The following is a 144179-nucleotide window of genomic DNA, read 5'->3' as shown; positions in this document are numbered from 1 at the left end:
AGGGCGGTTATATCCCCCCCCCCCCCTGTGTGAGGAGAAGGCGGTTACTGTATATCCCCCCCCGTGTGAGGAGGGGGCGGTTATATCCCCCCCCCCGTGTGAGGAGAGGGCGGTTATATCCCCCCCGTGTGAGGAAAGGGCGGTTATATTCCCCCCGTGTGAGGAGAGGGCGGTTATATCCCCCCCCGTGTGAGGAGAGTGCGGTTATATCCCCCCCCGTGTGAGGAGAGGGCGGTTATATCCCCCCCCCCCGTGTGAGGAGAGGGCGGTTATATCCCCCCCTGTGTGAGGAGAGTGCGGTTATATCCCCCCCCCGTGTGAGGAGAGGGCGGTTATATCACCCCCCCCCCGTGTGAGGAGAGGGCGGTTATATCCCCCCCCGTGTGAGGAGAGGGCGGTTATATCCCCCCCCGTGTGAGGAGAGGGCGGTTATATCCCCCCCCGTGTGAGGAGAGGGCGGTTATATCCCCCCCCGTGTGAGGAGAGTGCGGTTATATCCCCTCCCCGTGTGAGGAGAGTGCGGTTATATCCCCTCCCCGTGTGAGGAGAGTGCGGTTATATCCCCCCCCCGTGTGAGGAGAGGGCGGTTATATCCCCCCCCCGTGTGAGGAGAGGGCGGTTATATCCCCCCCCGTGTGAGGAGAGTGCGGTTATATCCCCCCCGTGTGAGGAGAGGGCGGTTATATCCTCCCCCCCGTGTGAGGAGAGGGCGGTTATATTCCCCCCCCCCCGTGTGAGGAAAGGGCGGTTATATTCCCCCCCCGTGTGAGGAGAGGGCGGTTATATCCCCCCCGTGTGAGGAGAGGGCGGTTATATCCCCCCCGTGTGAGGAGAGGGCGGTTATATCCCCCCCCCGTGTGAGGAGAGGGCGGTTATATCCCCCCCCGTGTGAGGAGAGGGCGGTTATATCCCCCCCCGTGTGAGGAGAGGGCGGTTATATCCCCCCGTGTGAGGAGAGGGCGGTTATATCCCCCCCCCCCCGTGTGAGGAGAGGGCGGTTATATCCCCCCCGTGTGAGGAAAGGGCGGTTATATTCCCCCCGTGTGAGGAGAGGGCGGTTATATCCCCCCCGTGTGAGGAGAGGGCGGTTATATCCTCCCCCCCGTGTGAGGAGTGGGCGGTTATATCCCCCCCCGTGTGAGGAGAGGGCGGTTATATCCTCCCCCTGTGTGAGGAGCGGGCGGTTATATCCCCCCCCGTGTGAGGAGAGGGCGGTTATATCCCCCCCCCGTGTGAGGAGAGGGCGGTTATATCCCCCCCGTGTGAGGAAAGGGCGGTTATATTCCCCCCGTGTGAGGAGAGGGCGGTTATATCCCCCCCCCGTGTGAGGAGAGTGCGGTTATATCCCCCCCCCCCCGTGTGAGGAGAGGGCGGTTATATCCCCCCCCCCGTGTGAGGAGAGGGCGGTTATATCCCCCCCCCGTGTGAGGAGAGTGCGGTTATATCCCCCCCCGTGTGAGGAGAGGGCGGTTATATCCTCCCCCCCCGTGTGAGGAGAGGGCGGTTATATCCCCCCCCCGTGTGAGGAGAGGGCGGTTATATCCCCCCCCCGTGTGAGGAGAGGGCGGTTATATCCCCCCCCGTGTGAGGAGAGGGCGGTTATATCCCCCCCGTGTGAGGAGAGGGCGGTTATATCCCCCCCCCCGTGTGAGGAGAGGGCGGTTATATCCCCCCGTGTGAGGAGAGGGCGGTTATATCCCCCCCCCCGTGTGAGGAGAGGGCGGTTATATCCCCCCCCGTGTGAGGAGAGGGCGGTTATATCCCCCCCGTGTGAGGAGAGGGCGGTTATATCCCCCCCCCGTGTGAGGAGAGGGCGGTTATATCCCCCCGTGTGAGGAGAGGGCGGTTATATCCCCCCCCCCGTGTGAGGAGAGGGCAGTTATATCCCCCCGTGTGAGGAGAGGGCGGTTATATCCCCCCGTGTGAGGAGCGGGCGGTTATATCCCCCCCCCCGCGCGTGAGGAGAGGGCGGTTATATCCCCCCCCCCGCGTGTGAGGAGAGGGCGGTTATATCCCCCCCCGCGCGTGAGGAGAGGGCGGTTATATCCCCCCCCCCCGCGCGTGAGGAGAGGGCGGTTATATCCCCCCCCGCGCGTGAGGAGAGGGCGGTTATATCCCCCCCCCCCCCGCGCGTGAGGAGAGGGCGGTTATATCCCCCCCCCCCCCCCGCGTGAGGAGAAGGTGGTTATATCCCCCCGTGTGAGGAGAGAGCGGTTATATCCCCCCCCCCGTGTGAGGAGAGGGCGGTTATATCCCCCCCGTGTGAGGAGAGGGCGGTTATATCCCCCGTGTGAGGAGAGGGCGGTTTTATCCTCCCCCCTCCCGTGTGAGGAGCGGGCGGTTATATCCCCCCGTGTGAGGAGAGTGCGGTTATATCCCCCCCCGTGTGAGGAGAAGGCGGTTACTGTATATCCCCCCCCGTGTGAGGAGAGGGCGGTTATATCCCCCCCCCCCCGTGTGAGGAGAGGGCGGTTATATCCCCCCCGTGTGAGGAAAGGGCGGTTATATTCCCCCCGTGTGAGGAGAGGGCGGTTATATCCCCCCCCCCCGTGTGAGGAGAGTGCGGTTATATCCCCCCCCCGTGTGAGGAGAGGGCGGTTATATCCCCCCCCCGTGTGAGGAGAGGGCGGTTATATCCCCCCCCCGTGTGAGGAGAGTGCGGTTATATCCCCCCCCCGTGTGAGGAGAGGGCGGTTATATCACCCCCCCCCCCCCCGTGTGAGGAGAGGGCGGTTATATCCCCCCCCGTGTGAGGAGAGGGCGGTTATATCCCCCCCCGTGTGAGGAGAGGGCGGTTATATCCCCCCCCGTGTGAGGAGAGGGCGGTTATATCCCCCCCCGTGTGAGGAGAGTGCGGTTATATCCCCTCCCCGTGTGAGGAGAGGGCGGTTATATCCCCCCCCCGTGTGAGGAGAGGGCGGTTATATCCCCCCCCGTGTGAGGAGAGGGCGGTTATATCCCCCCCGTGTGAGGAGAGGGCGGTTATATCCCCCCCGTGTGAGGAGAGGGCGGTTATATCCCCCCCCGTGTGAGGAGAGGGCGGTTATATCCCCCCCCCCCCGTGTGAGGAGAAGGCGGTTATATCCCCACCGTGTGAGGAGAGGGCGGTTATATTCCCCCCCCCCGTGTGAGGAGAGGGCGGTTATATCCCCCCCCCTGTGTGAGGAGAGGGCGGTTATATCCCCACCGTGTGAGGAGAGGGCGGTTATATCCCCCCCCCGTGTGAGGAGAGGGCGGTTATATCCCCCCCCCCGTGTGAGGAGAGGGCGGTTATATCCCCCCCCACCGTGTGAGGAGAGGGCGGTTATATCCCCCCCCCCGTGTGAGGAGAGGGCGGTTATATCCCCCCCCCCCGCGCGTGAGGAGAGGGCGGTTATATCCCCCCCCCCCGCGCGTGAGGAGAGGGCGGTTATATCCCCCCCCCCGCGTGTGAGGAGAGGGCGGTTATATCCCCCCCCGCGCGTGAGGAGAGGGCGGTTATATCCCCCCCCGCGCGTGAGGAGAGGGCGGTTATATCCCCCCCCCCCCGCGCGAGGAGAGGGCGGTTATATCCCCCCCCCCCGCGCGAGGAGAGGGCGGTTATATCCCCCCCCCCGCGCGAGGAGAGGGCGGTTATATCCCCCCCCCCCGCGCGAGGAGAGGGCGGTTATATCCCCCCCCCCCCCGTGCGTGAGGAGAGGGCGGTTATATCCCCCCCCCCCCGCGCGTGAGGAGAGGGCGGTTATATCCCCCCTGCGCGTGAGGAGAGGGCGGTTATATCCCCCCCCCCCCCCCCGCGCGTGAGGAGAGGGCGGTTATATCCCCCCCCGCGCGTGAGGAGAGGGCGGTTATATCCCCCCCCGCGCGTGAGGAGAGGGCGGTTATATCCCCCCCTGCGCGTGAGGAGAGGGCGGTTATATCCCCCCCCCCCCCGCGTGAGGAGAGGGCGGTTATATCCCCCCCCCGCGCGTGAGGAGAGGGCGGTTATATCCCCCCCCCCCCCCCCGCGCGTGAGGAGAGGACGGTTATATCCCCCCCCCCGCGCGAGGAGAGGGCGGTTATATCCCCCCCCGCGCGTGAGGAGAGGGCGGTTATATCCCCCCCCCGCGTGAGGAGAGGGCGGTTATATCCCCCCCCTGCGCGTGAGGAGAGGGCGGTTATATCCCCCCCCGCGCGTGAGGAGAGGGCGGTTATATCCCCCCCCGCGCGTGAGGAGAGGGCGGTTATATCCCCCCCCCCCGCGCGTGAGGAGAGGGCGGTTATATCCCCCCCCCCCGCGTGAGGAGAGGGCGGTTATATCCCCCCCCCCCCCTGTGTGAGGAGAAGGCGGTTACTGTATATCCCCCCCCGTGTGAGGAGGGGGCGGTTATATCCCCCCCCCCGTGTGAGGAGAGGGCGGTTATATCCCCCCCGTGTGAGGAAAGGGCGGTTATATTCCCCCCGTGTGAGGAGAGGGCGGTTATATCCCCCCCCGTGTGAGGAGAGTGCGGTTATATCCCCCCCCGTGTGAGGAGAGGGCGGTTATATCCCCCCCCCCCGTGTGAGGAGAGGGCGGTTATATCCCCCCCTGTGTGAGGAGAGTGCGGTTATATCCCCCCCCCGTGTGAGGAGAGGGCGGTTATATCACCCCCCCCCCGTGTGAGGAGAGGGCGGTTATATCCCCCCCCGTGTGAGGAGAGGGCGGTTATATCCCCCCCCGTGTGAGGAGAGGGCGGTTATATCCCCCCCCGTGTGAGGAGAGGGCGGTTATATCCCCCCCCGTGTGAGGAGAGTGCGGTTATATCCCCTCCCCGTGTGAGGAGAGTGCGGTTATATCCCCTCCCCGTGTGAGGAGAGTGCGGTTATATCCCCCCCCCGTGTGAGGAGAGGGCGGTTATATCCCCCCCCCGTGTGAGGAGAGGGCGGTTATATCCCCCCCCGTGTGAGGAGAGTGCGGTTATATCCCCCCCGTGTGAGGAGAGGGCGGTTATATCCTCCCCCCCGTGTGAGGAGAGGGCGGTTATATTCCCCCCCCCCCGTGTGAGGAAAGGGCGGTTATATTCCCCCCCCGTGTGAGGAGAGGGCGGTTATATCCCCCCCGTGTGAGGAGAGGGCGGTTATATCCCCCCCGTGTGAGGAGAGGGCGGTTATATCCCCCCCCCGTGTGAGGAGAGGGCGGTTATATCCCCCCCCGTGTGAGGAGAGGGCGGTTATATCCCCCCCCGTGTGAGGAGAGGGCGGTTATATCCCCCCGTGTGAGGAGAGGGCGGTTATATCCCCCCCCCCCCGTGTGAGGAGAGGGCGGTTATATCCCCCCCGTGTGAGGAAAGGGCGGTTATATTCCCCCCGTGTGAGGAGAGGGCGGTTATATCCCCCCCGTGTGAGGAGAGGGCGGTTATATCCTCCCCCCCGTGTGAGGAGTGGGCGGTTATATCCCCCCCCGTGTGAGGAGAGGGCGGTTATATCCTCCCCCTGTGTGAGGAGCGGGCGGTTATATCCCCCCCCGTGTGAGGAGAGGGCGGTTATATCCCCCCCCCGTGTGAGGAGAGGGCGGTTATATCCCCCCCGTGTGAGGAAAGGGCGGTTATATTCCCCCCGTGTGAGGAGAGGGCGGTTATATCCCCCCCCCGTGTGAGGAGAGTGCGGTTATATCCCCCCCCCCCCGTGTGAGGAGAGGGCGGTTATATCCCCCCCCCCGTGTGAGGAGAGGGCGGTTATATCCCCCCCCCGTGTGAGGAGAGTGCGGTTATATCCCCCCCCGTGTGAGGAGAGGGCGGTTATATCCTCCCCCCCCGTGTGAGGAGAGGGCGGTTATATCCCCCCCCCGTGTGAGGAGAGGGCGGTTATATCCCCCCCCCGTGTGAGGAGAGGGCGGTTATATCCCCCCCCGTGTGAGGAGAGGGCGGTTATATCCCCCCCGTGTGAGGAGAGGGCGGTTATATCCCCCCCCCCGTGTGAGGAGAGGGCGGTTATATCCCCCCGTGTGAGGAGAGGGCGGTTATATCCCCCCCCCCGTGTGAGGAGAGGGCGGTTATATCCCCCCCCGTGTGAGGAGAGGGCGGTTATATCCCCCCCGTGTGAGGAGAGGGCGGTTATATCCCCCCCCCGTGTGAGGAGAGGGCGGTTATATCCCCCCGTGTGAGGAGAGGGCGGTTATATCCCCCCCCCCGTGTGAGGAGAGGGCAGTTATATCCCCCCGTGTGAGGAGAGGGCGGTTATATCCCCCCGTGTGAGGAGCGGGCGGTTATATCCCCCCGTGTGAGGAGAGTGCGGTTATATCCCCCCCCCGTGTGAGGAGCGGGCGGTTATATCTCCCCCTGTGTGAGGAGCGGGCGGTTATATCCCCCCGTGTGAGGAGAGTGCGGTTATATCCCCCCCCCCGTGTGAGGAGAGTGCGGTTATATCCCCCCCCCGTGTGAGGAGCGGGCGGTTATATCTCCCCCTGTGTGAGGAGCGGGCGGTTATATCCCCCCGTGTGCGGAGCGGGCGGTTATATCCCCCCGTGTGAGGAGAGTGCGGTTATATCCCCCCGTGTGAGGAGCGGGCGGTTATATCCCCCCGTGTGAGGAGAGTGCGGTTATATCCCCCCCCCCGTGTGAGGAGAGTGCGGTTATATCCCCCCCCCGTGTGAGGAGCGGGCGGTTATATCCCCCCGTGTGAGGAGCGGGCGGTTATATCCCCCCGTGTGAGGAGAGGGCGGTTATATCCCCCCGTGTGAGGAGAGGGCGGTTATATCCCCCCGTGTGAGGAGCGGGCGGTTATATCCCCCCGTGTGAGGAGAGTGCGGTTATATCCCCCCCCCCGTGTGAGGAGAGTGCGGTTATATCCCCCCCCCGTGTGAGGAGCGGGCGGTTATATCCCCCCGTGTGAGGAGCGGGCGGTTATATCCCCCCGTGTGAGGAGAGGGCAGTTATATCCCGTGTATACTTATAACCTGGTAGGTGCAGCAGTAACAGGTCAGAGTGCAGCGGTTACTTGCTGTGGTCTCATTGCTGCAGGATCAGGATTCACAGCCACACACAGCAGCGATCAGCATCAGCTCTGACCGCAGTCACTAATCCCTGCTTGTAATGTGACAGGGCGACCTCCTCTCACTGCTGTCTGGATGACACAAGACCGGGATATTGTCTGCTGAACCAGTGCATTTATGATATCGAAGTAAATGAATTCCCTTGTGAAATAATAAGGCTGTGTTCACACACACACAAAAATCCGCTTAAAAGAAGCTTCCCATTCATTTTAATGCATTTTGCACTTTTAGTGCATATTGATGCGTTTTTTACCGCGAAAAAAAAACGCTTCCGCATTTCTGGCTATTTTCTATGTGTCTGTGGACGGGCGGAAAAAGATCGCGAGGAAAAAACCGCGCGTTTTCTGGGAAGGAGTCCTGTTTTTATGCAGAAATTTCCTGCATACGTGTGCACATAGCCTGAGGGTAAACCATACATATAGTACTAGGACAGGGGTGCACAGGAATCAGCGGTTTTGGTGCATTTTTTTTGCTGCCAAAGCCGGCTCTCTTGGCAGTAAGAACACTGCTTTCAAAGCGCCCATTTTTTAGGGTATCTGCAGACGATCCGGAAATGGCAGCACTTTGGACGCAGCGGACGTGTGCCGCCATTCTACGCAGGTGATTCCGCGTGTGTTCATCCCCTCCACTATGCTGTGACATCCGGCCGCTGCGGGTTGGACGCTGCGGATGTACGCAGCATCCAGAGTTCACTGACCCTTAGAGCTTTTGCTGTTTTTTTACAATATGCATTTTGTCTACAGTACATGTTTAATAAAGTTCGTTTTATTCACCCAAAACGCAGCGAAAAACAACGTTGCGACATTTGCAGCTTTCCTGAAACTTTTTCATTGCTTTCTACGGGTGAAAAAAATTGCTGAAAGAGGTGACGCTGCGGATTTAAAAAATGCTGCAGTTCTGAGATTCAGTCAGGAGAAAATAAAGGGGCGCGAGGAGATCTCCGAAAATCGCAGTCTTTGCTTGTGCTGTAAAATGCTGGAAACTTCTTATTTGCAGAAGAAAAAGCTGCAGAGATTCTGCCTATGAACGCGGCCATGAGCGGCTTTATAAAGTGCAGCAGAACATATGAGATTTCCGAAATCTCCTGCATGCGCTTGTTTTTTTCTGACTGAATTTCAGGACTGCAGCGCTTTTTACATCTGCAGCGCGTCGCTTCTTTCGGTGCGTTTTCACCCGTAGAAAGCAATGAGAGAATATAAGAAAGAAAGCTGCAGATATTGCAACGGCATTTTTCGCTGCAATTTTTTAATTGGTTTTGGTGAATTAAACTATTCGATCTCGTTCACACGTTCAGTATTTGGTCAGGATTTCACATCAGGATTTGTAATGCAGAAACAGCAGTGGAGCAATCAGAGGAAAAGCATAATAGGAACCCGGCACCACTTCTGGATTTCTCACCCTCCTGGTTTTGACTTGCACATACTGATGTGAAATACTGACCGAATACTCAACGTGTGAACGTGGCCTTAAACATACTGCAGACAAAGCAAACATCCGCACTTTAAAAGAAAAGCTGAAAAAAGTGTAAAGAACACCAGAAAACAAGCTGAAAAACAGGTGAACGCAACATTTTTACTGCCAATAGAACAGGTTTTGGCTGCTGAAAATAATGCGTGTGAACATAGTCTAACTCTGAAACGCTATGGCTATCTGTGGTGTTACATAGGACTGCAGGTGACATCTACTACATTACGTGTTCTCAGAGAGTATTACTGCTCTCTCTGGTGTTACATAGGATGAGGTCACAGTCGGGGAGGGCTTCTGTTCTGGAGTGTGCTGTGCATAGAGGGAATTGTATGGCAATCAGTACACAGTCCCTTCTGATATGACAGGTGGGCATGGTGGCTGATTTGCAGTGCGGGAAAACTACAATCCCGCAGGTGGGAGTGTCAAAATCGGGACTGTCCCGCTGGATCCAGGACAGTTGGGAGCCCTGCTGTGTTATCTGCAGTGTTAAAAAAAATTAAGAGGGGGTTGGGGGACAACGCTTTGTCTTTGGGGTTTGGGCCCCCCAATATTTTCTGACCCTAGCAACGCTCCTGTGTAATGCTATTGGTGGCAGACCCGTCGGCCGAAAAAAAGGCCCCTGAATATGGTGGCCACAGTGCCAGCACAGGCTCCAGGCCCCTCTGCCAACTGTTCATGTAATGTAACCTAAATGTATGATTTTACAATGTTAGCATTTGGGGCCCCACTTTAAACTTTTGCCTAGGGCCCCACTTGGTCTAAAACCGGCCCTGCGTACAAGTATGGCATACAGACGACGGGTAAGAGGAACAGATGAGGCGCGAGATCAGTCACATGTTATATAAGAGTCCACCATGGCAGCTGACAGTACTGAACACCTTCGCCCCACCCTCCCCCACGCACACCATGTGATGGGATCGCAGTGGCCGCAGCTTCAGAAGGTGCCATCAAAAAAAAAAAATTTTCAGCAGTTGAAAAAAATTTAAAAAATGAATGCTTAAATTTTCATAAAAGTTATCATTTGTTTATAATTTAGTAAAATATGAAAAATATTTTACAAAACGCTGACTCTCACACTCATGCTTACACTCGCGCTCAGACCGACACCATCATTACTAAGCTGTTAAGTAAACACAAACCTAAGCACACATTGTCACCAGCTTATGTAGGAGCGTTAACAGAATGAACGTACATAGGCTGTAACCAGACAGTAACTGTTAATTTTAAAGAAAAAAAAAATTGCTTGGGCTCCCGCGAAATTTTAATAATCAGCAGAGCGAAAGCCGACATCAGATGTTTAATAACCAGCAAAGGCTATGCCGACAGCTGCGGGCTGATATTAATAGCCTAGAAAGGGGCCATGAATACTGCCCCCCAGGCTAAAAACATCAGCTCTCAGCCACCCCAGAAATGGTTCATCTATAAGATGTGCCAAATCTGGCGCTTAGCCTCGCTCTTCCCACTTGTCCTGTAGCAGAGGCAAGTGGGGTAATGGTTGGGGGGGGTTGATGTCACCTTTGTATTGTCAGGTGACATCAAGCCCACGGATTAGTAATGGTAAAGCTTCTATAAGACACCTATCCATTACTAATCCTATCGTTATATCTATTATATAAAGCTCAATGTGTGTATGTATGTGTGTGTATGTATGTCCGGGATTGGCATCCGCACCGTCGCAGCTACAGCCACAAAATTTGGCACAGTCACACGTCTGGACCCCGAGAGCGTCCTAGGCTATGTTGTGAGGCGAAATTTTAACCCCACGCGTTCCAATTCACCAAACAATTTTGCCCCTATCTACATAATGGGGAAAAAGTGTGTGTGCATCAAGCCCCGCCCCTCATTATGATGTCAGAATGGTTGACTATGGGATGGAGGATGTGTGATGGGTATATGGGCACTGGACTATGGGATGGAGGATATGTATATGGGCACGGGCCTATGGGATGGAGGATATGTATGACGGGTACATGGGCACGGGACTATGGGATGGCGGATATGTATGATGGGTATATGGGCACTGGACTATGGGATGGAGGATATGTATGACGGGTATATGGGCACTGGACTATGGGATGGAGGATATATATGATGGGTATATGGGCACGGGACTATGGGATGGAGGATATGTATGATGGGTATATGGGCACTGGACTATGGGATGGAGGATATGTATGATGGGTATATGGGCACTGGACTATGGAATGGAGGATATGTATGATGGGTATATGGGCACGGGACTATGGGATGGAGAATATGTATGATGGGTATATGGGCACGGGACTATGGGATGGAGAATATGTATGATGGGTATATGGGCACGGGACTATGGGATGGAGGATATGTATGATGGGTATATGGGCACTGGACTATGGGATGGAGGATATGTATGATGGGTATATGGGCACGGGACTATGGGATGGAGGATATGTATGATGGGTATATGGGCACGGGACTATGGGATGGAGGATATGTATGCTGGGTATATGGGCACTGGACTATGGGATGGAGGATATGTATGATGGGTATATGGGCACGGGACTATGGGATGGAGGATATGTATGATGGGTATATGGACACTGGACTATGAGATGAAAGATATGTATGACGGGTATATGGGCACTGGACTATGGGATGGAGGATATGTATGACGGGTATATGGGCACGGGACTATGGGATGGAGGATATGTATGATGGGTATATGGGCATGGGACTATGGGATGGTGGATATGTTTGATGGGTATATGGGCATGGGACTATGGGATTGAGGATGTGATGGGTATATGGGCACTCGACTATGGGATGGAGGATATGTATGATGGGTATATGGGCAAGGGACTATGGGATGGAGGATATGTATGATGGGTATATGGGCATGGGACTATGAGATGAAGGATGTGTGGTGGGTTTATGGGCACTTGAGTATGGGATGGCGAATGTGTATGATGGGTATATGGGCATGGGACTATGGGATGGCGAATGTGTATGATGGGTATATGGGCATGGGACTATGGGATGGAGAATATGTATGTTGGGTATATGGGCACGGGACTATGGGATGGAGGATAATTATGATTTGTTATAACTATCCATAGTTAGTTACTATGCCCGGGCAGTGCCGGGCTCTTCAGCTAGTAGTAAATAAAGACACAGCCAAAATAAAGTCCTTTATTAATCTTAATTAAACCATACTTACCGAACGCCTAATCCCCGACTCCCTCGTCTCCTGAATCAAAAATAAAATAATAAACCACAATATCCCTCATCTGTCCGCTGAGAAGGTAATCCATAATGTCCCACGATGATCCTGATCACTTTGAGAGCAGTCACATCAGTGATATGACTGCTCTCAAAGACAGCCGGTGATCCACTGACAGGAGGTAATCCATCTCGCAGTGTATTACTGAGCTGCAGTGAGAGTTCATCGGAGTTCATTAGGTCCGATGCTCTCACTTTACGGCACCACTGCTGCGTGGGAAATTTCTCGCATAGCGGTAGTGCCTTAAGTGAGAACACTGCAGCTCAGTGATACACTGACAGGAGGTAATTGCTCACGCAGTATATCTCCGGCGACCGGGTAAAGCAGTCACATCTCCCGATGTGACTGTTCTACATGTGAGATTGTCGTGGGACAATTTGCATTACCTTGGACTACGGCAGACAGGGAGTATAGTTTGGTTTATTATTTTACTTTATTTCAAGGAGACGAGGGCATCGGGGATTTGTTGTGAGGTGAGTATAATGGGTTTTTATTTTTATGTGAATATGTATGTAATGTAACTTTTTTTTTTACCTGTGAGCACAGGCGCCGGCAGATGATACTACTCTCCCATCAGACATAGCCCGATGGGAGCAGTAGTCTCATCGGCCCGCGCCTGCTTTTTTACCGCAGGTCACCGGTGTGGGTAACACTCAGTTGCGGAATCATGCTGACATCTGCCAGCATGATCCCACAGCGCTCTGACCAACAGTACCGGCGGTAGCGTTACAGTGGGTGACAGTCACAGCTGTGGGTTAACGCTGACATCTGCCAGCATGATCCCGCAGCGCTCTGACCAACAGTACCGGCGGTAGCGTTACAGCGGGTGACAGTCACAGCTGTGGGTTAACGCTGACATCTGCCAGCATGATCCCGCAGCGCTCTGACCAACAGTACCGGCGGTAGCATTACAGCGGGTGACAGTCACAGCTGTGGGTTAACGCTGACATCTGCCAGCATGATCCCGCAGCACTGTGGCTGACAATACTGGCGGTAGCGTTACAGCGGGTGACAGTCACAGCTGCGGGGTTACGCTGACATCTGCCAGCATGATCCCGCAGCACTGTGGCTGACAATACCGGCGGTAGCGTTACCCGCGGGTGACAGTCACAGCTTTGGGGTTACGCTGACATGTGACAGCATGATCCCGCAGCACTCTGACCGACAGTCTTACCGGCAGCTCCTGTCATCGCACGCACTGACCAGTGTGTGCAGTGACAAGGGAAATAAAGCCCATGGCATATGCTGCAGACTACAACAAAATGGCCACGACCTCCTCCCACAGCTGTGACCTGGACAGCCCAGGAGAGTGAACCCAGGTCACAGCTGAGAGGCAGGAGTCCGACCGTTGGCTCTTATGCCCATGGCTGCCACAAGTGAGGTGTGCAAGTGTCGTTCCCCGACACACACACCCCCACTAGTCAAAATGGCAGCCCCCAGTGGCACACATAAATGTCAATAAATAAAAAACTATTAAAGTAATTTAGTTTTGTATTAAAAATAATTGATTGTATAATCAATAATTATTAATGCAACAATTAAAATGGCGGCACCTTCCCTTTAAGGGAAATAATAAGAAAACTTCTAACATTTTTTAATAAAAACTGTAATGTTTGTTGCTGTGTGCATGGTTGTCCAAAGTAAAATACAAAAATCTTTATCCCATGATGTTTTGTGTATGGATCATGCTATTTTAAATGTAAAATTGTATATAATCATTGTATTAGGTATTTCATAGATATTTTGGAATTGTAAGGGAGTGAGGTGGAGGCGAAAGAAAAAAATGGGGGAGGATCTTATTTGCCATAGGGTATTCGTTCTACCTCGTCACTTCCCATTACCAACAGGACCTGGAGAAGCGCAAGGGAGCGCGAAATGGCCGTCTTCCGACTTTTTCTTCCCATTCTACCCTCCCCCCCCCCGCTGAAGATGTTTTAATTTGTCATAATAAAGATTGGATTTTAGAAACGGTGAGTGCCACCCTTTTTTCTCTTCTGTATATGGGACTATCTTCTCTTGTATTGAATCATAGAATCATAGAATCGTAGAGTTGGAAGGGACCTCCTGGGCCATCTGGTCCAACCCCCTGCTCAAAGCAGGATTCGCTAAATCATCCCAGTCAGATGTCTGTCCAGCCTCTGTTTGAAGACTTCCATTGAAGGAGAACTCACCACTTCTCGTGGCAGCCTGTTCCACTCATTGATCACTCTAACTGTCAAAAAGTTTTTTCTAATATCTAATCTGTGTCTCCTCCCATTCAGTTTCATCCCATTGCTTCTAGTCTTTCCTTGTGCAAATGAGAATAAAGTTGATCCTTCTACAATGTGACAGCCCTTTAGATATTTGTAGACAGCTATTAAGTCTCCTCTCAGTCTTCTCTTTTGCAAACTAAACATTCCCAAATCCTGCAACCTTTCCTCATAAGACAGGGTTTGCAGACCGGTCACCATTCTGGTCGCTCTTTTCTGAACTTGCTCCAGTTTGTTGATGTCTTTTTTAAAATGTGGTGCCCAAAACTGGACACAATATTCCAGATGAGGTCTGACCAGCCGTATTGACGGCTTTACATCGTTTTGTATCATCTGCAAATATCAATATTTTACTGTGTAAACCTTCTACCAGATCGTTAATAAATATGTTGTAGAGAAGAGGTCCCAACACCGACCCCTGCGGTCCCCACTGGTCACAGCGACCCAGTTAGAGAATATCCCATTTATATATAACCACCCTCTGCTTTCTATCACTCAGCCAGTTACTTACCCATTTACACACATTTCCCCCAGACCCAGCATTCTCATTTTGTGTACCAACCTTTTGTGTGGCACGGTATCAAACGCTTTGGAAAAATCAAGATCTACCACGTCCAATGACTCACTTTGGTCCAGTCTATAGCTTACCTCTTCATTAAAGTTGATTATATTGGTGTGACAGAAGTGATTCCTCATAAACCCATGCTGATATGGAGTTACACAGTTATTCTCAGTGAGATCATCCAGAATAACATCCCTCAGAAACCCGTCACATATCTCACCAACAATAGAGGTTAGACTCACTGTCCTATAATTTCCAGGTCACTTTTAGAGCCCTTTTTGAATATTGGTACCACATTTGCTATGCGCCAGTCCTGTGGAACAGACCCCGTCGCTATAGAGTCCCTATATAAGAAATAATGGTTTGTCTATTACACTACTTAGTTCTCTTAGTACTCGAGGGTGTATGCCATCCTGACCCGGAGATTTATCCATTGTAATCTTATTTAGCTGGTTTCGCACCTCTTCTTGGGTTAGATCGGTGACCCTTAATATAGGGTTTTCTTTGTCTCAGCATTTCACCTAGCATTTCATTTTCCACCGTGAATACTGTGGAGAAGAAGGTGTTTAATATATTCGTTTTATTCTCGTCATTTACAACCAATTCTTTCCTCACAATTTGTTAAGGAACCTACTGTTGTGAATTCTCTTCCTCGGAGTTCTGAGCCGAAGCTCCCTCTACTCCCTCTGGTGGTTGCTGAGAGTAATGGAGCTGGTCAGGTGGATGGAGGTTCCCCACCTGATGACGATAATTGGAGACCTGGGATTATTGGCTGGGAGCATATAGTTGAGCTAGCTGCTCTTGGAGGTTGCTGGTGATTTTCTCAGTGTGCATTTGGAGCTCTTTTGTCCTCTGCCTGATCTGCATGGTTCAACTAAGTGATTCTTTTGCTAATCCTTTGCAACTAATCTGGTTGTGTCTTTTTGCTTTCTGTTTTGCTGGTAGGGTTCAGCGTGCTCCCTGCTGAGGGCAGAGCTGGGCCCTGCTTCATATGTTGCAGCTTGTTCAGTCCCCTGTTATGTTAGTACCTATTTGCTTGCTGCTAGTTTATACCACAATGCTGATCTAGCGGGGGTGAGATCAGGGTTTTTTGTACAGTATATCAGTAGTGTTGGACTATTTCAGGGTTTTGTGCGTGATTGCAGACAGTATCTTTTCTATCCTGTCCTGTCTAGACAGCTTGGGCCCCACCATTTGCTCAGTCTGTTCTCTGTCTGTGTTTGTGTCTCATCTTGTCTCACTGACAATATATGTTTGGGGGCTATCTATTCCTTTGGGGATCTGCTCCGGGGCAGTTTAGAGTTCATCTTTCTGTCTTTAGGCTGAGTTAGTCCTCCGGCTGTAACAAGGCGTCTTGGGCATCGTAGGAACGCTCCACAGCTACTGCTAGTTGTGCGGATAGGATCAGGGGTCTGCAATCTGCTTAGTTACCAACCTCTCTGGTCTTCTGGTGGCTTAGCCTGTTCCTGCTATCCTCCTCGGTGACCCATTCATAACAGAATCACCATCCTAACCGCAGACTCTAGGGAGCTCAAAAGAAGGAAAGAATTGTAAAAAAAAAGTGTCAGAATTTTTTTATATATATTATTTCATCTTTTTTCTCGGGCCGTAGGAGGATTTTTTTTTCTTTAATGGAGACTAAGCAATTGTCTGATCGTGTTGAGCAGCTCGCTGCTGAAGTGCGAGGAATTTCTGCCTATCTCTCTCAATCATCTGCTGTAGAACCAAAAATTCCTACTCCTGATGTGTTTTCTGGGGATCGGTCTAAATTTTTGAATTTCAAGAATAACTGTAATGCTGCCTTTTGAACAAACGTCTGAACCCATGCAATGTGATAGGGTTTTGTCTAGGACGCAAGTCAAGAGTTTAGAAGGCGTAATAAGTTATGCTTCTTTTGTGGGGATGCCTCTCATTTTATTTCTGTCTACCCTAAACGAGAAAAACGTTTTGCACACACATTTGCTGTGGGCAGTGTACAACCTAAGTTCCTTTTGGCAATTACTCTGATCTGCTCCTTGTCCACATTTTCCACGAAGGCTTTTGTGGATTCAGGAGCAGCATTGAATCTGATGGATCTTGACTTTGCCAAGCGTTGTGGTTTTTCCATGATGCCTCTGCGGACCCCTATTCCTTTGAGGGGTATTGATGCTACTCCTTTGGCGGAGAATAAACCTCAGTTTTGGACCCAGGTGATAATGCGAGTTGCCCCAGACCACCAAGAAAATTGTAAATTTTTGGTGCTGCATAATTTGCATGATACTAATGTTCTGGGTTTTCCTTGGTTGCAAACTCATAATCCAGTTTTGGATTGGAAATCTGTGTCTGTGGTGAGTTGGGGTTATCAGTGTGTTCTTAGGGACGCTCCTGTTTTCTCCACCTCTCCTCAGTCTCATGATGTTCCTGATTATCTGGCTGATTTCTCTGATGTTTTTAGTGAGAGTAAGTCTGCGTCTTTGCCTCCTCATAGGAGTTATGACTGTGCAATTGAGTTGAGGCCTGGGTGTAAATTTCCCAAGGGTCGGCTTCTCAACTTATCTGTACCCGAACATGATGTTATGCGATCCTATATTAAGGAGTCGTTGGAGAAGGGTCATATTAGACCATCCTCGTCACCTTTAGGTGCTGGGTTTTTTTTTGTGGCCAAGAAAGATGGTTCATTAAGACCGTGTATTGATTATCGTTCCCTTAACAAAATTACTGTTAAATATCAGTACCCGTTACCCCTGATGTCTGATCTATTTTCCAGAGTTAAAAGTAACTGTTGGTTTACCAAACTTGACCTCAGGGGGGCGTATAATCTTATTCGCATCAAGCATGGGGATGAATGGAAGACGGCGTTTAATACTCCGGAGGGACATTTTGAGTACCTGGTGATGCCTTTTGGGCTCACTAATGCCCCTTCTGTCTTCCAGTCCTTTATGAATGATATTTTCCGTGACTCTGTGGATAAGTTTTTGATCATCTGTGTGGATGATATTTTGATTTTTTTCTAGTGATTGTGATTCTCATGTGGAACACGTCCGGACTGTGTTCCGGATTTTGAGGGAAAATACTCAGTATGTTAAGGGATCGAAATGCCTTTTTGGTGTACAGAGGATTTCGTCTTTGGGAATCATTCTGTCCCCGTCTGCTATTGAAATGGACCCGGCCAAGATACAGGCCATGTATGATTGGGTTCAGCCTACTTCTTTGAAGGCTCTTCAGAAGTTTTTGGGTTTTGCTAATTTCTACCGTAAATTTATAAGTAATTTTTCTTAGCGAACCGTATATTTGTGTGATTTTTTTTTGGGGTTTTTTTTGTGTGTATTGTTGCCTCAAGATACACCTTGCTGCCATAATTACAATATTATATTGTTGATTGATTAAAATGGATAGTCCGCTGTGTCTCCTAAATAATAAAAGTATACCTAACTTGTGTGCATAATATACTAAACTAAAACATAACTTTTATTTATACCAATTTTAAGATAATTTCAAATAATTTTACTGGAACTAAATAGATAAAACATGAGTATGGAGGGTTACACGAGCAGATTGACCTTCCGCACGGTAATAAAATAGATACCTATATTTTCTAAAAAGTATATGTGTGCTACCAGCACTTTAGCAAAAAAACAAACAAACCCCAAACCGGAAAAAAAGCTAGAAATGGAAGGGGGGGGGGGGGAGGACTAATTTGACCATATGGTACTCGTCGTGAATCTCTATATAAAGAAAATATGGATAAAGATGAAAACTGACGCACGGATGTAGTATGTACATCCTTAATTGTATGTTTCATAAAATGTAGATAGAAATAACAATAAGTATATTAAAAATAAATAAAAAATAATAAAAAAATGAATAAAAATAAGATTAATGTTTTAATAATTCTATCTAAAAAGCATATAGCTCAATCTCATGGTTGAGGCCTTTTGTGGTAGTGGTAGTAGTCCGGTGGCTCTGGCTGATGGGATGATGTGGGATATTAGGGGTAGTAGTCCGGTGGCTCTGGCTGACGGGATGATGTGGGATATTAGGGGTAGTAGTCCGGTGGCTCTGGCTGACGGGATGATGTGGGATTTTAGGGGTAGTAGTCCGGTGGCTCTGGCTGATGGGATGATGTGGGATATTAGTGGTAGTAGTCCGGTGGCTCTGGCTGACGGGATGATGTGGGATATTAGGGGTAGTAGTCCGGTGGCTCTGGCTGACGGGATGATGTGAGATATTAGGGGTAGTAGTCTGGTGTGTCTGGCTGATGGGATGATGTGGGATATTAGGGGTAGTAGTCCGGTGTCTCTGGCTGATGGGATGATGTGGGATATTAGGGGTAGTAGTACGGTGGCTCTGGCTGACGGGATGATGTGGGATATTAGGGGTAGTAGTCCGGTGTCTCTGGCTGATGGGTTGATGTGGGATATTAGGGGTAGTAGTCCGGTGTCTCTGGCTGATGGGATGATGTGGGATATTAGGGGTAGTAGTACGGTGGCTCTGGCTGACGGGATGATGTGGGATATTAGGGGTAGTAGTCCGGTGGCTCTGGCTGACGGGATGATGTGGGATAATAGTGGTAGAAGTACTGTGGCTCTGGCTGATGGGATGATGTGGGATATTAGGGGTAGTAGTCCGGTGGCTCTGGCTGACGGGATGATGTGGGATATTGGGTGTAGTAGTCCGGTAGCTCTGGCTGATGGGATGATGTGGGATATTAGTGGTAGTAGTCCGGTGGCTCTGGCTGATGGGATGATGTGGAGTATTAGGGGTAGTAGTCCGGTGGCTCTGGCTCACGGGATGATGTGGGATATTAGTGGTAGTAGTCCGGTGGCTCTGGCTGATGGGATGATGTGGGATATTAGGAGTAGTAGGCCGGTGGCTCTGGCTGATGGGATGATGTGGAGTATTAGGGGTAGTAGTCCGGTGGCTCTGGCTGATGTGATGATGTGGGATATTAGGGGTAGTAGGCCGGTGGCTCTGGCTGATGGGATGATGTGAGATATTAGGGGTAGTAGTCCGGTAGCTCTGGCTGAAGGGATGATGTGGGATATTAGGGGTAGTAGTCCGGTGGCTCTGGCTGATGAGATGATATAGGATATTAGGGGTAGCAGTCTGGTGGCTCTGGCTGACGGGATGATGTGGGATATTAGGAGTAGTAGTCCGGCGGCTCTGGCTGAAGGGATGATGTGGGATATTAGGGGTAGTAGTCTGGTGGCTCTGGCTGATGGGATGATGTGGGATATTAGGGGTAGTAGTCCGGTGGCTCTGGCTGATGGGATGATGTGGGTTATTAGAGGTAGTAGTCTGGTGGCTCTGGCTGATGGGATGATGTGGGATATTAGTGGTAGTAGTCCGGTGGCTCTGGCTGACGGGATGATGTGGGATATTAGTTGTAGTAGTACGGTGGCTCTGGCTGATGGGATGATGTGGGATATTAGGGGTAGTAGTCCGGTGACTCTGGCTGATGGGATGATGTGGGATATTAGAGGTAATAGTCCGGTGGCTCTGGTTGATGGGATGATGTGGAATATTAGGGGTAGTAGTCCGGTGGCTCTGGCTGATGGGATGATGTGGGATATTAGAGGTAGTAGTCCGGTGGCTCTGGTTGATGGGATGATGTGGGATATTAGGGGTAGTAGTCCGGTGGCTCTGGCTGAAGGGATGATGTGGGATATTAGGAGTAGTAGTCCAGTGGCTCTGGCTGATGGGATGATGTGGGATATTAGGGGTAGTAGTCCGGCGGCTCTGGCTGAAGGGATGATGTGGGATATTAGGGGTAGTAGTCTGGTGGCTCTGGCTGATGGGATGATGTGGGATATTAGGAGTAGTAGTCCGGTGGCTCTGGCTGACGGGATGATGTGGGATATTAGGGGTAGTAGTCTGGTGGCTCTGGCTGATGGGATGATGTGGGATATTAGGAGTAGTAGTCCGGTGGCTCTGGCTGATGGGATGATGTGGGATATTAGGAGTAGTAGTCCGGTGGCTCTGGCTGATGGGATGATGTGGGATATTAGGAGTAGTAGTCCGGTGGCTCTGGCTGATGGGATGATGTGAGATATTACGGGTAGTAGTCCGGTGGCTCTGGCTGAAGGGATGATGTGGGATATTAGGAGTAGTAGTCCGGTGGCTCTGGCTGATGGGATGATGTGGGATATTAGGAGTAGTAGTCCAGTGGCTCTGTCAGGAACACCGCACTGCACTTGCTCACTGTGACAGTGCGGGTGTCCTGAGTACAAAGACAGTACTCACAGATACCTGTGGAGCAGGGCAGCAGCGGTGATGATGCGTGCTTCAGAGTATCAGGACCTGAAGCACATGACTGCTGGGGGCGTGGCCTAAGCTCCACAGATCTAGGAGCTGCAGGGAAACTCCTAGAAAGGTAACTACGGGGCAATGTTACCAAGGGGCATAGACAGAGACAGAAACCAGACGAAGCCAGGGTCAAAGCACCAGATAGCAATACAGTACCATGGGGTTTAGACAGAAAGGATAGTCAGGACATAGCAATAGGTCAGAAAACCAGAACGGGCAATAGACGGAACAATAGGGACAAACTGTAACGGAGTAACGATAGCCAAGCCAGGAGGTCAGAACCGGAGAAGACAGTAGTACCAAAGCGAGAGACAGAGTACAGAGTGAGGGAGCAGGCCGGGTCATACACGGGAATCAAACAAGCAACGCAGAATACACGCACACCAGGGGTCAGACACACCAGAACAACAGTATAGCTGACAGAGAACCCTGGTAAAGAGTGAGTATAAATACCCCTCCCAGATCCAGAAAGAGGCCACAAACACTTAACCCTGTGAGTGCAGGGCAAGAACCCTGTTCAAACCATGACAGTACCCCCCTCTTAATGGGGGGCCACTGGACCCCCAGGCTTGTCTGGGTATCTGGCGTGGAAAGCCCGCACCAGACGATCGGCATGCACCGAACTGGCCGGAACCCATGACCGATCCTCCAGAGAGTACCCCTTCCAGTGTATCAGATACTGGAGTCTCCTGTGCACCCACCGGGAGTCAACAATGCGCCCTACTTCATACTCCAGCTGCCCCTCTACCAGCACTGGCGGAGCATTTGATGAGGGATCCTCTCTCACCGTCCCCACAGGCTTTAACAGGGACCTGTGGAAGACATTAGAAATTTTAAAGGAGGTGGGCAGCTGCAGTCGGTAGGCTACTGGGTTAACAACCTCCACAACTTTGTAAGGGCCAATAAACTTGGGGCCCAGCTTTATAGAAGGTATCTTAAGCTTGATATTGCGGGTGGATAGCCACACCTTCTCCCCTACTGCAAATGCTGGACCTGGCCCCCTCCTCCTGTCAGCAAGCCGCTTATAGTTTTCCTGGGCCTTGGAAATATTCCTCTGAACCTCCCTCCAAAGAATTCTAAGACGTTGTGTCACCTCCTCAGCACCAGGACAACCTGAATCCATACGGGAAAACTCTCCAAAATGTGGGTTAAAGCCATAGTTGACCTGAAAAGGAGACTTCCCAGTAGACTGACTCACACGACCGTTGAATGCAAACTCTGCCATGGGCAATACCTCACACCAGTCCTCCTGCCTGGAAGAGGCCAAGCATCTCAGAATCTGCTCCAATGATTGGTTCGTGCGCTCCGTCTGTCCATTAGACTCTGGGTGGTAGGCAGAGGAGAAGGACAACGAAATCCCCAGCTTTTTGCAAAAAGCCCTCCAGAACCTGGCTACAAACTGTACCCCTCTGTCTGACACCACATTCATAGGCACTCCATGTAACCTAATTATATGCTGCATAAATAAGCGGGCCAGGGTTTCAGCAGATGGTAACGCGGGGAGAGGTACAAAGTGAGCTTGTTTTGAAAACCTATCCACCACCACCCATATCACCGAGTTGCCCCTGGAAGGAGGAAGATTTGTGATAAAATCCATGGACAAATGTGTCCATGGTCTATCCGGAATTGGCAAAGGCACCAATTCCCCGGCCTGCCGGACCTGAGAACTTTTAGAACGAGCGCACACCCCACATGCAGTCACAAACTTTTTAATATCTGTTACCATAGAGGGCCACCAGAAATCCCTCGCAATTGCCCCTCGGGTAGCTGCAATCCCAGGATGAGCACGCAACACAGAATCATGAAATTCCTGCATAAGTCCGAGACGGAAACGTTCCGGTACAAACAATTTACCCGGGGGTTTACCACCAGGAGCCCGAGCCTGGGCCTCCAAAATCCCTCTCTGTAACTCAGATGAGATTTTGGCCACCACTACTCCTGGCTGAAGAATGGAGGAGGGCGGTTCTGGAGGGGACACCGAATCAAAGCTTCGGGATAAGGCATCAGCCTTGATGTTTTTAGATCCCGGGCGGAATGTGATGGTAAACTGAAAACGAAAAAAAAAAAGTGCCCACCGAGCCTGTCTGGGGGTCAATCTCTTGGCAGACTCGATATAGGCCAAATTTTTGTGATCAGTGATGACTGTAATGGGATGAACAGACCCCTCCAGGAAATGCCTCCATTCTTCAAAAGCCAACTTTACCGCCAACAACTCTCTATTGCCGACATCGTAATTTCTCTCAGCAGAGGAAAATTTTTTAGAGAAGAAGGCGCAAGGCCTCAGGATAGTAAGGGTAGGAGGGCCCTGAGACAAAACTGCCCCCACCCCCACTTCCGAGGCGTCAACCTCCACGACAAAAGGTCTTGACGGGTCGGGTTGTACCAATACAGGGGCTGAAGAAAAGCACTTTTTTTAATGTCATGAAAGAGTTTTTTGCAGCTACAGACCAATTTTTTACATCAGCTCCCTTGAGAGTGAGGTCCGTTAGAGGCTTTACCACCTGCGAAAAGCCCTTAATAAATTTCCTATAAAAGTTGGCAAAGCCCAAAAATCGTTGCAACCCTTTCAAGTCATGAGATTGCACCCACTCCGTAACAGCCTGGACTTTCTTAGGATCCATGCGGAACCCCTCTCCTGACACAATCAACCCCAGAAAGGATACTTCTTGCATGAAAAATGAGCATTTTTCCAGCTTGGCATTCAAATGATTCTCCCTCAGTCTCATGAGAACCATCCGCAAATGGTGCAAGTGAGATTGACTGTCCACCGAGTACACCAGAATGTCATCCAAATAGATAACCACAAAACGACCGATTAAATCAGAGAAAATTACATTAATAAAATTCTGAAAAACAGCAGGAGCGTTGGTGAGACCAAAGGGCATAACCAAGTTTTCGAACAGCCCTTCAGTCGTCAGGAATGCTGTTTTCCATTCGTCCCCTTTACGGACTCTTATAAGGTTATATGCCCCACGTAAATCCAGTTTAGAGAACGACTTGGCCCCGGTGAGTTGGTTACATAGATCAGGAATTAGGGGGAGAGGGTATGTATTTTTCACAGTAATTTTGTTTAATTCCCGAAAGTCGAGGCACGGCCGCAAACCACCATCTTTTTTCTTAACAAAAAAGAAGCCCGCTGCCACAGGTGAAACAGAAGGCCTAATATGCCCTTTGCGGAGACTCTCAGTAATGTACTCCTTCATGGCTAGTCGTTCGGGCCCGGACAAATTGAACAGGCGAGCCTTGGGTAACTTGGCTCCAGGGACTAGATTAATGGCACAATCAAAGGGTCTATGTGGTGGTAGCGCCTCAGCCTCACTTTCAGAAAATACGTCTTGAAAATCTTTCAGGCACTCCGGAATACCTTCCAGATCGACAGACGACACTGACACAGATTTTACTGGGGTGACAAGGGTTGTCAAGTTACAACATAGACCATTAGCCATACAACCCCACTGAATGATCTCCCCTGTGACCCAGTCAATAGTAGGATTGTGACGTTGAAGCCAAGGCATACCCAGTATCAGTCCAGCCGGCAGATTATTTATGACAAAACATCTTAATTTTTCCACGTGAGTGGAACCCACTTTCAGAGAAAAGGTATCAGTCATGAAACAAATTCCCTCCTGGGTGATAGGAGAAGAATCAATTGCCACAATTTTAACAGGATCTTTTAACTTGACTGTCCCTATCTTATGAAAAGTCACAACTTTGGCATTGATCAGATTAATAGAAGAACCACAGTCAACAAAGGCGGTAGTCCCAACCGGACCGCCTGTAAGTTCCAGTTCCACCGGAAGCAGAATTTTAGTAAGCGAGTAAAAGGGTACCTGGGAGTCTGGGCAACCTCCTCGATTATTACCCAGACTCAGTCGTTTTCCTGACGGCTTCACTGAAGAAGGGCAAGAAGGACAGTTCCTTCTCCAATGTCCAGCGGATCCACAGTAAAAGCACAATTGGTTGTTTCTTCGGTGTCTCCTCTCTTTTTCCTCCAATGACGTGGCACCAACCTCCATGGGCTCAGGACTAGATGCAGAGTCTCTCAGATTGGAGAATAAAGGGGTCTCCTGCAGCATGACCCCTCTTGCCCGCAGCCTACGGTCCATGCGGACAGCCTGGATCATAGCGTCCTCCAAAGAATCCGGTGGAGGATGAAGGGCTAGGGCATCTTTCAAACGTTCGGACAGGCCTCTACAGAACAAACCCCGGAGGGCAGCGTCATCCCAGGAGACCTCCGCTGCCCAGCGTCTGAACTCAGAGCAGAACCATTCAGCAGAGTTCCTTCCCTGTGTCACACTCATCACCATATCCTCTGCCAGACGCACTCTATCAGGCTCATCATAAATGTGCCCCAGAGCCTCAAAGAACAAATTCACAGACATGCGTTCAGGAGCAGAGGAAGAGAGAGAGAAAGCCCATGCCTGTGGAGCCCCCCGAAGTAGGGAAATGACGACCCCCACCCTCTGGAACTCATCCCCGGAAGAGCGGGGCCTCAGAGAAAAAAAAGGCTTGCATCCTTCTCTGAAAGACCTGAACTCCTTTTTATCCCCTGAGAAAAGGTCTGGCAATTTGACCAGAGATTCTGGGAATGCCAATGACACATCTCTATCCCCAGCACAAGAATCCCCTGTAGAGGCAGCCCCCTGTACCGTATCCACCAACTGTTGCTGTGTCTGGGCCATCGTGCGCTGTTCCACATTAAGTTTGTGGAACAGAAACCTGCAGTTCCAGCAAAGGTAATAGGTTTTTGACTACTATGAGAGACAATTACCTTTCACAACTGGTTCAGGACCCAACAAGAGGGGGGGCACTGCTAGACCTAATATTAACCAACAGGCCAGACCGCATATCAAATGTAAGGGTTGGGGGTCACTTGGGTAACAGTGATCACAAATTAATAAGTTTTCATGTATCCTTTAATAAGATGTGTAGTAGAGGGGTTACAAGGACACTAAACTTCAGGAAGGCAAATTTCCAATGGATGAGAGATGATCTTGGTGGAATTAACTGGGACGATATCCTGAGACATAAAAATACACAAAGAAAATGGGAGACGTTTATTAGCATCCTGAATAGGACCTGTGCACAATATGTACCGTATGGGAATAAACATGCGAGAAATAGGAAGAAACCACTATGGCTAAATAGAGCTGTAAGGGGCGCAATAAGGGACAAAAATAAAGCATTTAGCGAATTAAAGCAAATAGGTAGTGATGAGGCATTAACTAAATACAGAAGATTAAATAAATTCTGTAAAAAGCAAATCAAGACAGCAAAGATTGAGACAGAGAGACTCATTGCCAGAGAAAGTAAAAATAATCCCAAAATATTCATTAACTACATAAATAGTAAGAAACTAAAAAATGATAGTGTTGGCCCCCTTAAAAATAGTCTGGGTGAAATGGTGGATGAGGATGAGGAAAAAGCCAATATGCTAAATGACTTTTTTTCAACAGTGTTTACACAAGAAAATCCCATGACGGATAACATGATCAGGGATAAAAATTCTCTGTTAAATGTCACCTGCTTAACCCAGCGGCGGCGTCTAAAAATCACTAAAATTGACAAATCCCCGGGCCCGGATGGGATACACCCCCGAGTACTGCAGGAATTAAGCACAGTCATAGATAGACCATTATTTTTAATATTTAAAGATTCCATAATAACAGGGTCTGTACCACAGGACTGGCGTATAGCAAATGTGGTGCCAATATTCAAAAAGGGGACAAAAACTGAACTTGGAAATTATAGGCCAGTAAGTTTAACCTCAACTGTGGGTAAAATCCTGGAGGGTTTTCTAAGAGATACTATACTGGAGTATCTGGAGAAGAATAACCTCATGACCCAATATCAACATGGGTTTACAAGGGACCATTCCTGTCAGACTAATCTGATAAGCTTTTATGAAGAGGTAAGTTCCGGACTGGACCAAGGGAATGCAGTGGACGTGGTGTACATGGACTTTTCAAAAGCTTTTGATACGGTGCCACACAAAAGGTTGATACATAAAATGAGAACAATGGGGATAGGGGAAAATATGTGTAGGTGGGTTAAGAGCTGGCTCAGGGATAGGAAACAAAGGGTGGTTATTAATGGAGCACACTCAGACTGGGTCACGGTTAGCAGTGGGGTACCACAGGGGTCAGTTTTGGGCCCGCTTCTTTTTAACATATTTATTAATGACCTTGTAGGGGGCATAGAGAGTAGAATTTCAATATTTGCAGATGACACTAAACTATGCAGGGTAATCAATACAGAGGAGGACAATTTTATATTACAGGAGGATTTATGTAAACTAGAAGCTTGCGCTGATAAATGGCAAATGAGCTTTAATGGGGATAAATGTAAGGTCATGAATTGGGTAGAACGAACAAGATGTATAATTATGTGCTTAGTTGTAAAACACTGGGCAAAACAGTCACTGAAAAAGACCTGGGTGTATGGGTGGACGACAAACTCACATTTAGCGGCCAGTGTCAGGCAGCTGCTATAAAGGCAAATAAAATAATGGGATGCATTAAAAGAGGCATAGATGCTCATGAGGAGAACATAATTTTACCTCTATATAAGTCACTAGTGCGACCACACTTAGAATACTGTGCACAGTTCTGGTCTCCGGTGTATAAGAAAGACATAGCTGAACTGGAGCGGGTGCAGAGAAGAGCGACCAAGGTTATTAGGGAACTAGGGGGTCTGCAATACCAAGACAGGTTATTACACTTGGGGTTATTTAGTTTGGAGAATCGAAGGCTTAGGGGTGATCTTATTACAATGTATAAATATATGTGGGGACAATACAAAGACCTTTCTAATGATCTTTTTACTCTTAGACCTGTGACGGGGACAAGGGGGCATCCTCTACGTCTGGAGGAAAGAAGGTTTAAGCATACTCACAGGCGCGGATTCTTTACTGTAAGAGCAGTGAGACTATGGAACTCTCTGCCATATGATGTTGTAATGAGTGATTCCCTACTAAAATTTAAGAAGGGACTGGATGCCTTTCTTGAAAAGTATAATATTACAGGGTATATACACTAGTTTCCTTAATATTGCGTTGATCCAGGGAGCTAGTCTGATTGCCGTATGTGGAGTCGGGAAGGAATTTTTTTCCCCAATGTGAAGCTTACTTGTTGCCACATGGGTTTTTTTTTGCCTTCCTCTGGATCAACATGTTAGGGCAAGTTAGGACAGGATATGGGGTGAACTAGATGGACTTAAAGTCTCCCTTCAACCTTAATAACTATGTTACTATGTATTTGGGTCAGGTGCTTGACCTGATCAGCCAAGGCTTGTATGGGATCCATGAGCATAACACACTTTTTTTTTCTCTCAGAGGGGGAAAAAAAACCTGAAATGGTCAGCTATAATGTCAGGAACACCGCACTGCACTTGCTCACTGTGCCAGTGCGGGTGTCTTGAGTACAAAGACAGTACTCACAGATACCTGTGGAGCAGGGCAGCAGCGGTGATGATGCGTGCTTCAGAGTATCAGGACCTGAAGCACATGACTGCTGGGGGCGTGGCCTAAGCTCCACAGATCTAGGAGCTGCAGGGAAACTCCTAGAAAGGTAACTACGGGGCAATGTTACCAAGGGGCATAGACAGAGACAGAAACCAGACGAAGCCAGGGTCAAAGCACCAGATAGCAATACAGTACCATGGGGTTTAGACAGAAAGGATAGTCAGGACGTAGCAATAGGTCAGAAAACCAGAACGGGCAATAGACGGTACAATAGGGACAAACTAACGGAGTAACGATAGCCAAGCCAGGAGGTCAGAACTGGAGAAGACAGTAGTACCAAAGCGAGAGACAGAGTACAGAGTGAGGGAACAGGCCGAGTCATACACGGGAATCAAACAAGCAACGCAGAATACACGCACACCAGGGGTCAGACACACCAGAACAACAGTATAGCTGACAGAGAACCCTGGTAAAGAGTGAGTATAAATACCCCTCCCAGATCCAGAAAGAGGCCACGAACACTTAACCCTGTGAGTGCAGGGCAAGAACCCTGTTCAAACCATGACAGGCTCTGGCTGATGGGATGATGTGGGATATTAGGAGTAGTAGTCCGGTGGCTCTGGGTGATGGGGTGATGTGGGATATTAGGAGTAGTAGTCCGGTGGCTCTGACTGATGGGATGATGTGGGATATTAGGAGTAGTAGTCCAGTGGCTCGGGCTGATGGGATGATGTGGGATATTAGGGGTAGTAGTCCGGTGGCTCTGGCTGACGGGATGATGTGAGATATTAGGGGTAGTAGTCCGGTGGCTCTGGCTGATGGGATGATGTGGGATATTAGTGGTAGTAGTCCGGTAGCTCTGGCTGAAGGGATGATGTGAGATATTAGGGGTAGTAGTCCGGTGGCTCTGGCTGACGGGATGATGTGGGATATTAGTGGTAGTAGAACGGCGGCTCTGGCTGACGGGATGATGTGGGATATTAGGGGTAGTAGTCCGGTGGCTCTGGCTGACGGGATGATGTGGGATATTAGGGGTAGTAGTCCGGTGGCTCTGGCTGACGGGATGATGTGAGATATTAGGGGTAGTAGTCCGGTGGCTCTGGCTGACGGGATGATGTGGGATATTAGGGGTAGTAGTCCGGTGGCTCTGGCTGACGGGATGATGTGAGATATTAGGGGTAGTAGTCCGGTGGCTCTGGCTGACGGGATGATGTGAGATATTAGGGGTAGTAGTCCGGTAGCTCTGGCTGAAGGGATGATGTGGGATATATGGGGTAGTAGTCCGGTGGCTCTGGCTGATGGGATGATGTGGGATATTAGGGGTAGTAGTCCGGTAGCTCTGGCTGAAGGGATGATTTGGGATATTAGGGGTAGTAGTCCGGTAGCTCTGGCTGACGGGATGATGTGGGATATTAGGGGTAGTAGTCCGGTGGCTCTGGCTGACGGGATGATGTGAGATATTAGGGGTAGTAGTCCGGTGGCTCTGGCTGACGGGATGATGTGAGATATTAGGGGTAGTAGTCCGGTAGCTCTGGCTGAAGGGATGATGTGGGATATTAGGGGTAGTAGTCCGGTGGCTCTGGCTGATGGGATGATGTGGGATATTAGTGGTAGTAGTCCGGTAGCTCTGGCTGATGGGATGATGTGAGATATTAGGGGTAGTAGTCCGGTGGCTCTGGCTGACGGGATGATGTGAGATATTAGGGGTAGTAGTCCGGTAGCTCTGGCTGAAGGGATGATGTGGGATATATGGGGTAGTAGTCCGGTGGCTCTGGCTGATGGGATGATGTGGGATATTAGGGGTAGTAGTCCGGTAGCTCTGGCTGAAGGGATGATTTGGGATATTAGGGGTAGTAGTCCGGTAGCTCTGGCTGACGGGATGATGTGGGATATTAGGGGTAGTAGTCCGGTGGCTCTGGCTGACGGGATGATGTGAGATATTAGGGGTAGTAGTCCGGTGGCTCTGGCTGACGGGATGATGTGAGATATTAGGGGTAGTAGTCCGGTAGCTCTGGCTGAAGGGATGATGTGGGATATTAGGGGTAGTAGTCCGGTGGCTCTGGCTGATGGGATGATGTGGGATATTAGTGGTAGTAGTCCGGTAGCTCTGGCTGATGGGATGATGTGAGATATTAGGGGTAGTAGTCCGGTGGCTCTGGCTGACGGGATGATGTGAGATATTAGGGGTAGTAGTCCGGTAGCTCTGGCTGAAGGGATGATGTGGGATATTAGGGGTAGTAGTCCGGTGGCTCTGGCTGATGGTATGATGTGGGATATTAGGGGTAGTAGTCCGGTAGCTCTGGCTGAAGGGATGATGTGGGATATTAGGGGTAGTAGTCCGGTGGCTCTGGCTGATGGGATGATGTGGGATATTAGGGGTAGTAGTCCGGTAGCTCTGGCTGAAGGGATGATGTGGGATATTAGGGGTAGTAGTCTGGTGGCTCTGGCTGAAGGGATGATGTGGGATATTAGGGGTAGTAGTCCGGTGGCTCTGGCTGACGGGATGATGTTGGATATTAGGGGTAGTAGTCCGGTGGCTCTGGCTGAAGGGATGATGTGGGATATTAGGGGTAGTAGTCCGGTGGCTCTGGCTGACGGGATGATGTGGGATATTAGGGGTAGTAGTCCGGTGGCTCTGGCTGAAGGGATGATGTGGGATATTAGGGGTAGTAGTCCGGTGGCTCTGGCTGATGGGATGATGTGGGATATTAGGGGTAGTAGTCCGGTAGCTCTGACTGACGGGATGATGTGGGATATTAGGGGTAGTAGTCCGGTGTCTCTGGCTGATGGGATGATGTGGGATATTAGGGGTAGTAGTCCGGTGGCTCTGGCTGATGGGATGATGTGGGATATTAGTGGTAGAAGTCCGGTGGCTCTGGCTGATGGGATGATATGGGATATTAGGGGTAGTAGTCCGGTGGCTCTGGCTGACGGGATGATGTGGGATATTAGGGGTAGTAGTCCGGTAGCTCTGACTGACGGGATGATGTGGGATATTAAAGGTAGTAGTCCGGTAGCTCTGACTGACGGGATGATGTGGGATATTAGGGGTAGTAGTCCGGTGTCTCTGGCTGACAGGATGATGTGGGATATTAGGGGTAGTAGTCCGGTGGCTCTGGCTGACGGGATGATGTGGGATATTAGGGGTAGTAGTCCGGTGGCTCTGGCTGACGGGATGATGTGGGATATTAAAGGTAGTAGTCCGGTAGCTCTGACTGACAGGATGATGTGGGATATTAGGGGTAGTAGTCCGGTGGCTCTGGCTGATGGGATGATGTGGGAAATTAGAGGTAGTAGTCCGGTAGCTCTGACTGACGGGATGATGTGGGATATTAAAGGTAGTAGTCCGGTAGCTCTGACTGACGGGATGATGTGGGATATTAGTGGTAGTAGTCCGGTGGCTCTGGCTGATGGGATGATGTGGGATATTAGTGGTAGTAGTCTGGTGGCTCTGGCTGATGGGATGATGGGGGATATTAGAGGTAGTAGTCCGGTGGCTCTGGCTGATGGGATGATGTGGGATATTAGTGGTAGTAGTCCGGTGGCTCTGGCTGACAGGATGATGTGGGATATTAGGGGTAGTAGTCCGGTGGCTCTGGCTGACGGGATGATGTGAGATATTGGGGGTAGTAGTCCGGTGGCTCTGGCTGACGGGATGATGTGGGATATTAGTGGTAGTAGTCCGGTGGCTCTGGCTGATGGGATGATGTGGGATATTAGGGGTAGTAGTCCGGTGGCTCTGGCTGACGGGATGATGTGGGATATTAGGGGTAGTAGTCCGGTGGCTCTGGCTGACGGGATGATGTGGGATATTAGGGGTAGTAGTCCGGTAGCTCTGGCTGACGGGATGATGTGGGATATTAGGGGTAGTAGTCCGGTGGCTCTGGCTGACGGGATGTGGGATATTAGGGGTAGTAGTCCGGTGGCTCTGGCTGATGGGATGATGTGGGATATTAAAGGTAGTAGTCCGGTAGCTCTGACTGACGGGATGATGTGGGATATTAGTGGTAGTAGTCCGGTGGCTCTGGCTGACGGGATGATGTGGGATATTAGTGGTAGTAGTCCGGTGGCTCTGGCTGATGGGATGATGTGGGATATTAGGGGTAGTAGTCCGGTGGCTCTGGCTGACGGGATGATGTGGGATATTAGGGGTAGTAGTCCGGTGGCTCTGGCTGACGGGATGATGTGGGATATTAGGGGTAGTAGTCCGGTAGCTCTGGCTGACGGGATGATGTGGGATATTAGGGGTAGTAGTCCGGTGGCTCTGGCTGACGGGATGTGGGATATTAGGGGTAGTAGTCCGGTGGCTCTGGCTGATGGGATGATGTGGGATATTAAAGGTAGTAGTCCGGTAGCTCTGACTGACGGGATGATGTGGGATATTAGTGGTAGTAGTCCGGTGGCTCTGACTGACGGGATGATGTGGGATATTAGTGGTAGTAGTCCGGTGGCTCTGGCTGACGGGATGATGTGGGATATTAGTGGTAGTAGTCCGGTGGCTCTGGCTGACGGGATGATGTGGGATATTAGTGGTAGTAGTCCGGTGTCTCTGGCTGATGGGATGATGTGGGATATTAAAGGTAGTAGTCCGGTAGCTCTGACTGACGGGATGATGTGGGATATTAGTGGTAGTAGTCCGGTGTCTCTGGCTGATGGGATGATGTGGGATATTAAAGGTAGTAGTCCGGTAGCTCTGACTGACGGGATGATGTGGGATATTAGGGGTAGTAGTCCGGTGGCTCTGGCTGATGGGATGATGTGGGATATTAGGGGTAGTAGTCCGGTAGCTCTGGCTGAAGGGATGATGTGGGATATTAGGGGTAGTAGTCCGGTGGCTCTGGCTGATGGGATGATGTGGGATATTAGGGGTAGTAGTCTGGTGGCTCTGGCTGATGGGATGATGTGGGATATTAGGGGTAGTAGTCTGGTGGCTCTGGCTGATGGGATGATGTGGGATATTAGTGGTAGTAGTCCGGTGGCTCTGGCTGATGGGATGATGTGGGATATTAGGGGTAGTAGTCCGGTAGCTCTGGCTGAAGGGATGATGTGGGATATTAGGGGTAGTAGTCCGGTGGCTCTGGCTGATGGGATGATGTGGGATATTAGGGGTAGTAGTCTGGTGGCTCTGGCTGATGGGATGATGTGGGATATTAGGGGTAGTAGTCTGGTGGCTCTGGCTGACGGGATGATGTGGGATATTAGAGGTAGTAGTCCGGTGGCTCTGGCTGATGAGATGATGTGGGATATTAGGGGTAGTAGTCCGGTGGCTCTGGCTGATGGGATGATGTGGGATATTAGGGGTAGTAGTCCGGTAGCTCTGGCTGAAGGGATGATGTGGGATATTAGGGGTAGTATTCCGGTGGCTCTGGCTGATGGGATGATGTGGGATATTAGGAGTAGTAGTCCGGTAGCTCTGGCTGAAGGGATGATGTGGGATATTAGGGGTAGTATTCCGGTGGCTCTGGCTGATGGGATGATGTGGGATATTAGGGGTAGTAGTCCGGTGGCTCTGGCTGACGGGATGATGTGGGATATTAGGGGTAGTAGTCCGGTGGCTCTGGCTGATGGGATGATGTGTGATATTAGGGGTAGTAGTCCGGTGGCTCTGGCTGACGGGATGATGTGAGATATTAGGGGTAGTAGTCCGGTGGCTCTGGCTGACGGGATGATGTGGGATATTAGGGGTAGTAGTCCGGTGGCTCTGGCTGACGGGATGATGTGGGATATTAGGGGTAGTAGTCCGGTGGCTCTGGCTGACGGGATGATGTGGGATATTAGGGGTAGTAGTCCGGTGGCTCTGGCTGACGGGATGATGTGAGATATTAGTGGTAGTAGTCCGGTGGCTCTGGCTGACGGGATGATGTGGGATATTAGTGGTAGTAGTCCGGTGGCTCTGGCTGATGGGATGATGTGGGATATTAGTGGTAGTAGTCCGGTGGCTCTGGCTGACGGGATGATGTGGGATATTAGTGGTAGTAGTCCGGTGGCTCTGGCTGACGGGATGATGTGGGATATTAAAGGTAGTAGTCCGGTAGCTCTGACTGACGGGATGATGTGGGATATTAGGGGTAGTAGTCCGGTGGCTCTGGCTGACGGGATGATGTGGGATATTAGGGGTAGTAGTCTGGTGGCTCTGACTGACGGGATGATGTGGGATATTAGGGGTAGTAGTCCGGTGGCTCTGGCTGACGGGATGATGTGGGATATTAGGGGTAGTAGTCCGGTGGCTCTGGCTGACGGGATGATGTGGGATATTAGGGGTAGTAGTCCGGTGGCTCTGGCTGACGGGATGATGTGGGATATTAGTGGTAGTAGTCCGGTAGCTCTGGCTGATGGGATGATGTGGGATATTAGAGGTAGTAGTCCGGTGGCTCTCGCTGATGGGATGATGTGGGATATTAGAGGTAGTAGTCCGGTGGCTCTGGCTGACGGGATGATGTGGTATATTAGTGGTAGTAGTCCGGTGGCTCTGGCTGACGGGATGATGTGGGATATTAGGGGTAGTAGTCCGGTGGCTCTGGCTGACGGGATGATGTGGGATATTAGTGGTAGTAGTCCGGTGGCTCTGGCTGACGGGATGATGTGTGATATTAGGGTTAGTAGTCCGGTGGCTCTGGCTGATGGGATGATGTGGGATATTAGTGGTAGTAGTCCGGTGGCTCTGGCTGATGGGATGATGTGGGATATTAGGGGTAGTAGTCTGGTGGCTCTGGCTGACGGGATGATGTGGGATATTAGGGGTAGTAGTCCGGTGGCAATGGCTGAAGGGATGATGTGGGATATTAGGGGTAGTAGTCTGGTGGCTCTGGCTGACGGGATGATGTGGGATATTAGGGGTAGTAGTCCGGTGGCTCTGGCTGATGGGATGATGTGGGATATTAGGGGTAGTAGTCCGGTAGCTCTGGCTGAAGGGATGATGTGGGATATTAGGGGTAGTAGTCCGGTGGCTCTGGCTGATGGGATGATGTGGGATATTAGGGGTAGTAGTCCGGTAGCTCTGGCTGAAGGGATGATGTGGGATATTAGGGGTAGTAGTCCGGTGGCTCTGGCTGATGGGATGATGTGGGATATTAGGGGTAGTAGTCCGGTAGCTCTGGCTGAAGGGATGATGTGGGATATTAGGGGTAGTAGTCCGGTGGCTCTGGCTGATGGGATGATGTGGGATATTAGGGGTAGTAGTCTGGTGGCTCTGGCTGATGGGATGATGTGGGATATTAGGGGTAGTAGTCTGGTGGCTCTGGCTGATGGGATGATGTGGGATATTAGTGGTAGTAGTCCGGTGGCTCTGGCTGATGGGATGATGTGGGATATTAGGGGTAGTAGTCCGGTAGCTCTGGCTGAAGGGATGATGTGGGATATTAGGGGTAGTAGTCTGGTGGCTCTGGCTGATGGGATGATGTGGGATATTAGGGGTAGTAGTCTGGTGGCTCTGGCTGATGGGATGATGTGGGATATTAGGGGTAGTAGTCTGGTGGCTCTGGCTGATGGGATGATGTGGGATATTAGTGGTAGTAGTCTGGTGGCTCTGGCTGATGGGATGATGTGGGATATTAGGGGTAGTAGTCTGGTGGCTCTGGCTGATGGGATGATGTGGGATATTAGGGGTAGTAGTCCGGTGGCTCTGGCTGATGGGATGATGTGGGATATTAGGGGTAGTAGTCTGGTGGCTCTGGCTGATGGGATGATGTGGGATATTAGGGGTAGTAGTCTGGTGGCTCTGGCTGACGGGATGATGTGGGATATTAGAGGTAGTAGTCCGGTGGCTCTGGCTGATGAGATGTGGGATATTAGGGGTAGTAGTCCGGTGGCTCTGGCTGATGGGATGATGTGGGATATTAGTGGTAGTAGTCCGGTAGCTCTGGCTGAAGGGATGATGTGGGATATTAGGGGTAGTATTCCGGTGGCTCTGGCTGATGGGATGATGTGGGATATTAGGAGTAGTAGTCCAGTAGCTCTGGCTGAAGGGATGATGTGGGATATTAGGGGTAGTATTCCGGTGGCTCTGGCTGATGGGATGATGTGGGATGTTAGGGGTAGTAGTCTGGTGGCTCTGGCTGACGGGATGATGTGGGATATTAGGGGTAGTAGTCCGGTGGCTCTGGCTGACGGGATGATGTGGGATATTAGGAGTAGTAGTCCGGTAGCTCTGGCTGAAGGGATGATGTGGGATATTAGGGGTAGTAGTCCGGTGGCTCTGGCTGATGGGATGATGTGGGATATTAGGGGTAGTAGTCTGGTGGCTCTGGCTGAAGGGATGATGTGGGATATTAGGGGTAGTAGTCCGGTGGCTCTGGCTGATGGGATGATGTGGGATATTAGGGGTAGTAGTCCGGTGGCTCTGGCTGATGGGATGATGTGGGATATTAGGGGTAGTAGTCCGGTAGCTCTGGCTGAAGGGATGATGTGGGATATTAGGGGTAGTAGTCCGGTGGCTCTGGCTGATGGAATGATGTGGGATATTAGGGGTAGTAGTCTGGTGGCTCTGGCTGATGGGATGATGTGGGATATTAGGGGTAGTAGTCTGGTGGCTCTGGCTGACGGGATGATGTGGGATATTAGAGGTAGTAGTCCGGTGGCTCTGGCTGATGAGATGATGTGGGATATTAGGGGTAGTAGTCCGGTGGCTCTGGCTGATGGGATGATGTGGGATATTAGGGGTAGTAGTCCGGTAGCTCTGGCTGAAGGGATGATGTGGGATATTAGGGGTAGTAGTCCGGTGGCTCTGGCTGATGGGATGATGTGGGATATTAGGGGTAGTAGTCCGGTAGCTCTGGCTGAAGGGATGATGTGGGATATTAGGGGTAGTAGTCCGGTGGCTCTGGCTGATGGAATGATGTGGGATATTAGGGGTAGTAGTCTGGTGGCTCTGGCTGAAGGGATGATGTGGGATATTAGGGGTAGTAGTCTGGTGGCTCTGGCTGACGGGATGATGTGGGATATTAGAGGTAGTAGTCCGGTGGCTCTGGCTGATGAGATGATGTGGGATATTAGGAGTAGTAGTCCGGTAGCTCTGGCTGAAGGGATGATGTGGGACATTAGGGGTAGTATTCCGGTGGCTCTGGCTGATGGGATGATGTGGGATATTAGGAGTAGTAGTCCGGTAGCTCTGGCTGAAGGGATGATGTGGGATATTAGGGGTAGTAGTCCGGTAGCTCTGGCTGACGGGATGATGTGGGATATTAGGGGTAGTAGTCTGGTGGCTCTGGCTGACGGGATGATGTGGGATATTAGGGGTAGTAGTCCGGTGGCTCTGGCTGACGGGATGATGTGGGATATTAGGAGTAGTAGTCCGGTAGCTCTGGCTGAAGGGATGATGTGGGATATTAGGAGTAGTAGTCCGGTAGCTCTGGCTGAAGGGATGATGTGGGATATTAGGGGTAGTAGTCCGGTGGCTCTGGCTGATGGGATGATGTGGGATATTAGGGGTAGTAGTCTGGTGGCTCTGGCTGATGGGATGATGTGGAATATTAGGGGTAGTAGTCTGGTGGCTCTGGCTGATGGGATTATGTGGGATATTAGGGGTAGTAGTCCGGTGGCTCTGGCTGACGGGATGATGTGGAATATTAGGGGTAGTAGTCTGGTGGCTCTGGCTGATGGGATGATGTGGGATATTAGGGGTAGTAGTCTGGTGGCTCTGGCTAACGGGATGATGTGGGATATTAGGTGTAGTAGTCTGGTGGCTCTGGCTGACGGGATGATGTGGGATATTAGGGGTAGTAGTCCGGTGGCTCTGGCTGACGGGATGATGTGGGATATTAGGGGTGGTAGTCCAGTGGCTCTGGCTGACGGGATGATGTGGGATATTAGGGGTAGTAGTCTGGTGGCTCTGGCTGACGGGATGATGTGGGATATTAGGTGTAGTAGTCTGGTGGCTCTGGCTGACGGGATGATGTGGGATATTAGTGGCAGTAGTCCGGTGGCTCTGGCTGACGGGATGATGTGGGATATTAGGTGTAGTAGTCTGGTGGCTCTGGCTGACGGGATGATGTGGGATATTAGGGGTAGTAGTCCGGTGGCTCTGGCTGACGGGATGATGTGGGATATTAGGGGTGGTAGTCCGGTGGCTCTGGCTGACGGGATGATGTGGGATATTAGTGGCAGTAGTCCGGTGGCTCTGGCTGACGGGATGATGTGGGATATTAGGGGTAGTAGTCCGGTGGCTCTGGCTGACGGGATGATGTGGGATATTAGGGGTAGTAGTCCGGTGGCTCTGGCTGATGGGATGATGTGGGATATTAGGGGTAGTAGTCCGGTGGCTCTGGCTGACGGGATGATGTGGAATATTAGGGGTGGTAGTCCGGTGGCTCTGGCTGACGGGATGATGTGGGATATTAGGGGTAGTAGTCCGGTGGCTCTGGCTGACGGGATGATGTGGGATATTAGTGGTAGTAGTCCGGTGGCTCTGGCTGACGGGATGATGTGGGATATTAGTGGTAGTAGTCCGGTGGCTCTGGCTAACGGGATGATGTGGGATATTAGGTGTAGTAGTCTGGTGGCTCTGGCTGACGGGATGATGTGGAATATTAGGTGTAGTAGTCTGGTGGCTCTGGTTGACGGGATGATGTGGGATATTAGGGGTAGTAGTCTGGTAGCTCTGGCTGACGGGATGATGTGGGATATTAGGGGTAGTAGTCCGGTCGCTCTGGCTGACGGGATGATGTGGGATATTAGGGGTAGTAGTCCGGTAGCTCTGACTGACGGGATGATGTGGGATATTAGGGGTAGTAGTCCGGTCGCTCTGGCTGACGGGATGATGTGGGATATTAGGGGTAGTAGTCCGGTGGCTCTGGCTGATGGGATGATGTGGGATATTACGGGTAGTAGTCTGGTGGCTCTGGCTGACGGGATGATGTTGGATATTAGGGGTAGTAGTCCGGTGGCTCTGGCTGACGGGATGATGTGGGATATTAAAGGTAGTAGTCCGGTAGCTCTGACTGACGGGATGATGTGGGATATTAGGGGTAGTAGTCCGGTCGCTCTGGCTGACGGGATGATGTGGGATATTAGGGGTAGTAGTCTGGTGGCTCTGGCTGATGGGATGATGTGGGATATTACGGGTAGTAGTCTGGTGGCTCTGGCTGACGGGATGATGTGGGATATTAGGGGTAGTAGTCCGGTGGCTCTGGCTGACGGGATGATGTGGGATATTACGGGTAGTAGTCTGGTGGCTCTGGCTGACGGGATGATGTGGGATATTAGGGGTAGTAGTCCGGTGGCTCTGGCTGATGGGATGATGTGGGATATTAGTGGTAGTAGTCCGGTGGCTCTGGCTGATGGGATATTAGGGGTAGTAGTCTGGTGGCTCTGGCTGACGGGATGATGTGGGATATTAGGGGTAGTAGTCTGGTGTCTCTGGCTGACGGGATGATGTGTGATATTAGGGGTAGTAGTCCGGTGGCTCTGGCTGATGGGATGATGTGGGATATTAGGGGTAGTAGTCCGGTGGCTCTGGCTGATGGGATGATGTGGGATATTAGGGGTAGTAGTCTGGTGGCTCTGGCTGACGTGATGATGTGGGATATTAGGGGTAGTAGTCCGGTGACTCTGGCTGAAGGGATGATGTGGGATATTAGGGGTAGTAGTCTGGTGGCTCTGGCTGACGGGATGATGTGGGATATTAGGGGTAGTAGTCCGGTGGCTCTGGCTGATGGGATGATGTGGGCTATTAGGGGTAGTAGTCTGGTGGCTCTGGCTGACGGGATGATGTGGGATATTAGGGGTAGTAGTCCGGTGGCTCTGGCTGATGAGATGATGTGGGATATTAGGAGTAGTAGTCCGGTAGCTCTGGCTGAAGGGATGATGTGGGACATTAGGGGTAGTATTCCGGTGGCTCTGGCTGATGGGATGATGTGGGATATTAGGAGTAGTAGTCCGGTAGCTCTGGCTGAAGGGATGATGTGGGATATTAGGGGTAGTAGTCCGGTAGCTCTGGCTGACGGGATGATGTGGGATATTAGGGGTAGTAGTCTGGTGGCTCTGGCTGACGGGATGATGTGGGATATTAGGGGTAGTAGTCCGGTGGCTCTGGCTGACGGGATGATGTGGGATATTAGGAGTAGTAGTCCGGTAGCTCTGGCTGAAGGGATGATGTGGGATATTAGGAGTAGTAGTCCGGTAGCTCTGGCTGAAGGGATGATGTGGGACATTAGGGGTAGTAGTCCGGTGGCTCTGGCTGATGGGATGATGTGGGATATTAGGGGTAGTAGTCCGGTAGCTCTGGCTGAAGGGATGATGTGGGATATTAGGGGTAGTAGTCCGGTAGCTCTGGCTGACGGGATGATGTGGGATATTAGGGGTAGTAGTCCGGTAGCTCTGGCTGACGGGATGATGTGGGATATTAGGAGTAGTAGTCCGGTAGCTCTGGCTGAAGGGATGATGTGGGATATTAGGGGTAGTAGTCCGGTAGCTCTGGCTGACGGGATGATGTGGGCTATTAGGGGTAGTAGTCCGGTGGCTCTGGCTGACGGGATGATGTGGGATATTAGTGGCAGTAGTCCGGTGGCTCTGGCTGACGGGATGATGTGGGATATTAGGGGAGTAGTCCGGTGGCTCTGGCTGACGGGATGATGTGGGATATTAGTGGCAGTAGTCCGGTGGCTCTGGCTGACGGGATGATGTGGGATATTAGGGGTAGTAGTCTGGTGGCTCTGGCTGACGGGATGATGTGGGATATTAGGGGTAGTAGTCCGGTGGCTCTGGCTGATGGGATGATGTGGGATATTAGGGGTAGTAGTCCGGTGGCTCTGGCTGACGGGATGATGTGGAATATTAGGGGTGGTATACCGGTGGCTCTGGCTGACGGGATGATGTGGGATATTAGGGGTAGTAGTCCGGTGGCTCTGGCTGACGGGATGATGTGGGATATTAGTGGTAGTAGTCCGGTGGCTCTGGCTGACGGGATGATGTGGGATATTAGTGGTAGTAGTCCGGTGGCTCTGGCTAACGGGATGATGTGGGATATTAGGTGTAGTAGTCTGGTGGCTCTGGCTGACGGGATGATGTGGAATATTAGGTGTAGTAGTCTGGTGGCTCTGGTTGACGGGATGATGTGGGATATTAGGGGTAGTAGTCTGGTAGCTCTGGCTGACGGGATGATGTGGGATATTAAAGGTAGTAGTCCGGTAGCTCTGACTGACGGGATGATGTGGGATATTAGGGGTAGTAGTCCGGTCGCTCTGGCTGACGGGATGATGTGGGATATTAGGGGTAGTAGTCTGGTGGCTCTGGCTGATGGGATGATGTGGGATATTACGGGTAGTAGTCTGGTGGCTCTGGCTGACGGGATGATGTGGGATATTAGGGGTAGTAGTCCGGTGGCTCTGGCTGACGGGATGATGTGGGATATTAGTGGTAGTAGTCCGGTGGCTCTGGCTGATGGGATGATGTGGGATATTAGGGGTAGTAGTCTGGTGGCTCTGGCTGACGGCATGATGTGGGATATTAGGGGTAGTAGTCTGGTGGCTCTGGCTGACGGGATGATGTGTGATATTAGGGGTAGTAGTCCGGTGGCTCTGGCTGATGGGATGATGTGGGATATTAGGGGTAGTAGTCCGGTGGCTCTGGCTGATGGGATGATGTGGGATATTAGGGGTAGTAGTCTGGTGGCTCTGGCTGACGGGATGATGTGGGATATTAGGGGTAGTAGTCCGGTGGCTCTGGCTGAAGGGATGATGTGGGATATTAGGGGTAGTAGTCCGGTGGCTCTGGCTGACGGGATGATGTGGGATATTAGGGGTAGTAGTCCGGTGGCTCTGGCTGATGGGATGATGTGGGCTATTAGGGGTAGTAGTCCGGTGGCTCTGGCTGACGGGATGATGTGGGATATTAGTGGTAGTAGTCCGGTGGCTCTGGCTGTTGGGATGATGTGGGATATTAGGGGTAGTAGTTCGGTGGCTCTGGCTGACGGGATGATGTGGGATATTAGGGGTAGTAGTCCGGTGGCTCTGGCTGGTGGGATGATGTGGGATATTAGTGGTAGTAGTCCGGTGGCTCTGGCTGATGGGATGATGTGGGATATTAGGGGTAGTAGTCCGGTGGCTCTGGCTGATGGGATGATGTTGGATATTAGGGGTAGTAGTCCGGTGGCTCTGGCTGACGGGATGATGTGGGATATTAGGGGTAGTAGTCCGGTGGCAATGGCTGAAGGGATGATGTGGGATATTAGGGGTAGTAGTCTGGTGGCTCTGGCTGACGGGATGATGTGGGATATTAGGGGTAGTAGTCCGGTGGCTCTGGCTGATGGGATGATGTTGGATATTAGGGGTAGTAGTCCGGTGGCTCTGGCTGATGGGATGATGTTGGATATTAGGGGTAGTAGTCCGGACGCTCTGGCTGACGGGATGATGTGGGATATTAGGGGTAGTAGTCTGGTGGCTCTGGCTGATGGGATGATGTGGGATATTAGGAGTAGTAGTCTGGTGGCTCTGGCTGACGGGATGATGTGGGATATTAGGGGTAGTAGTCTGGTGGCTCTGGCTGACGGGATGATGTGGGATATTACGGGTAGTAGTCTGGTGGCTCTGGCTGACGGGATGATGTGGGATATTAGGGGTAGTAGTCCGGTGGCTCTGGCTGACGGGATGATGTGGGATATTACGGGTAGTAGTCTGGTGGCTCTGGCTGACGGGATGATGTGGGATATTAGGGGTAGTAGTCTGGTGGCTCTGGCTGACGGGATGATGTGGGATATTAGGGGTAGTAGTCTGGTGGCTCTGGCTGATGGGATGATGTTGGATATTAGGGGTAGTAGTCCGGTGGCTCTGGCTGACGGGATGATGTGGGATATTATAGTGAATGTGGCTATGCAGAGTGGGCGGGTCTCTACACTCTTGATTATATATATATATATATATAATCTTTATAAGTTGTTATAACTAACCACAGTTAGTTACTGTGCCCGGGCAGCGCCGGGCTGTTCAGCTAGTTATTTATAAAGTGTAGCGTGTGGCTCACGTAACATATAGCATGCATAGCATCGAACACTGCCTGTATGAGTGCGGTACCTATAAATGGCCACACGAGGGCAACATACTCCAACAAATTGTACAGTACTCTATTAGAGACCGGTGTAAAGTGCGTAGCAGTCTGGCCTGATCAGGCCCCAAAATGATCAACCAAATGTTCAGTGACCACTCGTATAAACAGTTTTGTTTTTCCCCTGTTTTTCAAGAGCTGAACTCGACGATCTAAGATGTTTTCTCTGGACACAGAAGACCTTTTTTCTCCAATATTGATCACAATGTGTCTAGATCTGTGTTAGTGAGATCTTCTCTGCCGCGATCGTCCGTCCACCTCGCAGTGCGGCAGATCCAGGTGCTGATCAGACACATGATTATTGCCTTAGGCGGCCACAATAAAGGGACACTGTGACGTGCAGTGTTGCAGTATTGGGGTCCGGTGGGGGCTCAGAATACCATCAGTATCTGGTGTGGCCACCATTTGCCTCCCGCAGTGCAGCACTTCCCCTTCGCGTACAGTTGATCAGGTTGGTGATTGTGGCCGGTGGATTGTTGCTCCTCTACAATGTGCGAAGTAGCAGGATATTGGCAGAAACCCGAACACTCTGTAGTATACACCGATCCAGAGCATAAAGCACGCTCAATGGTGGCAGGTCCGGGAGTGTGCTGCCATGCAACTGGGATGTTTCCAGCTTCCAGGAATTGTGTACAGATCCTTGTAATATGGGGCCGTGCATTATCCTGCTGCAACATGGAGCCACGCATTATCCTGCTGCAACATGGAGCCACGCATTATCCTGCTGCAACATGGAGCCACGCATTATCCTGCTGCAACATGGGGCCGTGCATTATCCTGCTGCAGCATGGGGCCGTGCATTATCCTGCTGCAACATGGGGCCGTGCATTATCCTGCTGCAACATGGGGCCGTGCATTATCCTGCTGCAACATGGGGCCGTGCATTATCCTGCTGCAACATGGAGCCACGCATTATCCTGCTGCAGCATGGGGCCGTGCATTATCCTGCTGCAACATGGGGCCGTGAATTATCCTGCTGCAACATGGAGCCACGCATTATCCTGCTGCAACATGGGGCCGTGCATTATCCTGCTGCAACGTGGGGCCGTGCATTATCCTGCTGCAACATGGAGCCACGCATTATCCTGCTGCAACATGGGGCCGTGCATTATCCTGCTGCAGCATGGGGCCGTGCATTATCCTGCTGCAACGTGGGGCCGTGCATTATCCTGCTGCAACATGGAGCCACGCATTATCCTGCTGCAACATGGGGCCGTGCATTATCCTGCTGCAGCATGGGGCCGTGCATTATCCTGCTGCAACATGGAGCCACGCATTATCCTGCTGCAACATGGGGCCGTGCATTATCCTGCTGCAGCATGGGGCCGTGCATTATCCTGCTGCAACGTGGGGCCGTGCATTATCCTGCTGCAACATGGAGCCACGCATTATCCTGCTGCAACATGGGGCCGTGCATTATCCTGCTGCAGCATGGGGCCGTGCATTATCCTGCTGCAGCATGGGGCCGTGCATTATCCTGCTGCAGTATGGGGCCGTGCATTATCCTGCTGCAGCTTGGGGCCGTATATTATCCTGCTGCAGCATGGGGCCGTGCATTATCCTGCTGCAGTATGGGGCCATGCATTATCCTGCTGCAGCATGGGGCCGCGCATTATCCTGCTGCAGCATGGGGCCGTGCATTATCCTGCTGCAGTATGGGGCCGTGCATTATCCTGCTGCAGCTTGGGGCCGTATATTATCCTGCTGCAGTATGGGGCCGTGCATTATCCTGCTGCAGTATGGGGCCGTGCATTATCCTGCTGCAGCATGGGGCCGCGCTTTATCCTGCTGCAGCATGGGGCCGTGCATTATCCTGCTGCAGCATGGGGCCACGCATTATCCTGCTGCAGCAGGAGGCCACGCATTATCCTGCTGCAGCATGGGGCTGCGCATTATCCTGCTGTAGTAGTGGGGGGATGTTGACCTCTCTATAGTAGTGGGGGGATGGTGACCTCTCTATAGTAGTGGGGGGATGGTGACCTCTCTCTATAGTAGTGGGGGGATGGTGAACTCTCTATAGTAGTGGGGGTATGGTGACCTCTCTCTATAGTAGTGGGGGGATGGTGACCTCTATAGTAGTGGGGGCCGGTGTCCTCTCTCTATAGCACTGGGGGGATAGTGACCTCTCTATAGTAGTGGGGGGATGGTGACCTCTCTCTATAGTAGTGGAGGGATGGTGACCTCTCTATAGTAGTGGGGGATAGTGTCCTCTCTCTATAGTACTGGGGGGATGGTGACCTCTCTATAGTACTGGGGGGATGGTGACCTCTCTATAGTACTGAGAGGATGGTGACCTCTCTATAGTACTGGGGGGAAGGTGACCTCTCTATAGTAGTGGGGGGGATGGTGTCCTCTCTCTATAGTAGTGGGGGCATGGTGACCTGCCTATAGTACTGGGGGGATGGTGACCTCTCTATAGTACTGGGGGGAAGGTGACCTCTCTATAGTAGCGGGGGGATGGTGACTTCTCTATAGTAGTAGGGGGGGGATGGTGACCTCTCTCTATAATACGGGGGGCTGGTGACCTCTCTATAGTACTGGGGGGGATGGTGACCTCTCTCTATAGTACTGGGGGGATGGTGACCTGTTATGAGTTCATTTTCTCCTTCACCTCTGATGTCTGATGAACTCCCTCTGCTGGTGAAAGGAGGTAGTGAAATTGATCTGGATGGGAAGAACCTGTCATATGAACAGGTGGAGTGTGATTGGACATCCGGAATTTCTGAGTGGATATAAGGCAGCCGACGCCCTGCAGGGTTGCTGGTGATCCTTTCTGCTCTGAGCTCTGGAATCCAGTTTAGTTCCTGTCTACTAAAAGCTAAGTTTTTGCTCTGCTATTTTTCCATGAGATTTTGTCTGTTTACTTAGTGTTTGTGTTCAGCCTGCCCTGGTTGGGACGGGCTTAACTCCATTTTTGTCTCTGATCAGTTGATCTCTTTGCTCTGTCTTCAGAATATACCTGAGTGCTGATATAGTGATTTTGAAGTCTAGTGACTTCAGGGCCTTTTCTATCAGACGTGTAGGACATTATTTTTGGCAGGGTTTTGCGGATTGCAGCCAGCATCTTTTCTGTCCTTTCCTATCTAGTTAGTTGGGCCCCATCGTTTGCTCAGCCTGTCTTTCTGTCTGTGTTTGTGTTTTCATCTGTTTTTCACCGACAATACATGTTGGGGGCTGTCTATTGCTTTGGGGTCTGCTCTGGGGCAGTTAAGATTTCCCCTTTCTTTCTTTAGGCTTATTTAGCTCCGGCTGTGACGAGGGGTCTAGGGCACCGTAGGAACCCCCCACGGCTACTGTTAGTTGTGGTGAATAGGATCAGGGGTTTGCAATCCGCTAGCTACCAACCTCTCCGGTTTTCTGGACTTAGCTTGTGTTTTTGTTTTTTCCTCCTCCGGTGACTCATTCATAACAGAATCACCAGCCATACCGCAGATTCTAGGGTACTCAATAGCAGGAGAGAATTGTAAAAAAAAAAAGTGTCAGAATTTTTTTTTTTTTTGTATATTTTTTCCTCTATTTCTCTGAGGCCGTAGGGGGAATTTTTTCTCAATGGAGATGAAGCAATTGTCTGATCGTGTGGAGCAGCTCACTGCTGAAGTGCGGGGAATTTCCGCCTATCTTGCTCATTCACATGCTGTTGAACCAAAGATCCCTACTCCTGATGTGTTTTTTGGGGATCGGTCTAAATTTTTGAATTTTAAGAATAATAGTAAATTATTTTTTGCCTTGAAGCCTAACTTATCGGGGAGCTCCGCGCAGCAGGTTAAAATTGTCATCTCTTTGTTGCGCGGCGATCCCCAGGATTGGGCGTTTTCTTTGAAACCTGATGATCCTATTCTAACTAATGTGAACGCATTTTTTCAAGCCTTGGGGTTGTTGTATGATGAACCTAATGCTATTGATCAGGCTGAAAAGGCCCTGTTGGCATTGAGCCAGGGTCAGGATTCTGCAGAGTTGTACTGTCAAAAATTCCGAAAGTGGGCGGTCCTTACTACCTGGAATGATGGTGCCTTGGCAGCTCTCTTTCGGAAGGGTTTGTCAGAAACCGTAAAAGATACTATGGTGGGATTTCCTGTTCCCTCTGGTCATGACGATTCTATGTCATTAGCCATTCAGGTTGATCGGCGTTTGCGTGAACGCAAAACTGCACGAGAGGTGTTGCCACCTGTTGAACAAATGTCTGAACCTATGAAATGTGATAGAGTTTTGTCTAGGGCGCAACGTCAGGAGTTCAGAAGGCGTAATAAGCTGTGTTTTTTTTGTGGATTTGCCTCTCATATTATTTCTGTCTGCCCTAAACGAGAGAAACGTTTTGCACACACATTTGCTGTGGGTGGTGTTCAACCTAAGTTTCTTCTGGCAATTACTCTGATCTGCTCCCTGTCCACATTTTCCGCTAAGGCTTTTGTGGATTCGGGAGCAGCTCTGAACCTGATGGACTTGGATTTTGCTAAACGTTGTGGGTTTCCTATGACACCTCTGCGGATGCCTATCCCTTTGAGGGGTATTGACGCAACTCCTTTGGCGAAGAATAAACCTCAGTTTTGGACCCAGGTGGTAATGCGGGTCGCCCCAGACCATCAAGAAAATTGCTGATTTTTGGTGTTGCATAATTTGCATGATACCATTGTTCTGGGGTTTCCCTGGTTGCAAATCCATAATCCAGTTTTGGATTGGAAATCTTTGTCTGTGGTGAGTTGGGCTTGTCGGTGTGCCCTTAGTGACGCTCCTGTTTTCTCCACCTCTCCCCAGTCGCATGATGTTCCTGACTATTTGGCTGATTTTTATGATGTATTTAGTGAGAATGAGTCTGCGTCTTTGCCTCCTTATAGGAGTTATGACTGTGCAATTGAGCTGAGCCCTGGGTGTAAATTTCCCAAGGGTCGACTTTTCAATTTATCTGTACCCGAGCACGAGACTATGCGATCCTATATTAAGGAGTCGTTGGAGAAGGGTCATACTAGACCATCCTCTTCACCCTTAAGTGCTGGGTTTTTTTCGTGGCCAAGAAAGATGGTTCATTAAGACCTTGTATTGACTATTGTTCCCTCAACAAAATTACTGTTAAATATCAGTATCCGTTACCCCTGATTTCTGATCTATTCTCCAGAGTTAAAGGTGCTTGCTGGTTTACCAAGCTTGACCTCAGGGGGGCGTATAATCTTATTCGCATTAAGCATGGGGATGAATGGAAGGCGGCGTTTAATACTCCGGAGGGACATTTTGAGTACCTGGTGATGCCTTTTGGGCTCACTAATGCCCGTTCTGTCTTCCAGTGCTTCATGAATGATATTTTCCGAGACTTTGTGGATACATTTTTGATCATCTATCTGGATGATATTTTGATCTTTTCCAAGGATTGGGACTCTCATGTGGAACATGTTCGGACTGTGTTCCGGATTTTGAGGGAGAATTCCCTGTGTGTCAAGGGATCGAAATGCCTTTTTGGGGTACAGAGGATTTCATTTTTGGGATTTATTTTGTCTCTGTCAACTATTGAAATGGACCCGGCCAAGGTACAGGCCATTTATGATTGGGTTCAGTCCACTTCTTTGAAGGCCCTCCAGAAGTTTTTGGGTTTTGCTAATTTTTATCGTAAATTTATAGCTAATTTTTCTGGTATTGCCAAACCATTGACTGATTTGACTAAGAGGGGTGCTGATGTGCTGAATTGGTCTTCGGAGGCTGTTTCTTCCTTTCAGGAGCTGAAGCGAAGGTTCACTTCTGCTCCGGTTTTGCGGCAACCTGATGTCTCACTCCCATTTCAGGTAGAGGTGGACGCTTCTGAGATTGGTGCAGGAGCTGTTTTGTCCCAAAAAGATCCTGTAACATCTAAAATGAATCCCTGTGCTTTCTTTTCCCGAAAGGTCTCCCCATCCGAACGTAACTATGATGTGGGGAATCGGGAACTGTTAGCCATGAAATGGGCATTTGAGGAGTGGAGACATTTGTTGGAGGGAGCTAAACATCAAGTCGTGGTCCTTACTGACCACAAGACTTTAATTTACCTGGAGTCGGCCAAACGCTTGAATCCTAGACAGGCTAGGTGGGCCTTGTTTTTCACACGTTTTGATTTTGTGGTCTCTTTTCTTCCGGGCACTAAGAATGTCAAGGCAGACGCCCTCTCTAGGAGTTTCTTTGCTGATTCTCCTATTGTGACCAAGCCTGCTACCATCTTAGGTGAGGGGGTAGTTCTTTCTGCCATCTCGCCCGATTTGAGACGTGCTCTGGAAGAGTTTCAGGAGGACAAACCTGAGCGTTGTCCCATTGGAAAATTGTATGTTCCTGACCAGTGGAGGAAGAGAGTAATGTCTGAAGTTCATTGCTCCGCATTGGCTGGTCATCCAGGTATTTTTGGTACTAGAGATTTGGTGAGTCGGTCTTTTTGGTGGCCCGCTTTGTCTCGTGATGTCAGGAATTTTGTGCAGTCCTGTGGGACTTGCTCCCGGTCTAAACCTTGTTCTCGCTCTAGTGGGTTGTTGATGCCTTTGCCGGTGCCCAGGAGGCCATGAACCCATATTTCAATGGATTTTATCTCTGATATGCCTGTCTCTCAGAGAATGACTGTTATTTGTGTGATTTGTGATAGATTCTCTAAGATGGTCCATCTTGTACCACTCCCTAAGTTGCCATCTTCCTCAGAGTTGGTGCCCTTGTTTTTGCAACAGGTGGTTCGCTTGCACGGGATTCCTGAGAACATTGTATCTGACAGAGGAGTTCAGTTTGTTTCTAGATTTTGGAGGACTTTCTGTTCCAAGCTGGGAATTCAGTTGTCCTTCTCTGCTTTTCACCCTCAGACCAATGGGCAGACGGAGAGAACAAACCAGACTTTGGAGTCGTATTTGAGATGATTTATTTCTGCTGATCAGGATGATTGGGTTTCATTTTTGCCCTTGGCCGAATTTGCTTTAAATAATAGAGCTAGTTCTGCCACTTTGATGTTACCTTTTTTTTGTAACTTTGGGTTTCATCCTCGATTCTCTTCAGGGCAGGTGGAATCTTCTGCCTTCCCAGGTGTTGACACTGTGGTGGAGAGAATGCACCAGATCTGGGACCAAGTGGTGGATAAGTTGTCTCTCTCCCAAGAAAAGGCCCAGCGGTTTTCCAACCGGCATAGGACCATTGGTCCCCAGTTTAAGATTGGTGATATGGTTTGGTTATCATCAAAAAATATTGCTATGAAGGTGGCTTCTCCAAAGTTTAAACCTAGATTTATTGGACCTTACAAGATTTTGGAGATTCTTAATCAAGTCTCTTTTCGATTGGCTCTTCCTGTTACATTCAAGATCCATAACGTGTTTCATAAGTCTCTGTTAAAGAGGTTTGTTGAGCCAGTAGTTCCTGTGGTGGCACCTCCTGACCCTGTATTGGTTGAAGGTAATGTGGAATATGAGGTTGAGAAGATACTGGATTCTCGTCTGGCTAGACGGAGACTCCAGTATTTGGTTAAATGGAAGGGTTATGGCCAGGAGGATAATTCTTGGGTCTCTGCATCCGATATTCATGCCGAAAGATTGGTTCATGCTTTTCATCGGGCCCATCCTGATCACCCTGGTGGCGTGAATGAGGGTTCGGTGACTCCTCCTCAAGGGGGAGGTACTGTTATGAGTTCATTTTCTCCTCCACCTCTAATGTCTGATGAACTCCCTCTGCTGGTGAAAGGAGGTAGTGAAATTGATCTGGATGGGAAGAACCTGTCATCTGAACAGGTGGAGTGTGATTGGACATACGGAATTTCTGAGTGGATATAAGGCAGCCGACGCCCTGCAGGGTTGCTGGTGATACTTTCTGCTCTGAGCTCTGGCATCCAGTTTAGTTCCTGTCTACTAAAAGCTAAGTTTTTGCTCTGCTATTTTTCCATGAGATTTTGTCTGTTTACTTAGTGTTTGTGTTCAGCCTGCCCTGGTTGGGACGGGCTTAACTCCATTTTTGTCTCTGATCAGTTGATCTCTTTGCTCTGTCTTCAGAATATACCTGAGTGCTGATATAGTGATTTTGAAGTCTAGTGACTTCAGGGCCTTTTCTATCAGACGTGTTGGACATTATTTTTGGCAGGGTTTTTGCGGATTGCAGCCAGCATCTTTTCTGTCCTTTCCTATCTAGTTAGTTGGGCCCCATCGTTTGCTCAGCCTGTCTTTCTGTCTGTGTTTGTGTTTTCATCTGTTTTTCACCGACAATACATGTTGGGGGCTGTCTAATGCTTTGGGGTCTGCTCTGGGGCAGTTTAGATTTCCCCTTTCTTTCTTTAGGCTTATTTAGCTCTCCGGCTGTGAAGAGGGGTCTAGGGCACCGTAGGAACCCACCACGGCTACTCTTAGTTGTGGTGAATAGGATCAGGGGTCTGCAATCCGCTAGCTACCAACCTCTCCGGTTTTCTGGACTTAGCTTGTGTTTTTGTTTATTCCTCCTCCGGTGACTCATAACAGTGACCTCTCTATAGTACTGGGGGGATGGTGACCTCTCTATAGTACTGGGGGGATGGTGACCTCTCTATAGTACTGGGGGGATGGTGACCTCTCTATAGTACTGGGGGGATGGTGACCTTTCTATGGTACTGGGAGCCGATGACCTCTCTCTATAGTACAGGTGGGGATGGTGACCTCTATAGTACTGGGGGGATGGTGACCTCTCTCTATGGTACTGGGAGCCGGTGACCTCTCTCTATAGTACTGGGGGGATGGTGACCTCTTTATAGTACTGGGGGGATGGTGACCTCTTTATAGTACTGGGGGGATGGTGACCTCTCTCTATGGTACTGGGGGAATGGTGACCTTTCTATAGTACTGGTGTGATGGTGACCTCTATAGTACTGGGGGGATAGTGACCTTTCTATGGTATCGGTGGGGCTTGTGATCTCTCTATAGTACTGGGAGTCGGTGACCTCTCCCTATAGTACCGGGGGGGGATGGTGACCTTTCTCTATAGTACTGGGGGGATGGTGACCTCTATAGTATTGGGAGACGGTGACCTCTATAGTACTGGGGGGCTGGTGACCTTTCTCTATAGTACGGGGGGATGGTGACCTCTATAGTATGGGGTGCCGGTGACCTCTCTCTATAGTACTCTATAGCTCCTCCTCACTATGCTCCGTTCCATTGGTCTCAAGGACACCGTTCTCTCCTGGTTCTCCTCATAGGCAATTTCTATGGGAAGCAGACATTTCTCTACATCATATCAACTCCCCTGATGATCTGGCTAACAGTGAAACGCGTCGGGAGAACGGGAGATGTACTATATGGAGGAACCCTGTGATTTGTAACTTGGGTGAGATCCTCCCTTTATATTTGTCATGAATACAAAAAGAGATTTTCTGCTATGCTAAAGGAGGTACCTTCACATCATGTATATCATGTATAGTGGGAAAATGTTTTATAAAGAAGCAGTACCTTAGTCTGCAGGTTATGCCATTTTTTAACCTTATAACGTAATGCTGTTGCTGCTCAAGTGTCTATGGAAACCCAGATACGATATTGAATATATACGGGGTCTGAGGTTATGACTGGGCGAGTCTAACACTATAAAACGGTTTAACAATTCACTCCTGAGAATTGGAGGAATGGGATTAATGGCTCCAATGGATATATGAGCAGCCAGAATGTTATGGAAAAATATGAGTGCATAGTATTTTATTATCTGGTACATGCTCTGACATGAGTAATATGGTTTAAAGAAATTCTGTTTGGAGTCGACCCGTGACTATCAGTGTAGAGCACTTTGGTAGTCTTATATGTTGTGAGCTCATCTGTTCATTCATCTTTTGTGTCCGAGGATCTCCCTCTTCTGGTGAAGGAAGGTGGTGAGGCTGATTTAGATGAAAGAAACCAAACACCTGATCAGGTTGATGGTGACTGGGTAACGGGAACTTCAGACTGGATATAAGGCAGCCGACGCCCTTCTGAGTCGCTGGTGATTTCTCTGCTGGATTCTTGGAGACCAGTCTGATTCCTGCTTCCCAAAGATAAGTTTTTGCTCTGCTATTGAACTTATTAGTTTTGATTTTGTTTACTTTGTTTTTTGGAGTTCAGCCATCCCCGGCCGGGGGTGTGCTAGATTCTTTTTCCTTGATCAGTGTTCTCTTTTGCTCTGCTTCCAGAATATTCTGAGCGCTGATATAGGGTTTGAAGTCTAGTGACTTCAGGGTCCTTTTTGCTTATCAGTTGTGTTGGTAATATTATTAGCAGGGTTTTCACGGATTGCAGACAGCAGCTTTTCTGTCCTGTCCTTTTTAGTTAGCTTAGGCCCCATTGTTTGCTCAACCTATCTTTCTATCTGTGTTAGTGTTTTCATCTTGCTTCACCATCATTATATGTTGGGGGCTGCCTATTGCTTTGGGGTCTGCTCTGGGGCAGTCAGTTTTTCCCTTTTCTCTGTTTAGGCTTATGTAGATCTCCGGCTGTGATGAGGTGTCTAGGATCACCGTAGGAACACTCCACGGCTACTGCTAGTTGTGTGATAGGAATAGGGGTCTGCAATCCGCAAGTTTCCAACCTCTTTGATTTTCTGGGCTGAGCTCGTGTTTGTTTTTTTCCTCCTCGGTGACTCAATCATAACACTTATATGTGTGTTTGTCTTTTTGTTTTGTGCACCCCCCGATAGGCAAACAGGAGGTGTGGCAAGAATTTCTCCCAGTCCCTGTAGGTCCTGGTAGAAGTCCTAATGAGTTGTTTTAATGTTCCGTTAAAACGTTCACACAACCCATTGGTTTGCGGGTGGTACGGGGCGCTTCTAAAGGACTTTACGTCGCACAGCTTCCACAGCTGGTTGGTCACCTCTTCTGTAAACTGGGTACCCCCTGGTCCGAGATAACCTCCAGGGAAATCCAACCCATGAGAAAACCTGGAGCAGGGCGGCTGCCACTGTCTCTGCCAGTATGTTAGGTAACGCAACCGCCTCTTGATACCGTGTGGCATAATCTACAACTGTCAATATATACTTTTTCCCTGACGGACTGGGTTTGGCTAACGGCCCTATCAGATCGACCGCTACTCGGCTAAATGGCTCCTCCACAATGGGAAGGGGGTGTAGTTTGGCCTTGCAGTGATCTCTCCTCTTGCCAATGCGCTGGCAACTGTCACAGGTCTGGCAGTACTGACAAATATCATAGGTTACCCCCGGCCAAAAGAAGTTTTGTGTCAGGCGATGCCTGGTGCGACTGACGCCGAGGTGCCCGGCTAAGGGTATGTCATGAGAGATTCGCAGTAGCTCCTGCCTATACTTCTTGGACACTACCAGCTGTCGTTTTATAGTGGGGCTCGTCCCTGTGTGGTGCTGCTTTGTGATCCGGTAGAGGAGTCCCTGCTTCCATACAAACTGTTCCCCTTCCAGTACTCCTCTCCCCTCCTGTGCCTTCCCATGATACCCCTGTAATGAGGGATCCTCAAGTACCTCCCTTTTAAACTCAGCTGGGGTGGCCCAAGAAATGTGTCTGGCTATGGGAATACGTGTAGGGCTGGGGTGTCTTACCTGGGCCTCCTCTGAGTGTGATTCCGCTTCCGCAGCTCGAGCTTGCCTCCGGGTGGTCACAGGATAGGTCTCAGCCAGAGGGGCGACCGAGAATGCCGACAACATGGGCCCCAAGTCATTGCCTGCAGACGTCTTGCTGGGAAAATTCTCCATCAGGCCGACCTCAACAAGGCCATCCCCGACTCCCCAGTTCAGGTGAATCCTGGCAGTGGGCAGTTGCTGTATGGCTCCCCCTGCTACACGGACGGCCACTGTCCGGTCCGTCTTCTCTTGGTCCCGGACGAGATGAGGCTTCACAAGGGTCAAAGTTGCTCTGGAATCTTAGTCCCTGCATACATTTGCCATTAACCCACACCGCCTGTCGATGCTGTTGTCGATTATCTGCCCGGGCTGCCTGCACAGGGTCTACTTCATTCAGCACTGCCTCCATCTCTTTCGTCCCCGGATTAGTCATAGCCCCCAATGCCGGGTCAGCTTCGCCCTGGAAGTAGTGTACAGCGGCCCGGTTGACAGGAGCCGTTCCCACCTTTGGCCACTGGGTATGCTGAGTCCGGTTGGGACATTGTCTTTGCAGGTGGCACAGCTGACGGCAGGTGTGGCATCGCACCCCAGGGGGACTCTGGTAAGCCGGGGTTTCAGCTGGTCCCCCGACAATCTTCTGTGGTTTAGGGGCCTCCAGACCCATGGGAGGGCCCCTAGTGACAGTCTTTGATCCTGACAACTGAGACCTCCTGGCATCATGATGTTCATCGGCCAGACAAGCGGCCTCCTCAAGAGTCAATGGCCGTCTGTCCCGAAGCCATTCTTGTGTCTCGGGGTTTAGTCCAGTAAAGAATCGCTCTAACAGGAAGAGCTGGAGGACGTCCTCCTTAGTGGTTGCTTGGCTCCCTTGTACCCACTGTAGCAGTGACCGCCGTAGTTTACAGGCCCATTCAGCGTGGGTATCTGTTTCCTGTTTTGTAAGTCCGCAGAACTTTTGGCGGTATGCCTCTGGTGTTGCATTTCGGTGCGCACGGCGCACCGTCAAAAGTGCGCAGCACGCTACTTTCACACTGGCAGCGCTTGATCTGCGCACCCTATGCTAAAGATAGGGTGCACCGATCGCATGCGTGCAAATGCGATAGTAGGCGGTGATCCCGGATGGGGCGGACAGGGAGCCGGATCGGGGCGGGGCGCAGTGCGCAGCGTTGTTTCAACGCTAATGTGAAACCAGCCTTACCCATCTTTTATGTGGGACAGTGTCACATGCTTTAGAGAAGTTGAGATAAATGACATCCAATGATTCTCCTTGGTCCATTTGAGAGCTTACATCCTCATAGAAGCTGATAAGGTTAGTCTGACAGGAGCGATCCTTCATAAATCCATGTTGATATGGAGTTAAACATTTATTAACATTGAGATATTCCATAATGGTATCCCTTAGAAACCCTTCAAAAATTTTACCCACAACAGATTTTAAGCTTACCGGCCTATAGTTTCCAGGTTCCCTTTTACACCCCTTTTTGAATATTGGTACCACATTTGCTTGCCGCCAATCAAAAGGAACAAACCCTGCTTCTATAGAGTCTTTAAATATAAGGAATAGAGGCTTGTCTATCACATTACTTAACTCCCTTAATACACGAGGGTGAATGCCATCAGGGCCTGGTGATTTGTCAGTTTTCATCTTACTAAGGCAGTTCTGCACTTCTTCCTGGGTTAGGCAGGTAATACTTAATGGGGAGTTTACATGATCACTCTGCATTTCCCCTGGCAAATCCTTTTCCTGTGTGAACACTGTGGAGAAAAAAGTATTTAAGGCTGTGTGCCCACGATGCGTTTTGTTAAGCGTTTCCGCAGCGTTTGAGCCAGATCAGACGCTGCAGAAATGCTTAAAAGATGCATCAAATTTATTAGCATGCGTTTTTGGCTTTTTGTGCCAATGCATGCGTTTTTAACCGCTCAGGAATCGCTTAGCGGCTAAAAACGCAGCATGCTCATTGATTCCCGCATTGCTGAGCGTTTTTTAGCCATCCCCAATGATCCCAGAAATCGCGTGTCAAAAAACGCGTCAAAAATCGTGCGGAAAAAGACGCACGTTTTCTGGGAAGGGGATCCTTTTCCTAAGCGTTTAAAAACACTAGCGTGGGCACATAGCCTTAAACATTTGCTTTTCCCACATCGTTCTCTATGATTTCACCCTCATTGTTCTTTAAAGGGCCGACACCATCAATTTTAATCATTTTACTGTTTATATAATTAAAGAATAGTTTGGGGTTTGTTTTACTTTCCTCAGCAATGAGTCTCTCAGTTTCCACTTTTGCTAAATGTATTTGTTTTTTGCACATTTTATTTTTTTCTCTATAACTCTTTAATGCTTCTTCATTGCCTTCTTGTTTTAGCTTCCTAAATGCCTTGTTCTTGTTCTTTATTGCCCTTTTTACATCCTTATTCAGCCACATTGGTGTTCTCCTGCTCCTAGCCCTTTTATTTCTGTACGGTATGGCTAGCTCGCAGTGGGTGTGTAAAACTGATTTAAATATTTCCCATTTATTTTCTGGGCTCCTATTTTTGAGGACATTTCCCAATCAATTCGGCGAAGGTCCTCTCTAAGCTGATCAAACTTTGCTTTCCTGAAATTCAGCGTTTTTGTAACCCCCTTCCAGGGCACCTTACTGAAGGACAAGTGGAAATGTATTATATTGTGGTCACTGTTCCCTCGGTGCCATCGGCTCGGACTTCTGTTATTCTATCTGGCCTGTTGCTTAACATTAAGTCCAGAAGGGCCGTCCCTCTAGTTGGGCCCTGCACAAGTGGTGACAGATAATTATCCTTGGTCACTGACAGACATTGGTTTCCTTTCTGAGATCCGCAGGTTTCAGTTTCCCAGTCAATGTCGGGGTAGTTGAAGTCCCCCATAATAATCACCTCATTGGGATTTGCTGCTTTGTCTGTTTGTTTCAATAATAGATTTTCAGTGGTTTCTGTTATATTTGGTGGCTTATAACAAACCCCTATGAGGATTTTATTACTTTTCCCTCCTTGTATCTCCACCCATAGAGACTCCACCTCTTCGTTTCCCTCTTGTACATCTTCTCTTAGTGTGGACTTTATATATATATATATATAGACAGACTCCACCCCCTTTCCTTTTTTTACGATCCCTCCTAAACAAATCATATCCTTGCAAGTTAGCCGCCCAGTCATAGCTGTCTGTTGTGAGTTCATTTTCCCTCCGTCACTGAGGCCTGGTGAACTCCCTATTCTAGTGAAGGAAGGTAGTGAGCCTGATTATCAGGCACCTGGGACTAATGAAGACGATTGGCTGAGTGGAGTCTCTGACTGGATATAAGGCTGCCTACGCCCTTTCTGCCCTGCGGGTGATTTCTCTGTGGACTCTTGGACACCAGTCTGATTCCTGCTCTCCTAAAGCTAAGTTTTTCTGCTTTGCCATTTGCATTTAAGATTTGTTTTTGTTTTTCTTGCTTTTTGGATTCTGCCACTCCCTGCTGGAGTGTGCAGTATTCCTTTAGCTCTGTCCTCTGAAAATACCTGAGTGCTGATTTAGTTTTGAAGCTTAGTTGCTTCAGGGCCATTTTTATATCAGCTTGTTGGCTTTTGTCTCTGATAGGGTTTTGGCAGATTGCAGACAGCAGCTTTCCTATCCGTTCCTATCTAGGTAGTTTTTGGGCCCCATCTTTGCTCACTCTGTCTTTCTGTCTGTGTAAGTGTTTTCATCTTGCTTCACCGTCATTATATGTGGGGGGCTGCCTATTGCTTTGGGGTCTGCTCTGGGGCAGTTAGATTTCCCCTTTCCTTCTTTAGGCCTATGTATCTCTCCGGCTGTGATCGAGGGGTCTAGGTCATCGTAGGAACCTCCCACGGCTACTGCTAGTTGTGTTGATAGGTTCAGGGGTCTGCAATCTGATAGTTGCCAACTTCTCCGGTTTTCTGGACTTAGCTAGCATTTCTGTTTTTGCCTCCTGCGGTGACTCAATCATAACAGAATCACCCGCCATACCGCAGATCCTAGGGTACTCAATAGCAGGAAAGAATTGTGTTTAAAAAAAAAAAAAAAAAAAAGGTGTGTATTCTTTCCTCTATATTTCTGAGGCCGTAGGGGGAATTTTTTTTCTCTCAATGGAGATAAAGCAATTGTCTGATCGTGTGGAGCAGCTCGCTGCTGAAGTGCGAGGAATTTCCGCCTATCTTGCTCGTTCACATGCTGTTGAACCAAAGATCCCCACACCTGATGTATATTTTGGGGATCGATCTACATTTTTGAGTTTCAAAAATAATTGTAAATTATTTTTTGCTTTGAAGCCTAACTCGTCAGGGAGCTCCGCGCAGCAGGTTAAAATTGTCATCTCTTTGCTGCGCGGCGATCCCCAGGATTGGGCGTTTTCTTTGAAACCAGATGATCCTATTCTGACTAATGTGAACGCATTTTTTCAAGCCTTGGGGTTGCTGTATGACGAACCCAATGCTATTGATCAGGCTGAAAAGACCCTGTTAGCATTGAACCAGGGTCGAGAATCTGCAGAGTTGTACTGTCAAAAGTTCCGAAAGTGGGCGGTCCTTACTACCTGGAATGATAGTGCCTTGGCTGCTCTCTTTCGGAAGGGTTTGTCAGAAGCCGTAAAAGATACTATGGTGGGATTTCCTGTTCCCTCTGGTCTGGACGATTCTATGTCTTTAGCCATTCAGGTTGATCGGCGTTTACGTGAACGCAGGATTACACGAGAGGTGTTGCCGCCGGTGTTGCCGCCGAGGGTTGCCGAGGTGTTGCCGCCTCTCTCTATAGTACTGGGGGGGGAAGGTGACCTCTCTATAGTACTGGGGGGTTGGTGACCTCTCTCTATAGTACTGGGGGGAAGGTGACCTCTCTATAGTACTGGGGGGAAGGTGACCTCTCTATAGTACTGGGAGCCGGTGACCTCTCTCTATAGTACTGTGGGGAAGGTGACCTCTCTATAGTACTGGGGGGCACGTGACCTCTCTCTATAGTACTGGGGGGAAGATGACCTCTCTCTATAGTACTGGGGGGCAGGTGACCTTTCTATAGTACTGTGAGCCGGTGACCTATCTTTATAGTACTGGGGGGCTGGTGACCTCTCTCTATAGTACTGGGGGGCTGGTGACCTCTCTAGTACTGGGGGGCTGATGACCTCTCTGTAGTAGTGGGGGGCCGGTGACCTCTCTGTAGTACTGGGGGGATGGTGACCTCTCTCTATAGTACTGGGGGGCAGGTGACCTCTCTATAGTACTAGGAGGAAGGTGACCTCTCTATAGTACTGGGGGGCAGTTGACCTCTCTGTAGTACTAGGAGGAAGGTGACCTCTCTATAGTACTGGGGGGCAGGTGACCGCTATAGTACTGGGGGGAAGGTGACCTCTCTCTATAGTACTAGGAGGAAGGTGACCTCTCTATAGTACTAGGGGGCAGGTCACCTCTCTCTATAGTACTGGGGGCATGGTGACCTCTCTATAGTACTGGGGGGCAGGTGACCTCTCTCTATAGTACTGGGGGCAGGTGACCTCTCTCTATAGTACTGGGGAGCAGGTGACCTCTCTCTATAGTAATGGAGGGCTAGTGACCTCTCTCTATAGTACTGGGGGGCCGGTGACCTCTCTGTAGTACTGGGGGGGCTGGTGACCTCTCTCTATAGTACTTGGGGGATGGTGACCTCTCTATATTACTGGGGGACCGTTGACCTCGGGGATGATCTCCATGTCACAAAGGATCCTTCTCTCCTAATTTCTCGCCCCCTGCCCCCACCTGACGGCTGCAGACAGCTGCACCATCACCCTCATCGTCCTCAGTGGCTGTCAGGATACTCAATATGATTCCATTCCTGTGCAGCTGTCAGGAGTCAATCAAGAAGAGGAGCGTCCCTCCAATCTTCAGGAGGTTTCTCTGGTCTCAGGAGCAGTCAGTGCCGCTGTCTGCCGTCCTCCAGCACTAAGCAGCCTCTCCAGGACCCCGCTGTTTACCGTCCTCCAGCACTAAGCAGCCTCTCCAGGACCCCGCTGTCTGCCGTCCTCCAGCACTAAGCAGCCTCTCCAGGACCCCGCTGTCTGCCGTCCTCCAGCACTAAGCAGCCTCTCCAGGACCCCGCTGTCTGCCGTCCTCCAGCACTAAGCAGCCTCTCCAGGACCCCGCTGTCTGCCGTCCTCCAGCACTAAGCAGCCTCTCCAGGACCCTGCTGTCTGCCGTCCTCCAGCACTAAGCAGCCTCTCCAGGACCCTGCTGTCTGCCGTCCTCCAGCACTAAGCAGCCTCTCCAGGACCCCGCTGTCTGCCGTCCTCCAGCACTAAGCAGCCTCTCCAGGACCCCGCTGTCTGCCGTCCTCCAGCACTAAGCAGCCTCTCCAGGACCCCGCTGTCTGCCGTCCTCCAGCACTAAGCAGCCTCTCCAGGACCCCGCTGTCTGCCGTCCTCCAGCACTAAGCAGCCTCTCCAGGACCCCGCTGTTTGCCGTCCTCCAGCACTAAGCAGCCTCTCCAGGACCCCGCTGTCTGCCGTCCTCCAGCACTAAGCAGCCTCTCCAGGACCCCGCTGTCTGCCGTCCTCCAGCACTAAGCAGCCTCTCCAGGACCCCGCTGTCTACCATCCTCCAGCACTAAGCAGCCTCTCCAGGACCCCGCTGTCTGCCGTCCTCCAGCACTAAGCAGCCTCTCCAGGACCCCGCTGTCTGCCGTCCTCCAGCACTAAGCAGCCTCTCCAGGACCCCGCTGTTTGCCGTCCTCCAGCACTAAGCAGCCTCTCCAGGACCCCGCTGTCTGCCGTCCTCCAGCACTAAGCAGCCTCTCCAGGACCCCGCTGTCTACCGTCCTCCAGCACTAAGCAGCCTCTCCAGGACCCCGCTGTCTGCCGTCCTCCAGCACTAAGCAGCCTCTCCAGGACCCCGCTGTTTGCCGTCCTCCAGCACTAAGCAGCCTCTCCAGGACCCCGCTGTCTGCCGTCCTCCAGCACTAAGCAGCCTCTCCAGGACCCCGCTGTCTACCGTCCTCCAGCACTAAGCAGCCTCTCCAGGACCCCGCTGTCTACCGTCCTCCAGCACTAAGCAGCCTCTCCAGGACCCCGCTGTCTGCCGTCCTCCGGCACTAAGCAGCCTCTCCAGGACCCCGCTGTCTGCCATCCTCCGGCACTAAGCAGATTCTCCAGGACCCTGCTGTCTGCCGTCCTCCGGCACTAAGCAGCCTCTCCAGGACCCCGCTGTCTGCCGTCCTCCGGCACTAAGCAGCCTCTCCAGGATCCCGCTGTCTGCCGTCCTCCAGCACTAAGCAGCCTCTCCAGGATCCCGCTGTCTGCCGTCCTCCAGCACTAAGCAGCCTCTCCAGGACCCCGCTGTCTGCCGTCCTCCAGCTCTAAGCAGCCTCTCCAGGACCCCGCTGTCTGCCGTCCTCCAGCACTAAGCAGCCTCTCCAGGACCCCGCTGTCTGCCGTCCTCCAGCACTAAGCAGCCTCTCCAGGACCCCGCTGTCTGCCGTCCTCCAGCACTAAGCAGCCTCTCCAGGACCCCGCTGTCTGCCGTCCTCCAGCACTAAGCAGCCTCTCCAGGACCCCGCTGTCTGCCGTCCTCCAGCACTAAGCAGCCTCTCCAGGACCCCGCTGTCTGCCGTCCTCCAGCACTAAGCAGCCTCTCCAGGACCCCGCTGTCTGCCGTCCTCCAGCACTAAGCAGCCTCTCCAGGACCCCGCTGTCTGCCGTCCTCCAGCACTAAGCAGCCTCTCCAGGACCCCGCTGTCTGCCGTCGTCCAGCACTAAGCAGCCTCTCCAGGACCCCGCTGTCTGCCGTCCTCCAGCACTAAGCAGCCTCTCCAGGACCCCGCTGTCTGCCGTCCTCCAGCACTAAGCAGCCTCTCCAGGATCCTGCTGTCTGCCGTCCTCCAGCACTAAGCAGCCTCTCCAGGATCCCGCTGTCTGCCGTCCTCCAGCACTAAGCAGCCTCTCCAGGACCCCGCTGTCTGCCGTCCTCCAGCACTAAGCAGCCTCTCCAGGACCCCGCTGTCTGCCGTCCTCCAGCACTAAGCAGCCTCTCCAGGACCCCGCTGTCTGCCGTCCAGGTAACTCTCCTTCCTCCACCTCCAGAGTTGTCAGCTCCTGGGAATATGTGATGAGGGGGGTGAGGACTTATTCATTTTGTAATCTTGGAGCCCCTCTTTATAATGGGGCTGTGACCTTCTGGATAATTATAATAATGATATTAACAGTAATCTTTATATAGCGCCAACATATTCCACAGCGTTTTACAATTCAGAGATTCATATACAACAGTCATAATTTACAAAGTTAAAGAATATTCATTAATTAAAGCAAAGATAATGGCGCCCCCGCCTGTAAGAGCTTACTATCTATGATTAGGTGGGGGAGTCACAAAGTACAGGGGCATATTTACAATGAAGGTCCGGCCATATTGATGGAATGGGTGATAGATAAAGGCTGCATGAGGTAGTCACCAGCCAGTATTTGTGGTGCTATTGGGAGCACTGGAGTTTGATGGAGAATTATGGTCAGAGAAATAGTGAATGCATTAAATATAAATATATATATATAAACGTGAACGCGATAGGCCACCCTAAACAGATGTGTTTTTAGGGAGCACCTAAAAGTGTGCAAGTTGTGGTTAATCCTAATTTCTTATGGTAGAGCATTCCAGAGTATTGCTGCAGCTCGGGAGAAGTTTTGGACCCAGGAGTGAGAGGTAAGAATTGGTGGAGTGTAACGAGCGGGTAGGCCAATAAAGAGAAATGAGGAAGGAGATGTAGGGGACTGCACTGTGGAATGGACGGGAAGGGTGATAGACAGAAATGAGGGAGGAGATGTAGAGGGGGCCGCACTGTTGAGAGGACAAGTAGGGTTATAGAAAGAAATGAGGGAGAAGATGCAGGGGGGTCCGCACTGTGAAGAAGAAGGGCAGGGTGGTGGAAATGAGGCGTGGGGCCGCATTGTGGAGAAGACGGGAAGGGTGATAGACAGAGATGAGGAGGAGATGTAGGGGTGCCGCACTGTGGAGAGTTTTGTGGGTGAGAACAAGCAGAATAAATTGGATCCTACAATGAATGGGCAGCCAGTGCAAAGACTGACACGGAGAGGAGTTGAGTTGAGGAGGAGGTCAATTAATAAAGAATTACAGTAGTCCAGACGGGAGTGGATTAGGGCGACAGTGAGGGTTTTTGTTTCCATGGTGAGAAAAGGGCGGATTCTAGAGATGTTCTTTAGGTGTAAGTGGCAAGAGCGGGCAAGAGATTGTATATGGGATGTGAAGGAGAGATTGCTGTCAAACATAACACCCAAACAGCGCGCCTGCTGCCGGGGTGTTATTGTGGTACCACCCACGGAGAGGGTAAGGTCAGATTTAGGGAGGTTAGTAGACAGCGGGAGCAGAAGAAGTTCAGTTTTTGAGAGGTTGAGTTTGAGATAGAGAGCGGACATGACGTTGGAGACTGCGGACAGACAGTCACTGGCGTTCTGTAGTACAGCGGGGGTAAGGTCGGGGGAAGACGTATATAGTTGTGTGTCATCAGCATAAAGATGGTACTGAAAGCCAAATCTGCTGTCCAATTGGGGCCATGTAGAGAGAGAAGAGAAGGGGCCAAGGAGTAAACTCTGACCCCTCCGGGCCCCCAAACACATGGCCACATGTTGTATATGGGGGAGAGAAGTGGTGGGAAGACTTTTCTAGTGCCGCTTATCTCCGGGGAGAGCAGGTGGTGGAGAGTTGTGTCCGGAGACATCAGACGAAGAAGCCAGATTATAATGAGGAAAATCACCCCAGGAATTGACCCCGACAGATGTCCCCTCCCTGGTGTATGGGGCACCACATAACAAGCTCCTTCTAACTAACTGCACCTGTCACTACCAGAGCCCCCACATACATATATAATTATACACAGTGCAGGACTCCACGTTACATACACATATTCCACGTATATTTATTTATTCAGGACTTCTTACATGGAGCAGATTATTGAATTGTCCACCAAAAAGAATCATTGCAGCAAAATCCAGAACATGTGAAGTCGATGTACAGTGACCATTCATCAGTCCCTGGTCAGGTCATTAGGTTAGTCGAGGTTTTATCACCGTAGTGTCAGCTGCTTTCTCCGTGCGTGTCCACGACTCCACAAGGCAGGAGCACAGGTCAGCTCCTGAGTGTAATGTGAAGTACGGCGTGGCGCTACCGTGAGGTGCTCAAGCGGGTCGCCCAAACGTGCAATGAAATAGAAAACGTGGCACTCAACTTAGAATAGCTTTTTCAAAAGCTTTTTATTGTTGCAGTCTGCAAAAACGTTTCTGTCTTGTATAGACCTTCATCAGTCTCAGTAGAATATGAGACAAAATATTGTACCCAAAAACAAACACAATGTAAGTCCTCCTCCAGACAAAATGGGATCTATACATTACAGTACAGCAGACAATGGTACGTAGCCCGTGATAATATTCTAAAGCCCACAGTGTGGTTGAGTACAAGGGAGTGAGGGAGAGGAGGAACAGGAGGAAACCTACAGACTGCTTGTCTCAGGAGGAAACAATGGAATTACACAAGGTTAGAGTAGCAGGCTCCTGCGTAAGGCTAAGTGCACACGTACCGGAACTCTCGCGGAAATTACCGCGAGAATTCCGGAATTCCAGTCCGCGGGAAAATCGCATTTTAAATTCCCGCGATTTTCCCGCGGAAAAACTAGCATTTTGCAAGCGTATTTAGCTTGCAAAATGCTAGCGTTCTCCAAGCGATCTGTAGCATCGCTTGGAGAACTGATTGACAGGTTGTTCACACTCGTCAAACATAGTGTTTGACAAGTGTGACCAACTTTTTACTACTGAGGCTGCCTATGCGGCATCAATAGTAAAAGATAGAATGTAAAAAAAAAATAAAAAATGGTGTTATTCTCACCTTCCGACGTCCCGCGCATCCGTTCCCAGTAATCCTTTGCGAAAATGCCCGCGATGACGTCAGTTCTCGCGGGATCGCGACGTCTCGCGGTAATTCGCGATGACGTCGCGCGAATGACCGCGAGACTTCGCGATCCCGCAAGAACGGACGCCATCGCGGGCATTTTCGCAAAGGATTACTGGGAACGAGAGCGTGGAGAGAGGCGGGAAGGCTGCGCGGGACGTCGGAGGGTGAGAATAACAATATTTTTTATTTTTAAATTCTATTTTTTACAGGGATATGGTACCCAAAGCCCGGAGGACAGTCTCCTCTCCTCCGGACCGTGGGTACCATCCGCAATTGTTCTGCTTACTTTCCGCATGTTGTGCACAGCCACATGCGGAAAGTAAGCGGAACAATGCATTCCTATGGGTGCAGGATTGCCGCGATTCCGCAAATTAATGAGCATGCTGCGGTTTTTACCGCAAAGTGATTCCGCCGCGGTAAAAACCGCAGCATTAGTACAGCATTGCGGAATCCCATAGGAATGCATGGGATGCTTATTTTTCGCGTTTTCGCGGCGAAATCGCGCGGATAAAACCGCCGTGGAAACGCGAAAAAAACGCCACGTGTGAACTCAGCCTAAGAGAAATGATGGATTACCTTAAATTATTGTGGGAGAGGGCGGATATAGCAGAGGTCATTGTAATTCATCGCTCCCTTTTGATCAATTGTATTCAAATTAAATTGAACTCATTTCAGGTTCTCGTATTAGAGTAGAAGTGGCTGTAGCAAAAATCAATCCGTATTTAGGTTAGGTGATGAATTGGATGTAAATAAGTTATAATATGATAGGTCTGTACTAATAGCTCCTGTATCGGCACAGTACATCGTCAGCCTTAGGCTACGTGCCCACGCTGCTTTTTTGAAGCAGAATATTCCTGAGTGGAAACGCACACCCTGTTCCTGGGAAAACGCATGCGGTTTTTGCGGTTTTTGACGCACTATAGTAAGGGTTTTAGCATGCGTTTTCCTATGCGTTTTTGCCATACAACTGTATGTATGACCCCAAAACTGAAGGGTCACCGTGGGGGTCGCCGTCCTGGACCTGGTTACCCGTGCTCTTTGTGAGCCACCTGCCCTCACTTTCTATTCATACACTTCAGTGTTGGGGTCATTTTGGTAGGTCCTTTAGCTTATCCCTATTACTACCTAGCCCTTTAGTCTACCCATGCAGGGGGTCCTGTTTTTTCTGACTTTTGGAATCTCTGCATACGGTTATGGTTAACCCTGCATGTACTTAAGCTTCTGTGCTGATATACTGTGAGCACGGGTTGCTATTCAGGGCTGCCCTGTTTGCGTCTGGTTCTGTGTCCATTTGAGTTACATTGAGTTCTGACTCATTACTTTGCATGTATAAATTAACCAATTTTGTCTTTTTCTAATTACTATTTGAATCCATTACTCCTTATTTCTCTAGTTGTTTGCAAGGTGCAGTATTAGTGCGGTCGAGTAGGGGATGGATGGGTGGGCCCAGGAGTATAGGGAAAACCAGGTAGGATCAATATAGACGACTCTGTAAGGAAGAGCAGAATATATCCGTATCTGGAGCTGAGTAAATTACACACATGATCAAAAACACAGTCACAGCCCATCTAAACCATACCTTATAAGTGATCAAATGATCAATAGCAGAGAGGAGAACTACAGGTTTCCTAAGGGGCAATATAGTCAATTTTGACAGCAATCAAATAGTAAAATAGGGAGAACATAGAAAAAATATATTTACAAAGATGAGATTAATCAGATCTCCGTGGTCAGATGACAGACATTAAATCATAACCTCTATTTAGACCTTTAGGAGACAAGGTCTGCAGTTCATGGATCCAGTAGGATTCGCGTTTTTTCAGAATTTGGATACGGTTCCCTCCACGTCTTTTTCTTGTGTTACTTTTCCTCCTGTCTTTGATTTTTCCATTATTTCTTTCTCAGCTTCGAAGTCTGGGTAAAGATCTGAACTATCTTACTGCTACAGCCATAATGGAGAAAGAAGAGTGTGATGAGCGGGGAGACGAGCGGTGCGCAGAGGACGGTCCCACAGGTAACCGCCCCGGTGAGGAGGAGCCACCGCCCAATAAAGCAGAGTCGCGTCCTCCTCATTCTCCGGACTGGACAGGGCTGGGCTGGAGGTTTTATGTTTTCTCAGTTTCTTCAGTCGTAGATTCCCCCATTCAGATAAATGCAGGTGATAATGTGACAGCGCTCTGTGTGAGAACGCCGCTGTGCCTCTGTAATATGGGTGTAAGAGACAGCGGGAGCATGGTGGCGAGACAGGAGCATGACCTGGGCCGATATCTTCACCATCTGCTGTCACTTCTGATGAGGGGGAGGATTTGCCCCATTTTGGGCCTATGGAGCCATTAGTTGTTCTGAGACCACACAGACATAAATGTTGTGATTGGAAATGAGCGGATCTGACAGAATGAGAACTTGCCAAATTGTCTGCAAATTGAAAGTCCCTTATTATATTCCGGGGTCTCTGGACCCTACAGCTTAATAAGTGAAAGATAGGAAAGAAACCATCTGTCACGCCGTGCTCACCTGGGGGCGGGACCTCGATCCCGACGTCATCTCTTCCGGAGCCGCGGTCACTCCGGGGGTCCCGTCGGGTGCGCACGCGCAGCTCTCGTCCCCGGGTCTCCTCCTACATGTCACGTTTGCGCTTGCGCGCTCCTGTCAGTGCTGTATAGGGCTCTGCCCTCTCTATGGTAATGGAGGACCTGACCCGGAACCTGTAGTAGTCATGTGCTATATCAGACAACCTCCCCCTAGGGGAGGTGCCTGATTATTGTTGTGCTTCCTGGCTTGGTCTGCCGTGTCCCTGCCTGGCTGTGCGCTGTATTCAGGTCCCCTGCCTTGCACTCGGTTGTGCCTCCTGGCACACGCTCTGAATCTGCACTCTGCTTTGTACTTGGTTGTGCCTCCTGGCACACGCTTTGACCCTGTGCTCTGTCTCGTACTCGGTTGTGCATCCTGGCACATGCTCTGACCCTGTACTCTGTCTCATCCTCAGTTGTGCCTCCTGGCACACACTCTGATTCCGTGCTCTGTCTTATACTCAGTTGTGCCTCCTGGCACACATTCTGATTCCGAGCTCTGTCTTATACTCAGTTGTGCCTCCTGGCACACGCTCTTACCCTGTACTCTGTCTCATCCTCAGTTGTGCCTCCTGGCACATGCTCTGATCCTGTACTCAGTCTCTTACTCTGTTGTGCCTCCTGGCACACGTACCAATCCTGCGCTCTGTCTTATGCTCAGTTGTGCCCTCTGGCACACACCCTGCTCCTGTACTCTGTTACACCTCCTGGCACACCTGCTGCCTGACTCAGTGCTCTGACGTGCTCCTTGCACGCATCCTGCTTCACTCACACCGGGACGAACGAAGTCTCTGTATACCACGTGTTCCCGTGTCCACACTTTACACGTTCCTGCAGACACTCTCACCCACTCGTGTCTCCTGTGAGCCGGCCGCCTGGTGCCAGCAGTCGTGGTGCCTCACCCCCTGGGGCTTGCCCCTGACACTCCCTGTATAGGGGTTGGTCTTCACTAGGTCAGCTCGCCCTGGGAGGGTTGGTGCCACGACCCAGAGGGTCCACTCCAGGAGTCGTCACACCATCCTTCTATTGACCCCCCTGGTCACCTGTGTGGCCCCTCCGCTCCTCACCGTCACCCGTCCGGTTCTCTGCGCATCTTCTTATCTCCGATGAGCACAGAATCCTCTGGCCGGGACTTGTGGCTCTGATGATGCCTGAGATGTTTCCGGACACGGACGACGTCATGCCTGGAAACTGCTTTCTCCAGAGCCGTAACTTCTGACTTGGAGTGAAGGGGTCGGAGATTCGTGCTCAATGGCAATGAGAAGACGCGCAGAGGACCAGACGGGTGAAAAGTGAGGTGAGCGTGAATATGAACTTATTTTTAACCTTTTGATGGACGGTTTCTGATTCACTGAATCGATGCAGAAGTGAATTACAAAAAAAATTCCATATTTTGCCAAATGCTGATTTTTGTAATCTTGGATTCGGACTCAGGTAATCTGGAATACATTGGCTCCTCTGTAGCAGTGATGTTAGTAAGGACACAATTATAATAGTCATTACCTCTGTATCTCCCAACTTCCCTATAGACAAGCGTTCAATACATGAGGTGGACCCTCTAAGCCCAAGGTCCTGGTGGGCACACGGGCCACAGGCATTGATGCACACCGGATATGGATATTGTGTCCACACTGAATGCGGCCTGTAGGGTGTAACCGGGTGTTTATCAGAGGGAGATTCCTGATCGGGGGCTTTTCTGGCTGAAAATCTGATGGTATTAGGATGAATATTTTTCCGTTTTTTTCTCCTGGTAAAGAATACTTGTGACATGGTGTGAATTGATTTGCAGTCCTCATGTTTCTTACAGTTGTCCTCCTCCTTTTACATTTTTTACATGATCCATATTTTCAAAGTTAACTCTAGCTGAGCTTTTATTATAGATCATGTTTCTCCTGGTGGTACTGATAAACTAATGGTCCAAAGACATCCAAAGACGTATCTGAAAAGTCCTGTGAGATTATTCCATCTGATATTTCAAAGGATGGATCTGTATCTGAAAAGCAGACTTTAAAAAAAAATCCTTTTGAGTGTGTCTATACAACAGAAACAGGATTTTTTTGGCTGTGGAATTTTTACTTCATAAGATTTACTTTTCTTTTAATGGCTCTTACGGCTTAGAAAAGAAGGCGCACCGATGGGGGTGGGTTTCTCCCCGTCTTTCGCAAATATATATATATATATATACTAGCTGAAGAACCCGGCATAGTAACTAACTGTGGTTATTTATAACAAATTTTAATTATCCTCCATCCCATAGTCCTGTGCCCATATACCCATCATACATATCCTCCATCCCATAGTCCTGTGCCCATATACCCATCATACATATCCTCCATCCCATAGTCGCGTGCCCATATACCCATCATACATATCCTCCATCCCACAGTCCCGTGCCCATATACCCATCATACATATCCTCCATCCCACAGTCCCGTGCCCATATACCCATCATACATATCCTCCATCCCATAGTCCCGTGCCCATATACCCATCATACATATCCACCATCCCATAGTCCCATGCCCATATACCCATCATACATATCCTCCATCCCATAGTCCCGTGCCCATATACCCGTCATACATATCCTCCATCCCATAGTCCCATGCCCATATACCCATCATACATATCCTCCATCCCATAGTCCAGTGCCCATATACCCATCATACATATCCTCCATCCCATAGTCCCATGCCCATATACCCATCATACATATCCTCCATCCCATAGTCCAGTGCCCATATACCCATCATACATATCCTCCATCCCATAGTCCCGTGCACATATACCCATCACACATCCTCCATCCCACAGTCAACCATTATGACATCATAATGAGCGGCGGGGCTTGATGACATCAGCGTCGCCATGGCAACCATTGTGACATCATAATGAGGGGCGGGGCTTGATACGCACACACTTTTTCCCCATTATGTAGACAGGGGCAAAATTGTTTGGTGAATTGGAAAGCACGGGGTTAAAATTTTGCCTCACAACATAGCCTAGGACGCTCTCGGGGTCTAGACGTGTGGCTGTAGCTGCGACGGTGCGGATGCCTATCCCGGACATACACACACACATACATACACACGTGTGTGTTTTTGGGAAGAGCAATATATTTTTCGTTATTCTAATCCTTTCTCCTCCCATATCAGGTAGTACGGCTGCTTTATTGATGATCTCCTCCTGACATGGGAGGGAAATTTGGGATTCATGGAATCATAGAATCGTAGAGTTGGAAGGGACCTCCTGGGCCATCTGGTCCAACCCCCTGCTCAAAGCAGGATTCGCTAAATTATCCCAGACAGATATCTGTCCAGCCAATGTTTGAAGACTTCTATTGAAGGAGAACTCACCACTTCTCATGGCAGCCTGTTCCACTCACTGATCACTCTAACTTTCAAAAAGTTTTTTTCTAATATCTAATCTGTGTCTCCTCCCATTCAGTTTCATCCCATTGCTTCTAGTCTTTCCTTGTGCAAATGAGAATAAAGCTGATCCTTCTACAGTGTGACAGCCCTTGAGATATTTGTAGACAGCTATTAAGTCTCCTCTTAGTCTTCTCTTCTGCAGCTAAACATTCCCAAATCCTGCAACCTTACCTCATAAGACAGGGTTTGCAGACCGGTCACCATTCTGGTCGCTCTTTTCTGAACTTGCTCCAGTTTGTTGATGTCTTTTTTAAAATGTGGTGCCCAAAACTGGACACAATATTCCAGATGAGGTCTGACCAAAGAGGAGTAGAGGGAAATAATGACTTCACGTGATCTAATGACTTTTATTTTTATTGCCCAGATGTAGTACTTTGCATTTTTCACTGTTAAAAACCATTCTGTTAGTTGCTGCCCACTTCTCCAGTTTATTTATATCTTTTTGAATCCTCGCTCTCTCTTCTCTAGTATTAGCTATCCCTCCTAGATTTGTGTCATCAGCAAATTTAATCAGTTTACCCTCAATTCCTTCATCTAAATCGTTGTTAAAAATGTTGAACAATACAGGGCCCAGGACAGAACCCTGTGGTACCCCACTTGAGACATTCTTCCAACTGGATGTGCAGCCATTTACGACCACTCTTTGGGTCCGATCACTAAGCCAGTTATGAATCCATCTAACAGTTGCCTTGTCCATTCCATACTTAGTTATTTTTTCAATAAGGATGGTGTGAGATACTTTGTCAAATGCTTTGCTCAAGTCAATATATAGTATATCTACAGCATTTCCCTGATCCACCCAGTCAGTGATTCTGTCATAGAAGGAAATTAAGTTAGTCTGACATGACTTATTAGTTACAAACCCATGCTGACTCTGTTTAATCACTTCATTCTTATCCAGGTATTGACATACATGTTGTTTAATAATTTGTTCAAAGATCTTTCCTGGTATAGAAGTCAGACTCACCGGCCTATAGTTGCCTGGGTCCACCTTCTTCCCCTTTTTGAAGATAGGAACAACATTTGCTCTTCTCCAGTCTTCTGGGACTTCTCCTGTTCTCCAAGAATTTTGAAAGATTATGGAGAGGGGTTCAAAAATTTCTTCTGCTATCTCCTTCAGTACTCTGGGGTGTAATTCAACTGGACCTGGAGACTTGAATTCATTTAGGTTAGCTAAGTGTTTCCTCACTATCTTTCTGTTTATAGATATCTTGGATTCCTCTATTCTCTTAATAGGACTGTGAAGGACAGTTGATGTTACATTTCCTTTCTGAGAGAAAACAGATGCAAAATAGGAATTTAAAAGTTCGACCTTCTCAACATCCTGTCTTACCATTTCATCATTTTCATCCTGTAAAAATCCTATAGCATCTTTGACTTTTCTTTTACTTTTGACATATCCCCAAAATCCTTTTTTATTGGGATTCTTTCATAGCATTACAAACAATACATCGACCATAATGACATGAACTTAAAAATCAACACATAATGCACAAATTAATCTCTTGAACATTACACTTAGCAGCGATCTTTTCACAACTATTACTGTTTCTCCCTATAGAAAAACTTTGGCCAGGAATAATACTGTCCTAGTGACTGTGTCACTCTAAACAAGTACCGTACACACTTGTGTGTAAGCCGACCCGAGTATTAGCCGACCCCCCTAATTTTGACACAAAAAACTGGGAAAACTTATACTCGCATATAAGCCTAGGGTGGAAAATGCAGCAGCTACTGGTTAATTTCAAAAATAAAAATAGATACCAATAAAAGTAAAATTAATTGAGAAATCAGTAGGTTAAATGTTTTTGAATATCCATATTGAATCAGGATCCCCATATAATGCTTCATACAGTTCATGATGGCCCCATAAGATGTTCCATACAAAATACACCCCATATAATGCTCCATAAAGGTTAATAATGGCCCCATAAGATGCTCCATAGAATAATATGCCCTATATGCTGCTCCATAAAGGTTATGGCCCCATAAGATGCTCCATAGATTATGCCCCCATAAGATGCTCCATAGAATACCCCCATAAGATGCTCCATACATTATGCCCCATAAGATGCTCCATAGAATCCATAGAATAGGCCCCCATAAGATGCTCCATAGATAATGCCCCCATAAGATGCTCCATAGATAATGCCCCCATAAGATGCTCCATAGATTATGCTCCCATAAGATGCTCCATAGACTATGCCCCCATAAGATGCTCCATAGAATATGCCCCCATAAGATGCTCTATAGAATATGCCCCCATAAGATGCTCCATAGAATATGCCCCCATAAGATGCTCCATAGAATATGCCCCCATAAGATGCTCCATAGAATATGCCCCCATAAGATGCTCCATAGAATATGCCCCCATAAGATGCTCCATAGATTATGCCCCCATAAGATGCTCCATACATTATGCCCCATAAGATGCTCCATAGAATAGGCTCCCCATAAGATGCTCCATAGATTATGACCCCATAAGATGCTGCATAGAATATGCCCCCATAAGATGCTCCATAGAATATGCCCCATAAGATGCTCCATAGAATATGCCCCCATAAGATGCTCCATAGAATATGCCCCCATAAGATGCTCCATAGAATATGCCCCCATAAGATGCTCCATAGAATATGCCCCCATAAGATGCTCCATAGATTATGCCCCCATAAGATGCTCCATACATTATGCCCCATAAGATGCTCCATAGAATAGGCTCCCCATAAGATGCTCCATAGATTATGACCCCATAGATGCTCCATAGAATATGCCCCCATAAGATGCACCATAGATTATGCCCCATAAGATGCTCCATAGAATATGCCCCCATAAGATGCTCCATAGAATAGGCCCCCATAAAATGCTTCGTACATTATACCCCATATGCTGCTGTTGCAAATTAAAAAAATGACATACTCAACACTACAACGCTGGGGGCCAGGTGCCGGTGTCGCTGCTGGCTCAGGACCCAGCACCTAAGATATTCACCTGTCCCCATTCCCACGCTGCTCGCTGCTGTCTGCCACGTCGTCTGTCAGTGACGTTCAGGCAGCAGAGGGCGCGGCGCGCACTAGCAAAGTCATCGCGCCCTCTGACCTGAACATCACTGACAGAGGACGCTGCAGGCAGTGGCGAATAGCGTGGGAACGGGGACAGGTGAATATCGCATATACTCACCTCCCCCCGGCGCGTCTCTGCAGCCCCATTCTCCCACGGTCTCCGGCGATTGCCTTCAGCGGTCATGTGATACCGCTCATTAAAGACATGAATATGTGTATATTCATGTCTTTAATGAGCGGTACCATGTGACCGCGGAAGGCAGGCCCCTGAGACCGTCCAGCGGACAGGATTCATGCATACACCAAAATGTATCTCTGTTCAGAAACCCAGATCACAATTCGGCTTGATCTCTTATCACCCCTTGAGTTCCACTCGTCCATGATCACCTCACATGGGCCAGGTTATGGGCTTGTCCTCAGCCCCTCAAGATTTTATGAAAATCCCAATTATGCAACAACTCTTCTTCGGATGATCTCAGAAGTTCAATATTGATGCCATATTTTCGTATGTATGTATTTCTCGTGAATATCGGATTTCTACAAACCCCAATATTCCATAGTTTCTTTCGGAGACATGGAATCTACCCTGGATATTGTAAATATAACTCCTGCAGGAAACCACAGTGACACCAGAATCGAACATGTATTTCTTGTGGACAAAAGAGCTTCCACCGCTCTGTTTATGTGTAAACACCGGCCCCTTGTCTGAAAAGACATTTTGTCGAAATCCCCATCCATTCTAAATCTAAGTCTTTCTCACAAAATGCATCTTCTTTCAGTCATCTGGTCTTCAAAAGGACTGCAGGCATTTTAATTAGGATGGTTCCATATGTACACTGTCATTTCACATAAAGGCAGCTTTGATTGTAAGCTCTTGTGTGGTGCTGGATCTCTGTGTGACAGGAAAGTAGGGAGGGGAGATTATGTCCCTTTCCAGTGTGGCTGCAGAGCTGCCAGTATTTTCTATGAACGTATTTCTATGACAGTCTGTATCAGCAGTCAGGCACTTAGAAGAAACAATGCCAAGTGTGTGGACCATATCTGTGAGAAGCAGAACTGAGTCAGCAGTGAGGAATCTAGGTTAGAGTGCAGGCAGCACACAGGAACAGCAGAGCTGAGTCATCAGTCAGGGACTTTGGAGTAGCAGAGCTTAGAGTGCAGGCAGCACACAGGAACAGCAGAGCTGAGTCATCAGTCAGGGACTTTGGAATAGCAGAGCTTAGAGTGCAGGCAGCACACAGGAACAGCAGAGCTGAGTCATCAGTCAGGGACTTTGGAATAGCAGAGCTTAGAGTGCAGGCAGCACACAGGAACAGTAGAGCAGAGTCATCAGTCAGGGACTTTGGAATAGCAGAGCTTAGAGTGCAGGCAGCACACAGGAACAGCAGAGCTGAGTCATCAGTCAGGGACTTTGGAGTAGCAGAGCTTAGAGTGCAGGCAGCACACAGGAACAGCAGAGCTGAGTCATCAGTCAGGGACTTTGGAATAGCAGAGCTTAGAGTGCAGGCAGCACACAGGAACAGCAGAGCTGAGTCATCAGTCAGGGACTTTGGAATAGCAGAGCTTAGAGTGCAGGCAGCACACAGGAACAGTAGAGCAGAGTCATCAGTCAGGGACTTTGGAATAGCAGAGCTTAGAGTGCAGGCAGCACACAGGAACAGCAGAGCTGAGTCATCAGTCAGGGACTTTGGAGTAGCAGAGCTTAGAGTGCAGGCAGCACACAGGAACAGCAGAGCTGAGTCATCAGTCAGGGACTTTGGAATAGCAGAGCTTAGAGTGCAGGCAGCACACAGGAACAGCAGAGCTGATTCATCAGTCAGGGACTTTGGAATAGCAGAGCTTAGAGTGCAGGCAGCACACAGGAACAGCAGAGCTGAGTCATCAGTCAGGGACTTTGGAATAGCAGAGCTTAGAGTGCAGGCAGCACACAGGAACAGCAGAGCTGAGTCATCAGTCAGGGACTTTGGAGTAGCAGAGCTTAGAGTGCAGGCAGCACACAGGAAGAGCAGAGCTGAGTCATCAGTCAGGGACTTTGGAGTAGCAGAGCTTAGAGTGCAGGCAGCACACAGGAAGAGCAGAGCTGAGTCATCAGTCAGGGACTTTGGAGTAGCAGAGCTTAGAGTGCAGGCAGCACACAGGAACAGCAGAGCTGAGTCATCAGTCAGGGACTTTGGAGTAGCAGAGTCCAGTATGTGGACAGCACAGAAGAGTTGACTTGATTAGGTAGTTGGGTCTTAGCTAACACATGGCAGCAGCATGCATCTTACTGAAAACTCAGTCAGTGAGCAGAGAAGATGACCTCGGATGTCTGCACTGATTCACTCTACTTACTTGATGTACAGTAGAGCAGAGCGTGTGCCATAGGGGAGTCATGCACACTGGAGCTGGAGCCAGGAGAGGTTAGTAACAGTCTTTACCAAGCTGATATGCAGTACCCAGAAATGGCCACCCAGCAGTGTGTGGAGCTGTGCTCTTCCGCTCTGTATCCTGTTTACATCTAGCTTCTGCAAGAGCCGATCGGTGGTGGTGCTGAGTGTCCGACCCCCACTGATCTGATATGGATTATATCTTCTAAGGATGGGTCCTCAGCATCAAAGTAATGGATTACACCTTTAAAAGAAATCTATAACTAGGTTTCTGCCAACTTATCTGAGAGCAACATAATCTAGAGACAGTGACCCTGATTCAAGTATTGAGTCACTTACTGGGCTGCTTGCTGTAGTTTTGATACATCAATACATCACTTTTTTGGCAGCAGGTAATTCCCATTAGAGGACTAGTAGACTTGTTTACAGGTAGTCAAGCATATTCATGCGCACTGAATGACCACGCCCCCACCAATGATTGGAAGCTTTTTGTGTACACTGTAGACAGAATACTGCCAATCAGTGCTGTGGGCGGAGTTACACAGCACTCAGCATTCAGAGCACTGCTAGATCTCCAGCAGCTAAAACTGAGATTTTATCAAAATGATAGCAATCAGCCCTGTAAGGCATACATCACTGGAATCAGGGTATCTGCCCCTATAGCATGCTGCTAGCAAAAACCTGGTGACTGATTTGCTTTACGGCTGCTTTGATATGTTGCAGTTTTCTTCCTGCAGTTGTGAGGTTTTGTTGCGGTTGCGTACAGAAATGCCCCCCGTGTTGTAGCCTGTGAGTGCCGCCTCAGGATCCTTTTACACGGGCAGATAATGGCCTCTAGTGAGCACCGAGTGATGGAGGAAGGCGATTGTCCACTTTCATGATCCCGTATCAGTGATGATTTGTTCCGCTTCTCGTGTATTTTTTATTTTTGTCGACAGCACATCCTGTATTTACACAGGGGGATGTGCTTGTAACGGGGGCCAGGGTGGTAGTCATGGTGAGGGGCTGCTGTTCCATCAGATCCTTCCTGAAGTGTGTGTGTGCATGTCACCCACCTGGGGGCTGGAGGTCTCCCGAGGCTGCAGTTCCGCAGACATGGTACAGTACCATGTAACTCTATGCCTTTTAAAAATGCTGTGCTCATGCTGCGGTTTTTCCGTGCGGCTTTGCTGCGGTTTACAAACTGCAGCATGTCAATTGTTTGGGCGGTTTCCGCAGCGGTTTCACACCTTTAACATAGTAGAGGTCTGAAACCGCAGGAAAACCGCAGGTCACTTTATCTGCGGTTTTACCTGCGGATCTGCGCGGAAAAACCCGCAGGTGAATCTGCAACGTGTGCACATAGCCTTATAGTAAGTTTGGGTCTTGTTTTACCTTTTGGACACATTTATCTTTGCACATGTTTGTCTGCCTGGCTCCATGATTCCTGGCAACCTGCCATGTCTGACATATGATTACGGCCTTCGTTTTCTAATGCCTATATGGTAGATCTGACTCCAGGATCACCTTATTCTCTATAGGCTTATGTATTCATTCAGGTGATTATTTCTATGCACTATGGCACTTTAACCTCTCACTGCGAGAAATTTGTAATTTTTTTACATTTTGCAATTTCGCACTATTGTATAATTTTGGATATACACACTATATGAGGCCAATCTATTTATATGTGCAATTGTCCCTATATGTGCCAACTGGTTACTTTTATGTGGATGCTAATGTAAGTGTCGCTGACTCCCTTATGTACTGTATTTTCTAAATTAATTCATTATTTATTTGTATTTTTTGGATCTAAACAATAAAATTCTATATTTTTAATGTATTGCTCCTTATTCCATCTTTTGTTTTGGGTATCATTATTGTTGTGATGGATGAGCTCTGATATATTACCTTTTTTTGGGTTGCTCACATACACGCTGGCAGCAAACAGTCTTTACAGAGTCAAGACTTCTTATCAGCTGCCTCACACACAGCGTCTCTCATGGCAGTCTCTCTGCTTCTGGAAGCTTCACTCTCTATACAGCAGACACTAGGCCCCACAACCAAGCACACACAATTTCCCGGGCTTTCACACTAACATAACATAGTAACATAGTAACATAGTTTTGAAGGCTGAAGGAAGACCTTATGTCCATCTAGTTCAGCCTATTTTTAGTGCAGCTGTTCTGCATTGTTGATCCTGGGGAAGGCAAAAAACCCACAGAGTAGAAGACAATTTTCTCCATAGGGAAAAAATTCCTTCCCGTAAGCTGGGTCAGCCATCTACCTATAATATTCTGTTATTCGTAACCTTCTATACTGTTACAAGAAAAGCCTCCATTCCTTTCTTACATTCATTCAGTGAGTTGGCCATCACCACTTCCTCAGGAAGAGAATTCCGGAGCCTCACTGCTCTTACCGTGAAGAACCCTCTTCTATGCTGGTGCAGAAATTGTCTTTCCCCCAAACGAAGAGAATGCCCCCTTGTTCTTGTCACAGTCCTTGGTACAAACAGTTCATTGGAGAGATCTCTGTATTGCCCTCTGATATACTTGTACATATATATTAAGTCTCCCCTAAGTCTTCTCTTTTCTAGAGTAAATAGACCTAATTTTGATAACCTTTCTGGGTATTGTAGTGAACCAACTCCATTTATCATTTTAGTAGCCCGCCTTTGAACCCTTTCAAGTTCAGTAATGTGTTTCTTGAGCACCGGCGTCCAAAATTGCACACAATCCTCCAAGTGTGGTCTGACGAGTGATTTGTACAGAGGGAGAATTATGTTTTCATCTCGTGTCCCCAGACCTCTTCTAATGCATCCCATGACCCTATTTGCTTTGGTGGCAGCTGCCTGACACTGGGCACTCCAATTTAGCTTCTTATTGACTTTTTTTTTTAAGTGCATTGAGCAGCAAGGTGGTGTGCTGGTAAAAGTGGAAAAAAAAAACTCTTTTAAATCTTCTGCCTGAGCGAGTGTGAACGAGCTGAGCGTGACCTGAGCGTAAGTGCGAACTGTGGTAAGTGTGTGAGTTGAGATTCAGTGAAGAGGTATTTGGAAAACCTATAACAAATACCTGTGTGAGTTGCTGAATTGTAGGTTGCTGAGTGCTTTCTACCTGTTCAATTTTTGGGGAGCTTGTTTAACCTATTTTTTCTCTCTACAGGGTTAATCTCTTATTTTACTATCTGTGTTTTTAAGGGTTAACTATATTGCATTTAAATCTTGAGGTGTAACTATATTCACAAGGGGTTAATTAAGGGTGGGAGTTCATACAGTAATTAAGGGTTTATAAGGGGCAGCTGGTTGGGGCTCAACTCCTTTTTGAAGTGCATTGAGCAGCAGGGTGGTGTGCTGGTAAAAGGGGAAAAAAAAAACTCTTTGCCTGAGCGAGTGTGAACGAGCTGAGTGTGACCTGAGCGTAAGTGCGAACTGTGGTAAGTGTGTGACTTGAGATTCAGTGACTTTGGATTCAGGGAGATTCCAAGGGAGCTCTTACTGAATTGCTGTTATATTATATTAATACTTTTTTTTTTTTTTTTTAATTTATTTTTGCTTATCTTATTGTCTGGTGCAATGCCCATTAGGATGTGCTCCACTATTGCCAATGCCATCCAGTGCACGTCTTGCCGCATGTATGAAATCCTTGACCAGCCGGTGGAGGGTGCATACTGCTGTGCGAGATGTGAGGACGTTGTGCATTTGGAAGCCCAGATACTGGATCTAAATGTGCAGCTGGCAACACTGAGATCCATAGACAATATGGAAAGGAGTCTTCTGCTCACTGAGCAGACGCTCACTGGGATAGATGAGGGGGGGATGCTAGGTTGGAGCTGCAGGACAATGAAGCAGCTATCTGGGTGACAGTTAGAAGGCGGGGTAGAGGGAAGAGCACCAGGGAGGCTAGTCCTGATCTGGCACACCCCAATAAGTTTGCTACGTTGGCAGATGAGGGGAGTGTTAGTGCAGGAGTAGCACTGCTGCAGCAAGGCATGTCCTCTGAAAGCCGGAGGAGTGTCTGCTCCAGTAAGGGGGGAAATAGGAGAGCAGGGCAGGCCAGACAGGTTCTGGTAGTGGGAGACTCAATTATTAGGGGAACTGTTGTGAGTTCATTTTTCCCTTCACCATTGAGGTCTGATGAACTCCCTCCTCTGGTGAAGGAAGGTAGTGAGGCTGATTACCAAACACCTGGGCAGCTAGATGATGACTGGGTGGCTGGAATTGAGGACTGGATATAAGGCAGCCGACGCCTTTCTGCCTTGCTGGTGATCCTGCTGGATTCTTGGAGACCAGTCTGATTCCTGCGTCTCAAAGCTAAGTTTTTCTGCTCTGCTTTGTATTCTTCAGTTTTGTTTTTGTTTTGCCTTGTTTTTTGGGAGTTCTGCCATCCCCGGCCGGGGGTGAGCTGAATTCCATTTTGTCTCTGATCTGTTGATCTTTTGCTGTGTCTTCAGAATATACCTGAGTGCTGATATAGTCTTTTGAAGCCTAGCGACTTCAGGGCCTGTTTTTCCTATCAGTCGGTTGGCCCATTTTGGATAGGGTTTTTGCGGATGGCAGACAGCAGCTTTCCTATCCTGTCCTATTTAGTTAGCTTGGGCCCCATCATTTGCTCAACCTATCTTTCTATCTGTGTTAGTGTTTTCATCTTGCTTCACCGTCATTATATGTTGGGGGCTGCCTATTGCTTTGGGGTCTGCTCTGGGGCAGTTTAGTTTTTCCCCTTTCTGTGTAGTTTTCCGGCTGTGATCGAGGGGTCTAGGGCACCGTAGGAACCCCCCACGGCTACTGCTAGTTGTTGTGGATAGGTTCAGGGGTCTGCAATCCGATAGCTGCCAACCTCTCTGGTTTTTCTGGACTTAGCTAGTATTTTGTTTTTTCCTCCTTCGGTGACTCATCATATCAGAATCACCAGCCATACCGCAGATCCTAGGGTACTCAATAGCAGGAGAGAATTGTAAATAAAAAAAAAAGTGTGTCAGAATTTTTTTTTGTGCATATTTTTTCCTCTATATCTCTGAGGCCGTAGGGGGAATTTTTCTCTCAATGGAGATGAAGCAATTGTCTGATCGTGTGGAGCAGCTCGCTGCTGAAGTGCGGGGAATTTCCGCCTATCTTGCTCATTCACATGCTGCTGAACCAAAGATTCCTACTCCTGATGTGTTTTTTGGGGATCGGTCTAAATTCTTGAATTTCAAGAATAATTGTAAATTATTTTTTGCCTTGAAGCCTAACTCGTCGGGGAACTCTGCACAGCAGGTTAAGATTGTCATCTCTTTGCTGCGTGGCGATCCCCAGGATTGGGCGTTTTCTTTGAAACCTGATGATCCTATTCTGAATAATGTGAACACATTTTTTCAAGCCTTGGGGGTTGTTGTATGATGAACCTAATGCTATTGATCAGGCTGAAAAGACCCTGTTGGCATTAAGCCAGGGTCGGGATTCGGCAGAGTTGTACTGTCAAAAATTCCGAAAGTGGGCGGTCCTTACTACCTGGAATGATGGTGCCTTGGCAGCCCTCTTTCGGAAGGGTTTGTCAGAAACTGTAAAAGATACTATGGTGGGATTTCCTGTTCCCTCTGGTCTTGATGATTCTATGTCATTAGCCATTCAGGTGGATCGGCATTTACGTGAACGCAAAACTACACGAGAGATGTTGCCACCTGTTGAACAAATGTCTGAACCTATGCAATGTGATAGAGTTTTGTCTAGGGCGCTACGTCAGGAGTTCAGAAGGCGTAATAAGCTGTGTTTTTTTTGTGGAGATGCCTCGCATATTATTTCTGTCTGCCCTAAACGAGAGAAACGTTGTGCACACACGTTTTCTGGGGGTGGTGTTCAACCTAAGTTTCTTCTGGCAATTACTCAGATCTGCTCCCTGTCCACATTTTCTGCCAAGGCTTTTGTGGATTCGGGAGCAGCTCTGAACCTGATGGACTTGGATTTTGCTAAACGTTGTGGATTTCCTATGACACCTCTGCGGACGCCTATCCCTTTGAGGGGTATTGATGCTACTCCTTTGGCGAAGAATAAACCTCAGTTTTGGACCCAGGTGGTAATGCAAGTCGTCCCAGTCCATCAAGAAAATTGCAGATTTTTGGTGTTGCATAATTTGCATGATACCATTGTTCTGGGGTTTCCCTGGTTGCAAATCCATAATCCAGTTCTGGATTGGAAATCTTTGTCTGTGGTGAGTTGGGGTTGTCGGTGTGCCCTTAGTGATGCTCCTGTTTTCTCCACCTCTCCCCAGTCGCATGATGTTCCTGACTATTTGGCTGACTTTTATGATGTATTTAGTGAGAATGAGTCTGCGTCTTTGCCTCCTCATAGGAGTTATGACTGTGCAATTGAGCTGAACCTGGGGTGTAAATTCCCCAAGGGTCGGCTTTTCAATTTATCTGTACCCGAGCATGAGGCTATGCGATCCTATATTAAGGAGTCGTTGGAGAAGGGTCATATTAGACCATCCTCTTCACCCTTAGGTGCTGGGTTTTTTTTCGTGGCTAAAAAGGATGGTTCATTAAGGCCTTGTATTGATTATCGTGCCCTCAACAAAATTACTGTTAAATATCAGTATCCGTTACCCCTGATTTCTGATCTATTCTCCAGAGTTAAAGGTGCTTGCTGGTTTACCAAGCTTGACCTCAGGGGGGCGTATAATCTTATTCGCATTAAGCATGGGGATGAATGGAAGACAGCGTTTAATACTCCGGAGGGACATTTTGAGTACCTGGTGATGCCTTTTGGGCTCACTAATGCCCCTTCTGTCTTCCAGTGCTTCATGAACGATATATTCCGAGACTTTGTGGATAAATTTTTGATTATCTATCTGGATGATATTTTGATCTTCTCCAAGAATTTGGATTCTCATGTGGAACATGTTCGGACTGTGTTCCGGATTTTGAGGGAGATTTCCCTGTATGTCAAGGGATCGAAATGCCTTTTTGGGGTACAGAGGATTTCATTTTTGGGATTTATTTTGTCTCCGTCAACTATTGAAATGGACCCGGCCAAGGTACAGGCCATTTATGATTGGGTTCAGCCCACTTCTTTGAAGGCCCTCCAGAAGTTTTTGGGTTTTGCTAATTTTTATCGGAAAATTATAGCTAATTTTTCTGGTACTGCCAAGCCATTGACTGATTTGACTAGGAAGGGTGCTGATGTGCTGAATTGGTCTCCGGAGGCTGTTTCTTCCTTTCAGGAGCTGAAGCGAAGATTCTCTTCTGCTCCGGTTTTGCGGCAACCTGATGTCTCACTCCCGTTTCAGGTGGAGGTGGATGCTTCTGAGATTGGTGCAGGAGCGGTGTTGTCCCAAAAAGATCATGTGACATCTAAAATGAATCCTTGTGCTTTCTTTTCCCAAAAGTTCTCCCCATCCGAACGTAACTATGATGTGGGGAATCGGGAACTGTTGGCCATGAAATGGGCATTTATGGAGTGGAGACATTGGTTGGAGGGAGCCAAACACCAAGTCGTGGTCCTTACTGACCACAAGAATTTGATTTACCAGGAGTCGGCCAAGCGCTTGAATCCTAGACAGGCTAGGTGGGCCTTGTTTTTCACACATTTTGATTTTGTGGTCTCTTTTCTTCCGGGCACTAAGAATGTCAAGGCAGACGCCCTGTCTAGGAGTTTCCTTGCTGATTCTCCTGTTGTGACTAAGCCTGCTACCATCTTAGGCGAGGGGGTAGTTCTTTCTGCCATCTCGCCCGATTTGAGACGTGCTCTGGAAGAGTTTCATTGGACAAACCTGAGCGTTGTCCCAGTGGAAAGTTGTATGTTCCTGACCAGTGGAAGAAGAGAGTGATGTCTGAAGTTCATTGCTCTGCATTGGCTGGTCATCCAGGTATTTTTGGTACTAGAGATCTGATGAGTCGGTCTTTTTGGTGGCCCGCCTTGTCTCATGATGTCAGGAATTTTGTGCAGTCCTGTGGGACTTGCTCCCGGTCTAAACCTTGTTCTCGCTCTAGTGGCTTGTTGATGCCTTTGCCGGTGCCCAGGAGGCCATGGACCCATATTTCAATTGATTTTATCTCTGATATGCCTGTCTCTCAGAGGATGACTGTTATTTGGGTGATTTGTGATAGATTCTGTAAGATGGTCCATCTTGTACCACTCCCTAAGTTGCCATCTTCCTCTGAGTTGGTGCCCTTGTTTTTGCAACAGGTGGTTCGCTTGCACTGGATTCCTGAGAACTTTGTATCTGACAGAGGAGTTCAGTTTGTGTCTAGATTTTGGAGGACTTTCTGTTCCAAGCTGGGAGTTTAGTTGTCCTTCTCCTCTGCGTTTCACCCTCAGACCAATGGGCAGACGGAGAGCACAAACCAGACTTTGGAGTCGTATTTGAGATGATTTATTTCTGCCGATCAGGATGATTGGGTTTCATTTTTGCCATTGGCCGAATTTGCTTTAAATAATAGAGCTAGTTCTGCCACTTTGATGTCACCTTTTTTTTGTAACTTTGGGTTTCACCCTCGATTTTCTTCAGGGCAGGTGGAGCCTTCTGCCTGCCCAGGTGTTGACACTGTGGTGGAGAGAATGCACCAGATCTGGGACCAAGTAGTGGATAAGTTGTCTCTCTCCCAGGAAAAGGCCCAGCGGTTTTCCAACCGGCGTAGGACCGTTGGTCCCCAGTTTAAGGTGGGTGATATGGTTTGGTTGTCATCAAAAAACATCGCTATGAAGGTGGCTTCTCCTAAGTTTAAGCCTAGATTTATTGGACCTTACAAGATTTTGGAGATTATTAATCCGGTCTCTTTTCGGTTGGCTCTTCCTGTCACATTTAAAATTCATAATGTGTTTCATAAGTCCTTGTTGAAGAGGTTTGTTGAACCAGTAGTTCCTGTGGTGGCACCTCCTGACCCTATATTGGTTGAAGGTAACATGGAATATGAGGTAGAGAAGATACTGGATTCCCGTCTGGCTAGACGGAGACTCCAGTATTTGGTTAAGAGGAAGGGTTATGGTCAGGAGGATAATTCCTGGGTCTCTGCCTCTGATATTCATGCCGAAAGATTGGTGCATGCCTTTCATCGGGCTCACACGGATCGCCCTGGTGGCATGGATGAGGGTTCGGTGACCCCTCCTCAAGGGGGAGGTACTGTTGTGAGTTCATTTTTCCCTTCACCATTGAGGTCTGATGAACTCCCTCCTCTGGTGAAGGAAGGTAGTGAGGCTGATTACCAAACACCTGGGCAGCTAGATGATGACTGGGTGGCTGGAATTGAGGACTGGATATAAGGCAGCCGACGCCCTTCTGCCTTGCCGGTGATCCTGGGCTGCCTATTGCTTTGGGGTCTGCTCTGGGGCAGTTTAGTTTTTCCCCTTTCTGTCTTTAGGCTATGTAGTTCTCCGGCTGTGATTGAGGGGTCTAGTGCACCGTAGGAACCCCCCACGGCTACTGCTAGCTGTTGTGGTTAATTTCAGGGTTCTGCAATCCGATAGCTGCCAACCTTTCTGGTTTTTCTGGACTTAGCTAGTATTTTGTTTTTTCCTCCTTTGGTGACACATCATAACAGGGAACAGATAGGGCAATCTATCACAAAGACAGGGATCGTCGGACGGTGTGCTGCCTACCTGGCGCTCGAGTCCGACACATCGCTGATCGGGCTGACAGATTAGGCCTCTTTCACACTTCAGTTTTTTGCATCAGTTTAAATCCGCCAAAAAGTCAGACTAGCGGATCCGTTCTCAACTGATGTGAAATGAGGAAATTTAAAGGAACCGCTGGCCGGGAAGGAGAGAGAGAAAGAGAGAGATTGATTTTTTTTTTTTCCCTCCGGCACCCAGAAAGAACTTCGGGTTAAATCAGTGTCTGGAGGATCCGCCAGAGAAAAAAACGTTGCAAGCTCCATTTTGAAATCTTTGAGGATGGTGACGGACAGCAACTTTTGGCGGATCCTCAAAAAAAACAGATGCAACGGACAGCAATCCGTCACAATCCGCCATTAATGGAAGTCAATGGGGAAAAAAACGGATCCTCAAAAGAAAATTGAGGATCCGTTTTTTTCAAAACCTGGCGGATTGTGACTGATTGTAAAAAAACTGAAGTGTGAAAGAGGCCTTACTGGGAGGGACTGGTGAGGATCCAGCGGTCATGGTGCACATTGGCACAAATGACAAACTTAGAGGTAGGTGGAAGGTCCTTAAAGATGATTTCAGGGAATTAGGCTGTAAGCTTAAAGCAAGGACATCCAAGGTGGTATTTTCGGAAATACTTCCTGTACCACGTGCCACGCCAGAGAGGCAACGGGAGATTAGGGAGGTTAATAAGTGGCTCAGGAATTGGTGTAGGAAGGAGGGGTTTGGGTTCCTGCAGAATTGGGCCGACTTTTCAGTTGGCTACAGGTTCTACGCTAGGGACGGGCTGCACCTCAATGGGGAGGGAGCAGCTGTGCTGGGGGAGAAAATGGCTAGAAGGTTGGAGGAGTGTTTAAACTAGGGACGGGGGGGAGGGTATTCCTTTTATAGGAGGGGAAGACAGTGCAGATAGAGACCTGGGCACAAATAATGACATTGGGGGTAGGGGTGGCATGGGGGGTGGGGTTAGAACGGTTAATAATTTAAGAAAGAATAGAGGTACAGAGAGATACATAAAGTGCATGTATACTAATGCCAGAAGCCTCGGCAACAAGATGGAGGAATTGGAGTTAATGTTGTTGGAACATAATTATGACATGGTGGGGATATCTGAGACATGGCCGGACGAGAGCCGTGACCGGGGGATAATTTACAGGGCTATAGTCTGTTCAGAAATGACCGAACAAATAAGCGAGGGGGAGGGGGGTGTTTATATGTAAAATCATCCTTACAACCCATCCTGCGTGATAATATATATGAATCTAATGAGAATGTAGAATCCCTGTGGGGGGAGATAAGGGGAGGGGGGAAATAATAAATTACTGATAGGGGTTTGTTATAAGTCTCCTAAAATAATGGAAGCAGCGGAGAATATCCTCATAAAGCAAATAGATGAAGCAGCGACTCAAGGAGAAGTCATTATTATGGGGGACTTCAACTACCCTGAAATACATTGGGGAACCGAAACCTGCAGTTCAGCAAAGGTGATAGGTGTCTGATAACGATGAGAGACAATTACCTTTCACCACTGGTTCAGGACCCAACAAGAGGGGGAGCACTGCTAGACCTAATATTACCCCACAGGCCGGACCGCAGATCAGATGTAAGGGTTGGGGGTCACTGGGGGAATAGTGATCACAGGATAATAAGTGTTCAGGTGTCCTGTAATAAGATGTGTAGTAGAGGGGTTACAAGGACACGAAACTTCAGGAAGGCAAATTTCCAACGGACGAGAGATGATCTTGGTGCAATTAACTGGGACGATATCCTGAGACATAAAAATACACAAAGAAAATGGGAGACATTTATTAGCATCCTGAATAGGAGCTGTGCACAATATATACCGTATGGGAATAAACCTGCGAGAAATAGGAGGAGACCACTATGGCTAAATAGAGCTGTAAGCAATAAGGGACAGAAAGAAAGCAGAGAATTACAGCAAGTAGGGAGTGAGGAGGCATTAACTAAATACAGAAGATTAAATAAATTCTGTTAAAAGCAAATCAAGACAGCAAAGACTGAGACAGAGAGACTCATTGCCAGAGAAAGTAAAAATAATCCCAAAATATTCTTTAACTACATAAATAGTAAGAAACTAAAAAATGATAGTGTTGGCCCCTTAATAATAGTCTGGGTGAGATGGTGGATGAGGATGAGGAAAAAGCCAATATGCTAAATGACTTTTTTTCAACAGTATTTACACAAGAAAATCCCATGACCGATAACATGATCAGGGATAAAAATTCTCATAGAATCATAGAATCGTAGAGTTGGAAGGGACCTCCTGGGCCATCTGGTCCAACCCCCTGCTCAAAGCAGGATTCGCTAAATCATCCCAGTCAGATGTCTGTCCAGCCTCTGTTTGAAGACTTCCATTGAAGGAGAACTCACCGCTTGTCGTGGCAGCTTGTTCCACTCATTGATCACTCTAACTGTCAAAAAGTTTTTTCTAATATCTAATCTGTGTCTCCTCCCATTCAGTTTCATCCCATTGCTTCTAGTCTTTCCTTGTGCAAATGAGAATAAAGTTGATCCTTCTACAATGTGACAGCCCTTTAGATATTTGTAGACAGCTATTAAGTCTCCTCTCAGTCTTCTCTTTTGCAAACTAAACATTCCCAAATCCTGCAACTTTTCCTCATAAGACAGGGTTTGCAGACCGGTCACCATTTTGGTCGCTCTTTTCTGAACTTGCTCCAGTTTGTTGATGTCTTTTTTAAAATGTGGTGCCCAAAACTGGACACAGTATTCCAGATGAGGTCTGACCAAAGAGGAGTAGAGGGAAATTATGACTTCACGTGATCTAGACTGTATGCTTCTGTTAATACATCCTAGAATTGCATTTGCCTTTTTTGCTGCTGCATCACACTGTTGACTCATATTCAGTCTGTGATCTATTAGTATACCCAAGTCTTTTTCACATGTGCTGTCACTTAGCCCTATTCCTCCCATTCTATATATGCTTTTTTCATTTTTATTGCCCAGATATAGTACTTTGCATTTCTCCCTGTTAAAAACCATTCTGTTAGTTGCTGCCCACTTCTCCAGTTTATTTAAATCTTTTTGAATCCTCTCTCTCTCTTCTCTAGTATTAGCTATCCCTCCTAGCTTTGTGTCATCAGCAAATATAATCAGTTTACCCTCAATTCCTTCATCTAAATCGTTGATAAAGATGTTGAACAATACAGGGCCCAGGACAGAGCCCTGTGGTACCCCACTTGAGACATTCTTCCAACTGGATGTGCAGCCATTTACGACCACTCTTTGGGTCCGATCACTAAGCCAGTTATGAATCCACCTAACAGTTGCCTTGTCCATTCCATACTTAGTCATTTTTTCAATAAGGATTGTATGAGAGACTTTGTCAAATGCTTTGCTGAAGTCTAGATATACTATATCTACAGCATTTCCTTGATCCACCCAATCAGTGATACCGTCATAGAAGGAAATTAAGTTAGTCTGACATGACTTATTAGTTACAAACCCATGCTGACTGTGTTTAATCACTTCATTCTTATCCAGGTATTGACATACATGTTGTTTAATAATTTGTTCAAAGATCTTTCCTGGTATAGAAGTCAGACTCACCGGCCTATAGTTGCCTGGGTCCACCTTCTTCCCCTTTTTGAAGATAGGAACAACATTTGCTCTTCTCCAGTCTTCTGGCACTTCTCCTGTTCTCCAAGAATTTTCAAAGATTATGGAGAGGGGTTCAAAAATTTCTTCTGCTATCTCCTTCAGTACTCTGGGGTGTAATTCATCTGGACCTGGAGATTTGAATTCATTTAGGTTAGCTAAGTGTTTCCTCACTATCTTTCTGTTTATAGATATCCTGGATTCTTCTATTCCCTTAATAGGACAGTGAATAACAGTTGATGTTACATTTCCTTTCTGAGAGAAAACAGATGCAAAATAGGAATTTAAAAGTTCAGCCTTCTCAACATCCTGTCTTACCATTAAATGTCACCTGCTTAACCCAGCAGGAAGTACGGCGGCGTCTAAAAATCACTAAAATTGACAAATCCCCGGGCCCAGATGAGATACACCCCCGAGTACTGCAGGAATTAAGCACAGTCATAGATAGACCATTATTTTTAATCTTTAAAGATTCCATAATAACAGGGTCTGTACCACAGGACTGGCGTATAGCAAATGTGGTGCCAATATTCAAAAAGGAGACAAAAACTGAACTTGGAAATTATAGGCCAGTAAGTTTAACCTCAACTGTGGGTAAAATCCTGGAGGGCTTTCTAAGAGATACTATACTGGAGTATCTGGAGAAGAATAACGTTATAACCAAATATCAACATGGGTTTACAAGGGACCGTTACTGTCAGACTAATCTGATAAGCTTTTATGAAGAGGTAAGTTCCGGACTGGACCAAGGGAATGCAGTGGACGTGGTGTACATGGACTTTTCAAAAGCTTTTGATACGGTGCCACACAAAAGGTTGATACATAAAATGAGAACAATGGGGATAGGGGAAAATATGTGTAGGTGGGTTAAGAGCTGGCTCAGGGATAGGAAACAAAGGGTGGTTATTAATGGAGCACACTCGGACTGGCTCACGGTTAGCAGTGGGGCACCACAGGGGTCAGTTTTGGGCCCGCTTCTTTTTAACATATTTATTGATGACCTTGTAGGGGGCATAGATAGTAGAATTTCAATATTTGCAGATGACACTAAACTCTGCAGGGTAATCAATACAGAGGAGGACAATTTTATATTACAGGAGGATTTATGTAAACTAGAAGCTTGGGCTGATAAATGGCAAATGAGCTTTAATGGGGATAAATGTAATGTCAGGCACTCGGGTAGAACGAACAAGATGTATAATTAAGTGCTTAATTGTAAAACACTGGGCAAAACAGTCACTGAAAAAGACCTGGGTGTATGGGTGGACGACAAACTCACATTTAGTGGCCAGTGTCAGGCAGCTGCTGCAAAGGCAAATAAAATAATGGGATGCATTAAAAGAGGCATAGATGCTCATGAGGAGAACATAATGTTACCTCTATATAAGTCACTAGTGCGACCACACTTAGAATACTGTGTACAGTTCTGGTCTCCGGTGTATAAGAAAGACATAGCTGAACTGGAGCGGGTGCAGAGAAGAGCGACCAAGGTTATTAGGGGAACTAGGGGGTCTGCAATACCAAGACAGGGTATTACACTTGGGGTTATTTAGTTTGGAGAATCGAAGGCTTAGGGGTGATCTTATTACAATGTATAAATATATGCGGGGACAATACCAAGACCTTTCTAATGATCTTTTTACTCTTAGACCTGTGACAGGGACAAGTCCCTTCTTAAATTTTAGTAGGGAATCACTCATTACAACATCATCCTCTACGTCTGGAGGAAAGAAGGTTTAAGCATAATCACAGACGCGGATTCTTTACTGTAAGAGCAGTGAGACTATGGAACTCTCTGCCATATGATGTTGTAATGAGTGATTCCCTACTAAAATTTAAGAAGGGCCTGGATGCCTTTCTTGGAAAGTATAATATTACAGGGTATATACACTAGTTTCCTTAATATTGCGTTGATCCAGGGAGCTAGTCTGATTGCCGTATGTGGAGTCGGGAAGGAATTTTTTTCCCCAATGTGAAGCTTACTGTTTGCCACATGGGTTTTTTTTGCCTTCCTCTGGATCAACATGTTAGGGCAAGTTAGGATAGGATATGGGGTGAACTAGATGGACTTAAAGTCTCCCTTCAACCTTAATAACTATGTTACTATGTTACTATGTTAAGATGCCTAAGTCTTTTTCCATGTCTGATTTCCCCAGTAGTTTCCCATTTAGTAAGTAATTATAGCGTCTCTTTCTCCTTCCCATGTGCATAACCTTACACTTATCTGTGTTAAACCTCATTTGCCATTTTTCAGCCCAATTCACCAATTTACTCAAATATGTCTGTAGTTGCAAACTGTCCTCCTTTGTGGTAACTCCCTTACATAGTTTTGTATCATCTGCAAATACTGATATTTTACTGTGTAAGCCATCCACTAGATCATTAATAAATATAGTAAATAGTAGGGGGCCCAATACAGACCCCTGTGGTCCCCCACTAGTAACCCTGGCCCAATCTGAGTATGCCCCATTAATAACCACTCTTTGTTTTCTATCACTAAGCCAGCTACCTACCCATCTACACACATTTTCCCCTAGCCCAAGCTTTCTCCTCTTACTTACCAATCTTTTATGTGGGACAGTGTCAAATGCTTTAGAGAAGTCGAGATAAATGACATCCAATGATTCTCCTTGGTCCATTTGAGAGCTCACATCCTCATAGAAGCTGATCAGGTTAGTCTGACAGGAGCGATCCTTCATAAATCCATGTTGATATGGAGTTAAACATTTAACATTGAGATATTCCATAATGGTATCCCTTAGAAACCCTTCAAAAATTTTACCCACAACAGATGTTAAGCTTACCGGCCTATAGTTTCCAGGTTCCCTTTTACACCCCTTTTTGAATATTGGTACCACATTTGCTTGCCGCAAATCAAAAGGAACAGACCCTGTTTCTATGGAGTCTTTAAATATAAGGAATAGAGGCCTGTCTATCACATGACTTAACTCCCTTAATACCCGAGGGTGAATGCCATCAGGGCCTGGTGATTTGTCAATTTTAATCTTATTAAGGCGGTGTTACGTGTTACAGAACCACTCAGCACCCAGAATATGTTGTGCAGTTATATGTATGTATAATAGGTTCTGTGTGAGATGCATGTCCCTAATGCATCAGCCCACAGGCTGCGCCCCTGGGCAGAGGGGACACGATATTCTCCTTTTGTCCGCCCTCCCCCCACCTTTGTAATTCCCACAGTAAACATCAGCAGGCTCTGGCCACCTGCGACTTTTTTTTTAATGCATGTCTGGCCTGCTGCTTTTCTATTGGCCTGCCCTCTGTATCTGTGTGATATATTCTGTGTCCTGTGAGTAAAGTAAAGTAAAGTGTTGTCAGACTGGAAATACGTGGAGAAGCAGTGATCTTTTATATGCGCCCATGTAACCAAGGAATTCCAGCCAGCGTCATTCATTCAGACTCCAGCCAACGCAGAGCGGACCTCCGAAAACACGGGGTGGTACTGAAAGAGGTACCCCAGCTTGGTAGACCCCGTTACACTGGTGGCAGCAGTGGGATTTGATATCCCTTCTACAGGAGGAAAGGAATGAATGGAAAATAACTACCAGACGTTAAAGAGGACTACATTAAAAGATCTAGTGGAAGTCCGAGGGTTGATCGCCAGCAACAAAACAAAAGCGGATTTGATAGCAGCCATCATGGAACATGACAGTGCAGCGCCCCCCAATGTGAATGAGGAGGAGACCGAATTCCAGAGGGAGCTAAAGAACAGACTGGCGTTCTATGGCCTAAACCCTGCAGTAGAGATCATACGAGAGGTGATGGCTGATGTGCGTACTGATATGAATGAGTCACCGTAGGAGGCAAAAACAGAAATACTAGCTAAGTCCAGAAAACCAGAGAAGTTGGCAGCTATCGGATTGCAGACCCCTGAACCTATCAACAACAACTAGCAGTAGCCGTGGGGGGTTCCTACGGTGCCCTAGACCCCTCGATCACAGCCGGAGAAGTACATAGCCTAAAGACAGAAAGGGAAATCTAAACTGCCCCAGAGCAGACCCCAAAGCAATAGGCAGCCCCCAACATATAATGACGGTGAAGCAAGATGAAAAAACACTCACACAGATAGAAAGATAGGCTGAGCAAATGATGGGGCCCAAGCTAACTAAATAGGACAGGATAGAAAGGCTGCTGTCTGCAATACACCAAAACCCTATCAAAACAAGGGCCAACAGGCTGATAGGGAAAAAAGCCCTGAAGGCGCTAGGCTTCAAAAAGACTATATCAGTACTCAGGTATTTTCTGAAGACAGAGCAAAAGGGAATTCAGCTCACCCCAGCAGGGAATGGAAGAAATCCAGAAAAAGAAGGCAAAACAAAACCAAAACACAAATGCAAAAAGCAGAGCAGAAAACTTAGCTTTTGAGGAGCAGGAATCAGACTGGTCTCCTAGAATCCCTCAGAGAGCTCACCAGCAAGGCAGAAGGGCGCCGGCTGCCTTATATCCAGTCAGCAATTCCCGTCACCCAGTCATCATAGAATCATAGAATCGTAGAGTTGGAAGGGACCTCCTGGGCCATCTGGTCCAACCCCCTGCTCAAAGCAGGATTCGCTAAATCATCCCAGTCAGATGCATGTCCAGCCTCTGTTTGAAGACTTCCATTGAAGGAGAACTCACCACTTCTCGTGGCAGCCTGTTCCACTCATTGATCACTCTAACTGTCAAAAAGTTTTTTCTAATATCTAATCTGTGTCTCCTCCCATTCAGTTTCATCCCATTGCTTCTAGTCTTTCCTTGTGCAAATGAGAATAAAGTTGATCCTTCTACAATGTGACAGCCCTTTAGATACTTGTAGACAGCTATTAAGTCTCCTCTCAGTCTTCTCTTTTGCAAACTAAACAATCCCAAATCCTGCAACCTTTCCTCATAAGACAGGGTTTGCAGACTGATCACCATTCTGGTCGCTCTTTTCTGAACTTGCTCCAGTTTGTTGATGTCTTTTTTAAAATGTGGTGCCCAAAACTGGACACAATATTCCAGATGAGGTCTGACCAAAGAGGAGTAGAGGGAAATAATGACTTCACGTGATCTAGACTGTATGCTTCTGTTAATACATCCTAGAATTGCATTTGCCTTTTTTGCTGCTGCATCACATTGTTGACTCATATTCAGTCTGTGATCTATTAGTATACCCAAGTCTTTTTCACATGTGCTGTCACTAAGCCCTATTCCTCCCATTCTGTATATGCTTTTTTCATTTTTATTGCCCAGATGTAGTACTTTGCATTTCTCCCTGTTAAAAACCATTCTGTTAGTTGCTGCCCACTTCTCCAGTTTATTTAAATCTTTTTGAATCCTCTCTCTCTCTTCTCTAGTATTAGCTATCCCTCCTAGCTTTGTGTCATCAGCAAATTTAATCAGTTTACCCTCAATCCCTTCATCTAAATCGTTGATAAAGATGTTGAACAATACAGGGGCCAGGACAGAGCCCTGTGGTACCCCACTTGAGACATTCTTCCAACTGGATGTGCAGCCATTTACGACCACTCTTTGGGTCCGATCACTAAGCCAGTTATGAATCCACCTAACAGTTGCCTTGTCCATTCCATACTTAGTCATTTTTTCAATAAGGATTGTGTGAGAGACTTTGTCAAATGCTTTGCTGAAGTCAAGATATACTATATCTACAGCATTTCCTTGATCTACCCAATCAGTGATACCGTCATAGAAGGAAATTAAGTTAGTCTGACATGACTTATTAGTTACAAACCCATGCTGACTCTGTTTAATCACTTCATTCTTATCCAGGTATTGACATACATGTTGTTTAATAATTTGTTCAAAGATCTTTCCTGGTATAGAAGTCAGACTCACCGGCCTATAGTTGCCTGGGTCCACCTTCTTCCCCTTTTTGAAGATAGGAACAACATTTGCTCTTCTCCAGTCTTCTGGCACTTCTCCTGTTCTCCAAGAATTTTCAAAGATTATGGAGAGGGGTTCAAAAATTTCTTCTGCTATCTCCTTCAGTACTCTGGGGTGTAATTCATCTGGACCTGGAGACTTGAATTCATTTAGGTTAGCTAAGTGTTTCCTCACTATCTTTCTGTTTATAGATATCCTGGATTCTTCTATTCCCTTAATAGGACAGTAAAGAACAGTTGATGTTACATTTCCTTTCTGAGAGAAAACAGATGCAAAATAGGAATTTAAAAGTTCAGCCTTCTCAACATCCTGTCTTACCATTTCATCATTTTCATCCTGTAAAAATCCTATAGCATCTTTGACTTTTCTTTTACTTTTGACATATCCCCAAAATCCTTTATTATTGCTTTTGACATCTCTTGCAAGCCTCAATTCATTTTCAGCTTTAGATAATCTGATTTGTGCCCTGCAGGTTCTGCAGACAGCATTATATTCTTCTTTAGATATGCCTCCCTCTTTCCATTTTATAAACATTTTTTTCTTCCTTTTTAGCATGTGCTTAAGTTCTGTGTTCATCCATCCTGGTTTCCTTAAATGCTTCCTATTCTTCCCTCTTTTCGGAATTGTTAACAACTGTGCTTTGAGAATTTCATTTTTCAAGATTTCCCATCCTTCCTGGACATTTTTGCCTTTAAGGATATCCCGCCATTGGATCCCTCCAATTCTCTTTCTGAATCCCTTAAAATCTGCCTTTCTGAAATCTAACCTTGACGTCTGAGTCTTCACAGGTCTTCCTCCACTAGTTATCCAAAATTCTAAAATAGCATGGTCGCTACCTCCTAGGGTCCCAGCCACTTTTACCTCCGCAACCATTTCCTCCCTGTTTATAAGGATTAGATCCAAGGTAGCAGTTCCCCTTGTTTTCTCCCCTACCTTTTGGAAGATAAAGTTGTCAGCAAGAGAGTATAAGAATTTCCTTGACCTGTTAGTTTTGCCTGAGAGAGATTCCCAACAAATGTCTGGATAGTTGAAATCTCCCATGACAACTATGTCATATTTTTTGGAGAACTTGGCCATTTGATGCATAAAGAGTTCATCCATATCTTCAGCTTGCACAGGCGGCCTGTAGTAAATGCCTACAATGGTGTCCTTTCCATTGTTCTGTCCTTGTATTTTAACCCAAACAGTTTCCACAGAACTCCCAGTCTCTGAAGCTTCAATCTCTGTGCAGATATACGCGTTTCTAACATACAATGCGACACCCCCTCCTCGTTTATCAAGTCTGTTTCTTGCAAATAAGTTGTATCCTTCTAGTCTTGTATTCCAATCATGTGTATTGTCCCACCAAGTCTCAGTGATTCCAATGACATCATATTTCTTTTCCTGTGTTAGTAGTTCCAATTCTCCTTGTTTGTTGCCCATGCTTTGTGCACTAGTATAGAAACATTTTAGTTTGTGATTGGTTTCTCTTTCTCCAATATTTGTATTAATTAGATTCTTTTGTCTTTGTTCTTCCTTTCCACTTCTAATAGCAGAGTTCTCAATAGCATTTGTCAGGTGTATGGCTTTTTCTGGTCTTTTGCTTCCCTTCCCATGTTGTTCTAGTTTAAAGATCTCCTTACAAGTGTAGCAAGGCGACTTCCAAATACATGCTTTCCAGTCTTCGTAAGGTGCACCCCATCTCTAGCAAGTAGTCCATTGTAAAGGTAATTCACTGCGTGATCCATAAATCCAAATCATTGCTGACGGCACCATCGACGTAGCCAGTTGTTCACCTGCAGAATCTTATTCCACCTCCTTGTTCCATGGCCATCCACTGGGAGGATGGAAGAGAAGACCACCTGCGCTCCCAGTTCTTTCACTTTCTTGCCTAAGTCTTCAAAGTCTCTGCAGATGGTTTCCAGGTCATTTCTTGCGGTGTCATTTGTCCCCACATGTAGTAGCAGGAATGGGTAGTCATCTGTAGGTCTGAAAAGTCCTGATATCCTGTCAGACACATCTTTAATTTTTGCACCTGGAAGACAGCACATTTCTCTTGAAGTTATATCCGGTCTGCAGATAGCGGCCTCTGTTCCTCTCAACAGGGAATCCCCCATGACCACCACTCTCCGTTTCTTCTTCACAACATTTTTCTTTCTCCATCCAGGAGGACTCTGAAGGCGTACAAGGTTGCTGTTTGTTGGCAAAGTCTTATCCTGATGTATTTCTTCATCGTTTTCCTGCGTGAGAGCCTGGTACTGGTTCCTGAGCAGTATGGGTGCTGACTGCCTCCTGATCCTCCTGCTTCTCTGGGTCACATGTCTCCATTCCTCTGTTTCTTCAGGTGCACTTCGAATTTCTTCTCTTTCTGTAACATGAAGAGATAATTCTGCTCTGTCCAAGAACTCTTCACCTTCCTTAATGATCTTCAACGTAGCTAACCTCTCTTCGAGATTTTGCAACTTTTCCTCCAACAGGGACACAAGCTTGCATTTGTGGCATGTGAAGTTTGGCTTTTCCACTGGTAAGTCTGTGAACATGTAGCAAGAAATGCAGCTCACCAAATGGCTCCTGGCCTCTTCCATCTTGAGATTTCTTAAAAACGATGAAAGATGAGCTAAAATTCGCACGCCGAATTCCCCTGAATTCATCATCCAGCTCAGGTGCTTGGTAATCAGCCTCACTACCTTCCTTCACCAGAAGAGGGAGTTCATCAGACCTCAATGGTGAAGGGGAAAATGAACTCACAACAGAGGACTGTATGGACTATGAGCGGATCAAAGAAGTAATCTTGGCCCGGTATGCGCTGACACCAGAGGCCTACCGCCAAAAGTTGCGCGGACTTATAAAACGCGTAACCAATACCCACGCTGAATGGGCCTGTAAATTACGGCGGTCACTGCTACAGTGGGTACAAAGGAGCCAAGCAACCACTAAGGAGGACGTCCTCCAGCTCTTCCTGTTAGAAGGATTCTTTACTGGACTAAACCCTGAGACACAGGAATGGCTTCGGGACAGGCGGCCAACGACTCTTGAGGAAGCCGCTCGTCTGGCCGATGAACATCATGATGCCAGGAGGCCGCAGTTGTCCGGATCAAAGGTGGTCACTAGGGGCCCACCCATGGACCTGGAGGGCCCCAAACCACCGAAGATTGTAGGGGGACCAGCTAGAAACCCGGCCTACCACAGTCCCCCTGGGGAGCGATGCCACACCTGTCGTCAGCTGGGCCACCTGCAAAGACAATGCCCCAACCGGACTCAGCATACCCAGTGGCCAAAGGCGGGAACAGCTACCTTCAGCCGGGCTGCTGTACTCTGCTACCAAGACGAAGCTGACCTGGCATTGGGGGCTACGATTAACCAAGGGATGGAAGAGATGGAGGAAGTGCTGCATGAAGTAGACCCCGTGCAGGCAGCCCGGGCAGATAATCAACAACAGCATCGACAGGTCGTGAGGGTTAATGGGAAACGTATGCAGGAACTAAGAGATTCCGGGGCAACATTGACCCTTGTGAAGCCTCATCTCGTCCGGGACCAAGAGAAGATGGACCGGACAGTGGCAGTCCGTGGAGCAGGGGGAGCTATACATCGACTACCCACTGCCAGGATTCACCTGAACTGGGGAGTCGGGGATGGCCTTGTTGAGGTCGGCTTGATGGAGGATTTGCCTGCAGACGTCTTGCTGGGAAATGACTTGATGCCCATGTTGTCTGCATTCTCGGTGGCCCCTCTGGCTGAGACCTATCCTGTGACCACCCGGAGACAAGCTCGAGCTGCGGAGGCGGAATCACACTCAGAGGAGGCCCAGGTAAGACATCCCAGCCCTGCACGTATTCCCATAGCCAGACACATTTCTTGGGCCACCCCAGATGAATTTGAGAGTGAGTAACTTGAGGATCCTTCATTAGAGGGATATCGTGGGAAGGCACAGGAGGGGAGAGGAGTACCGGAAGGGGAACAGTTTGTATGGAAGAAGGGACTTCTCTACACACATCACAGAGCAGCACCACACAGGGACGAGCCCCACTATAAAACAGCTGGTAGTTCCCAAGAAGTATAGGCAGGCGTTACTGCGAATCTCTCATGATATACTCTTGGCCGGGCACTTTGGTGTCAGTCGCACCAGGTATCGTCTGACACAAAACTTCTTTTGGCCGGGGGTAACCTGTGATGTTCGTCAGTACTGCCAGACCTGTGACAGTTGTCAGCGCATTGGCAAGAGGGGGGATCGATGCAATGCCAAATTACGCCCCCTCCCCATTGTGGAGGAACCATTTAGCCGAGTAGCGGTCGATCTGATAGGGCCGTTAGCCAAACCCAGTCCGTTCGGGAAAAAGTATATATTGCCAGTGGTAGATTATGCCACACGGTATCCAGAGGCGGTTGCGTTACCTAACATACTGGCAGAGACGGTGGTGGCCGCCCTGCTCCAGGTTTTCTCACGGGTTGGATTTCCCTGGGAGATTATCTCGGACCAGGGTACCCAGTTTACAGCAGAGGTGACCAACCAACTGTGGAAGCTGTGCGGCGTAAAGTCCATTAGAAACGCCCCATACCACCCGCAAACCAATGGGTTGTGTGAACGCTTTAACGGGACATTAAAACAGCTCATTGGAACTTTTACCAGGACCTACAGGGACTGGGAGAAATTCTTGCCACACCTCCTGTTTGCCTATCGGGAGGTGCCCCAAGAATCCACGGAATTCTCCCGGTTCGAGCTGGGAGACGGGTAAGGGGACCCCTAGACTTAGTGCTGGAACACTGGGAAGGGGAGGGCCTCATAGAAGGAGTACCTATTGTACCCTATGTGCTGGAATTCCGGGACCGCCTACAGGAGCTGACCCAGGTTGTACATGAGAACCTGCAGGCGACACAGCGGCGCCAGCGCGTATGGTACGATCGGAGGGCCAGAGAGCGCACTTTGGAAATAGGACAGAAGGTCCTGGTGTTAGAGCCCACTAAGCAGAATAAGTTTCAAGCTGCATGGCAGGGGCCCTACCAGGTATTGGGGAAAATAGCTGACACAACCTATAATGTCGCCGATTGTGATGACCCCAGGGTTATCCGCATGTTCCACGTGAATATGCTGAAGCCCTACCGGGAGCGCCCTGAAGAGGTAGTGGCCATCTGTGCACCTGAAGCAGAGGATTTAGCCGGACTTCCCTTGCCGGATATCTTAGGGGAAAGGACTCAGTCTAAAACATGGGACCAGGTATACTTGGGTGAAGACCTAGGCCCCCGGGAGAGACAGCAGGCGGAGGCATTGTTGAGGCTGCGACAGAGGATGTTTTCAGAGAGACCGGGGTACACTCGCCTGGCACAACACAAGGTTGAGACCCAGGATCAGACCCCCCTGCGACAAAACCCCTTCCGCGTCCCTGAGTCTGTATGAGAGGGGATGCAACAAGAGATACAAGAGATGTTGCGTTTAGGGGTCATTGAAGAATCAGATAGTCCCTGGGCATCCCCTGTAGTGTTAGTGCCCAAGAAGGATGGGACTACACGGTTTTGTGTAGACTATCGTAAGCTCAATGAGAAAACAGTGACGGATTCATACCCCATGCCGCGTGTGGATGAGTTGTTAGACCGGCTGGTGGGGGCAAAGTATTTGACACCATCGATCTATGCAAAAGCTACTGGCAGATTCCCCTTAGTCCTGACGCTATTCCCAAGTCGGCATTTGTCACCCCGTTCAGCTTATTCCAGTTTCGAGTTATGCCATTCGGGATGAAGAATGCCCCGGCGACCTTCCAAAGGCTGGCTGACCGGCTTCTGGATGGTCTCCAGGACTATGCTTGTGCCTACCTGGACGACATCGCCATCTACAGTGCGACATGGGAAGAGCATCTAAATCACCTAGAGACAGTATTGGACAGGATCCACCAGGCCGGAATCACCCTGAACCCAAACAAGTGTCACGTGGGCAAAGCAGAGGTTCAGTATTTAGGGCATTGGTTGGGAAGTAGGAAACAGCGACCCGAACCAGCCAAGATTGAGGCCATAGCCAAATGGCCCATCCCACGCACTAAAACCCAGGTCATGGCGTTTCTAGGGACAGCGGGGTATTACAGGAAATTCGTTCCCAATTACAGCAGCATAGACAAGCCCCTCACTAATCTGACCCATAAGAACCAACCCCTCCAGGTAACCTGGACCTCAGAGTGTGAGGAAGCCTTCCGCCAACTAAAGGACGCCCTCACCAGTACCCCTGTATTGGCCGCACCTGATCCAACTAAACGTTTCCTTGTTCACACAGATGCTTCTATGTTTGGATTGGGGGCAGTACTGAGCCAAGTCGGGCCGGACGGCCAAGAACTCCCGGTAGCTTACCTGAGTCGGAAACTACTGCCCCGTGAAGTAAGCTATGCGGCCATCGAGAAGGAGTGCCTGGCGGTAGTACGGGCACTCAAGAAGTTACAACCATATTTGTATGGACGACAGTTTTCCCTCCTAACGGACCATAATCCCCTAGTCTGGCTTAATCGGGTCTCCGGAGACAACGCCAGATTGCTGCAGTGGAGTTTAGCCCTACAACCTCTGGACTTCACCATCCACCACAGACCCGGCAAAAAAATGGAAACGCCGATGGACTAAGTCGACAAACGGAACTTGTACCAACCCCATAAACTTCGGTCATCCCCAAACCGATCCGTTGAGGATCAGACTGTGTATGCCGATCGCGTCGCTGAAAAGGGGGAGCCGTGTTACAGAACCACTTAGCACCCAGAATATGTTGTGCACTTGTATGTATGTATAATAGGTTCCATGTGAAATGCATGTCCCTAATGCATCAGCCCACAGGCTGCGTCCCTGGGCAGAGGGGACATGATATTCTCCTTTTGTCCGCCCTCCCCCCACCTTTGTAATTCCCACAGTAAACATCGGCAGGCTCTGGCCACCTGCGGCTTTTGTAATGCATGTCTGGCCTGCCGCTTTTCTATTGGTCTGCCCTCTGTATCTGTGTGATATATTCTGTGTCCTGTGAGTAAAGTGTTGTCAGACTGGAAATACGTGGAGAAGCAGTGATCTTTTATATGCGCCCATGAAAACAAGGAATTCCAGCCAGCGTCATTCATTCAGACTCCAGCCAACGCAGAGCGGACCTCCGAAAACATGGGGTGGTACTGGCAGGTAATACTTAATGGGGAGTTTACATTATCACTCTGCATTTCCCCTGGTAAATCCTTTTCCTGTGTGAACACTGTCGAGAAAAAAGTATTTAAAACATTTGCTTTTCCCACATCGCTCTCTATGAATTCACCCTCATTGTTCTTTAAAGGGCCGACACCATCAATTTTAATCATTTTACTGTTTATATAATTAAAGAATAGTTTGGGGTTTGTTTTACTTTCCTTAGCAATGAGTCTCTCAGTTTCCACTTTTGCTAAATGTATTTGTTTTTTGCACATTTTATTTTTTTCTCTATAACTCTTTAATGCTTCTTCATTGCCTTCTTGTTTTAGCTTCCTAAATGCCTTGTTCTTGTTCTTTATTGCCCTTTTTACATCCTTATTTAGCCACATTGGTGTTCTCCTGCTCCTAGCCCTTTTATTTCTGTACGGTATGGCTAGCTCGCAGTGGGTGTGTAAAACTGATTTAAATATTTCCCATTTATTTTCTGGGCTCCTATTTTTGAGGACATTTTCCCAATCAATTCGGCGAAGGTCCTCTCTAAGCTGATCAAACTTTGCTTTCCTGAAATTCAGCGTTTTCGTCACCCCCTTCCAGGGCACCTTACTGAAGGACAAGTGGAAATGTATTATATTGTGGTCACTGTTCCCTCGGTGCCATCGGCTCGGACTTCTGTTATTCTATCTGGCCTGTTGCTTAACATTAAGTCCAGAAGGGCCGTCCCTCTAGTTGGGCCCTGCACAAGTGGTGACAGATAATTATCCTTGGTCACTGACAGACATTGGTTTCCTTTCTGAGATCCGCAGGTTTCAGTTTCCCAGTCTATGTCGGGGTAGTTGAAGTCCCCCATAATAATCACCTCATTGGGATTTGCTGCTTTGTCTGTTTGTTTCAATAATAGATTTTCAGTGGTTTCTGTTATATTTGGTGGCTTATAACAAACCCCTATGAGGATTTTATTACTTTTCCCTCCTTGTATCTCCACCCATAGAGACTCCACCTCTTCGTTTCCCTCTTGTACATCTTCTCTTAGTGTGGACTTTATATATATATATATATAGACAGACTCCACCCCCTTTCCTTTTTTTACGATCCCTCCTAAACAAATCATATCCTTGCAAGTTAGCCGCCCAGTCATAGCTGTCTGTTGTGAGTTCATTTTCCCTCCGTCACTGAGGCCTGGTGAACTCCCTATTCTAGTGAAGGTAGTGAGCCTGATTATCAGGCACCTGGGACTAATGAAGACGATTGGCTGAGTGGAGTCTCTGACTGGATATAAGGCTGCCTACGCCCTTTCTGCCCTGCGGGTGATTTCTCTGTGGACTCTTGGACACCAGTCTGATTCCTGCTCTCCTAAAGCTAAGTTTTTCTGCTTTGCCATTTGCATTTAAGATTTGTTTTTGTTTTTCTTGCTTTTTGGATTCTGCCACTCCCTGCTGGAGTGTGCAGTATTCCTTTAGCTCTGTCCTCTGAAAATACCTGAGTGCTGATTTAGTTTTGAAGCTTAGTTGCTTCAGGGCCATTTTTATATCAGCTTGTTGGCTTTTGTCTCTGATAGGGTTTTGGCAGATTGCAGACAGCAGCTTTCCTATCCTTTCCTATCTAGGTAGTTTTTGGGCCCCATCTTTGCTCACTCTGTCTTTCTGTCTGTGTAAGTGTTTTCATCTTGCTTCACCGTCATTATATGTGGGGGGCTGCCTATTGCTTTGGGGTCTGCTCTGGGGCAGTTAGATTTCCCCTTTCCTTCTTTAGGCCTATGTATCTCTCCGGCTGTGATCGAGGGGTCTAGGTCATCGTAGGAACCTCCCACGGCTACTGCTAGTTGTGTTGATAGGTTCAGGGGTCTGCAATCTGATAGTTGCCAACTTCTCCGGTTTTCTGGACTTAGCTAGCATTTCTGTTTTTGCCTCCTGCGGTGACTCAATCATAACAGAATCACCCGCCATACCGCAGATCCTAGGGTACTCAATAGCAGGAAAGAATTGTGTTTAAAAAAAAAAAAAAAAAAAAGGTGTGTATTCTTTCCTCTATATTTCTGAGGCCGTAGGGGGAATTTTTTTTCTCTCAATGGAGATAAAACAAGTGTCTGATCGTGTGGAGCAGCTCGCTGCTGAGGTGCGAGGGATTTCCGCCTATCTTGCTCGTTCACATGCTGTTGAACCAAAGATCCCCACACCTGATGTATATTTTGGGGATCGATCTAAATTTTTGAGTTTCAAAAATAATTGTAAATTATTTTTTGCTTTGAAGCCTAACTCGTCAGGGAGCTCCGCGCAGCAGGTTAAAATTGTCATCTCTTTGCTGCGCGGCGATCCCCAGGATTGGGCGTTTTCTTTGAAACCAGATGATCCTATTCTGACTAATGTGAACGCATTTTTTCAAGCCTTGGGGTTGCTGTATGACGAACCCAATGCTATTGATCAGGCTGAAAAGACCCTGTTAGCATTGAACCAGGGTCGAGAATCTGCAGAGTTGTACTGTCAAAAGTTCCGAAAGTGGGCGGTCCTTACTACCTGGAATGATAGTGCCTTGGCTGCTCTCTTTCGGAAGGGTTTGTCAGAAGCCGTAAAAGATACTATGGTGGGATTTCCTGTTCCCTCTGGTCTGGACGATTCTATGTCTTTAGCCATTCAGGTTGATCGGCGTTTACGTGAACGCAGGATTACACGAGAGGTGTTGCCGCCGGTTGAACAGACGTCTGAACCTATGCAATGTGATAGAGTTTTGTCTAAGGCGCAACGTCAGGAATTCAGAAGGCGTAATAAGCTGTGTTTTTTCTGTGGAGATGCCTCACATATTATTTCTGTTTGTCCTAAACGTGAGAAACGCTTTGCACACACGTTTTCTGTTGGTGGGGTTCAGCCTAAGTTTCTTTTGGCGATTACTCTGATCTGTTCCCTGTCCACATTTTCCACCAAGGCTTTTGTGGATTCGGGAGCAGCGCTAAACCTAATTGACTTGGATTTTGCTAAACGTTGTGGATTTCCGTTGACACCTCTGCAGACGCCTATCTCTTTGAGGGGGATTGATGCTACCCCTTTGGCTAAAAATAAACCTCAGTTTTGGACCCAGGTGGTCATGCGGGTCGCCCCAGACCACCAGGAAAATTGCAGATTCTTGGTGTTGCATGGTCTGCATGATGCTGTTGTTCTGGGGTTTCCCTGGTTGCAAATTCATAATCCAGTTTTGGATTGGAAGTCTGTGTCTGTGGTGAGTTGGGGTTGCCGGTGTTCCTTTAGTGAGGCTCCGGTTTTTTCCACCTCTCCTCAGTCGCATGAGGTTCCTGACTATTTGGCGGACTTCTATGATGTATTTAGTGAGAATGAGTCTGCGTCCTTGCCTCCTCATAGGAGTTTTGACTGTGCGATTGAACTAAGTCCGGGGTGTAAATTTCCTAAAGGTCGGCTCTTCAATTTATCTGTACCCGAGCACGAGGCTATGCGGTCCTATATTAAGGAGGCGTTGGAGAAGGGTCATATTAGACCATCCTCTTCACCCTTAGGTGCCGTTTTTTTTTTTGTGGCCAAGAAGGATGGTTCTTTAAGGCCTTGTATTGATTATCGTGCCCTCAATAAAATTACTATTAAATATCAGTATCTGTTACCCCTGATCTCGGATCTATTCTCTAGAGTTAGAGGTGCTTGCTGGTTTACCAAGCTTGACCTCAGATGGGCGTATAATCTTATCCGCATTAAACAGGGGGATGAATGGAAGACGGCGTTTAATACTCCGGAGGGACATTTTGAGTACCTGGTGATGCCTTTTGGGCTCACTAATGCCCCTTCTGTCTTCCAGTGCTTCATGAACGATATTTTCCGAGACTTTGTCGATAAATTTTTGATTATTTATCTGGATGATATTTTGATCTTCTCCAAGGATTAGGATTCTCATGTGGAACATATTCGGACTGTGTTCCGGATCTTGAGAGAGAATTCCCTGTATGTCAAAGGATCGAAATGCGTTTTTGGAGTACAGAGGATTTCTTTTTTGGGATTTATTTTGTCTCCGTCAACTATTGAAATGGACCCGGCCAAGGTACAGGCCATTTATGACTGGGTTCAGCCCACTTCTTTGAAGGCCCTCCAGAAGTTTTTGGGTTTTGCTAATTTTTATCGGAAATTTATAGCAAAATTTTCTAGTATTGCCAAACCATTGACTGACCTGACCAGGAAGGGTGCGGATGTGTTGAATTGGTCTCCGGAGGCTGTTGCCTCCTTTCAGGAGCTGAAGCGTAGATTTACCTCCGCCCCGGTTTTGCGGCAGCCTGATGTCTCACTCCCGTTCCAGGTAGAGGTGGATGCTTCTGAGATTGGTGCAGGAGCGGTTTTGTCCCAAAAGGATCCGGTAACATCTAAAATGAACCCCTGTGCGTTCTTTTCCCGAAAGTTCTCTTCATCTGAACGTAACTATGATGTGGGGAATCGGGAACTGTTGGCCATGAAATGGGCATTTGAGGAGTGGAGACATTGGTTGGAGGGAGCCAAACATCAAGTTGTGGTCCTCACTGACCACAAAAATTTGATTTACCTAGAGTCGGCTAAACGCTTGAACCCTAGACAGGCTAGGAGGGCCTTGTTTTTTACACGTTTTGATTTTGTGGTCTCTTTTCTTCCTGGAACTAAGAATGTCAAGGCAGACGCCCTCTCTAGGAGTTTCTTTACTGATTCTCCTGTGGTGACCAAGCCTGCTACCATCTTAGGCGAAGGGGTAGTTCTTTCTTCCATCTCGCCCGATTTGAGACTTGCTCTGCAAGAGTTCCAGGAGGATAAACCTGAGCGTTGTCCCAGTGGAAAGTTGTATGTTCCTGACCAGTGGAAGAAGAGAGTGATGTCTGAAGTTCATTGCTCTGCATTGGCTGGTCATCCTGGTATTTTTGGTACTAGAGATCTGGTGAGTCGCTCTTTTTGGTGGCCCACCTTGTCTCATGATGTCAGGAATTTTGTGCAGTCCTGTGGGACTTGCTCCCGGTCTAAATCTTGTTCTCGCTCTAGTGGGTTGTTGATGCCTTTGCCGGTCCCCAGGAGGCCATGGACCCATATTTCAATGGATTTCATCTCTGATATGCCGGTCTCTCAAAGAATGACTGTTATTTGGGTGATTTGTGATAGGTTCTCTAAGATGGTTCATCTTGTACCACTCCCTAAGTTGCCATCTTCCTCTGAGTTGGTGCCCCTGTTTTTGCAACAGGTGGTTCGCTTGCATGGGATTCCTGAGAACATTGTATCTGACAGAGGAGTTCAGTTTGTGTCTAAATTTTGGAGGACGTTCTGTTCCAAGTTGGGAATTCAGTTGTCCTTCTCCTCTGCTTTTCACCCTCAGACCAATGGGCAGACAGAGAGAACAAACCAGACCTTGGAGTCGTATTTGAGATGTTTTATTTCCGCTGATCAGGATGATTGGGTTTCATTTTTGCCCTTGGCCGAATTTGCTTTAAATAATAGAGCTAGTTCTGCCACTTTGATGTCACCTTTTTTTTGTAACTTTGGGTTTCATCCCCGATTTTCTTCAGGGCAGATGGAGCCTTTTGCCTGCCCAGGGGTTGACACTGTGGTGGAGAGAATGCACCAGATCTGGGACCAAGTGGTGGATAAGTTATCTCTCTCCCAGGAAAAGGCCCAGCGGTTTTCCAATCGACATAGGACCATTGGTCCCCAGTTTAAGATTGGTGATATGGTTTGGTTATCATCAAAAAATATTGCTATGAAGGTGGCTTCTCCTAAGTTTAAGCCTAGATTTATTGGACCTTACAAGATTTTGGAGATTATTAATCCGGTCTCTTTTCGTTTGGCTCTTCCTGTCACATTTAAGATCCATAATGTGTTCCATAAGTCCTTGTTGAAGAGGTTTGTTGAGCCAGTTGTGCCTGAGGTGGCACCTCCGGACCCTCTATTGGTTGAAGGTAACTTGGAATATGAGGTAGAGAAAATTCTGGATTCCCGTCTGGCTAGACGGAGACTCCAGTATTTGGTTAAGTGGAAGGGTTATGGTCAGAAGGATAATTCCTGGGTCTCTGCCTCTGATATTCATGCCAAAAGATTGGTGCGTGCCTTTCATCGGGCTCACCCTGATTGCCCTGGTAGCGTTGTTGAGGGTTCGGTGACCCCTCCTCAAGGGGGGGGTACTGTTGTGAGTTCATTTTCCCCTCCGTCTCTGAGGCCTGGTGAACTCCCTATCCTAGTGAAGGAAGGTAGTGAGCCTGATTATCAGGCACCTGGGACTAATGAAGACGATTGGCTGAGTGGAGTCTCTGACTGGATATAAGGCTGCCTACGCCCTTTCTGCCCTGCGGGTGATTTCTCTGTGGACTCTTGGACACCAGTCTGATTCCTGCTCTCCTAAAGCTAAGTTTTTCTGCTTTGCCATTTGCATTTAAGATTTGTTTTCGTTTTTCTTGCTTTTTGGATTCTGCCACTCCCTGCTGGAATGTGCAGTATTCCTTTAGCTCTGTCCTCTGAAAATACCTGAGTGCTGATTTAGTTTTGTAGCTTAGTTGCTTCAGGGCCATTTTTATATCAGCTGGTTGGCTTTGTCTTTGATAGGGTTTTGGCAGATTGCAGACAGCAGCTTTCCTATCCGTTCCTATCTAGGTAGTTTTTGGGCCCCATCTTTGCTCACTCTGTCTTTCAGTCTGTGTAAGTGTTTCCATCTTGCTTCACCGTCATTATATGTGGGGGGCTGCCTATTGCTTTGGGGTCTGCTCTGGGGCAGTTAGATTTCCCCTTTCCTTCTTTAGGCCTATGTATCTCTCCAGCTGTGATCGAGTGGTCTAGGTCTTCGTAGGAACCCCCCACGGCTACTGCTAGTTGTGTTGTTAGGTTCAGGGGTCTGCAATCTGATAGTTGCCAACTTCTCCGGTTTTCTGGACTTAGCTAGCATTTCTGTTTTTGCCTCCTGCGGTGACTCAATCATAACAGCTGTCGTCTAACCATGTCTCAGTTATTCCTACTAGGTCGTATTTTTCCTCATACATTACCAACTCCAGATCTTCAATCTTATTGGTCAGGCTTCTTGCATTGGTCAGCATGCAGGAAGGAAGTTTTGCTTCCTTTTTCTTAGCTTCCTTCTGAGTACCCTGTCTTGGGTCCTCTGTACCACATCTAGTAGCCTTGATTAGTTTGTCCTTCTGCTGCATGTTCTTGTCAGCTGTTTTTCCTCCCATCCCCTCTCCTTCTAGTTTAAAGCCCTCCTGATGAGTGTGGCAAGTCTTCTGGCGAATGTGTGTTTCCCAGGTTTTGTGAGGTGTATCCCATCTCTTGCGAGAAGTCCATCGTAGAGGTAATTCACGCCATGGTCCAAGAATCCAAATCCTTGCTGCCTGCACCACCGTTGTAGCCAGTTGTTCACCTCTAGTATCCTATTCCATCTTCTGATGCCATGGCCATCGACTGGGAGGATTGATGAGAAAACAATCTGTACGTTCCGTTCCTTTATTTTCTTCCTCAGAATTTCAAAGTCTTCGCAGATAGTTGGTAGGTCATTTCTTGCCGTGTCGTTTGTGCCTACATGTATCAGTAGGAAAGGGTAGTCGTCCTTGGATATGAGGATAGTTGGTATCCTGTTGGCCACATCCTTGATTTTTGCTCCTGGGAGGCAGCATACTTCTCGTGCGTTATGTCCGCCCTGCAGATAGTTGCCTCCGTGCCTCTTAGTAGTGAGTCGCCCACAACTACCACTCTTCTTTTCTTTCCGGACGCACTGCTTGTTGCTCGTGTTTTTGAGTGTCATTTGTTTCCGCTTTTGTTGACAGAGTAACTTTTGTTGATAGTGTGTCTTCTCTTGTAGATACGGTATCATCCTGAGCTGTGCCATTTTTGTTCTCCAGCATGGGGGCTTCATAATGGTTGCTAAGCTGTGTGGGTGGTGATGACCACTTGATCCGTTTGCTTCTTTTCATCAAATGGCTCCACTTTTCAGCCTCTGTATGTGCTCTGAAGCTTTTCTCACTTTCCAAATCCTGAATGGTTGCTTCTGCTTCATCCAAGACGTCCTCATGTTCTTTAATTACCTTCAATGTTACTTTTCTTTCTTCCAGTCCCTGCACCTTTTCCTCTAAGAGGGCAACAAGTTTGCACTTCTGACAGGTAAAGTTGAGTTTTTGGGCCGGAATATCCGTAAACATGTAGCATGTGTTGCAGGTGACCATGTGGATTTTCTTCTCTTCCATATTGCTGATGCAGGCTATGATGGGTGGAAACTCGCGTGCGGTTTTGCGATGTCCTCAAACAGCGAGACCCGGCAAGTTCCAGCGATCGATCAGCTTAAGGCGACTCTTCTCCTCTTCCCAGAATGCACCGGAAATATGCAGATGAGCTTCCTGCTTCTCCAATCCCTGGTTTTGCGATGTCCTCAAACAGCGAGACCCGGCAAGTCCCAGCGATCGATCAGCTTAAGGCGACTCTTCTCCTCTTCCCAGAATGCACTGGAAATATGCAGATGAGCTTCCTGCTTCTCCAATCCCTGGTTTTGTGATGTCCTCAAACAGCGAGACCCAGCAAGTCCCAGTGAACGATCAGCTTAAGGCGGCTCTTCTCCTCTTCCCAGAATGCATTGGAAATATGCAGATGAGCTTCCTGCTTCTCCAATCCCCTCCAATCCAGCCCAGACATGCAGCAGCTAGCTCCTAATGCTCTCCTGATGTCATCACAGTTCACCCTCTTACATGTCACCCCACTAGAGGTTGACGTCCCCGACACACCTCCCCACTCAAATTCGTCCTGAGCCTAGCACTGAGGTGGTATTCCCACCGTAGATCCAGTAGTTCTCCGGAGATTCACCTTAACAGGCGCGGTCCCAGAAAGAGTGGGAGCCTCTTCCGTGGTGTCGATAGAAGGCGCAAATGATGCTGCTTCCTCCTGAGGCATGGTGCCCTGTGACACAGCATCAGGGTCAAATAACTTTCCTGTTTCTCCCACTTAAGCAGGATCTACCACATTCTCAACACTCTCTCCACACGGGGACAAATTGGTCACAGGGGTCAAGTAAGCAGGCGCAGGAGAAGGCACACCATCAAATTCGAGTGCACTAGGAGTGCCCATCCCTTGAAATGCAGCCTCTGGCTCCATGGGAATGGGGACTGAATCTTCAAACCAGCACTGTTGTAGCATGTTACGGTGAAGATTACGGGTTGGCCCCCTGTCCCCACCAGCTCTATCTCGTAAACTGGAATCGCCGGATTCACCTGTTTTTTTTATCAGATACAGAGTCACCTCCCATCGGTCACTCAGCCTTCCTGACCGTTGTTTGACCCTCACCAACACTCTATCTCCCGGAGAAAACAGCTGTTTGCATGGGTCGCGTGTCACTATGGGCCACCTGACGAAGGTGATCACCCACCACCTGATGCACCACTCTTAATCGCCGCCTGTGCTTTTGTACCCATTCAGATGCAGTCCGAGGGGGATTGGAGGAGTGATCCGGCATGTTCAAATCCTCAATGTCTCTGCCGGGCCTCCCACACATCAACATGTGTGGTGAATAGCCAGTAGTGCTGTGCACTCTATTATTGTAGGCCCACATCAATTCAGGGAGATACTCAGGCCAGCGTACCTGCTGTTGACCCTTTAATGTCCTCAACATCTGCAACAGGGTCCAATTAAAGCACTCACATGCCCCATTACCTGGGGGTGATAAGGCGTTGTTCTTGACTGTTAGATACCATACAGCTGGTGCAGCTTCTTCATCAGCATTCCCTGGAAGCATGCCCCTTGATCCAAAAGTATTCTCTGCAGACACCCAAACACTTGGAGGAAATGTTGACACACGACCTCAGCTGCTAACTCTGCTGTCTCGTCTCTTGTTGGCACCGCTACAGCATACTTGTTAAAGTGATTTGTCATTACCAGGCAATAGGAGTACCCCGATGTAGAGTACCCTATCAAAACATACTCAATCATGAGTAGCTCTAGCGGAGCGGAAGTCTTACTAGACTGCGTGGCAGCCCGCTGCTCAGGGCTTATACTGAGCCCACAGACCCGACACTGCCAACATGCGTCTGCCACCATCTCTCCCAATTCAATGAAATAGAGGACTCTCTGCAGCTACTGAAGTGTCTTTTCACTTCCATAGTGAGCCCCCTTCTCATGCGTCTCGCGAGCAACCACCAAACCCATCCACACAGGGATTATCAGATGGTACCGGTGCTGCAGCTCAGATGGTAGGTACACCTTACAATACAAAAGGCCCTGTTCCACACACAACTTATCCCACTGTCGCAGTAGTTTCACTCCTTCCATGGACAGTTGAGCCTTGTCCTCTGCATGGGGTCAGACCCAGTTTTGTACCCAACGGCGCACAAGTGCAATGTCCGGGCACTCATCCTGGACTTTTGCCCAATCTGAGGGCGTTTTACCCAGGACACAGGGAATCCCGGATGCCACCCCACTTGAGTGTACTACACTTCGGAAGATAGGTACCTGCCCAAGGCCGGGGGTTTATTGTCCTCAAGTTGGTCATCAACATCTTCACCCCAAGGACCAAAGGGGTACCCTTGACAATGCACCTGCATTTCCATTTTCTTGCCCAGAGTGAAATTTAATACGATAATTAAACTTGGCAAGGCAGGCGACCCACCGCTGCTCCCACGCTCCCAGTTTTGCATTCTCTAAGTGAGCCAGCGGGTTGTTATCTGTCATGACTAGCACCTCATCTCCTGTCAGATACTCGGCAAAACGTTCTGTCATTGCCCACACTAGAGCGAGTAATTCTAGCCAAAATGAGCTGTAGGTAGCCAGATTATGCTAGCTGTCTCTTAAAGACCTGCTGCCATACCTGTGCTAGTACCACCCCCAGCCCATGAAGACTACCATCTGTGTACAGCAGAAACAGGGCATCAAACCGGGCATACACCAACAATGGGGCACTCGTTAAGGAGGTTTTCACTTCATCAAATGCCTTTCTCTGCTGGGGCCCCCATTGAATGGGGTGGTTTCGAGGACCCAGCGCTGTCCCTCTTAAACGTTCATTCAGGGGATCCACCACTTGTGAAAGATTTAGGCACAAATTGCCAATAGTACCCCGCTAAGCCCAAGAAGGCCCGCACTTCTCGCAGGTCGCAAGGAGGTGGCTACTCCTGTACGGTCTTAACCTTACTGGCCCAGGCAGCATCCCGTCCTGGGTCACCACGTGGCTTAAATACTCAGTCTGACTCTGAAACAGTTGACATTTCTTCAGTTTTATTTTCGGGCAGTAGAGACTGAGCCACCGGAGGACTAGAGGAAACTTCTCAAGATGGTCTTCAAATGAGGTCCCGAACACCACAATGTCATCTAGATATATCAGGACCGATTCAAAATTCAGATCACCTAAGCAATGTTCCATCAGGCGTTGGAAGGTCCTCGGGGCGTTAGTGAGCCCGAAGGGCATCCGGTTGAATTCATAGAGCCCTATTGTTAAGACAAACGCTGTCTTTGCCCAATCTTTTTCGGACATTGGTACCTGCCAGTTGCAACTTGCCAAATCCATCGTCGAGAAATGCTTGGCCTGACCCAATGTCAACAGAGATTCTTCAATACGAGGTAACAGATATGCGTCCCGCACCGTGTGGGCATTCAATTTTCGATAGTCTACACAAATTCGAAGAGTCCTATCCTTCTTTCCAACCAAGACTATGGGAGCCGCCCAGGGGCTCTGGCTCTCTCAGATCACTTCATTGTCAAGCATACTGGCCACCATGCCCTTCACCTCTTGATAGAGCATGGGGGAATTTGGCGATAACGTTCCCGAATGGGAGGAATATCCCCTGTGGGAATCTCATGCTCAATCGTCCGAGCACATCTGAAGTCCTCCCCATGTCGCAAAAAGGTTTCTTGATGCTCCTACAAGACTCTCTCCAACTGCTCCAACTGCACAGAGGTCTGTTTCTCCCGATCCACTCCCATCTGATCCATGATTACATGACCATTCCATTCTTCGGTAGGGGGATCGGTCCGGCCCACCTCGACCTCATATGTCCAAGATGACTGTTGATCTGGGAGCAGTTAAAATACTGTCCTGTCAGGCACCTTCCCCGCCGGCGCAAACAGTTCAACCAGGATGGTCCCAGTGGGAATTGTAACAGCCTCATCCAAAACGTTGATGCATCGGACTGGCACCCGTCCATTCTTCACAATTGCCAGAGACCGGGCCATGTGTGCCTTGGCAAATGAGGACTTCTCTGGAGCTGACTCAAGTAGTACTTCAAGCCCATTCAATCTCTGCGCAGCCCCCACCAGCAGCAGTCTTCTCCTCCCTTTCCACCGTGGCTCTGCCAGAAGGATAATTCCGGTGCTTTCCGGGCCATCTCCATCAGTTTGTCTCGGAGAAGTCTACTGGCTAACCCGGTGATGAATTGATCACAGAGCAAGCGGTCTACCTCTCGGAATGCCTCCATAGCCCCTGGGTCTAGTCGCTGCACCTCATTCAGCATCTCCTGTCAGATATTAGAGTACTGCATCAGGGACTCACATTCCCTTTGGGGGTGATTAAAGAACAGGGACCAAAGCTGGGCCACATGAGCTCGGCCTCCCGAACTCCCCTCTAACAGTTCCAAAATTTTCTCCAGCATATTCCACTCTGATTCTGGACGTACCATCACCATTCACCTAGCGTCACCCTGTAGTTCATTTAATGCCAGCTCTGCTCGTAACAAGGGGGCCAGATTACACATATGCAGAATACTCCGTACCCTCGCAGCGCCATGTTACGCTCGTTGTATTTCAGCATATGCTGGAGTAAAGCTCCTACTGTCACATACCCTCCTAAAGACGCCGCAGCTGCCGGGGGATCCACAATCAGCGAGGTGAGCTGCTGGTGTGGCAGGGTCATTTCTTTCCTTGCCTCCTTCCATGACAAGCACTAGATCCTGCCGACTACGCCAAATCTGTAATGACCAGAGGTCCGAATAAGATCCGGTATGTCACAAACCGAGACTGAGGCAGAAATTCCCCTACTGTCTTTACTAAAATGACAGTTGGAGTGAGATTTAGTATTTGAAGGAAACATACTGAAATCCCCTTATTTAGTACACTCACTTAGCCGGAGCTTAAATCAATATGCCAATCCCAAAGTTCCCTTTTTGAGTGTGTTACACTGAGGTTTAGAATAAATTTACCTATCCAAAAAGGTAAAACAAGGTACTAAGAAAAACAGGTGTGAATCGAGTGAGGTGGTCTTATGGGACCCCTTGGGATGGCACACTGAGTACACACTGTTCAAAACCCACAACAATGCATATATATATATAACAGAAACTCTTAAACACTTAATCTGGGGATACCCGGGTATCTATGCTTACAGTACCATTAACCTGAGGTGCGTTTCCTCTCAGGCATATAACTTGCATCGACTGCAGCCAGTCCCAAAATCTTCGGCGCCCAAACAGCTACAACAACACAAGGCTCTGCGTCTTGTCGGCCGATGCCGAGCCCACGTGCCGGGGACTTATGGTTTTGTAGCCTCAGGATACAGTCCGGGATAGCATTTCAACGGGGCTTATCAGGATCCCTCTCAATAAGGATGGTACAGGATACCGTCTCTCCTATAGCAGTCATTCACAGCTTCCCTGAAAGCAATCCGCCTGGGTCTGCACAGGGTCAATGACTTCTGTTGCTTTTTAGTTTAGCATAGCAGCGATTTCACAGAGCTCCAAAGTCACACAGCTCTCATGAATGCTCAATAATTGTTCCACAGCAGAACCACGCTGGCAGCAAACAGTCTTTACAGAGTCCAGACTTCTCGCTTCTAATCAGCTGCCTCAAACACAGCGTCTCTCATGGCAGTCTCTCTGCTTCTAGAAGCTTCACTCTCTATACAGCAGACACTACGCCCCACAGCCCAGCACACACAGTTTCCCAGGCTTTCACACTCAGCCCAGACATGCAGCAGCTGGGTCCTAATGCTCTCCTGATGTCATCACAGTTCACCCTCTTACATGCTGCTGACAACGATCACTTTTATGCTTGTATAAAATAAACGATCGATGACAAATTTGTTTATTTTGTTACACTTACACTGGACAGTGACCTGGAATGAGCGTTAGAAGAATTTATCATTTATTCTGTGTTCACCCAAAGTAATGACACTTTGGTCCGTTAATAATAGTTTTCTGCATACCTTGCAATTTTACCAGAAAAAATTGGTATAAATTGGTATCCATGCCAAATAGGAGCATGTTCACACTGGCCATTAAACAGACAAATCCTAATACAGATACAAAATGCTCACACAACCTGCTGTAAGTCAATAAGTAAAAGCCATACTGCATAGAAATAACACAGGGTCCTTAGTAAACATCCTTTTTGATAAAACATATGAACATGCTCCTATTTTGCATGGATACCAACTTAAACTCCAGGTCATTTTTTTTGTTAAGTTTCAGTCTTCTGCAATAGTGCAGGTCCAGGTGTGGCTTTCCTTTCTTTGAACTGGACATCACGTTTATATAACTTCCCATTTTTCTGGGTACTCGTATTGCTCGGCCTTTATTCACATTGATGTCGCTTTGACACAGGTTAAGGTTTTAATACTAGAGGTTGGGACCATCCCGATTTGGGTACACCTTGACGCTGGTGGGGGATGACTTTTATGCTTTTTTGCAATCAAAAACTGTGTTTATTAATTTCCCTTTGTCATGTCTATGCATTATTGCTTTTACTTATTTACTTACCACAGGGAATATGCTTATTTTGTTCCTGCCATTTGTAAGGGATTTGATTTTTTTTTTATATTTTTTGTAATTTTCAGATAAATGTAATATTTTAGGTTTTATTAATCACAAATAATAATATGCATTTTATTCTTGACAGATGACTGTACCGGGAGCTATGAGGGACGCCTGATAGCTTTAGAATTTAAAGCAGATGATTATAATATCACACAAGATACATGTACAAAGCATACCGACATCTCATCTATACCCCCAGCCGTTCACAGCAGAGATCGATCATCGGATGATTTTAATGAATTATCTCCTAATTCATCACAGATTGTTAAGCAAAATAAAAGTTATAGAAAAAATGCTGAAGATGAAATAGCTCCTAAAAGGGAGAAGCCATATTCATGTTCAGAATGTGGGAAATGTTTTACAAAGAAATCAAATCTTGTTGCACATGAAAAAGTTCACACCGGAGAGAAGCCATATTCATGTTCAGAATGTGGGAAATGTTTTATACAAAAATCACAACTTGTTGCACATGAGAGAATTCACACAGATGAGAAGCCATATTCATGTTCAGAATGTGGGCAATGTTTTACACATAAATCACAACTTGTTATACATGAGAGAATTCATACAGGAGAGAAGCCATATTCATGTTCAGAATGTGGGAAATGTTTTACAGAGAAATCAAGCCTTGTTAGACATGAGAGAATTCACACAGGAGAGAAGCCATATTCATGTTCAGAATGTGGGAAATGTTTTACACAAAAATCACAACTTGTTGCACATGAGAGAATTCACACAGATGAGAAGCCATATTCATGTTCAGAATGTGGGAAATGTTTTACACATAAATCACGACTTGTTATACATGAGAGAATTCATACAGGAGAGAAGCCATATTCATGTTCAGAATGTGGGAAATGTTTTACACAAAAATCACAACTTGTTGCACATGAGAGAATTCACACAGATGAGAAGCCATATTCATGTTCAGAATGTGGGCAATGTTTTACACATAAATCACGACTTGTTATACATGAGAGAATTCATACAGGAGAGAAGCCATATTCATGTTCAGAATGTGGGAAATGTTTTACAGAGAAATCAAGTCTTGTTACACATGAGAGAATTCACATAGGAGAGAAGCCATATTCATGTTCAGAATGTGGGAAATGTTTTACAGAGAAATCAAGCCTTGTTACACATGAGAGAATTCACACAGGAGAGAAGCCATATTCATGTTCAGAATGTGGGAAATGTTTTACACATAAATCACAACTTGTTATACATGAGAGAATTCATACAGGAGAGAAGCCATATTCATGTTCAGAATGTGGGAAATGTTTTACAGAAAAATCAAGCCTTGTTACACATGAGAGAATTCACACAGGAGAGAAGCCATATTCATGTTCAGAATGTGGGAAATGTTTTACAGATAAATCACATTTTGTTGCACATGAGAGAATTCACACAGGAGAGAAGCCATATTCATGTTCAGAATGTGAGAAATGTTTTACAGAGAAATCACAACTTGTTGCACATGAGAGAATTCACACGGATGAGAAGCCATATTCATGTTCAGAATGTGGGAAATGTTTTACAGATAAATCACATCTTGTTGCACATGAGAGAATTCACACAGGAGAGAAGCCATATTCATGTTCAGAATGTGGGAAATGTTTTACAGAAAAATCAAGCCTTGTTACACATGAGAGAATTCACACAGGAGAGAAGCCATATTCATGTTCAGAATGTGGGAAATGTTTTACAGATAAATCACATTTTGTTGCACATGAGAGAATTCACACAGGAGAGAAGCCATATTCATGTTCAGAATGTGAGAAATGTTTTACAGAGAAATCACAACTTGTTGCACATGAGAGAATTCACACGGATGAGAAGCCATATTCATGTTCAGAATGTGGGAAATGTTTTACAGATAAATCACATCTTGTTGCACATGAGAGAATTCACACAGGAGAGAAGCCATATTCATGTTCAGAATGTGAGAAATGTTTTACAGATAAATCACATCTTGTTGCACATGAGAGAATTCACACGGATGAGAAGCCATATTCATGTTCAGAATGTGAGAAATGTTTTACAGAGAAATCACAACTTGTTGCACATGAGAGAATTCACACGGATGAGAAGCCATATTCATGTTCTGAATGTGGGAAATATTTTACACATAAATCACATCTTGTTATACATGAGAGAATTCATACAGGGGAGAAGCCATATTCATGTTCAGAATGTGGGAAATGTTTTACACAAAAATCACATCTTGTTTCACATGAGAGAATTCATACAGGGGAGAAGCCATATTCATGTTCAGAATGTGGGAAATGTTTTACACAAAAATCACATCTTGTTTTACATGAGAGAATTCACACAGGAGAGAAGCCATATTCATGTTCAGAATGTGGGAAATGTTTTTCTCAAAAACCCACTCTTTTTTATCATCAGCGTCGTCACACAGGAGCTAAGCAGCTTTCGGGCTCATATACATATGTGTAAAAAAAAACGTTCTGATATCAGGACCGAAAAAACGGACGAGTGTCATGCGAGTACAATGCAATTTTCTCACATAGCATCTGTATGACATCCGTATGCAATGGTTTTTTTTTCTCTCCAACTATTTTTCTACAATCATTTACAGGACCATTTACAGTGTACTATGCTACAGAATGGTAAGGTATCTGTAAAAAAATGGACGACATGCGGATGGTCTGTATGCTGTGCGATTTTTTTTCTCGCACCCATTGACTTGCATTGGCGAGTCTCGTCCGAGATACGCAGCAAATCGCAGCATACTGCGATTTCTTTCTCAGTCCGATTTCAGCTGAGAAATAAAAAATCGCAGATGAGATGTAACCCACTGAATAACATTGGTCAGAGTGCAAGCCGATTTTTTCTCGGATTGCACTCATCTGTTTTTCTCACAAATGAGTATGAGCCCTTCATGTTATAATACACGAGAGACGTCACATAGGACATAAGTCATATTTGTGTTCACAATGTGGGGAATGTTTTGCTAAGAAACCAACTCTTGGTTGCAGGTACGGACTGGGGCTGAAATTCAGCCCTGGCATTTGAAATCACACAGGCTCATGTTGTCCCCGTCCCCAAGCACCAGGACAATATTTCTAATGATACCCGTGGCCTGCTGGGGTAAGTGACATGAGTTTCACCACCAGCTTCTACCGAAACGTGCGTCGGGGTGAGGGGACACCCGGTGATTCATCGACACAGGTATACCTCTCTTAGCTCTCTCCACACATCTATTTACTGATATATTTACTGATTGATTGTCTACCTCAGTGTGAGGGCTGATTTATTTGTGAGGTCGGTTAGCATCTATTGAGCTTTGTTCATTATGTATGGCACGCATTATTCATGCAGTACACCTTGGGGTCAATGTTTATTATAGCCATTGTGCTAGGGGATTATCCTAATTAGGATCCCTGTTTTGTTAGTGGATTTTTTCCAGGATCCCTGCAGTGTCTAAGGAATTTTCATTAGACTTATTGTGCCACACTGTATAATGCTATAGCCAAATCCTTACATTTATTTGGGTGTCCCCTGTCATGGCTATCTTGCTGCCTATTTACTCTGTTTTTAGATGTGTTTTCAATAAAATGTATACCTTTTAAATTGATCATTATTGTGGGATCTCTTCTTGTGCCCTTCATTTGATTATGGGGGACTAGTTGTTATATATGTTTGAAGTGCCCTATTTATTTTCTGGACATTTTTGTTGATATATCCATTTTCATTATGTTTATCCCCATAGTTTGAATATCTCTTGACTCCACACTGGTAGTAATCTATCACAAGCAGGAGGGTGATGGCGCCTCTTCTCATGTACAGAGGTCCCGTCCATCTCATGTAACCCTCCAGGCACCAGATACTTTGCTCACATTTCACTTTCTCACAATTGATAATTGTTCTTCTTGTGAAATCTCGTTCTTGTGACTGAGAACTTATAATTTGTGTTTGTTTTACTGTGTTCTCTCTTCTGTCTTCATTACTATTGATTATGCGCACATTCAATTAATAGTTTTCTCCTCCTGATGCCTTTTTCCTGACTTGTTTGTTACTCAGGCAGGATACCAATATGGGGGATGTACAAAGAAGAGTTTACATATAAATATAGAGAGGAATAATATGGGTACTTTGCATCCTAGACGTGGAATACAGTTGTGTGCAAAAGTGTTCACCCCCTCCTGATTTCTTATTCTTTTGCATGTTTGTCACTCTGAAATGTTTCCGATCACCAAACAAATGTAAATATTAGACAAAGATAAGACAAGTAACGACAAAATGAAGATTATAAATTAAAATCTTAATTATTTAGAGAAAAAGAAATCCAAACCTAAATGGACCTGTGTGAGAAAGTGATTGCCCCTAAACCTAATAACTGGTCTGGCCAGCCTTAGCAGCAACAACTGCAATCACACGTTTGCCATAACTGGCAATGAGTCTTTTACAATGCTCTGGAGGGATTTTGGCCAGTCAGCTTTGCAGAATTGTTCGAAGTTTCCAGAGATAACGTAGATAACCTCATCCCGGCGGTCAAGTGCATTTCACTTCTCACGATCAGCTGTTCAAGGAAACTGCAGTGCACGGGACCACCGGTGACCGAGTTATCTCCGGTGGTCATCTATATGCTCCGCTGTGTCTGGATGTCAGGCTGGATGGTGGCATAATGCCACTGTTCAGCAAAAGGCATCCAGATGTGGCAGAGCTGGACTCGTTGTGGGACAGGATGTATATCTTCTCGGCAAACAGGTATGGTATACTGTTGCTTTTTTAATTAATTTCTCATAGAGGAGATCGAGGGCTTTGGGCAGGGGCGCAACTACCATGAGGCAAGTTGAGCACTCTGCCTCAGGCAGCGCTGTATCCCTGATGAGAGGGGGCAGCAGATTGTGCACTTGTAGTAACTGATCGTGTTGGAGACGCAGGTTCAGTCACTAATCTACTGCCTTGCGGTCCGGTCCAGGGGCTATCCCTGCCTTTCGTGCACTGCACTGATACGCTGTCATGCTTCCCCATGCACCCCATCATCACCCTCCCAGAGAGACCCACCGCAACCTGCAGAGCCGCACACCACATATATGGCTGCTCTGTGTGCACAGGACCTGTGATGAGGTCACAGGAGGGAAGGAGTCAGGGGTCACATGATCAGGGGCCCCGGTGTGGGCAGGACTCTGCTGTGCAGGTTGTCATGGTGCTGGATAAGGGGAAGCATGTGTGGGTCAGGAGGGGTTTACAGGATGGATGTAGCAGAGCTGTGGGTGTACAGTGCAGTGTCTACTTGGCGTATGGAGTGGAGCCGTGTGTACGAGGTGTATGGAGCGGAGCTGTGTGTGTGCGAGGAGAATGGAGCGGAGCCGTGTGTCTACGAGGTGTACAGAGCTGAGTCGCATGTGTACGAGGTGTATGGAGAGGAGCCATGTGTCTACGCGGTGTATGGAGCGGAGCCGTGTGTCTACGAAGTGTACGGAGTGGAGTCGCGTGTGTACAAGGTGTAATGAGCGGAGCCTCATGAGTACAAGGTGTACGGAGCAGAGCTGTATGTGTACTAGGTTTACGAAGTGGAGCCATGTGTGTACGTGGTGTATGGAGCAGAGCCACATGTGTACAAGGTTTACGGAGTAGAGCCATGTGTTTACTGAGTAGAGCCGTGTGTGTGCGAAGTGTACGGAGCAGAGCTGTGTGTGTACAAGGTGTACAGAGTGGAGCCGCGTGTTTACGGGGTGTACAAAATGGTTCCTGTGTGTACAAAGTGTACGGAGTGGAGCCGTGTGTACGGAGCGGAGCCACGTGTGTACTTGGTGTACGGAATGGAGTCGTGTGTATACTTGGTGTACTGAGCGAAGCTGCGTGTATACTTGGTGTACGGAGCCGAACTGCGTGTGAACTTGGTGTACAGAGCGGAGTCGCGTGTGTACGGAGTGTATGAAATGGAGTCCTGTGTGTACGAAGTGTACGGAGCTGAGCCGTGTGTGTACGAAGTGTACGGAGCTGAGCCGTGTGTGTACGGAGTGGAGCAGAGCCAGGTGTATAAGAGGTGCAAGGAGCAAAGCCGCATGCATACAAGGTGCAAGGAGCAAAGCCGCATGAGTACGAGGTGTATGAAGTGGAGCAGCATGTGTACAAGGTTTGCGGAGTGGAGCCATGTGTGTACTAAGTGGAGCCGTGTGTGTGCGAGGTATACGGAGCGGAGCCGTGTATGTACAAGGCATTCAAAGTGGAACCGTGTGTGTATGAGGTGTGCGGAGCCGTGCGTGTACGAGGTCAGTGTATGGTGGGGAGCATTCATACCTCCCAACTGTCCTGGATCCGGCGGGAGAGTCCCGATTTTGAGCGTATACCCCGCTGTCCTGGCCGGGTGCTTACTTTTCCCGCGGATACAGGAGTGCATGGCGGAGCCCCGAGGAGCACTTTAAAACTTACACGTGATGTTCCACCGGAAGTGACGTGCTGGAAGCTGACCGGAAATGAGGTAATTTCGGGAGGAGATTGTGACGGAACCATGGAGGCACTTCAGGGAATTCTTCAGATCCATCACCGTGTCCTCCGGCAGCGTGGACAGCGGGATTGCCTTGGACTTGGGGATGCTGGCCATGTGAGCGGATCATGATGCGTCCTGCATCGGGAGGCTCAGGTGCGCACTACAATGGGAGCCGAGCTGCTATAGTATATAGAATCTTTCTCTCTCTGTTTCTTTCTCTCTCTCTGTTCTTTCTTTCCCTCTAATCTTTCTCTCTCTGGTTCTTTTTCTCTCTGCTCTTTCTTTCCCTCTCTAATCTTTTTCTCTCTGTTCTTTCTTTCCCTCTCTAATTTTTCTTTTCTTTCTGTTTCCTTCTTTCACTCTCTCTTCTTTCTTTCCCCTCTTTCTTTCTCTCTCTGTTCTTTCTTTCTCTTTGTTCTTTTCTCTCTGTTCTCTTTCTTTCTGTCCTTTCTTTTTTCTCATTCTGTTCTTTCTTTCCCCTCTTTCTTTCTCTCTCTGTTCTTTCTTTCCCCGCTTTATCTCTGTTCTTTTGCTTTCCCCTCTTTCTGTAATTCCTTTCTCTCTGTTCTTTCCCCTCTTTCTCTCTCTGTTCTTTCCCCTCTTTCTCTCTCTGTTCTTTCCCCTCTTTCTTTCTCTCTCTGTTCTTTTTCTTTCCCCTCTTTCTGTACCTCCTTTCTTTCTCTCTCTGTTCTTTTTCTTTCCCCTCTTTCGTTCTCTCTCTGTTATTTCTTTCCCCTCTTTCTTTCTCCCTCTGTTCTTTCTCTTTTTCTTTCTCTCTGTTCTTTCTTTTCCTCAGTACCAGCCACTGTGCCCTCAGTACCAGTCAGTGCTAAATGGGTGTGATTGGGGCATGGATATGGGTGTGACTAGTTGTGAAATGGGTGTGGTCAGTGGCGTGGACGAAATTTTGCTACGGGGCAGAATGGAGCATGGGGCGGCAGAATGGAGCATGGAGGGGCAGAATGGAGCACAGAGGGGGCAGAATGGAGCATGGGGGGCAGAGTAGAGCAGGGGGCAGGATGGAGACAGATGGTGCAAAATTGGAAACATGGGGCAGGATGGATACAATGGAGACAGATGGGGCAGGATCATGGGACATCACAAGGGGCAGAATGGATACTTATGATGGCAGGATGGGAGAACATATGGCTGGAGCCAGGAATTTGACACAAGGGACAAGGGGGCCAGGATATACCATAGGGGCTAATTAAGGGATTATCTGTGTAGCAAGTGGGCATTAAAACTTAACCTTTATTAGGTAAAATTGTTAAAAGCCAAATTAGTAAAACAACTAAAACAAAGGGATACCATAGTGAAGGGAAAGTGCCCTATAACCGATGAACAGAAAAGGTGGGGTTGTTAAAAAGGTATTACTGGCCTTTCAGATCCTCAATATTAATCTGACCTGATAGCAAAGTGACTATAGTTGCCCATAGGATGAATAGTATATACATGATCTCATTTATATGGTACAAATAAGTGGTGCTTATAAGAAAAGGATTTTATACCCATTCATGTTATTGTGACTTACTTGGGCAAGTGGATGACATATCCTATGGGCAACTATAGTCATTTTGCCATCAGGTCAGATTAATATTGAGGATCTGAGAGGCCAGTCCCCCCTTTTCTGTTCGTTGGTTATAGGGCACTTCCTTCACTGTGGTACCCCTTTGTTTAATTGTTGTTTGACTAATTTGACTTTTTACAATTTTTACCTAATAAAGGTTAAGTTTTAACATCCACCTTGCTACACAGATAATCTATTTTGTGGATTGTTCTATTCCTGGTTTATATGCTAATTAAGGGATATTATTACTGCAGTGATGTATTTATTTTATTTTTTGAGGATACTGTTTTAAATCAGTGGGCGGTCCTGTTAATGTGCAGAACGACACTCGCTTTTTTTCTTCATCTGGTGTAGTTTAGAATTTGGGATAATATTAAGTAATGTTTTCTGCAAGTGATGCTCTAGATAACTGTGTTATTTCCTGCAGAGGTGAACCCTGGCTGGAAGACGTGATGGCGATCTGTGCTGGATAAAAGATGAAAAGCAAAAATGAAGGACATCACCTAGAGACGTCACTGGTGAGTTAGTTTGATACCTATACACTGACACTATACACTGCATACTATATACAGCAGTCTGGTGTATAGTGTCACCAGTGATCACTGTATTACCTATACATTATATACAGAGCTCCTGTGTATAATGTCACCGGTGATCAATGTATTACCTGTACAATGACACTATATACAGAGCTCCAGTGTATAATGTAACTGGTGATCACTGTATTATATATACACTGACACTATATACAGTGCTCCTGTGTATAATGTCACTGGTGATCACTGTATTATATATACACTGACAATGTGTACAGAGCTTCTGTGTATAATGTAACTGGTGATCATTGTATTACCTGTACACTGATACTATAAACAGAGCTGTGTACAATGTCACTGGTGATCACTGTATTATATATACACTGACAATGTGTGCAGAGGTCCTGTGTATAATGTAGCTGGTGATCACTGTATTACCTGTACACTGTCACTATATACAGAGCTCCTGTGTATAATGTCACCGGTGATCCCTGTATTACCTGTACACTGACACTATATACAGAGCTCCTGTGTAAAATGTCACTGGTGATCACTGTATTATATATACACTGACAATGTGTACAGAGCTCCTGTGTATAATGTAACTGGTGATCACTGTATTACCTGTACACTGTCACTATATACAGAGCTCCTGTGTAAAATGTCACCGGTGATCCCTGTATTACCTGTACACTGACACTATATACAGAGCTCCTGTGTATAATGTCACCGGTGATCACTGCATTACCTGTACACTATATACAGAGCTCCTGTGTATAATGTCACTGGTGATCACTGTATTATATATACACTGACACTATATACAGAGCTCCTGTGTATAACGTCACTGGTGATCACTGTATTACCTGTACACTGACACTATATACAGAGCTCCTGTGTATAATGTCACTGGTGATCCCTGTATTACCTGTACACTGGCACTATATACAGAGCTTCTGTGTATAATGTCACTGGTGATCCCTGTATTACCTGTACACTGACACTATATACAGAGCTCCTGTGTATAATATCACTGGTGATCACTGTATTACCTGTACACTGACACTATATACAGAGCTCCTGTGTATAATGTCACTGGTGATCACTGTATTACCTGTATCCTGACATTATATACAGAGGTCCTGTGTATAATGTCACTGGTGATCACTGTATTACCTATACACTGACCCTATATACAGAGCTCCTGTGTATAATGTGACTGATGATCACTGCATTACCTGTACACTGACACTATATACAGAGATCCTGTGTATAATGTCACTGGAGATACCTGCATTATATATACACTGACAATGTGTACAGAGCTCCTGTGTATAATGTCACTGGTGATCCCTGTATTACCTGTACACTGACACTATGTACAGAGCTCCTGTGTATAATGACACTGGTGATCACTGTATTATCTGTACACTGACACTATATACAGAGCTCATGTGTATAATGTGACTGGTGATCACTGTGTTACCTGTACACTGACACTATATACAGAGCTCCTGTGTATAATGTCACTGGTGATCACTGTATTACCTGTACACTGACACTATGTACAGAGCTCCTGTGTATAATGACACTGGTGATCACTGTATTACCTGTACACTGACACTATATACAGAGCTCATGTGTATAATGTCACGGGTGATCACTGTGTTACCTGTACACTGACACTATATACAGAGCTCCAGTGTATAATGTCACTGGTGATTACTGTATTATATATACACTGACACTATATACAGTGCTCCTGTGTATAATGTCACTGGTGATCACTGTATTATATATACACTGACAATGTGTACAGAGCTCCTGTGTATAATGTAACGGGTGATCATTGTATTACCTGTACACTGACACTATATACAGAGCTCCTGTGTATAATGTCACTGGTGATCCCTGTATTACCTGTACACTGATACTATAAACAGAGCTCCTGTGTATAATGTCACTGGTGATCACTGTATTATATATACACTGACACTATATACAGTGCTCCTGTGTATAATGTCACTGGTGATCACTGTATTATATATACACTGACAATGTGTACAGAGCTCCTGTGTATAATGTAACGGGTGATCATTGTATTACCTGTACACTGACACTATATACAGAGCTCCTGTGTATAATGTCACTGGTGATCCCTGTATTACCTGTACACTGATACTATAAACAGAGCTCCTGTGTATAATGTCACTGGTGATCACTGTATTATATATATACTGACAATGTGTGCAGAGGTCCTGTGTATAATGTAACTGGTGATCACTGTATTACCTGTACACTGTCACTATATACAGAGCTCCTGTGTATAATGTCACCGGTGAACCCTGTATTACCTGTACACTGACACTATATACAGAGCTCCTGTGTAAAATGTCACTGGTGATCACTGTATTATATATACACTGACAATGTGTACAGAGCTCCTGCGTATAATGTAACTCGTGATCACTGTATTACCTGTACACTGTCACTATATACAGAGCTCCTGTGTATAATGTCACCGGTGATCCCTGTATTACCTGTACACTGACACTATATACAGAGCTCCTGTGTATAATGTCACCGGTGATCACTGCATTACCTGTACACTATATACAGAGCTCCTGTGTATAATGTCACTGGTGATCACTGTATTATATATACACTGACACTATATACAGAGCTCCTGTGTATAACGTCACTGGTGATCACTGTATTACCTGTACACTGACACTATATACAGAGCTCCTGTGTATAATGTCACTGGTGATCCCTGTATTACCTGTACACTGACACTATATACAGAGCTCCTGTGTATAATATCACTGGTGATCACTGTATTACCTGTACACTGACTCTATATACAGAGCTCCTGTGTATAATGTCACTGGTGATCACTGTATTACCTGTATCCTGACATTATATACAGAGGTCCTGTGTATAATGTCACTGGTGATCACTGTATTACCTATACACTGACCCTATATACAGAGCTCCTGTGTATAATGTGACTGATGATCACTGTATTACCTGTACACTGACACTATATACAGAGATCCTGTGTATAATGTCACTGGAGATACCTGCATTATATATACACTGACAATGTGTACAGAGCTCCTGTGTATAATGTCACTGTTGATCCCTGTATTACCTGTACACTGACACTATGTACAGAGCTCCTGTGTATAATGACACTGGTGATCACTGTATTACCTGTACACTGACACTATATACAGAGCTCATGTGTATAATGTCACTGGTGATCACTGTGTTACCTGTACACTGACACTATATACAGAGCTCCTGTGTATAATGTCACTGGTGATCACTGTATTACCTGTACACTGACACTATGTACAGAGCTCCTGTGTATAATGACACTGGTGATCACTGTATTACCTGTACACTGACACTATATACAGAGCTCATGTGTATAATGTCACTGGTGATCACGGTATTACCTGTACACTGACACTATATACAGAGCTCCTGTGTATAATGTCACTGGTGATCCCTGTATTACCTGTACACTGACACTATATACAGAGCTCCTGTGTATAATGTCACTGGTGATCCCTGTATTACCTGTATCCTGACACTATATACAGAGCTCCTGCGTATAATGTCACTGGTGATCACTGTATTACCTATACACTGACACTATATACAGAGCTCCTGTGTATAATGTCACTGGTGATCCCTGTATTACCTGTATCCTGACACTATATACAGAGCTCCTGCGTATAATGTCACTGGTGATCACTGTATTACCTATACACTGACCCTATATACAGAGCTCCTGTGTATAATGTCACTGGTGATCACTGTATTACCTGTACACTGACACTATATACAGGGCTACTGTGTATAATGTCACTGGTGATACCTGTATTATACATTCACTGACAATGTGTACAGAGCTCCTGTGTATAATGTCACTGGTGATCACTGTATTATATATACACTGACAATGTGTACAGAGCTCCTGTGTATAATGTCACTGGTGATCATGGTATTACCTGTACACTGACACTATATACCATTGTGGCCAAAAGTATTGACACCCCTGCAATTCTGTCAGATAATACTCAGTTTCTTCCTGAAAATGAATGCAAACACAAATTCTTTGGTATTATTATCTTCATTTAATTTGTCTTAAATGAAAAAACACAAAAGAGAATAAAGCAAAAAGCAAAACATTGATCATTTCACACAAAACTCCAAAAATGGGCCAGGCAAAAGTATTGGCACCTTCAGCCTAATACTTGGTTGCACAACCTGTACACTGACACTATATACAGAGCTCCTGTGTAAAATGTCACCGGTGATCACTGCATTATCTGCACACTATACACTATATACAGAGCTCCTGTGTATAATGTCACTGGTGATCACTGTATAACCTGTATACTGACACTATATATAAAGCTCCTGTGTATAATGTCACCGGTGATCACTGTATTACCTGTACACTGACACTATATACAGAGCTCCTGTGCATATTGTCACTGGTGATCACTGTATTACCTGTACACTATACACTATATACAGAGCTCCTGTGTATAATGTCACTGGTGATCACTGTATAACCTGTATACTGACACTATATATAAAGCTCCTGTGTATAATGTCACCGGTGATCACTGTATTACCTGTACACTGACACTATATACAGAGCTCCTGTGCATATTGTCACTGGTGATCACTGTATTACCTGTACACTATACACTATATACAGAGCTCCTGTGTACAATGTCACTGGTGATCACTGTATTATATATACACTGACAATGTGTGCAGAGGTCCTGTGTATAATGTAGCTGGTGATCACTGTATTACCTGTACACTGTCACTATATACAGAGCTCCTGTGTATAATGTCACCGGTGATCCCTGTATTACCTGTACACTGACACTATATACAGAGCTCCTGTGTAAAATGTCACTGGTGATCACTGTATTATATATACACTGACAATGTGTACAGAGCTCCTGTGTATAATGTAACTGGTGATCACTGTATTACCTGTACACTGTCACTATATACAGAGCTCCTGTGTAAAATGTCACCGGTGATCCCTGTATTACCTGTACACTGACACTATATACAGAGCTCCTGTGTATAATGTCACCGGTGATCACTGCATTACCTGTACACTATATACAGAGCTCCTGTGTATAATGTCACTGGTGATCACTGTATTATATATACACTGACACTATATACAGAGCTCCTGTGTATAACGTCACTGGTGATCACTGTATTACCTGTACACTGACACTATATACAGAGCTCCTGTGTATAATGTCACTGGTGATCCCTGTATTACCTGTACACTGGCACTATGTACAGAGCTTCTGTGTATAATGTCACTGGTGATCCCTGTATTACCTGTACACTGACACTATATACAGAGCTCCTGTGTATAATATCACTGGTGATCACTGTATTACCTGTACACTGACACTATATACAGAGCTCCTGTGTATAATGTCACTGGTGATCCCTGTATTACCTGTACACTGGCACTATGTACAGAGCTTCTGTGTATAATGTCACTGGTGATCCCTGTATTACCTGTACACTGACACTATATACAGAGCTCCTGTGTATAATGTCACTGGTGATCACTGTATTACCTGTATCCTGACATTATATACAGAGGTCCTGTGTATAATGTCACTGGTGATCACTGTATTACCTATACACTGACCCTATATACAGAGCTCCTGTGTATAATGTGACTGATGATCACTGTATTACCTGTACACTGACACTATATACAGAGATCCTGTGTATAATGTCACTGGAGATACCTGCATTATATATACACTGACAATGTGTACAGAGCTCCTGTGTATAATGTCACTGGTGATCCCTGTATTACCTGTACACTGACACTATGTACAGAGCTCCTGTGTATAATGACACTGGTGATCACTGTATTATCTGTACACTGACACTATATACAGAGCTCATGTGTATAATGTGACTGGTGATCACTGTGTTACCTGTACACTGACACTATATACAGAGCTCCTGTGTATAATGTCACTGGTGATCACTGTATTACCTGTACACTGACACTATGTACAGAGCTCCTGTGTATAATGACACTGGTGATCACTGTATTACCTGTACACTGACACTATATACAGAGCTCATGTGTATAATGTCACTGGTGATCACTGTGTTACCTGTACACTGACACTATATACAGAGCTCCAGTGTATAATGTCACTGGTGATCACTGTATTATATATACACTGACACTATATACAGTGCTCCTGTGTATAATGTCACTGGTGATCACTGTATTATATATACACTGACAATGTGTACAGAGCTCCTGTGTATAATGTAACGGGTGATCATTGTATTACCTGTACACTGACACTATATACAGAGCTCCTGTGTATAATGTCACTGGTGATCCCTGTATTACCTGTACACTGATACTATAAACAGAGCTCCTGTGTATAATGTCACTGGTGATCACTGTATTATATATACACTGACACTATATACAGTGCTCCTGTGTATAATGTCACTGGTGATCACTGTATTATATATACACTGACAATGTGTACAGAGCTCCTGTGTATAATGTAACGGGTGATCATTGTATTACCTGTACACTGACACTATATACAGAGCTCCTGTGTATAATGTCACTGGTGATCCCTGTATTACCTGTACACTGATACTATAAACAGAGCTCCTGTGTATAATGTCACTGGTGATCACTGTATTACCTGTACACTGTCACTATATACAGAGCTCCTGTGTATAATGTCACCGGTGAACCCTGTATTACCTGTACACTGACACTATATACAGAGCTCCTGTGTAAAATGTCACTGGTGATCACTGTATTATATATACACTGACAATGTGTACAGAGCTCCTGCGTATAATGTAACTCGTGATCACTGTATTACCTGTACACTGTCACTATATACAGAGCTCCTGTGTATAATGTCACCGGTGATCCCTGTATTACCTGTACACTGACACTATATACAGAGCTCCTGTGTATAATGTCACCGGTGATCACTGCATTACCTGTACACTATATACAGAGCTCCTGTGTATAATGTCACTGGTGATCACTGTATTATATATACACTGACACTATATACAGAGCTCCTGTGTATAACGTCACTGGTGATCACTGTATTACCTGTACACTGACACTATATACAGAGCTCCTGTGTATAATGTCACTGGTGATCCCTGTATTACCTGTACACTGACACTATATACAGAGCTCCTGTGTATAATATCACTGGTGATCACTGTATTACCTGTACACTGACTCTATATACAGTGCTCCTGTGTATAATGTCACTGGTGATCACTGTATTACCTGTATCCTGACATTATATACAGAGGTCCTGTGTATAATGTCACTGGTGATCACTGTATTACCTATACACTGACCCTATATACAGAGCTCCTGTGTATAATGTGACTGATGATCACTGTATTACCTGTACACTGACACTATATACAGAGATCCTGTGTATAATGTCACTGGAGATACCTGCATTATATATACACTGACAATGTGTACAGAGCTCCTGTGTATAATGTCACTGTTGATCTCTGTATTACCTGTACACTGACACTATGTACAGAGCTCCTGTGTATAATGACACTGGTGATCACTGTATTACCTGTACACTGACACTATATACAGAGCTCATGTGTATAATGTCACTGGTGAGCACTGTGTTACCTGTACACTGACACTATATACAGAGCTCCTGTGTATAATGTCACTGGTGATCACTGTATTACCTGTACACTGACACTATGTACAGAGCTCCTGTGTATAATGACACTGGTGATCACTGTATTACCTGTACACTGACACTATATACAGAGCTCATGTGTATAATGTCACTGGTGATCACGGTATTACCTGTACACTGACACTATATACAGAGCTCCTGTGTATAATGTCACTGGTGATCCCTGTATTACCTGTACACTGACACTATATACAGAGCTCCTGTGTATAATGTCACTGGTGATCCCTGTATTACCTGTATCCTGACACTATATACAGAGCTCCTGCGTATAATGTCACTGGTGATCACTGTATTACCTATACACTGACACTATATACAGAGCTCCTGTGTATAATGTCACTGGTGATCCCTGTATTACCTGTATCCTGACACTATATACAGAGCTCCTGCGTATAATGTCACTGGTGATCACTGTATTACCTATACACTGACCCTATATACAGAGCTCCTGTGTATAATGTCACTGGTGATCACTGTATTACCTGTACACTGACACTATATACAGGGCTACTGTGTATAATGTCACTGGTGATACCTGTATTATACATTCACTGACAATGTGTACAGAGCTCCTGTGTATAATGTCACTGGTGATCACTGTATTATATATACACTGACAATGTGTACAGAGCTCCTGTGTATAATGTCACTGGTGATCATGGTATTACCTGTACACTGACACTATATACCATTGTGGCCAAAAGTATTGACACCCCTGCAATTCTGTCAGATAATACTCAGTTTCTTCCTGAAAATGAATGCAAACACAAATTCTTTGGTATTATTATCTTCATTTAATTTGTCTTAAATGAAAAAACACAAAAGAGAATAAAGCAAAAAGCAAAACATTGATCATTTCACACAAAACTCCAAAAATGGGCCAGGCAAAAGTATTGGCACCTTCAGCCTAATACTTGGTTGCACAACCTGTACACTGACACTATATACAGAGCTCCTGTGTAAAATGTCACCGGTGATCACTGCATTATCTGCACACTATACACTATATACAGAGCTCCTGTGTATAATGTCACTGGTGATCACTGTATAACCTGTATACTGACACTATATATAAAGCTCCTGTGTATAATGTCACCGGTGATCACTGTATTACCTGTACACTGACACTATATACAGAGCTCCTGTGCATATTGTCACTGGTGATCACTGTATTACCTGTACACTATACACTATATACAGAGCTCCTGTGTATAATGTCACTGGTGATCACTGTATTACCTGTACACTATACACTATATACAATTGCAGCCAAAAGTATTGACACCCCTGGAATTTTGTTAACTAATACTCAGTTTCTTCCTGAAAATGATTGCAAACACAAATTCTTTGGTATTATTATCTTCATTTAATTTGTCTTAAATGAAAAAACACAAAAGAGAATGAAGCAAAAAGCAAAACATTGATCATTTCACACAAAACTCCAAAAATGGGCCAGACAAAAGTATTGGCACCTTCAGCCTAATACTTGGTTACACAACCTTTAGCCAAAATAACTGCGACCAACCGCTTCCGGTAACCATCAATGAGTTTCTTACAATGCTCTGCTGGAATTTTAGACCATTCTTCTTTGGCAAACTGCTCCAGGTCCCTGATATTAGAAGGGTGCCTTCTCCAAACTGCCATTTTTAGATCTCTCCACAGGTGTTCTATGGGATTCAGGTCTGGACTCATTGCTGGCCACCTTAGAAGTCTCCAGTGCTTTCTCTCAAACCATTTTCTAGTGCTTTTTGAAGTGTGTTTTGGGTCATTGTCCTGCTGGAAGACCCATGACCTCTGAGGGAGACCCAGGTTTCTCACACTGGGCCCTACATTATGCTGCAAAAATTGTTGGTAGTCTTCAGACTTCATAATGCCATGCACACGGTCAAGCAGTCCAGTGCCAGAGGCAGCAAAGCCACCCCAAAACATCAGGGAATCTCCACCATGTTTGACTGTAGGGACCGTGTTCTTTTCTTTGAATGCCTCTTTTGTCTCCTGTAAACTCTATGTTGATGCCTTTGCCCTAAAAGCTCTACTTTTGTCTCATCTGACCAGAGAACATTCTTCCAAAACGTTTTAGGCTTTTTCAGGTAAGTTTTGGCAAACTCCAGTCTGGCTTTTTTATGTCTCGGGTAAGAAGTGGGGTCTTCCTGGGTCTCCTACCATACAGTCCCTTTTCATTCAGACGCCGACGGATAGTACGGGTTGACACTGTTGTACACTCGGACTGCAGGGCAGCTTGAACTTGTTTGGATGTTAGTCGAGGTTCTTTATCCAACATCCGCACAATCTTGCGGTGAAATCTCTTGTCAATTCTTCTTTTCCGTCCACATCTAGGAAGGTTAGCCACAGTGCCATGGGCTTTAACCTTCTTGATGACACTGCGCACGGTAGATACAGGAACATTCAGGTCTTTGGAGATGGACTTGTAGCCTTGAGATTGCGCATGCTTCCTCACAATTTGGTTTCTCAAGTCCTCAGACAGTTCTTTGGTCTTCTTTCTTTTCTCCATGCTCAATGTGGTACACACAAGGACACAGGACAGAGGTTAAGTCAACTTTAATCCATGTCAACTGGCTGCAAGCGTGATTTAGTTATTGCCAACACCTGTTAGGTGCCACAGGTAAGTTACAGGTGCTGTTAATTACACAAATTAGAGAGGCATCACATGATTTTTCGAACAGTGCCAATACTTTTGTCCACCCTCTTTTTTATGTTTGGTGTGGAATTATATCCAATTTGGCTTTAGGACAATTCCTTTTGTGTTTTTTCATTTAAGACAAATTAAATGAAGATAATAATACCAAAGAATTTGTGTTTGCAATCATTTTCAGGAAGAAACTGAGTATTATCTGACAGAATTGCAGGGGTGTCAATACTTTTGGCCACAACTGTACAGAGCTCCTGTGTATAATGTCACTGGTGATCACTGTATTACATGTACACTGACACTATATACAGAGCTCCTGTGTATAATATCACTGGTGATCACTGTATTACCTGTATACTGACACTATATACAGAGCTCCTGTGTATAATATCACTGGTGATCACTGTATTACCTGTATACTGACACTATATGCAGAGCTCCTGTGTATTATGTCACTGGTGATCCCTGTATTACCTGTACACTGACACTATATACAGAGCTCCTGTGTATAATGTCACTGGTGATCACTGTATAACCTGTATACTGACTCAATATACAGAGCTCCTGTGTATAATGTCACTGGCGATCACTGTATTACCTGTACACTATACACTATATACAGAGCTCCTATGTATAATGTCACCAGTGATCACTGTATTACCTGTACACTCCGGGTAAACTGCCACAACTGGCGCCAATTGTGTAGGAACTGCTTGGGACTGTTCCTTACCGGAGTGGAGAAACTGTCTGTGAACCCCTGGCCGTACTCTCATCAATTCTGTTGTCAGATCTTCCTTCAATCCTATCAGTAACATATTTTTACAAATCTGGCTTCTCTGAGGCTTTTCAAATCATAGTTATGAGGTGTAAGGGATCAGTCCTCCCCCGTGTTTGGCACCTATGGGACCCCTGGCTGATGGTATATCACCAGGGTCTACCAGAGATGGGGTGTATAGAATTATACAGATGTTAAGGCTGCAGACAGAAATCTCCTGTCAGCACATAACTTTGCTCTTTGGGCTGCTTGGGGGGGGGCCGGTCTCATCCCCTCCGCTACTACAGGGGCGAAGGGAGCTGTGGAAACACAGACTGATCTTGTGAAGGGGGAGCAGCCTGTGTGTGGAGACGCTGCAGATTGCCTGACATATATTCTCTCATTCTAACTTCATCACACTAAGTATTAATGTCATCATTCATCATAACTTCTTAGTAATAAAACAGACCATATCATTCAGAGGTTCTGATCCACGCTGCAACTTGCACACCATAATCACATTTCCCAATGCCATACAGCATGCTCCTTACTTAAACACTTGATGTATCTCTCAGCATCCAAAAATCCATTCCTTGGCACTTCTGCCTTTTCAAGAATTGTCAGCGGTATCATTAACTGCTTCATAATCCTGCCCAAGACGCACCAGGTCCTTTATCTTATATCTCGGATCCGTAGTCTGTCCTGACCTGGTGTGCCTACACCCATAACAGCTGTCAATGGTAGCGACCCCTGTCTTCAGCCCTGTTATGTGTTAGTGGGATCCCACTGGTCTACTACAATAGCCAGCAATCCCACTATCAAAGCAATAACCTGAACCGCAGCTCTCTGTTCTATCCTGATCCTGATACATACTCTCCCAAACAATTAGACAGATTACTGTCAACAACACAGCTCCAAACACAAGCGCTCTACACTCCTCACACATCTGGATCTGAGCCCTTACTAGACTCTGAATATGGAGGTCTATTCCTGAATCCACTCCGGGTTCAATAAGACAATATTCGTGCGTGATATTATCTTGCCACCCTGGCATATACCACCTAGAGTCCAATACATCTACCCAGCTTTTAAGCAATGCACATGACAAGAATATACTCTGCGCCTATACTGGTGAACTGAACACAGACCCTTATCACAGGCATATGGTGCACACATGGTAAGCATCTGTCCGACACTTCAATCACATCCATACACGCAGCACTTCTGTACTCTCTCCCCGCATCTTATCAAAAATGCTCTAGTGCCAATGGACGAAAACATGAATCACATCTATTTGTAGAAACTCTTTCCTGGTTCACTATATCTTCTAATTAGCGTCCTATCTGAGTACCGGGTTACATACAAAAAACATTTCCATTTACATTCACATAGATTTTCTCTCTTTACTACAAACTCCTACCCAGGACCTTCCTGTAAATTTTTCCAAGTAGCAACTAACTGGAGAGTTTTATCTTACTCACTGCTTTGAGTAAGAAACTACTTTATACACTGAGCACACGTCCTTTAGTCTCCACACATCGACAGCGCAGCTTAGTGTCCCACAACACAGATATAGCAAATATCAGGACTGCATTCTGCATACAACTCACACACAAGTGTTCCCATAATCCAAACACACAATTTCAGCCGTCTTTTGCTCTATCCGGTCTTGCTTTGCAACGACAATTAAGCACACAAAATTAGGATGTTAGGATGGTTAGTATTTTTAGTCAGATAGATAGACAAATGCAAATACAAATATGAAAAAACAAACAAGAACACAAAAACAAAATAGATTAAAGCAAAGAGACAAAAATAAACCTAAATTTTGTTACCCGAGGGGATTCCCATTCAAAGATCCAGACAGACTGACCTACCTACCTTGTCTGAGGGAGACAAGAAAGGATGCGAGCAAAGATGCTCACTTACCCCCGGGTGTCGTCTTTCTTTTCTCCCTCCGACAGATGCAATGCAATCTTTTTCAGTCCAAATTGATAGTTAAAGGGGAATGCAATCTCGCTGGGGCCTCCAAGTTGTCAGCGTCGGGATTTCTTTTCTAGTCACCAACCTCGGGTAAAGCTCATTTAGAGCTTCTCTTACCTAGGATCCTAGGAGTGGAAGAATAAAAAGAGAGACACAGGTTGTTTGTCTTTCAAGTTAATCTCCTTTATTGGGAGGGTTAGGGTAGATCTTTTATAGTAAACCAGAAAGAGGAAATGAACAAATATGGATACTTCCGTAATGTTGTGTAACAATTCAAAAATGGTGGATAGCTTAGCAGGAACAATAGTTACATAACAGAAATGTCAAAGTATATCATGTGTTATAAGATATATTTAATTGGAGGTGACGGGAGTTTTTGGCATTTCCCTTATGTCAATTTAACAATTCGTGGAACCACATCCGTTAGTACTTTTTGGCCAGAAACTGGATTTGGCCTCAACATATTTAGACATTTATTATGAGAGAGATTTGGAACTGACCACTGGCAGAATTATATAACCATGTAGACAGATGATAACAATTAAATGGTGTCATGGGGTACAAGTTGTTTTTCAGCTATTTTCCTAGAGTTTAGAGAACTAGGATTAACCATTTGTTTGACAGGGCGGCTGCGGGCTGCTATTTTTAGGCTGGTGAGGGCCAAAATCCATCGGCCTTGCCAGCCTGAGAATACCAGGCCACAGCTATCTGCTGTATCCTTGGCTGGTTAACAAAAATAGGGGGACCCCACACTATTTACTGGTTAAGCTGAGGGATACTATTTATACAAAGTTGCAACAATTTATCAATATTAGGAAGGAAGGGGGGAGCGTTGAGTTTGTACAGTTCTCCTAAGTTAGGAGGAATATTGACAACTAAAAATCGGAGTGTCGGTGAGGGCAAATTAAAAGGGGATTGTGTTACTAGTTTTGTTTGGATGTTGTTGAGTAGCTTAATGTTGAGAACCTACAATTTATTGCTATTAACCTTAAAATTGGACAAGGCCCCAAATTCCTCCAAAACTGCCGGGAAGGCCGTTGAGAGAAAGCATTCTCTAACCACACATTTCTATACCATATCCGATGCCGGATTCTCCACCCATCCACAGCCGCGACAATTAACTGCGGCACCGGAAAACCTATATCGGCTCAAATTTATCCAGGTCTGGGAAGAGCTGGAGCCGCATTTCTGCCAGACTCTCCGGCGTCGATGCTTTTGCCATTCTTTAGTACTCAGCTGTTGCTTTTTGGTCCAGGGATGTTGTTCTGCCCATTCTGTGCAGCTAGATATTTTTGAGTGCTGTTACAGCTATGGCCATTAGGTGTCATAAGTTGCCCTTCTCCTTTATTCATGTGTTTGGAATTTTCTGTTCCCCAAATGGTTAATTGTTCAGAACCGCCCCTTCTTTCTGCCCTGGTCAACAACATGTAACCATTCTCCAGCCATCTCCTGAGTAGCTCACACCTGCTCAGCTCTCTGCAAACCATTGCCTATAACAAGCAGAATCCGGTAAGGTTAATGCAATAATGAGTAATGCATCTGTGTTAGCAGCCATAATGCAGCCCCCCATGATGTTTGCAATGCATGCTCAGCTCCTGTGATGTTATTTCACTACATGTTTGTTATAAGCATCCTCTAGTTATGCATCCTCCGTTCAGTGAGTGTAAAGCTTGCTACAATTAGTTGTTTTAGACATCTTTCTCTTTGCTGCTGGGTATGTTATATTGCTCAGCTTTAATATAATGCATGACAACAGCATCCTGCATCATTGCTACTGTTGTGATAATACATTGCATTGCTATTACCTGCCAGTACTTGTGTATTGTATACTGTCTACCAATCCTGACATGCTGTATTATCTGTCTCTTGTAGTTTTTACCTGAATCATCCACATTTTGTACAACAATCTACTGAATCATCCATACCTGTGTTCAACAACCTTTGATATCATCTACTACTGTTCTACTATACCATCTGTTATCATCTCCCATTGTTGTCCATATCATCCCAATAAATAATAGACTTAAGCACCTATACAGTCGTTTCTGGGAGTGGATGAAAGGTTAAGCCGCATGCTGGAATCCACACAGCGTCATACGTGAAAGAAGGCAAAACAGATGTTGTCAGCACAAGATGACTTATCAGACCAAGCACATGCGGTGGGGGCATCATGGTGATCAATCATTGATGTACATCTGCTTGGTTTCCATCTGTCTTCACCTTTCTCCGGCTTTATGAAACCAGAGCGGTCAAAGAAGAGGAGGCGGAAATGAAGGGAAAATAAGCAGGTGGGAAGGTGCCTACAAATGACTGACCACCATGACGCTCCGAGCACCAGGCCTCAGTTTGAACAGTCATTCTGTGCCGACAGATTCCCTATAAAATATTTCCACCTGAGATGGGAACCCAGGATAAAAGAGCCCTCATGCCGATAACCATGACCGTTCGTACATTTACAGGACGTGTCATTAAAGGCAAAACAAATACCGTTTTTTTACTTGACTGCCCAGATATTATATTTCTGTGCGGTAACATGACGCTCAGCCATAAACCCACACTTGACCCCATGTCATGGCTGCCAGTTTCTGTCTCCACGCCGTCTATGTTGTGATCTGACCCCAGTACAATGTCGATGAAGTAAAGCTCCACAATCCCCCTACCAGCAGAGCAAACACCAGAGGACAGTGACCGATCATCAGATCACTGCGGATATTTCACTTCTCATCACCGCCACCGTTCTTATCGTCTCTACCAAACTGCTCGTGTTGAGGGCAATAAATCCACAGAATTGTTATCTCAAATTCACTCTTTCAATGATTTCTTGAAGTGAGATCCTGGTGGAGGCATCTCAGCGGTAAAGTCCTGCACACAAGCTCCTGCTACCCCTGATTCAGAACGTGGGGGTCTCTAAAGACCTCGACCCGTCTCTACTGTTATTTGAAAGTTTGGCACCAACCCCATTACCGGGCCCAGTTCCTGACTGATCTCACACATCCCATCATTCCTAATGGGGGCACACAAGGGAACATCGACCTTCTCACCCTGAGGTGCCATACCCACCATCATCTTGGGTGGTCCGAGCCACCTCGGTGGTCAGCACTGGTGCCACCATTCTTCCGATGGTGTGGCCAGCGCCTCTTCATCTGATGATTTCACACCGTCGTTCCACATTGTAGCAGCTGATTCCCTGCTTCTTGTCCTCAGCACTGACGATTTATCCAGGTACCGGCTGTGTCTTGGCGATCTCTAGGCCTCCACTGTTCTTTTGCAACAGTGGCGACTAATAACTGGAAACCTGTGTTGTCTAGGTAACCGTCGCTTCTCGATGACACTCATCAAACGTGACCCAGCCTTTGACCTCACTAGGGGCGGTGACTTCCTCCTTGCACTGTTCTTCCAGCTGACGAGCATCGGGGGATGTTTTCCATCTTCTTTTTAAGTTTTCAGTGCTCAATTTCCAGGTCTGTTGTGCCAAATCCAGTGCTGCTTCTTCCACTTCTTGAATTAGTCGGGCAGCAGAGTTAAGGATGGACTGGAGAGGTGCGAGGGTGTTAGCAGGGAGGCCGCAGAAAAGGATGTTGCAGTAGTCGAGGCGGGAGATGATGAGGGTATGCACACGCATTTTAGTAGATTGAGGGTCAAGGAAAGGACGGATTCTGGAAATATTTTTGAGCTGGAGGCGACAGGAGGTAGAAAGAGCTTGCATGTGCAGTTTGAAGGACAGGGCAGAGTCAACGGTTACTCCGAGGAAGCGGACTTTCAGTACGGGGGAAAGCATAATGTCATTAATTGTGATAGGTCAGGTAAGGAGGATCAGTGAGGAAAGATGATGAGTTCAGATTTGTCCATATTGAGTTTGAGGAAGCGAGAGGAGGAGGATATGGCTGATAGACACTCCGGGATTCTGGACAGCAGAGAGGTGACATCTGAGCAAGAGAGGTAGATCTGAGTGTCATCAGCATATAGATGGTACTGGAATCCATGGGACTTTGAGTTGCCCCAGGCCAAGTGAATAGATTGAGAAGAGTAGGGGTCCTAGAACAGAGCCTTGGGGGACTCCAACAGAGAGAGGGTGGGATGAAGAGGTAGTGTGAGAGTGGTAGACACTGAATGCAGTTGGAAAGGTATGAGGAGATCCAGGATAGAGCGAGGTCTTTGATGCCAAAGAAGGAGAGGATCTGTAGTAGGAGGCAGTGGTCAACTGTGTCGAAAGCAGAGGACAGGTCTAGAAGCAGGAGTATAGAGAATTGTCCGTTAGCTTTGGCTGTAAGTAGGTCGTTAGTAATTTTGGTCAGGGCTGTCTCAGTGTAATGATGGGAACGGAAACCAGATTGTAGATTGTCAAAGAGCAAGTTAGAGGTGGGAGGAAAATTCAGCGTGGACATGCTGCT

The 144179-nt window shown here is 47.3% G+C and overlaps 1 protein-coding gene across 1 annotated transcript; it reads left to right on the top strand.

Annotated features, from left to right (window-relative positions):
• The first annotated feature begins 67622 nt into the window (after positions 1-67622).
• Positions 67623-121606, top strand: LOC141073672 (uncharacterized). Its single transcript, XM_073561021.1, has 2 exons — positions 67623-67726; positions 118101-121606. The coding sequence occupies exons 1-2, from the start codon at positions 67666-67668 to the stop codon at positions 120473-120475; spliced, it is 2436 nt and encodes an 811-aa protein (XP_073417122.1). The 5' UTR covers positions 67623-67665; the 3' UTR covers positions 120476-121606.
• The last annotated feature ends 22573 nt before the right edge of the window (positions 121607-144179 follow it).

This window comes from Dendrobates tinctorius, unplaced genomic scaffold (genome assembly GCF_039654945.1).
Source record: "Dendrobates tinctorius isolate UK_male_01 unplaced genomic scaffold, ASM3965494v1 ptg000311l, whole genome shotgun sequence".
NCBI classification, from domain to species: Eukaryota; Metazoa; Chordata; class Amphibia; order Anura; family Dendrobatidae; genus Dendrobates; species Dendrobates tinctorius.
The sequence above is the reverse complement of the archived record's forward strand: the minus strand, read 5'-3'. Positions and strand labels throughout refer to the sequence as shown.

Excerpts from the sequence above, each read along its gene's own strand:
- LOC141073672 (XM_073561021.1), top strand. The coding sequence starts at position 67,666 with ATGGAGAAAGAAGAGTGTGATGAGCGGGGAGACGAGCGGTGCGCAGAG. Across the intron at positions 67,727-118,100 it reads CGCAGAGGACGGTCCCACAG|ATGACTGTACCGGGAGCTAT; the intron begins GTAACCGCCCCG and ends TATTCTTGACAG.